General features: G+C 37.1%; 19 protein-coding genes, 1 long non-coding RNA gene and 2 pseudogenes across 22 annotated transcripts; 17 read left to right on the forward strand and 5 right to left on the reverse strand.

The window, feature by feature from the left end:
- Positions 1-242: 242 nt before the first annotated feature.
- Positions 243-674, reverse strand: LOC145237765 (lipopolysaccharide-induced tumor necrosis factor-alpha factor-like). Its single transcript, XM_080100745.1, has one exon. The coding sequence runs from the start codon at positions 672-674 to the stop codon at positions 243-245; it is 432 nt and encodes a 143-aa protein (XP_079956871.1).
- Positions 675-3,094: 2,420 nt separating this feature from the next.
- Positions 3,095-4,370, forward strand: LOC145237766 (uncharacterized). Its single transcript, XM_080100746.1, has 3 exons — positions 3,095-3,519; positions 3,619-3,872; positions 4,138-4,370. Exons 1-3 carry the CDS (start codon positions 3,132-3,134, stop codon positions 4,324-4,326), a joined length of 831 nt encoding a protein of 276 aa, XP_079956872.1. The 5' UTR covers positions 3,095-3,131; the 3' UTR covers positions 4,327-4,370.
- A 3,317-nt stretch (positions 4,371-7,687) lies between these two features.
- Positions 7,688-13,199, forward strand: LOC145237767 (uncharacterized; annotated as a pseudogene).
- LOC145239287 (uncharacterized) lies at positions 8,188-10,263 on the reverse strand (annotated as a pseudogene).
- Positions 13,200-20,635: 7,436 nt separating the features above from the next.
- LOC145239495 (kelch-like protein 25) lies at positions 20,636-29,405 on the reverse strand. The gene is made up of 12 exons (XM_080102823.1): positions 29,242-29,405; positions 29,055-29,178; positions 28,416-28,569; positions 26,477-26,691; positions 26,270-26,413; positions 26,123-26,195; positions 25,457-25,551; positions 24,686-24,878; positions 24,152-24,289; positions 23,657-23,815; positions 22,849-22,993; positions 20,636-21,397 (listed from the first exon to the last, which is right to left on the reverse strand). Exons 1-12 carry the CDS (start codon positions 29,301-29,303, stop codon positions 21,277-21,279), a joined length of 1,623 nt encoding a protein of 540 aa, XP_079958949.1. The 5' UTR covers positions 29,304-29,405; the 3' UTR covers positions 20,636-21,276.
- Positions 29,406-35,071: 5,666 nt separating this feature from the next.
- LOC145239400 (uncharacterized) lies at positions 35,072-39,179 on the forward strand. Of its 2 annotated transcripts, none has more exons than XM_080102710.1 (9): positions 35,072-35,115; positions 36,820-37,034; positions 37,311-37,421; positions 37,494-37,601; positions 37,759-37,815; positions 37,942-38,117; positions 38,291-38,355; positions 38,421-38,515; positions 38,593-39,179. In XM_080102710.1, the coding sequence occupies exons 1-9, from the start codon at positions 35,105-35,107 to the stop codon at positions 38,736-38,738; spliced, it is 984 nt and encodes a 327-aa protein (XP_079958836.1). In that variant the 5' UTR covers positions 35,072-35,104; the 3' UTR covers positions 38,739-39,179. The 2 variants fall into 2 exon arrangements, with proteins under 2 accessions (XP_079958836.1, XP_079958837.1); XM_080102711.1 differs by having other exon boundaries at positions 38,597-38,717.
- Positions 39,180-41,032: 1,853 nt separating this feature from the next.
- On the reverse strand, positions 41,033-47,942 carry LOC145239349 (kelch-like protein 12). Its single transcript, XM_080102653.1, has 13 exons — positions 47,756-47,942; positions 47,134-47,201; positions 46,946-47,069; positions 46,330-46,480; positions 45,882-46,096; positions 45,673-45,816; positions 45,389-45,461; positions 45,208-45,302; positions 44,623-44,815; positions 44,100-44,237; positions 43,193-43,351; positions 42,517-42,661; positions 41,033-42,440 (listed from the first exon to the last, which is right to left on the reverse strand). The coding sequence occupies exons 3-13, from the start codon at positions 46,958-46,960 to the stop codon at positions 42,320-42,322; spliced, it is 1,449 nt and encodes a 482-aa protein (XP_079958779.1). The 5' UTR covers positions 46,961-47,069; positions 47,134-47,201; positions 47,756-47,942; the 3' UTR covers positions 41,033-42,319.
- Positions 47,943-49,120: 1,178 nt separating this feature from the next.
- On the forward strand, positions 49,121-49,963 carry LOC145238967 (lipopolysaccharide-induced tumor necrosis factor-alpha factor homolog). The gene has a single exon (XM_080102263.1). The coding sequence runs from the start codon at positions 49,151-49,153 to the stop codon at positions 49,625-49,627; it is 477 nt and encodes a 158-aa protein (XP_079958389.1). The 5' UTR covers positions 49,121-49,150; the 3' UTR covers positions 49,628-49,963.
- Positions 49,964-54,454: 4,491 nt separating this feature from the next.
- On the forward strand, positions 54,455-58,749 carry LOC145239446 (uncharacterized). Its single transcript, XR_013862312.1, has 2 exons — positions 54,455-55,797; positions 57,849-58,749. It is a non-coding gene; the product is annotated as an uncharacterized LOC145239446 (long non-coding RNA).
- A 2,518-nt stretch (positions 58,750-61,267) lies between these two features.
- Positions 61,268-61,684, forward strand: LOC145237771 (lipopolysaccharide-induced tumor necrosis factor-alpha factor homolog). Its single transcript, XM_080100752.1, has one exon. It carries the CDS (start codon positions 61,268-61,270, stop codon positions 61,682-61,684), a length of 417 nt encoding a protein of 138 aa, XP_079956878.1.
- A 5,277-nt stretch (positions 61,685-66,961) lies between these two features.
- On the forward strand, positions 66,962-67,342 carry LOC145237772 (lipopolysaccharide-induced tumor necrosis factor-alpha factor homolog). The gene has a single exon (XM_080100753.1). The coding sequence runs from the start codon at positions 66,962-66,964 to the stop codon at positions 67,340-67,342; it is 381 nt and encodes a 126-aa protein (XP_079956879.1).
- Positions 67,343-69,592: 2,250 nt separating this feature from the next.
- Positions 69,593-69,973, forward strand: LOC145237773 (lipopolysaccharide-induced tumor necrosis factor-alpha factor homolog). The gene has a single exon (XM_080100754.1). It carries the CDS (start codon positions 69,593-69,595, stop codon positions 69,971-69,973), a length of 381 nt encoding a protein of 126 aa, XP_079956880.1.
- Positions 69,974-71,724: 1,751 nt separating this feature from the next.
- Positions 71,725-72,120, forward strand: LOC145237774 (lipopolysaccharide-induced tumor necrosis factor-alpha factor homolog). Its single transcript, XM_080100756.1, has one exon. The coding sequence runs from the start codon at positions 71,725-71,727 to the stop codon at positions 72,118-72,120; it is 396 nt and encodes a 131-aa protein (XP_079956882.1).
- Positions 72,121-73,394: 1,274 nt separating this feature from the next.
- On the forward strand, positions 73,395-74,958 carry LOC145238370 (lipopolysaccharide-induced tumor necrosis factor-alpha factor homolog). Its single transcript, XM_080101514.1, has one exon. It carries the CDS (start codon positions 74,302-74,304, stop codon positions 74,695-74,697), a length of 396 nt encoding a protein of 131 aa, XP_079957640.1. The 5' UTR covers positions 73,395-74,301; the 3' UTR covers positions 74,698-74,958.
- A 2,778-nt stretch (positions 74,959-77,736) lies between these two features.
- LOC145237775 (lipopolysaccharide-induced tumor necrosis factor-alpha factor homolog) lies at positions 77,737-78,168 on the forward strand. The gene has a single exon (XM_080100757.1). It carries the CDS (start codon positions 77,737-77,739, stop codon positions 78,166-78,168), a length of 432 nt encoding a protein of 143 aa, XP_079956883.1.
- A 4,044-nt stretch (positions 78,169-82,212) lies between these two features.
- On the forward strand, positions 82,213-85,250 carry LOC145238380 (asparagine synthetase [glutamine-hydrolyzing]-like). Its single transcript, XM_080101522.1, has 10 exons — positions 82,213-82,443; positions 82,593-82,743; positions 83,040-83,210; positions 83,333-83,437; positions 83,495-83,619; positions 83,687-83,813; positions 83,877-84,018; positions 84,108-84,255; positions 84,348-84,500; positions 84,813-85,250. The coding sequence occupies exons 2-10, from the start codon at positions 82,644-82,646 to the stop codon at positions 85,053-85,055; spliced, it is 1,314 nt and encodes a 437-aa protein (XP_079957648.1). The 5' UTR covers positions 82,213-82,443; positions 82,593-82,643; the 3' UTR covers positions 85,056-85,250.
- A 1,014-nt stretch (positions 85,251-86,264) lies between these two features.
- Positions 86,265-88,384, reverse strand: LOC145238379 (uncharacterized). Its single transcript, XM_080101521.1, has one exon. The coding sequence runs from the start codon at positions 87,937-87,939 to the stop codon at positions 86,533-86,535; it is 1,407 nt and encodes a 468-aa protein (XP_079957647.1). The 5' UTR covers positions 87,940-88,384; the 3' UTR covers positions 86,265-86,532.
- A 1,580-nt stretch (positions 88,385-89,964) lies between these two features.
- Positions 89,965-94,423, forward strand: LOC145238381 (microfibril-associated glycoprotein 4-like). 2 transcript variants are annotated; one of them, XM_080101524.1, is made up of 9 exons: positions 89,965-90,460; positions 90,673-90,815; positions 90,962-91,058; positions 91,510-91,606; positions 91,686-91,750; positions 91,815-91,998; positions 93,614-93,779; positions 94,104-94,246; positions 94,333-94,423. In XM_080101524.1, exons 1-7 carry the CDS (start codon positions 90,259-90,261, stop codon positions 93,654-93,656), a joined length of 831 nt encoding a protein of 276 aa, XP_079957650.1. In that variant the 5' UTR covers positions 89,965-90,258; the 3' UTR covers positions 93,657-93,779; positions 94,104-94,246; positions 94,333-94,423. The 2 variants fall into 2 exon arrangements, with proteins under 2 accessions (XP_079957650.1, XP_079957649.1); XM_080101523.1 differs by having other exon boundaries at positions 91,815-93,779.
- LOC145237776 (microfibril-associated glycoprotein 4-like) lies at positions 93,722-95,514 on the forward strand. Its single transcript, XM_080100758.1, has 6 exons — positions 93,722-93,779; positions 94,104-94,246; positions 94,398-94,428; positions 94,631-94,727; positions 94,846-94,910; positions 95,480-95,514. The coding sequence occupies exons 1-6, from the start codon at positions 93,722-93,724 to the stop codon at positions 95,512-95,514; spliced, it is 429 nt and encodes a 142-aa protein (XP_079956884.1).
- A 9,168-nt stretch (positions 95,515-104,682) lies between these two features.
- On the forward strand, positions 104,683-106,453 carry LOC145237777 (microfibril-associated glycoprotein 4-like). The gene is made up of 6 exons (XM_080100759.1): positions 104,683-104,869; positions 104,974-105,116; positions 105,231-105,327; positions 105,904-106,000; positions 106,080-106,144; positions 106,206-106,453. Exons 1-6 carry the CDS (start codon positions 104,683-104,685, stop codon positions 106,451-106,453), a joined length of 837 nt encoding a protein of 278 aa, XP_079956885.1.
- Positions 106,454-110,261: 3,808 nt separating this feature from the next.
- Positions 110,262-111,994, forward strand: LOC145237778 (microfibril-associated glycoprotein 4-like). Its single transcript, XM_080100760.1, has 6 exons — positions 110,262-110,448; positions 110,550-110,692; positions 110,803-110,899; positions 111,438-111,534; positions 111,617-111,681; positions 111,747-111,994. The coding sequence occupies exons 1-6, from the start codon at positions 110,262-110,264 to the stop codon at positions 111,992-111,994; spliced, it is 837 nt and encodes a 278-aa protein (XP_079956886.1).
- Positions 111,995-113,619: 1,625 nt separating this feature from the next.
- On the forward strand, positions 113,620-115,427 carry LOC145238897 (microfibril-associated glycoprotein 4-like). The gene is made up of 5 exons (XM_080102177.1): positions 113,620-113,709; positions 114,034-114,176; positions 114,562-114,658; positions 114,777-114,841; positions 114,976-115,427. Exons 2-5 carry the CDS (start codon positions 114,170-114,172, stop codon positions 115,248-115,250), a joined length of 444 nt encoding a protein of 147 aa, XP_079958303.1. The 5' UTR covers positions 113,620-113,709; positions 114,034-114,169; the 3' UTR covers positions 115,251-115,427.
- Positions 115,428-121,896: the final 6,469 nt, after the last annotated feature.

The raw sequence follows: 121,896 nt of genomic DNA on the forward strand, positions 1-121,896 counted from the left end.
GACGAACTAAGGTAAATTTAGTTCGATACCCGTCGATGTATTGGTTGCGCAAACAGAAAAACAGGCAATAATTAACTTCACCACAGCAGTCATGTGGGCTATAGGCAACAAACAATTTATTTAACCGAATTGAGCTGTTTGAGCTTAAGTTATAATAAAGAAGCAAATAATTCTGATTCAAAATTAGCTAACACGAATTTGTAAAAATCGAGATATATATTACGCCTATTCAGGTATCCTCTCTAAACACCATAGGTAGCCATGATCGCATGACACAACGGACAATGATGGGTTATGATGTAGCTGCTGTCCATAAGCAAAGGGATCCAAAAGCACAAACATCCGGTCAAAATGCACAAAGTTAAAACCAAACACCATGCATCACTCTTAAGATCTTTTGACACCATGCTCACAACATTTTGACGACAGTTAGGACATTGTCTGTTCATTGGCCCATTTGCTGATTGTTGGACTACAACTGACGTAACGTTGACCGGTGGTTGCGTCATCGGTGCTTGTCCAAACTGATTTGGCGGTATTTGTTGCTCCCCAAATTGATTTTGAGGTAACGGCGGCTGGCTATAGGTATAGGGAGATATCTCCGGTTGTGGCATAGGAACTCCTTTGGTGGGGTAGGATTCTTGTGAAGCGTCGTAACTTGGTGGAGAATCCATTTTGAATTTGATTGGGAGTAAAGTAGTGCACCTAGTAACCTAAATCACTAATATTTTACTTGGTCTACATATAATGTAATAATAACTGGAGTTACATAATGCGTTGTAAAGATAACTTCAGCTTTTTAAGGTTCTAAGGAAAGCTGAATAGCTCACATAAAAGCTAATCTATTGTCGGTGGTTCACAAAACGGACAACTTGCTATGAAAACACTTAACTATGTCAACCAAACTATGCTCAAACATTGCTTCTTTCGCAGACAACTTTCTAATCGCTGTACCTACACATGTCATATAACACACCTTAAGCCCCAACCACGTTTGGAAATATGCGCATGAATCACCCACACGTCAAAAGGATCGTGAGCAAACATTTTTTTTTCACGGTAATTCTTGTCGTTAAATATTAACTACAAGTAAACAGGAACTCTCGATAGCAAACAACTAAATTGTGTGTAAACCTGTTTGTGTAGTGTATTCAGTCTGGACCTTCGGTACTTTTGCACATAAAACAATAGGTTGTTTTCATCATACTTACACCAATGTGATTGAATTCGTCCTTCTTTTAATGTTTTGGACGAAGCATTAGTTACTATTTCTGGTGTCAGGTCAGGCTTTATACCTGCTACTGGTACAACGTAGCCCAGTACAACCTGTCGCGTGTCGAGTAGCCGGCGACTAAACCAGCTCCCCCACTCGAGGCAACTCGGCTGAGGTGTGTGCGTGTGTGTGGACACCCCGCAGGACCAAAAACAAAAACTGTAAAAGGGATGAGGAGCTCTTGCGAGCCAACGGCCATCAATACCTGGAGAGGAGATGAACACCACCAGGTTCTCTGCCTAAAAAAGACAACGATGAGCACAAGATTACAAATTTTATCCATTTTGATCATACTCACGACTATGGAAACAAGATAATTTTATATTTCGTATTTGGAACATAAAACGGTTTAGCATTTTTTATGTAAGAAAGCCATACTATCGAGTATCGATTTATTAATATCACCGAATGTATTACTAGCGCCATCTTGCAGTTATATGTTTGGGTACATTTTACAAGTAAGGTCTTTGTGTATTATTACATGTTTCGGTTATTTGGCTGGTCGATTACCACTGTAGCTTGTTTAAGGGGACAAACTATATTCGGGTTCTTCGGTTTTCGTTTTACCGGTATTTCGGTTTAAATTCCATTTAGTTTAGTTTTAATTCTACTTATTATTTACACGCCCTTTTTAAACTACAAAAGTATTTTGGCTGTGTACAGCGCGAAAAAATTATAATTCGTCATCACCTGTATTCCTGTTATCTATTGTATTCTTTAGTACATGGCTGGAAAACAATATAAGATGCTATTTTAACTGGTTCGGTTCCGGTTCCGATTTAACGACGAACAGAATATGGGGTTCAACTCCGGTTCAGGTTTTGAGGAAATCGTAAGTTACGATTCGGGTTCGGTTCGGAATTGTTGAAATTAACCGCTTAAATTGGTACGCAGGCTCGGGTTCTGTTCCGGTTAGACTCCCTGCTTTTAAAATAGAGTAAATGGTGTTAAAACAGGCTATGTTATGTGTTGGATTTGTTCGTATTTTCTTACATAGGTTTCCTGTTACTTATAACATATATCAGTCATCTTGTGTTGTAACAATACTTTGAGAGTACATGATTTGGTCTCTACAATAAACAAAAGATGTTTATTTTCGCCCCTGACAAACTGTCCCATGTGTGCAATAGTAAGGTACACCCTTGAAAATAATATTTACTTGATAGTCCAAAATATCACTTGATGGATTAAACATTCAACCGAATGTCTACAAGCCACACTTACAACCCTACATTGCTGTAAAGTCAAGGCTTAACTAATTGCCTGATTATAAAATAAGAAACGAGTAATTGCACGTATAAAGTAACATATGCAAGCGCAAAACGGTGGTAAGAAAAAAAACACCCCCTTAGTATATCATAGTAACCCATGTCTGCTGGCCAATTAAAGGCGTGGTACTGAATCACGCCCATCTCCTAAGCATTACCATATGACAAGGCGTAGGCTATACAAATCTAGCCAGCGGTGGAATTCGAACATTAAAATAATGTGGATCAAAAGTTGTTGGTTTTGCAGTCTAAATTTGCGTTCCAGTATTTGCGCATCCCCTTGTATAAGTTTTCGTTGTTATGTGACATTCTGCGCTCTACAAAATCGCTTCAAACTTTGTGTGTTATCGCATTGGCGGCCAACCTGCTGGTGAAACAAAAACTTATGTACACACATTTTGCCGAAATTTAGCTGCAACATATGTTGAAAATCACGCTTGAGTGTTATTTCACGATCAAAATCCTAAAATAAACTAATTAACATATGTTTAGCTATTTTGGCCGGTTTCGAAATTGCTAGAATTTTGAACCAAACTATTTAAAGTGTTAATTAATATTTCAGAGAAAACAGTTTATTTGGGGAATACGCAATGCATTCACGTTATGAAAAACAGTTTGTGGCATGGAGTCGTCTATTACAGCTACTCTTGTACATTCGCAAGTCACTTGTGGTTTGCCATCCCGTCAAGATGCCGCTGAATGCGTTGTTTCACATTGCTGTCATTTTGGCTGTCTTAAGAGAATCTTACAGTGACAAAAAGAAACAAGAAAATTATTTAGCTTGTCGACCGCTGGACACTTTGAGTGAACAACAACCTTTTAGTTTGAACGGGTCAAAGGCTCAGGGCCCTCCTGGTAGACCAGGAAAACGTGGGCCCCAAGGCTTGATCGGAGAAACTGGTCCAGTCGGACCACCTGGGCCCGAATCTCGAGTAAATTGGACCAAAATTGAGAATCGAATACAAGATATAATAAACGGTATGATTTTCATGACTCTGTAATCTTGAAAATGTTGCTACTGCAAAAGTTTGTGTCAACATGTTAGAATAATATAATTGAAATGATTTATTTTCACAGAAAACCGAATGTGTGCGGGAGTCGTGTACAAAGAACATTGCTACTGGCTTCCGCGAGTTGTTGAAGCATACGGGAACAACGGAGGAAAGTCAGAGGCTGTCAAAACTTGCAGTTTTCACAGGGCCACATTGGTTGACATAGAAACTTCCGAAATGTACGACGTACTTTATAAATACGTACAGAAAGCTTGGATAATGTACGATAATCAACCGACATACGATTATGTTTATGTGTGGTTGGCATCTTTTTACAAGGTAATAAAGAGTGTAAAACATTACCTAAGCATTTATATTTGATATGTATGGTAAGAACATTTGTTTGTAAATTAGTTTTTTTTCCCACAGAATAAGCATATCAAAACAGAAAACGCAACCCTTTGTAAGTGTGTTAGGACTGATGCTTTTACAACCAAAAAAATATGTTTATGTTATGTCAAATCCTTAATTTTCAAAAGTACACCAGCAAACTTAATCACATAACATTTTACATTTTAGTTTAATTTTATTTTGTTGTTGACAGAACGGAAACTTAAGCAGTTCCACAGGAGGAAATGTTTACACGCGATGGTTTAGTGGTTATCCTAAGCCCAGCAGCAATTCTGTCATTGCCTGGTTGGTGGGGATCGGTCCTAGCCGTGTTGCACCTTATGTCGGAATGTTCACAACCAGCGAAAGTTATTCCATAGCAGTGCCGTTGTGTCGACTGTAAAGAAAACTACCCGGTTAAACAATTTCTGGATTTAGCTGCATGATTTGTTTACATTGTTCGAATATGTAGTAATACTAACTTACTTACATGTTGTGTTTATAAACTTGTGTAAATAAATTGCTGTATTTGAGAATTATCTTAGTCACATTGAACAACTAAAACATTCAAATTTGCAAAACAGCAGCTTTTTGGTGATGTTTATTTGATTACAAATTTATTAAACACGATAACTAGATTGCACAAGGCTCAAACTGCGAATTGTACATTGATAAACTTGCGCGGTCACCTGCGTTTGCAAACCCGTCAGAATTTAGTCTAGAAATGCAAATTACACCTATGAGGCGAAATTTTAAGTTAAGGTTAGTAGCTAGGACAATGATTTAAAATGAAAACAAACATGCATAAATTTGAAGCAAAACAATTAAATTCAACTTCAAGCATAAGGACTGTAGCTGTCCGAAAGCAAGAAGGAATGCAGCTATCTAAAATCGAGAGTTGTAAGTCGGGATGGGCTTAACTTTAGGGTCGGGTGGGGGGTTTGAACTGCGTTAGGACTTATTTGTATCATACATTCATTCATTTTGGGACCTTGTTTTTATGAATGCGGGTTTAGACCGCGAGACCGGAAAATGCGAGTTTAGACCGGGTTTCAGGCTTGTATTGATATTACCGGTGTGGGCTGCAACGAAGTATTTGTTTAATGCAAATGTGTACAATTATCAAATGAACTACAGTCCCTGCTTGCTAAAACTTTATCCTTGGACAGGTTTGGTTAGGTTACTAACAATTAGGTCCAACCACATTTAAAATACAGTTCAACTCCGAAGGCTAGCACGCACACAATAATTTTGTCTTTGTACGTAACAATGCCGCGTGCCGTAGGTAGCCCATTCATGTGCTATACACTAGTAGTCCGTGGCCAAAAAAATTAGCAGTATGTTTTTCAAACACTATAGACTAGTATACCTAACAAAGCACTATCGTTTCGCAATCCAGAAAAATACAAAAGGTCCTTTAGGAAATGGCTGTCTGTGCAGCGCCCTCCGATGACGTATGTACCGTGAGGACATCGGTCGACAGTTGGAGCCCTAAGACGGTTTGCAGTACATTTCTCGCGATTGCCTCCACTTGTTAACTTCACACTAACCAATCAAGGATTCATTGAATTTATTAGACTGGTTTCTGCCATCCCAGCGAATTGGGATGAACTAGACAAAAATGCCAGCCAAGAAAAAGTTCAAAAGACCTCATTTTGGTTAAACACAATCGCCAAATTTAGCGAGGTAAAACAAGCCTACCTACACGTAACAGATTACACAACAGAATCACCCCTCCACCAACAGAAAATATGGGAAAGGGATTTGGGTACGGGAACGAATATACCAAACTGGGAACACATATACATTAATAACTATATTTGTACGATAGAAACAAAATTAAGAGCCTTTCAAATGAAATTGAATTTAAGAGCCATCATAACTAATGATAAATTACATACAGTTGGCATAGTACCCTCACAACAGTGCGTTTTCTGTAAAGATTCTCCAGAAACCCTTTTACATCTTTTTTACTCATGCACTGTAACTGCAAAGTATTGGGAAAATGTTACTGCGTGGATTTCGAGCAAACTGTCAATTGATGTTAGACCTCGTGCAATTTTATGTTTATTTGGAACTGATGACCAAGAACTGTTACTAAACTGCATCCTTCTATGTGCGCGATATGTTATTTTTCAGAGCAAATACGCGCAAAGCAAACCAACTTTGCAAAGATTTATTTATTCTCTAAAAACGCTAAAACACTCGGAGTTTCTACTTGCAATTAAAACCAACAAACGCCCTGATTTTTTACGTAAGTGGTCCGGCCTTTGATTGTCGTGTACTTGACTTGGCGTATTTCTTGTCTTGTTCGTATTCTTTCTCATTTTACTTGTTATCGTAATAAAAAAAAAAAAAAAAAAAAAAGATTGCCTCCACTTGTATCTAGCAATGTTTGTGATCAACCTAAGTTTTATGCACAAATCAAGATAAAAAAACGGTATTGTTGTGGAAAATGAATGCTATCAGTATGTGCCAGATGAATGAAAAACAGACCACGCAACTTCCTATAACGAGTGGTCACGTTTCATCTGTTATTGATAAAATGTGTGTTCGTTTAAGAAAACAACCTTCCAGTGATTTAAACTCGTAACAGCTGGATGTACTTAAAGTAAGCCAAATAAGCCAAATGCAGCCCATTTTACTGATAAACTTTCCTTAAGGCTAGTGTTTTTCCACTGCTGTGCCGCAGCCATCAAGCGTCTGTGCCGCAGCATACAAGGGTTGGGTAAAAGATTTGTAGGAACAAGTTAGTGGTGCGGGGCGGTTATGTAAACAAAAAATCGTTTAATTTGTCAAGAGTCTTGACTCAAGACGAATTAACAAGGTTTATAAATCCGATTAAAACATATTGGCGAAAATAAAGTTGGTAAAATCAACATCAACGTATAAGCGTTACCGTCGGGCACTCTCAACAACTGTTTAAATACGATTAAATGAGTCTGTAATGGCACCCAGAGCGAAGCAACGGAACAGAAAAGCACCGATTTTTTTTAAATACACGAGGCTGTGTGCTAGTGGTTCGTGTCGCCTTTATTTGACTTAGCGCAGAACATTGCGCCATTAGACAAACACTTGTAGTTCAACAGCTAAAGTGTTGAGTTAAGTTTGTGCTAGGTAACATAACGCATATAGTTTTAAATAAGTTTTAAATGACACTGTTTTGTTGTATCTAGTTCTAGTGTGGCGCAAGCGTTGTGTGCATTTGAAAATAAATATTGGCTTTAATTGAACATATTTTGCAAATCACTTAGCCGAAAACTTTTGTCGTGGTACATAATGTGTCAGTCACATGAGCAGATCTGCCAGGTTAGTTTTAAACAACAGAAGCGATGTGACGCTTTCAAACAAACGTTTTTAAACATTGCGGTATTTTAACACACAGCATCGGTATTGTTTGGGGAGGATGTACGAAACAATATATGCGTCGCCTTTTGAAAGCTTGTCAGCGATGGTTTAAAGGTATAGGAAAGGGCAAAGCGATTGTATTAGGTGAGGACTCTACCTTTGTTGGACGAATTACACAGGCAGTCTTCTAAAGACAGTTGACACGTAAGGCTGGTTGACCAAAGCATACAAAAACTGCATTGTACAATAAGGTTTGAGTTTGTGATAAGATGACCGAACTTAATTACGTCAGTCGCATTATAACAAATAAGGATTGTGTGGGATAGTTGTCTATAAATTTGCAATAACAGTTAAGTAAATAGCAGGGAAACAAACTCTACTATATAAAATTCTAATTTCTTTTAAAGATTTGGTATTGGATGTGTATAGGATTGTAATGTTAAGAATTGTTAAACACTAAAGCGACATGTCAGTCTGTATTTTTTAATCTTTCTATGCTTGCTGTTTGAAAGTTGACACAGTTACCATGGCGAGAGAAACTGATATAGCAGATTTGTTAAGGAAACAATGCTATTCAAATGGAGAAGAAATTAACCCAAAGGAATCAGCAAAAACTTTACATCAGTTGGGACTTGTGTACAAACAGAAAAGTCCAGATAAGATCAGTCTCATTCAGAGTGTTGCTTTGATGACATCAGCTGTGTTAAGGCAGCCCGACAACGCAGATGACATAAGAAAAGATCTTGATAACGTGTGTGTCGCAAACTAGTCGGGTCAGATATCCCTACTGTTGCTATTTGTGTTGTACGCTGTCTTTGGCACACCAAGAACTTTCGAGATGTTTACTGTATTCTCTTCCAAATAGAATGACCTCCTTTACAAAACCACACCACAGCTCACAAAAACATCAGGTTACTCAAGGTCAGAACATGGCGTGATGCTAGAAACCATCAGACGCATTGTTACGTCATAGAACGTCTAAAGTTGTTAATGTTATGGGCGATTTCAAAACACTATACAAGTAAATTTGTGGCAATACCCCCTTTTTAAAGCGAAATACTAGAATTTCGACATCATAAAACACACAAATTGACACTATAAAGAACGAACATGAAAACACAACGTCAGGCAAAACACGTATTTAATTAGGCCAACTCATGTAACCGCTTCAACGGTTGCATCTTGGACCTTTTTGAACTCCGCTTGATTTTTCAATGGCCATCCCTCGTTTGGCGGTACTACCCGATATTTTGCCTTGATCTTCGACGTCTTCTTTTGAAACCGCGTCAAAGCTGCGTTAGCTTTCCTCCACAGTGGATCTGGATCTTCCGCTGGTCGGACTCCACCAATATTTCCAATAACCAAATCATGCGACGGGTTATTCAAACATAACGCTTCGACCTCTCCCGTAAAATATGGAGTATTCACTTCCATGTTGGCCACCTCAGCTGATACGACAGAACCGTCGGCCAAACTAAGAAAACCTGGCCTATCCGAGACTTGATCATCATGGACGAATTTCCTGTCAACCAGAACGCCCGTGCAACCTGTGTCTCTTAACACAGTGACCGTCTGGTTGTTTACCACGCCTTCACGTAATGGCAGATTGGACTCCTGGACTCCCTCCATCGAACATGCTGCCGCGCTGGACATCCTTACCGGCGGCAACGCACGCGAATAGCAATCTTTCGCGATGTGTCCCACTTTGTCACACAGAAAACATTTTCTAGGCACTCTAGCATCAAATTTACGCTTGTGACAACTCTTAGTAGCATGGCCTGTTTGCTTGCAAACAGCACAAAACTCTCGTGCGTCAGGACACATGTCGTGGGCCATCTCTCGATTGTGTGCTGCCAAAAACTGCTCAGCAATACTGGTCAAACCGTCTAACGTTTTCGGCGCCTGTTCCTTTAGATAAGTGGACAGCTCCTTCGGGCAAGACTTAAGGAATTGCTCCTTCACCAGCAGCGAACTTACATCTTTCCATTCAAACGAAAATCCTGACGACTTTACCCACTTCTGCAGATAGTTTTGCAGCCGCACTGCGAACTGAGAAGGACTTTCTCCTTTTTCCGGTTTTGACTTTCGAAATTTACATCGATATCCTTCCTCATTCAAGTCGTACCTGTTGAGTAGCGCCTGCTTGAGTTGGTCATAATCGACTGCGTCATCATCAGAGAGCCTTGAGTAGACATCCAATGCTCGACCCGTTAGCAAGGCACTGAGCGCGCTTGCCCATTCGGACCTCTCCCATTTGCAAGTAACAGCAAAACGCTCAAAACGCAACAGATAACTGTCCAGTTCATCTTTGCCATCTACGAACGCAGGCAACTTCGGTGCTTTCGCTTTGCCCGCTGTAGCTTCGCGTTGTGCTCCGCCGATTTCTGCCATTTGCAACTCCAAACGCTTCTACTCCAACTGGTGCGCTCTGTCTTGGGCCTCTGCCTCGATACGCCTTGTTTCAGCTTCAGCCTCAGCCTGTATTCTCCTTTCCTCGGCTGCGCGGCGTCGCTCCTCAGCTTCGGCCTCAGCCTGTATTCGCTTAACTTCAGCTTCTCTAGCCAAACGGCGCTCTTCTCGTTCAAACGCCTGTTGCTCGTTAATAAACTTTGCTAAATCGGCGCCAGCCAAACCCAGCTGTTTTCCGACTTCTACAATCTTTTCCATCTCTTTCTTGGTTCACTACCGGTAAGACAACAACACTGAAACTATATCCCGGACGAGCCCCCAATTGTCGCAAACTAGTCGGGTCAGATATCCCTACTGTTGCTATTTGTGTTGTACGCTGTCTTTGGCACACCAAGAACTTTCGAGATGTTTACTGTATTCTCTTCCAAATAGAATGACCTCCTTTACAAAACCACACCACAGCTCACAAAAACATCAGGTTACTCAAGGTCAGAACATGGCGTGATGCTAGAAACCATCAGACGCATTGTTACGTCATAGAACGTCTAAAGTTGTTAATGTTATGGGCGATTTCAAAACACTATACAAGTAACCTTGTGGCAGTGTGCATGCATATCATGACGTTGGCTAACGCTGTGAATCCAGATGTAGAGCTGGTGAGTAAAGCTGTTACCGAAACCAAAGATGAAATTCAAATACTTCGAGAAAACACAACAGATAAGCTTACCGACCTAAAGCCGATGTCTGACGACGTAAAACGCGATGAGCTTGATAAAATACGAAGACGGAGAGTTCAACAAGTAAGAGAAGTACAAGACTATGTTACTGACAAGTACATTGAAATAATGAGTAATATTGCCGAAAGTACTGTTGAAATAATGGGGAAACCGCCTTGTGAGTTTGCTTTAATGGGAATGGGCTCCTTGGCCAAAAATGAAGTCACCCCTTATTCCGACTTCGAGAGCATTATTGTGTTGCAAGAAGGTATTCATAAACATCCCGATTACAAAACCATTATGCATTATTTTCAATGGTTTGCTACAGTTTTTCAAATGATACTGGTTCGTGTCGGCGAAACTTTACTGCGATTCTTGGCAATTCCATGTCTCAACAATCCCTCGAACAAAGAAGAAAATTGGTTTTATGACGCATACACTCCATGTGGAATTTGCCCTGATGGATTTGCTCCACAAGCTAGTAAAAATCCATTGGGAAGACAAACAAAGACACAGAACAAGCCTTGGACAACTGAGCTTATTAAACCAGTCAGTGAGATGGTAAAGTACTTGGAAACGGAAGAGGATTTGAAAAACGGATATCAGCAGATATGTTGACCACAACTTGTTTTGTATTCGGCGATTCTGCTGTTTCGGAGGAGTTTGATTCCCAAATTAAACAAAAGCTAAAAGAGATAACTAAGTTCAACCAAAGAGTAGAACTGAATATCGGGCAAGATTTTGAACTATTCCAAGTAGGAGCCAATGGTTTAGTTGATAGAGTAGATGTAAAACGTGTGGCACTGAGGAGTTGTTCGCTTTTCATTTTTGCTTTGGGGAGTCTGCATAAATGTAACGCCTTTACTTGTTCAAAAATCCTTAAAGAACTGATGGATCGTGGTATTATGAATAAGACGTTGCATGATAAACTTCAATTTTCGTTGGCAGTTGCATGTGAAATGCGTTTAAGGTGGTACAGCAAAACTTTAGGCCAAAATGACATTTTGCATCAACCAATGCAACTCATTCAACCATCGGGTATGGAGAAGCTTACTGGAGACATGGGAAAAAAGGCGGTTGTAGATGGATTGAACATTTCAGCATCGCTCCAAAAATATGTTGTTAAATGTCTCGAAGAAGAGGAAACTAAAGAAACAATTGACTTTGAGGAAACGCTATATATGGCAGTATGGGTGGCAAGAATGTTGTATCTCTACAAATTTGCATTAGGCCTAATAGATGAATGCATGAAGTCTCCCAAGACTATCAATGCAGAAGACTGGCGTGTTTTGCATTTATCGCAAGTGGTATGTTTGCTTCATTGTGGCGATGCCATAAAATGCATCAAAGTTTGTAGAGACGAAATACCAAGACTAAATTCGCCTGAATTATTCGACGTCCGTTGTTTTTATATAAAGCAATGCTACCGAAGTTTAATGTACTTGGAAAAGCACGAGGAAGCATTAGAACTTACAAGAATGTTATCTAAACTTCATTCTCATAATATGGAGACTGTAACAACGGCGGAAATCAACGCAAGCGTGGGTAAGAGCTATTTTCGACTTAATGAACCTAAAAAGGCACAGCATTACTTGGAGCTTGCATACAACGAAGCAAAAAAAGAACCTCGCAAATTGTTAAGCAGCCACAGATATGAAGAACTGTTGATTGACTACGGTGACTGTCTTACAGATTTGGGTTGCCACAACGATGCCCTTTTGGTAAATGAGGAATTAATATTTGAAAGACGAAAAATGCATGTAGATGAAGAAACCGACTTTAATTTGTATGCAGCGTTTCTGGCTAAAGGTGACAATCTCCTGGGCCTTAGAACATATAAAGAAGCTCTTGTTTATATTGACAAATCATGGAAATGTAAAACTATCGGTAAATCCACGAAAATGGATCACAATCTTAACCATGTTATACGCAAAGTTGAGTGTTTGATAAAATTAGCCCGGACATCGGAAGCAGAAAGTGTCTTGAAATTTGTTTGGCATAACAAGAGGGATTTGTTTCTCCAGGAGAATTTAGAAATGCTATCATGGACAGAGTATTCTGAGTTCTGCAGTTTTGTCTATGGTGAGATTTCTGCATACTTCCTTTCTTTAAATCAACCCACTGATGCAATTGTGTTTGCCAAAAAGTCGTTTCATACGTTATTTCATTCCAGTAAGCTCAAATCAACCGAAAAGTCCGTAAGTGTTATATGGTTACTAATAGACATCTTACGTCAGCTACGACGTCACGATGAATGTCGTGCTGCCGTAAAACATGGAATAAAACTTTGTCAGTTTGTGTATGAGAATTGTCACCTGGAAGAAAAATTTGTCAAAATCTTTAAGGTGTCTGAACTTTGTGGGTTGAAGTCCGGGCCAATTGTTCCATTCCATCACACTCCCTCCATGTTTCACTATGCACAGGCATGTATGCCCCCGGAACTTGCTAAGTACGAAAAATATCTTGTATAAGATGTTGTATCGTTTCATACAGTTAATAAGCGTAATACGTGACATAGGAATTGTGACTCGAAAGCTTGCGTTGCTGCGTTTCACAAAAAGAGAACTTTAACAAAGAAACCGCGATTTCTGTTTTATAAAAGAACATAATGTTACACGTTATGAGAAGACAATCTTGTAACACTATACTGTTTTGCCTTTTTGTATTGTAAACGTTTATTCAACCCTCATCCTTTATACTTTGTTTAGTGCCGTTCCTTACTAATAACCGTTGGTTATTTACAATCACTGTTTTAATTGTAAATGTACTTTAACTGTTGGTGATAGAATTGTTTGATTGTGTTTGTTGGAAAAGTTTAATTTGTCAGGACAAACAAAACGTTTAATTTGTCAGGACAAACAAGGTTTATGAACTCAATTATAACACACTGACGAAAATTTGTCAGCAGGAAATTAAAGGTAAAATCAACACCAGGGTATAAGGGCGTCAGGTTTTCTCAACAACTGTTTAAAGCAGAACCCATAACCACATTTGCGTGAGTCTGTATACTGCAAGGGTATCCAAATGTACCACGCGACATTTTTCAAACTAAATTTGCACGAGTGAACTTTGCACGAGTGAACGAATTTGTAGGAGTGACCGAATTTCAATAACTAACTCAAGCTTTAGTCTATGCACTTAGCTGGGATGGCAATCACTCGTAAACCTTCCAAGGGACCACAGATTCGTAGCAAGTCTTAAGCGTGTAGAAATCAGCCAGTCTTTACAAGTATTAATGGCTTATATGCCGAACAAAAAACGCATGTTCCATGCGTTTTATTAAACCAACTCAATATAAATACGTAACAATTAATTAAACCAACTCAGTAATACGTAACAATTAATTTAAGTCACTGCCTCTGAAAAGCGGCGGAAAGCTGTTTAGGTAATAGAACATGAATTCCCAATACAAAATTGCCAGAAAGGCAGTGTTAAGTTTGAAAAAAGTTTGCTAGGAATTTATTAAATCAAGCGTTGGCACTAGGTGGAATTGTTGAACAAAAATTGGCACGGCAGCGTGTACAAGTTGGACAGTCCGCTGTATAGGGACGCGTAGCGAAGCAACTCAACACCAAAGCATTGATCCGCGATCAACTGTAACGAGCTTTAGAAAGACCTGTATCGGCCTTTGGACTTTTAATTCAAAATACATCGGACTTTGGACTTTTTAATTCAAAACATTTTAATTCGTGTAATTGTCGTGTCATATCATCACGGTCAACCCCGTTCATAACTCGCCTTTTTCTACACAAAAGCTTGACCGGCTGTTAAAACTGTTGAAACCTGTTTTACTTATTAATGCATCGGTCAATTACTGCTTAAGGCTATCGTTTTATCGTCCCCTTACGTGTTAACGTGAAGCAATGTCTTAAACTGCTTCCAGCCATGTTACACTTGACAATTCTATAAGCGATTTAAAGTATAATTACGGTTTAGAACACAGTTAATCTTCTCGGGCGTACGTTTTACGACTATGCCGGTAATAACGAGATATGACCTGAACGCTATAAATATAGACGTATTTTAGACTTAAAATCAGTTATCTAAAGTCATCTAGAGTTATCATAAGAGCTACCTTAAGTGACTAGTGACTAGTGACTAGAGTACGCATTAGAATTGATGTCTCACAGTTGATACGTGGCGCGGTGACTTTTGTGTTGCGTGTTTAGCCGCAAGAGGCGCTTTCGTGGCATGCTTTATTGAAATATAATGTGGGAACGTTAATTTAGCTTTGCGTCTTGTTGTTTGTTTAGGTAGCGATAGTTTAATTATTAGAGTCAGATAAACGGCAGTGTGTTCAATTGTCTACCCACTGGGTCAGTACAGACCTCTCACTCTGTAGGTGAGCGGATACTCAAGCGTGAAGAGATTACAAAACGTTTTGCGTTACAAAACTTTTGCTTCTATTGCTGAGTGCTTGTCTCGATACGATTTCTTTAGTTTTAAACCACAAAAGCGACACTTTCTAACCAATCATTTCAGTGACAGTATAGCACGGTTATTAAAGCGTCCGTAAAGGCGGCATGGCACAGAGTTAGGGAACATGATAGGTGTCACCTTTCGTAAGCTTGTGAGCGTTTGTTTCAATTGTGGCGACTTTAAAAGCGCATCAGGCAAGAACTCTACCTTTGTTGGTCGAATTACACAGTAAGGGGTGTCTAAAGGTAGTTGACAAAAGGCTAGTTATGCAAACTTTATGAACACAACATTGTGCAGTAGACTTGGGTCGGTGATAGGTGACATACAGGCCAAACTCATTCGTGTTACTAGCATCATAATAAATCAAGACTTTGTGGGCAGACACGTTTAAAATTGTAATAACAAAGTAGATGATAGCACGATACTTTTACATTTACAAAGTACATGAGAAATAAATATACTGCACTGAAATATGTTAACATTTATATTAGTGTTAACGTTTCATTGTTGCAGGATTGTAGAGTCAAGATTGAGTGGTTTTACAAAAGTAAAAAGTGTGTCTGTATTTTTCAATCTTTATACGCATGCTCTTATAATTAAAACTAAACACCGTGACCATGGCGGAAGAAACTGTTTTGGTAAACGTGTTAAAAAAACAATGTTATTCAAATGGAGAAGAAATTAACCCAAAGGAATCAACAAAAACTTTGCATCAGTTGGGACTTGTGTACAAAGAGAAAAGTCCAGATAAGATTAGTCTCATTCAGAGTGTTGCTTTAATGACATCAGCTGTGTTAAGACACCCTGACAATACAGATGTCATTGGGAAAGATCTTGATGACGTGTGCATGCATATCATGAATTTAGCTGACGCTGCAAATCCAGATGCAGAGCTGGTGAAAATAGCTGTTACAGAAACCAAAGTACGAATTCAAGTACTTCGTGAAAACACAACAACTAAACTTAGTGAGCTAAAACCAATCTCTGACGACTTGAAAGGTGAAGAGCTTAATATTGTGCGGAAGCAAAGAGTTGGACAAGTAAAGACAATACAAGAGTATGTTACGGAAACGTATAAAAACCTAATGAATTATATTGCCACACACACTGTTAACATTATGGGGGAGCCACCGTCTAAGTTTGCTTTGGTAGGAATGGGTTCGTTGGCGAAAAAAGAAGTTACTTCTTATTCTGACTTCGAGAGCATTATTGTATTGGAGCAAGGAATACAAAATGACATAAACTACAATACTATTTTAAAGTATTTCCAATGGTTTGCAACTGTTTTTCAAATGATTCTTGTTCGTTTGGGTGAAACTTTGCTCAGATTCTTGGCAATTCCATGTCTTAACAATCCCTTAAACAAAGAAGAAGATTGGTTTTATGACGCATACACTCCATGTGGAATTTGTCCCGATGGATTTGCTCCACAATCTAGCAAGAACCCATTGGGAAAACAAACAAAGACACAGAAGAAGCCATGGACAACTGAGCTTATCAAACCTGTCAGTGAGATGGTAAAGTATTTGGACACTGAAGAGGATTTGAAAAACGGATATCATTTAGCAGATATGTTGACCACAACTTGTTTTGTATTTGGCGATTCAGCTGTTTCCAATGAGTTCGATCTAAAAATTGAGGAAAAACTAAATCAGATTTTTAAGTTCAACCAACGGGTACAGGAAACTATCGAAAAAGATTTTGAACAATACGAGTTATTGGGATTAGATTCTCGTCCGAAATTAGACATTAAGCGTGTTCTGTTGAGGAGTTGTTCGCTTTTCCTTTTACCTCTGGGTCATTTGTACAACTGTAAAACGTACAACTGTTTTGGTATCCTTGACGAATTGAGGGATCGTGGAATTATGGATGAGTCTTTGCATGGCAAACTTCAATTTTCGTTGGCAGTTGCATATGAAACGCGTTTAAGGTGGTACAGTAAGACTGCAGGTCACAATGACATTCTACATCAGCGTACGCATTTCGGTCAGCCCTCAACTATGGAAGAATTCATAAACAATATAGGAAACAGAGCAATTGTAGATGGATTAAACATTGCATCATCCCTTCAGGACTATGTTGTTGAATGTTATGAAAACGGAAAAACGGAAGAAATTATCGATTTTGTAGAAACGCCTGTAACAGCCACATGGTTTGCATATACTATGTACCTATTCAGATTTGCATTAAAGTTAGTAAGAGAATGTGAAGATTCGATCGGAAGTGAAAATAGAAAGGACCGCCAGAGATTGCAGGCAATAAACTCGATATGCTTGTTCAACTGCGGTGATATAGAACGATGTCTCGAAGCAAGTAAAGACCTCTTAAAACGACTCGGTCAGTGGGATTCAATTGACTTCTGTGGAAGATGCTTACAACAATGTTACCAATGCCTATTCCAGTTGGAAAGATACGAAGAAGCATTAGAATACTCAGGAATGTTATCGAAGGCCCATTGCGATGGAATGCGGCTTGTGACAATGATAGAAATCAATGCAGGCATGGGGAGGTGCTACAAGGCCCTTGGAAACAAGGAAAAATCGCTTCAATATTTGATGCTTGCATACAACCAATTGAAAAAGGAACTTCCTAGAATGTTAAGCACGTACCAACATAATGACTTTTTGGTCGATTACAACACATTCCTTAATGAATTGGGTTACTATAAAGATGCCCTTCTGGTAAGTGAAACATTGACATCGATAAAAAGGAATGACCACGTGCACGAAGAAAACAACTACTTTTTAAATCACGCTTTTTTGTTGAAAGGTGTCAGTCTGTGCGGACTGCAGAGATATGAAGAAGCTCTTACTTACCTTGAGAAATCATGGAAACCCAAAGTTATCCATTTAAATAAAGGATCGATAAATCTTATTCATTTTGTTTCCAATAAATTTGACTGCTTAACAAAATTGGGACGGTCACCAGAAGCAGAAAGTTTCTTGGAAACTGCTTGGCATGAAAACCGCGAAATACTTCGTAAAAAGTGTGAAACGGATCCAGCTGTGAGGGACTGTTCAGAATTTAGCAGTGTGATATATGATGCAATTTCCAGCAATACTACTACTCGCGGTCAACTCTACGATGCAATCAGATTTGCCAAAAAGGCGTTTCATACACGAGTGGTCCGAAGTCACGAGTGGTCCGAAGTTTTACACGAGTGGTCCGAAGTCCACCGAAAACTTCGTGAATGTTTCATTCCAACTTGTTAGATTATTTTTTGATTTAAAGCGATACCAGGAGTGTCTTGCTGCCTCAAAACATGGAATAAAATTTTATCAGTTTATGAATGAGAATTGCTGTGTGGAGGAACATTTTCTTACAATCGTCAAAATATCGGCAACTTGTGAATGGAAGTTAGGCATGAAACCAACGCTACCTTACCATTGCATGCCCTCTATGTTTTTCCAGACATGGACCATGTAGTCCAAGAACTTGACTTATTCTACTTAATTTGTGGTTTACCATACGTTTTTTCATTTTATAGTTGCTTTTTATGCGTTAAAAAGTACAAAATCCTTAAGTTTACCTCTATTAGGCTATTTGTTTTGTAGCGGACAATATCATTTCAAAAGCTTAATACCACAATTGTTCTCAAATTTACAACCAGAAATCCATCCAGAAAGTAATAAGCTTAAAAAAAACATCTTGCAATATTGTTTTGGGGCCTGCGTTTGTAGTTAACGTTTACTTCAGACGCATTCTTATTTTTTGCACTTTTTGCGTTGGTTGGATTAATTATTCCGGTGACAACACCTTACACTAAAAATATTAGTGGATTTTCAGTTTGTTGCCTTGCAGTTGTGTTTTAAAAATATATTTATGCACATAAGGGAAACCGACGCAGTTTAAACTTTAAATATTTATTTTATGTACAAGTTTCTGTTTTGTTCACGGTGATAGAGTTGGTTCCAAAATCGGTCAAACGGTTGACAATTGAGACCATTTAAAAGCATTAAAAAGCAAAATATCTAATTATTTAAGATTTGTGTTCCTGAAAGAACTCAAGCTAAGGCCGATTTGGGCCGAAAATTCGAATCGGAGGCTTGGCCTTTCAGGTTGAATATGATAATCAACCGCCGCAATGCTTCGTGTGCCGAGAGTTCGGACACATGCGGGACACCTGCGAGCTTTTTCGCTCACGGGAAGAAAACTTCCCGACACTAAAGAAAGTGCCGGAAAAAGAAGCAAAGCCCTCACCACAACTAGACATCTTCTCCACACGACCGTCTAGCGGGCATCTGTTTGTTTCCCGGCCTTAACGGTCAGAACGACTCAGCACCGAAGCACACTTCGCAACCAAGGACGCAAGTACGCCCAACGAAGAGGCGAGTTCCGCGATGTCCGGTCTTCGTTTGAGCGTTGCACATCGGTGGAAGCATCGTTTGGACCTCGGCGACTGCCTGCTAAAATCCCAAAGATGCAGTTTGGCGTACCACAGGGCATCGAATGCCCGCTACCTATCCTAGCGCCCATCTTGCAACGAAAAGACGCGTGAGCAGCAAGACGAGCGACGTAGCCGAATCGAAGTCGAATCCGCGCCAGTAAGCGCTCCTGCACGCCAAACGCAAAGTCCTCACCCTAGACGTCGTCGCTACATAACTGTGTAGTGGACATTGGTCTGCTTTTTTCCGGTGTCATGGAATAAGACGATCTGTCGCAAATCAATTTACGCAGTGACGCGCTGGCTGCAGCATGATATCCCCTGTACAAGTCTAATTAAACGATAATTTGTTCAACTTCTGTCTGTGTTTTTTCAGGATGGTACCGCGATTTGTCTTACATAAAACGCTTTACTGCGCCCCAATGGAAGGAAATGAATAGAAACGGCACATGCAGCGACGTTGGCATCAAGTGATAGTGAGCTACGTGGCATTGAGTGGTACATAACACCGAGATGCTATAACTGAACTAAAATTCCTGCACGCACAAGACCAAGCCCAATCACAACAAGACACCATTTCTACATCACAGCCTAGCGCAGTGGTTCCTAACCAGGGGTACGTGTACCCCTTGGGGGTACGAAGCACCAAAGCAGGGGGTACGAAATGCAGTGTGAAATTATACGCTATAATTTACGCATATTTGTGAAGAATGCGTGTTAAGTTACTATGTTATATGCTTTTGACTGATTGTTAGTGTGCTGTAAATATTGTTAACCTTATAAGACTGTTTTAATGCATGCGTTCAACACGTAAGTTATAAATACACTGAGTTTAATTCCTATTATTACAATTTTATTTACTTCTGTCGGCCATTGTAGACAGGGGGTATGAGATACTTTTATAAAAGCTTCAAGGGTACGAGCTCTAAAAAGGTTAAGAAACACTGGCCTAGCGGATGGTAAACTGCTAGTTTTCGGGGTAATTGGTTAAGACAGTGGTCGGCAACCACCGGTCCGCGGCCTGGTGCCGCTCTGCGTGGAGTGCGTTACCGGTTCGTATACTTTTTCAGGGGACATGCTTCGAAAATTTTTCTCGTGCATCCCCGGGATGATAAACTATTTTTTTAGACGTTTTTATTGATCTGCTAATGCGATATTTTGACCAGAGGACACCCGCTATATTCCGTGCCACACCATTTTACGCGCATGTAACTGCGTGTCATAATTTGCGACTTCCAAACTGTTTCACTCTTGCTTACAAATAAGTTGAATACTTTCTTATTAAACTAATGATAGGATATAATTAGGGAGGCAATGCAATATAGTTTGCAATAAACCGATATTATCTGTAGTATTCCTGGTTATCAATGCAAACAATGTGTCTCTTTAACTTGCGCTACAGTGCTTTCAGTTAATTTAAAATACAAAGCTCAATGTATAAGTACAGGAGCACTTTCTCACAATTTTGTTGCAGATTTGAGGTGTGAAATACAGAATGGCGGCATAAATCGTGACAAGAAAAATTGTACGATTGAGAAAATATGCCAGTTTTCCTCCAAAAAGTTTCTCAATTTGGTGATATTTTGTTGCATTTACAAAAAGTGTTGGAAGCACATTGTTGTAATACAATTGCATAGTAGGCCAACCAAACGCGACTGAAAAGCCATTCGTCATAGCTTTACTAATGTTTAAATACATGAAAGATGCGACGTACAAGGCCAACAAGCATAGACAACACCAAATGGCAAAAAAAACAGAGGATAAAGATTTTTTTCCAAAAGCATCATATTTCTAAGGAAGACAGGATTGCATTTGATAGAAAGAGGGAATATTATGGACCCTCTGCGAAAGAATCTAGTTTGTTTTAATTTTTTTTGCTAAATAATGTGATCGTTCAAAACAGTTCTTTTATTACCTGGTAGGCTAACTAGTTACCACACCGCTACGCAAAGCGACACTAAAAAAAGGGAATTACATTAATAATAGATAAAATATGAAGAACAAACTAGAAACAAAGAAATTATTGGTGCAGCAGTAAAAAACATAACAGTGGTAACACAGCTTTACTTTGTTTAATTTACAGTGCAATAACAGTGGCACAGTACACATTTTCTTCCAGTTCAAATGAAGTTGTCCAACAATCTGAAGTGGGGTTGTAAACTTCAACACATTTACTGCTTCCATGATCATCAGTATATCTAAAAACAAAGATTTGCAAAAAAATAAATACACTATATACCTTCAGAGTCATTAGCAAACAAAGTAACAGCACATTATTAGCATAACTTTACTTATATATGTTTGTTGAAAAAAAAAAAGTTTACAGCCCTATTTTATGAAACACAATCTAGTCACATTTAATGCAACACAAACAACAAATAACGTTTTTCAAAAAACCTTGTGTGTTCAATTTTAAAAACCTGTTGTTTAGAAGTCTAAACAAGAAACTTTGTACATAGTAGGAGTAAGCAATGTATTGCATTTTTAGTTAAGTTGTTTTTTATTGTTTGGTTTTTGCCATCTTACAAATTAACGTACACTGTAGCCAGTGGGGGGATTCAAATTTTTTTGTCAGCCGGTTTTATTACAAAAATCATAGTTTTCAGCTAATTCTGTTACAAAAAGTTCACTGACAGTAACCAGTAATGCTAACCGGTTGGCTAATCTCATAATTTTGCCAGACGGTTCCTTAGAACTGATGCGAACCGGCTGAATCCCACCACTGACTGTAGTTCATGAGAGAAAGAATATGTATTCAGCGTTCCCAAATTTCTGTTCTGCCGTTTGCAAACCTTTTTGCTTTTAATTAAAGTCTTTATAAAGTTAAACCTATTTCAGGAAACCAACAGGGTAACTGGTGGGAGTTTGGAGACAAACACCACAATTTGTACAATGTATACCAACGGTGAGGTTTAAGTGCGATTGTGACCCCCATGGCATCTATTATGATTTATGATCTAAGTAAAGTTTATGCACGTCAAACATTGTAAAGTGTGACCCATTTATAGTGGGTAGTACAGCCTATGATGCATTATTTATCCACTTTGGCCACAGTTTTTAGCCACTGACTACCAAAGGCCTTCAGAGGCAAACAGTAAAAGTCTATTGAACTTGTTTGGTTAGAGCAGTGCTTGGCAACATTTTTTGATGCATTTTAAATACTTCCCTAAATTTTGTTGTAAGATTCTTGTGACCCATGGAGATGCATTCTTAATATTTTGATTGTATTTTTTTTTCTTAAGGAAAGATTTTCAAAAATTACTACACCAGTTTGGAAAATCAACAAATATTAAACATTTCCATTTTGCCCAAAGTTTAAAGCAGCCAGGCAACACTCAACAGTGAGCTAACACACAACTTATGACCCCGCAAACAGAATGCACTATTATCACACCAAGTTATCATGAAATATTTATTGGGCAACAATTTAAAGCCTTGGAAAATAAAATAACACTACAAAATGAAGTAAAATAGTAAATGCTCTCAAAAACCGGCGACCCAACTTTGGGTCAATATCCATAGGTTGGGAAACACTGGGTTAAAGTGCAAAGTAGTTTTAATATTTTTTAAAGCTGGTTGTTTTGAATGTGAAAGCAGCTGCTGACTTGCTTTCCTAATATGAGCTGATTAAGGCAACTATACATCTTACCCTCCAACAACATAGATTTTGTTGTCCACTGTGAAAGCAGAGAGATGGCGTCGAGGAATGTGCAGTGATGCCACTCTTTCCCAATGATCTGATCCTGGTTTATATTTTTCAACTGATGACAAAATGTGCTCTCCACTTTCACCCCCTACAAACATTATTCATGGAAGTTGGATTGAAAAAGTTTTGGTATTTGGGTCATACTGTAAACACCCAGTATTTTAGACCAGTGTTTTTGAACAAGTAGAAATTAAAAAAATATCACTTTATTATCTATGGTTTGATATGTACTGCCTCATAAAGCATATAGTTCTGTTTAAAGTGGTAAAGTTGAGTTAATTTTACCGCAGGAAACAAATTATAACAGCACAATTGTGATAAATATTCACAATGCTAAAAAATAGCAACGTGACTTTAAGATATTTGAAAGAGCGACAATGTTGAGGACACAACTGGTAAGTAGATGGTAAACAAAATGCATCTACACCGATACTTTTGACTGGGACTTATATTGGAGGGTGGGGTAAATACTTTAGGACATGACTTGGGGGCTACATCGATACATACTTTCAACATTTTCTAAAAGGTACATATTTTCTAACACAATACTAATCTCCCTTGATCAGGAGGTGGGAAACACAGATTGGACAGTAAAAAATAAACAAATCTATATATGTCACCTTCAGGTAAAGGGAGGCGCCTTCAGGTAAAGGGAGGCGCCTTCAGGTAAAGGGAGGCGCCTTCAGGTAAAGGGAATCTATATATGTCACCTTCAGGTAAAGTATTATTCTTTCAATGACAAAAACCAAACCTAATGCATATATTTCCCCATTTAAAACAGTGGTTGCCAAACTTCCCCTTCCTTCATTAAGAGAAGGTATTTCCGTCCATTGTTCGCTTTTAACATCATAACATTCACATGAAGCCAAGTCAAATTTAGCATCTGCACCGCCGATACAATAAAGCACATCTGTTAAATATATAAAAGGCAATCATTTAAAAGGGTCACATATTTGTCATGTTGTTTTACACTTGAGCCTTTACTTAAGATGACAATTAACTTTCAGGAATACCACATATGCATGCAGATGTTTGAGCAAATCACAATTGGTCTAACTTACAGACTGTAAAATTACCAAACAAGTACAGTTTTTCATTGATGAGAAATGTCCGGTAGGTGAAGATACAAAACTATATAAATAACTACGTCGTTACTTATAGAGAAAAAAATCAGAAAATCTTAACTGGACCAAATTATTCTTTTAAATGCATTCAAATTAATAATTTAATTACAAAGATGCTTTACCATTACAAACAACAGTTCCATGATGTCCCCTTGCCTGTAACATGTTTTTAATCTTTGTCCACTTGTTGGTTTTAGTGTCAGGTTTTTCACAACTTGACAAAAACACATTTCGAAATCCCCCAGTTACATAAATCTGTCCTGAAACACACACCCTTTTCAATAAAAATTATCACCCACATACAACAAGACTAAATATACCATGGATAATATGTTTCGTAGGCATGGTTTGAGAATGCATGGTTCTTTAGTTTTACAATTATGATGTGAACAAATCTTGTTAAAGTTTGGCACTGAAATGTTTCAGTGTTTCACTTCATATTAGCTCTCTGGTAGTGGTTTTGATCAATCTATATATATATTTTAAATTAATGTATATTGTTTCCAAGCTTGGCATATCGTTTTTTGTGTGGTTGAGTTAAACCATAGTAATAGAGTTTCACAAATTATTTTCCACTTTAACCCACTTGCAGGGTGTGTATAATCATAGCATGACAGGTGCACACACACAAAAATGAGATACAACATAAAATTTACCTGCAATAGCACCTGATCCACAATATCCACGTGGTTCTAATACATCAGAACATGTCTCCCATCTTGTTCGTTCATTTAAATCAAAAACCTCATAACTTTTGTGATGTATTTCATCGACATCAACTCCACCAATAACATACAACCTTTTTCCAACCTTTACTGAGGTTGCACCAATACGTACAGTGTTTAAATTCTGTTAAAGAGAAAAAAGCAAAAAACATTGGCTAAAATGGTTACTTCACTTGTGTGGCATAAGTTTTTGTGAAGTGAGAAGCACATTGGACACAATTTATACATTGGAAATACAATCAAAATTGTGTTTTTCAAACAAGATTCAGCAAGCACCAGTACCAGTCTCTGAGGGATTAAATACAAGAAATAATATTTATGTAGGCTTGGCACAATATATGAGAGCACCTTTTTACAACAAAACACTTATGAGTCTTTCACAAAATTATGTTCATGTGGAATGATGAGCCATTCAATTTATGTGCACCCAACACTCTTTATTAAACACAAGTTGAACAATAATGCCTGGCATAAAGTGGTATAAGTAATGCAATGCCTGAGTGAAATTACTGTGAAACATTTTACATTTGTGTTTATGCATAAGATAAAAAAAAGTTTGCAAAAACTTTTGGCATCAAATATTAAGCATTTTTTTTGCTTTATACTTTAACAATGTAGCAAGAAGAATAAGCATGAAATGATGAGACACACATGCATCTTTTTGCAAAAAGACTATGACTGTATACCTTCCATGTAACTTACTGGAAACGGTTTTGGTTGTTGACCATTAATGTCATAAACAACACATTTGTTCTCTAAGCGTGAACCTCCAACCACAAGGAACTCTGTGCCTGTGTCTGAAACATACAGTACTGTTTTTGAATTGAAATAAAAATGTTTTAAAAGTTTTGTTTAATGTTTTTTTGATCACCAACAAAAAGGTTTCTGATTTCAATCTCCAGAATAAAAAGAATGAAACTCAGCAAACAAAACAGCACAAAGGCCATTAAATTTTAAATAAGCACTGCTGCAAGTGTGCTTTTTTGTTTTTTACAACAATTAAAACAACTGAGACAGTACCCGAACAAAGAAACAAAGTGCCTTATATTGGTCAGGTGCAGCTGTGAATAAAAAGCTATGGATTTGGATGGGCACTTCGATGTTACTGATTGTGTTTGTTGAAAAAGCAAACAACTTTTGGAGATTAGTGGGTAACCAGTGGGCAAAACATATGTACATGTATATGTTAAATAGCCAACCACCTAGACTAAACCTACAAGTCTTGAGTGGCTTTAGCAGTAAATCTTTTTATTAAGTGAAGTGAAAATTGCACTACATGATCATTGCCTACCAGGGTTTCAAAAATCTAAAAATCTTTTTTTTTAAGTTTCCGCTGATTTTAAGAAACTTTCAACATTGCACACTCACCACCCATATATGTCCGACATACAAATGCATCAACCAACATATTGGCACAAATCAAGTTGCTTCGAATCAAATTCTATCAAACACATATTACCTTTGGGTTGATTCTAAATATATCATATGTCATGCATCATTTAAAAGTTTTCTTACCTCTTTTGCAATTTTGGACAGAAAGCTACAACTTATTGATGAAAAATCAATTTTGGAAAAGAGGTTTACAAACAAACTTTCACGCTGGTGAGGATTATGATTAACCCATTGCAAAACCCCTGTAAAAACTGATTCCTCGCATTTCTACAAAAAAAAACAAGAAATAATAACTGTACTTTTGCAAAGCCACAAAAACAATTTACTTACATCTTTTCTCAATTTCAATATGACAGTGAGATCTTCCAGATCAAGCTCTAAAAAGTTCTTTTGTTTCACAACAGCTGCAAAGTTTTCAGCAATTGACTGGTTTGATTTTTCCAAAACATCATCTAGGCTGTATCGTAGAGCACAAGCTCGCAGTTTTAGACAGTTTTTAGCGGATACGATTTGTAAAATAAATTGATTGCAAAATAATTTTAGATCTAAAAAAATTAAAAAGAACAGTTATTACTTGCAATGTACTTTACCAACTGATGGCATAATGTAAAAAGCTAAAATAAAAATAAAATGTTTACGTATCAACAATACATGTTTAAAATCAACATTCATGCAGGTTTGCAAAATAGATATCCCACATCAATGTCTGTTTACCATATCTTTTGTGCATTTTATATTGGAGCAAGGTAACAATGACAGACAAAGCAGTTCAGATATAATCCAGTTTATTTCCTTGTTCAACACTTTATTTATTTCACGTGATAATAACAATGTTTAAGAGTCATGTGATAATAACAATGTCAAGTAATAGGGAATCTTGCTATGCAATGGTACTATGCCATGAAGATTTTAGCAGACTCATTATAAAACATTGCTTCAAATCTACAAGCGACTTGATTTAGTTGTATATATATTATGTTCACGGGAAAGGTGAATTATGACACATTGCCATTGCAATCACACTGGTATTTTGAAAGGGTGTATACTCACTATATATACTACCGTAATTTTCCGTGTATAATGCGCAAAATTTAATTAATTTATTGTCCTAAAATCTAGGGTGCGCATTATGCATGGGTACAACAATTTTTGAAGAAAATCTGCCTCGCAATAAAACTTGAAATCACACCTTTCTTCTTGTTTGTTGTCAATTGCGCATCACATTTAGCCATTGATGACACATCGATTGATGCGATGGTGCAATCCTTGATGGTGTGTTATTGTCAAATACTGCACACTGCCCATTTAGCGACAACGTAAATGGGGTGATATCATTGCCGATATGCAACAGATCGAACTAAAATTTTGTATATAAGTTTGAATTTAATTATTCTGATTTTAATCTAAAACTTATTAAACTTCATTTGTGTTTTAAAAATAAAAATGTTCTTTGCAAGTATTAAGATTGGTCCCGCTTGAACGCGACCAGTAAGATCTCCTTTGCTGTCACGATGTACCCTACACAAATCCTAAACACTTTTCGCTATCGAGTTTGCGAGCGCATGCGCAGTGATACTGACCGGCAGAATAACATCCGGTTGTTTCAAAAGATGTTTCAAAGAATTCTGAAATAATTTTACGTTTACGGATTTATGAGTAAAAATTTGGGTGCGTATTATACATGGGTACAGGCTTTTTTCCAGCATCGACAAGCAGTTTTAGGGTGTGTATTATGCACGGGGGTGCACTATACTTGGAAAATTACGGTATTTATTTTGAAGCCCACATTTGCAAACATTTCATGACAAGCAGAAACTTATGTTTCACAACACCTAGTATTTACATGTATAAGCATTTTGGTGGTTCGAGGTTAAACAAAGGAATAAATAAACATGATTTAAAAATTAGTGGAATACCTGCCGGTGGCAAAACACAACAATCTATACCCCGAAATATTTTAGTCTTTAAACTGCCTGAAATTAATTCTTATTTTTAAGTTTTATCATTATTTAAAACTGAAGGGGTAACCTACGAGGCGAGAGAGTAAAACACAACAGTTGATCCCTAACAATTGCACATTAGGCAAACTTTTCAATTCTATTACATCCAAAATTTTATTCAATATATATCACCCATTTTAGAGGCCTATTAGGGTACCTGATGGAGCTATTAGGCAAAACACAACATTTGACATCATAAAATAATGTACAATTTATAATAGGGTTAAGAGTGGTATTCATCCTCACAAAAAATGTTTAAACAACAATACCTTTCATTTGAGTATATTCAGAGTCCTCCAACACTTCAAACATGTTTTCATCTGTAATCTCAATATCACCAGAATACATGTATTCCAAAATATTTTCCAATCTTTTTGGTGGAATCGTGTCCATATTTATCACCTCTTCATATTTCTCTTTCATCTAGAAATATTATGGGCACACTTAATTTTAAATTTACACTTCCCTAGGTGAACAAAATGTGGTTCTGTATTTGCTTACTAATGTTATAACACAGGGGTGGGCAACCTGCGGCCCGCGGGCAACATGCAGCCCTTTGATTAAAGTTGTGCGGCCCGCAGAGACACTTGGATTGGCAAACAAGCCCAACTATTGCATTTTTTTGAGCAGATTAGTGTGCCCTGTGCTGTTTTTCTTTGACCTGACAATATGCGACTAGATTAAAATGCGAATTTTTCTTGTAGTAAGGCATTTCTGGTATGCAGTGAAGTAAAATCACCTTGTGTTATATAAAGGTGCAGCCCGCGATCCAATCATAGCAATTGTGTTTGGCCCCACAGTGACAAAGGTTGCCCACCCCTGCCATAACATAACAATTTTTGAAAAACAAGTTTTTAGTTCAGGATTGCTATGACAACGTTAAAATCATAAATCCATTAATAACTTACCTCAACACTGAACATAGTCCTGAAATAGTCAGAAGAAGCACCAAGAATGCAATCGTGAACTGGAAAGCTTTCATGCCCAGAAGATATTGTTTTGTTGCAATGTCGCTTTGGACCCTTTCTGTCACTGGATTTTATAGAAACAAGTTTAATACAACAAAAGCACATACAAATTAACTTAACCACTCACAAGTTAAGGTAATCTATAATCCTGTCTTTGTGTTGCCTTTGTTCCTCTTTTGTTGGTCTCATAGTTTTCTGCTTTGGTGGTTTGTGTAATCAAATATTTTCTCGGAGATAAGTACTTGAAACTACTATGCCTGCAAGATATAAGTTGATTTAAGATACAAAGGCATATATAAAACCTTTGTTGTTCACGATTTCACGAGATATTGCTAAGAACTTCACAGAAACTTCTTCACACAACCAGGACCATAAAACAAACAGGGAAATCCCCGAAGTCGATTCAAAAGTTTCGCATGTCATTTTTTTTTATTTGACAAGAGACACTATATATATATATATATTTCTCTCTCTATATATATATAAATATATGTATCAGTTCACGTTTATGAACGCAAGCATTTGCAAACAAAATTTAAAATGTATATATGTATGTCATAGTGGCTCTAAACCAGGGGCGGGCAACTTCTCCATTCGGCGGGCCTGATATGGGAAAATGAAGTACTTGGCGGGCCGGATTCCTGAATCGATACATTAATCGCGTATTTATCCAGTGATTTAAAACGGATTTTTGACCACCTAACCAGGGTTGGGGAACCTTTTTGTTTATAACGGCTACCAAACGATTTATCGACACTCGTGTAGGCCGCATAGACTATTTCCCAGGCCAAGGACAGTGATGTTCAAACTTTTTGACTTACAGAATGGTCGTTTTGCTATTTCCTCGTAGTTTGTAGGACTTACGGTCCAAGCTAATTAAAATTCCTCACTACATTTTCATCTTCACTACAACATTCAGGATTTATTTAACCTAGAAATTGCTGAACCTGGAGTTTTTGGTAGTCCTATGGAAATCGCTTTATGTACCACTATGGGACCATGGGTCTTGTTTGAAAACCGCTGCACTGGAACTAATCAAAAAATAATCTGCAATAAAATCAAAAATACGTTTCTGTCTATTTTTTTTCAGCGCCTGGTGCAGTCGGTTATATCAACATCTTAAAAATGTGTTTTGCCATCGAAGGCCGCACTTAGTGCCCTAAAAGGCCGCAGGTTCCCCACCCCTGAACTAGGCTATACGTGTGGAAACAAAGGAAACCGTTAAAGTAGGACACACACAAGGTTGGTAGTTATGTCGTAACAATGGACGTATGGTGCAATGGTAACAACGGCGGGATTTTTTTTGCTATTGGGTGCGTTACTGTCCGTTACAACTGTAATTTGACGTAGTAAGCAAGTAATAGGGGATTGCGGCAGACTGTGGCCGCGGGTCACATTATCATGTAAGACCGGAAACTGTCCGCGGGCCGCTCAAAATCCCGTCGCGGGCCGGATCCGGCCCGCGGGCCGTATGTTGCCCACCCCTGCTCTAAACTGACCAATGATGTCATTGATTTTGCAAAAACCTGGATGGATTCACGAACGGTATTTTTTTAGTCGAACCGCTTGTCACATGGGTTCAGATTCGGTTCGGGTTCACTTTGTGTTGATTTTAGGGTTCGGCTCAGGTTTCAAAAAATGTCAATTTATTGATTTTGAAAAACAAAATATAACACAGGGTGCATGTTTTGGGGGTTCGGTCAGGTTGAGGTCTAACGTCAAACAAATATAGGGTTCAACTTCGATTTGAGTTTTTAGAAAATTGTAATTTGAGGTTCGGGTTTACGGTAAAATAAACCGCTAAAATCGATTCGCGGGTTGAGTTGAGTTGAGTTGAGTTTATTTCGCCGGTGATACAAATCGTAGCAGCACAATTGCACTAAAATATTCACCAAGCCGGAAATAGCTGCGCAACGTTGGGACGTTATAAAGTGCGACAAAGGTAAGGGCACAATTGGTGGAAAGATGATAAACGCGCTGCAGCTACACCGTTACTAATAGCGTTATGTGGCAGGGACTCACAACGGAGGGTGAGGTTGGCGCATTGGGACATCAAGACTGGGGGGAGACGTTGGTGGAACCAGCCAGGTTGGGACCTAATCTAACCACCCGTGTTAGGGAAAGAGGGTGGGGTTCAACAGGAAAAGAAACCACCAAAAGAAACCCTGTTGGATAGTTTCCGGCGCCGGAAGGAAGGGTGCAGCACAAACATAGTGACGATTGAACATGAAAGTTGTACAACATAAAAAAGAAAAAACAAAAGAGGAAAAAAAACGGAATTAAAAAAAACAGATCAATGAGTCCATAGATTCTTGTGATACAAGGGTAGGGGGAACCTCATCAGCTCAGCTGTTGCCATTCCGTGACACTTTGTATAGTTGATGGGTCGCGAACTGCGGATGTTGTAACTGAAAAAGAAAAGCTCCGAGCGGCAGCGTTAGTTTTTTGATACAACACAGGGACTTTTTTATTAGGTGCATACACAACAAATCACACAAAAGAACAGTGGTTTTAAGTGAACGTTTTCCAAAGCAGTGTAATAATATTGTGCTTGGTCATGATAAAAAGCATGACCAGTAAAAACAGTAATAGCTGCTGGTGAATCATTATTCACCTCACAACGCAAGTAAGATAACTAGTGCGACAAAAAACACGTGTGCAAAAAGCAAAACCAGTGTGGCAACACAGTAATAGTGATTTTAATTTGACAAATGTACTATACTAGTAAGACATGCAGTTCAGTGAATGTGCACAGGATGAAAACACATGCTCTCAGATGGTTGCTTGACAGTGCCCACCAAAAAACTCATCATGGCAAACAAAGGAATACTAATATAATGGGGACATCTGAAAAACAATAATTTAACAGTGATAAGTGAGTAAACAAACTAAGATAATAATAAGGTTCGGGTTCAGTTCCGGTTAGACTCCCTGCATCTCATCGTGGCAAATAAACAATTCTGGGCATACGCAAACAAAACAAAAAATGTGCTCACATTTTGTGCAAATATTTGTCGTAGGCCCTGTTGCATCTTTAGATTCATTTGGCACTCAAAAAACGATTAATTACGAATTACACCCATTTTTTTATTCCAACTTTTTTACTTGTTCCGGCAACCAAAAACACATAGCCTATCTATTGATTGAATATATTTGGATCTTTAAAACGGAAATAGTTCATATTTTTTAGCATTATATTTCTCTACTTCAAGGAATGCAATAGATACAATTAAGTATGTTTTTATAAAGCTCAATGGAAATTTTAATTCTGTCAGGCATTGACAGCCAAAGGCGATATACGGTCCATAATTGGGCAAAGATACACAATTAGAAATTGCACGAAACATAATTGACACAGGTGTTATATGTGTTACAATTAACACACATGCTAAAATAATCAAAGACCATAAATCACGAAACAGTAGCATTAGCAGCAATCATCTTTGTAACTCACACCAAGACAAACTTTACAGTTAGGGCAAAAGTGAAATACAGCATAGTTTGAATCAATAATGAAAGGTATCCATGCCAACAGTCCAATAGTGAGTATACATAAACACACAACTTGTACTTGTCCAGAAAAGGTCATTTTAGATTTTGTTCGGGTGAGCACCTCTGACTTGCATTTGACACAATGCATTAAAACTGGTTTCCTTGATACAAGATAGAAAACTGCTGGACCAACTTTGTTGTTACCCATCATGCAGCACACTTTGAACTAGAAATGAACCGCAATTTTTCAAAACTTACTTCATAATCTATAAAATATTCTTGAGTCACAATTCGACTAAAAAAGTGTTCGTAAATCGTAATATTTGTTTTGCTTTGAAGCTAGACATATGTTAAAGTTATCCAGCTATTGACTGAAAAGTTTTGATTGCAGCAGTACAGTGTTTAAAACAAGTCTGTAGTATTATTGTTCAGTGCTAAAAAAACACGAATTGTAGCACAACGTAAACTAAGGTGCGTTAAAAACTTAGTACCGCTGCACGGTCGGCAAACTACAAGTCAAGAACGGCACCAATTAACCTAGTTTTTTTGTAGATATTTGTCATGGGAACTATACCAGCAGGCACTCGACGTCTTTTTCACGTTTGTTTTTCAGTTGATTATAGGTCGAGACGTCAAATCAACGTCATCTATCAAAATGTTACGTACTTTTTTGGTCAAAATTACGTACATATTTCAACACAATTTTTTTTACCACACATCGACGTGAAAAAAACGTTGAGAAATGGTTTAAATCACAACGTACATTTAATTACCGTTTTTTAAACGTCGTATGGACGTCGATTACCCAACGTTGAATTTAGGTCATTACTTAAACGTGCAATTAACGTTGAATTAAAGTAAAAAGCTGGACGTAGAATTAAAGTCTTTACTTCAACGTCTAAATAACGTTGAATTGAAGTAGAAAACTGGACGTAGAATTAAAGTCTTTACTTCAACGACTAAATGACGTTGAATTGAAGTAAAAAACTATACGCAGAATTAAAGTATTTACTTCAACGACTAAATAACGTTGAATTGAAGTAAAAAACTATACGTAGAATTAAAGTCTTTACTTCAACGACTAAATAACGTTGAATTAAAGTAAAAAACTGGACGTAGAATTAAAGTCTTTACTTCAACGACTAAATAACGTTGAATTAAAGTAAAAAACTGGACGTAAAATTAAAGTCTTTACTTCAACGTCTAAATAACGTTGAATTAAAGTAAAATGCTGGACGTAGAATTAAAGTCTTTAGCCTACTTTAACGACGAAATAACGTTGAATTAAAGTAAAATGCTGGACGCAGAATTGAAGTCTTTACTTCAACGTCTAAATAACGTTGAATTAAAGTAAAATTCTGGACGTAGAATTAAAATCTTTACTTCAACGACTAAATAACGTTGAATTGAAGCAAAAAAACTAGACGTGGAATTTAAGTCTTTACTTCAACCTCTAAATAACGTTGAATTGAAGTGAAACGTTAGACATAGAATAGTAGTCTTTACTTCATAGTCTAAATAACGTTAAATTGAAGCAAAAAAAAACTAGACGTAGAATTAAATTCTTTATTTCAACGTCTAAATAACATTAAATCAACAACAAAAACTGGACGTTGAATTACGTTAAATTAAAGTGGAAAATCTAGACGTTGAAATAAAGTTTTTATTATATTTTATGACATAAAATAGAACTAAAAACAGTTGGAGAATTAAAGTTGGCACTTCAAGGTGTAAATGCAGTTAAAATAAATACTATACACATGTAATAATAAAGGTTACGTACGTTCTTAATTAACTCAAACGTACAAGAATATTTAAAATATGATGAAAATTTAAACGACTCAAACTCTAGCTCCAATTTATTCAAAATATAACATGCGCCTGCTTGGTTTGTCAACAAATCATGATATCAGACAATCGATGCCCCTCATCATCACGAAATAATTGAACCGTAATTTGAATCTTGCGAAATAGTTGTGAAGTCAAGCGTGAAAACGTCGCCCGTTGGATAATGGCGTGGTCGATGGCGTGGCGCACTGTACGTAATTTAAGTAATGTATCTTAGTGAATCGGGTTTATTAATGTATTATAGGATGTGTGATTGTGGTTTTATTGTTCTGTAACTCAGTATGTGCAATAATATTTGATTTAACGCAATCTAGGACAAATTTAAATAAGCTATTGCTGCCAGGCATAGTATCAAGTTTATAGAGCTCTAGGACAAATTTGTTTCGTATCTCGTGTTGCGCAAGTGACTTCGTGAGAAAAGGTTGGTTAAGAAATGGCATACCACAGAAGATGGCGACATAAACAAAAAGTTATGGATGACCTTTTACTTTCGAGTGAAGAGTCAACGGAGAGCTATGTTAGTCCAGCAAAAAGACAGAAGGCAATAGTTGAAGTAGACGATTCCCATTCGGACACTGGGGAGTCAGCATCAACATTTGATTGGGCAAGTAGAAGTGGTCTCAGTGTGTCAGAGGAATCAGACGATTGTGATGAACATGCTGTAAGTTGTTTAAATGTTCAAACTGAATCTTGCAGTAAAATTGAACCAAAATTAGCTTCTTGGGCTGTTACTCATCACATAACAAGAACTGGATTAGGTGATCTGTTGGTAATATTAAGGGAATTTGGTTTAGATTTGCCAAAAGATCCCCGAACTCTTTTACTAACTCCACGTCAAATTGAAACTAGAAACGTTTGTGGTGGCACATATTTGTACTTTGGTATTGGAAGATGTCTTCTAAGAATTCTTGATAAAATGACTGATGTACCAGAGGTAATATATTTAAAAGTAAATGTTGATGGAATTCCATTCCACAAGTCATCCAATGTACAACTATGGCCCATTTTATGTTCTTTTGATAAACAGTGTCCGTTCATTGTAGCAATATTTTGCGGGCTGTCAAAGCCGGATCCTGTTACAGAGTACATGCAGGATTTTTTAAAGGAGTATGATGAACTGCAAAAGAACGGGGTCTATTGTCACAAAAAGGTCATTAAAGTCAAAATCCATGCATTTATTTGTGATGCACCAGCACGTGCTTTTCTTAAATGCATTAAAAGCCACAATTCATATTATGCATGTGAAAGATGCACTATTAAAGGGACTTGGAAGTCAAGGGTTGTATACTCCTGTGCTGAAGAGGAACCACAAAAACGTACAAATGACCTATTTAATAAGTTTGTCTACCTTAACCACCAAAAAAGCTTAACTCCATTGATTGCCAGTGGAATTGGATGTGTCACAGAGTTTGCATTAGACTACATGCACCTTATATGTTTGGGTGTGGTTAGAAGAATGATTTTATTTTGGAGAAAGGGTCCACGCTGCTGTAGGCTATCTGCAAATCAACTTAGCCAAATTTCAGAGCAATTATGCATGTTAAATGGAAAGTTGCCTCGTGACTTTTCAAGACAACCCAGATCATTACTTGAGGTTGATCGTTGGAAAGCTACAGAGTTTCGTACTTTTTTGCTTTATACTGGGCCAGCAATATTAAAAGATGTACTGGAACGAAAAGTATTCCTAAATTTTATGACACTTTCTGTTGCTGTTGGACTGTTATTGAATGAAGATGTTGTCAACAGAACAAAAAATCTGCCATTTGCAAAAAGCCTGTGTTGTATGTTTGTAAATAATGCAGCAAACATTTATGGTGAAACATTTGTTGTCTACAATGTTCATTGCTTGGAACATTTAGTTGATGATGTAAAACATTTTGGACAGTCTTTACACAATATATCTGCATTTCCATTTGAGAATTATTTACGTATTGTAAAAAATATGGTTAGAAATTCACATAATCCATTTGTTCAGATTGCCAAACGATTGGATGAACTTGATAAACATACATTTTGTTCTTCAAAGCCAGACACAGAGCTTCTCCATGCTTCTACAAATATAAGGGATAATTGTTTTCTGTTGCCAAATTCTAGAGAAGTTGTGTTTTTAAAACAGAAATGCTGTGATAGGTTTATTTGTGATGTCATTCCAACAAGCAAACTAAAAAGTTGGTTTCAAAACCCATGTTGTTCCTTGAAATTAGACATATATTTTGCAAATTCTATTGCTCCCTTTTATCAAAAACAAGTTGTTAACAGTGTTTTACGTCATAAAATGATATGTATTTCTGTCTCAAAGGGTTTCGTTTTTTTGCCAATGGTAAATTGCAAAATTACATCCATTTAATATTGAAATGTATTTTAGTCATAGCAGCAAGTTAAGTATGTCAGCGTGGAAATTAGCTGTATGGAAAGAAGCAGATGTGGAAGAAGAAGGTGCTGTGCCATGCACCTGGATTAAAGAAGGTGTCCTTTACTGGCCACCAAAAGGTCAAAATGCTGAAAAATTAAGGAAGCAGCGGACAATACCTGGACTGCATTGGCAAAAGTTTCCAGTCATAAAAGTAAAGTTTTCATCAGGTATTGGCACAACAATACATAATTTGCTATTTTATTTTTTTCCATTCTAGAAAGTTCCCCAGTGTAACTTTAAATTTGACAAATAGAGACATATTTTACTTTGTATGATGAAAATGTAGAAGTCGTCTAATTTAATGGGAATCACCAGTATAACCATATCATAGGAAGGGGTGGTGTTTTTACTTTAACCATAGAATGTGTTGCAAATGGCCATTTGTTAACACAAAGGGGATAAAACAAAAATTAGCATGTTTTGAAATTTAACATCTTTGTTAGATAACATCAAGGAGTGTGAAAGATACGATTATACAACCACTATGGAAGAATATTCAGACACAGAACCGAAAAGAAAAAGAACCAAGAAAACCCATGAAGACTTTGTGCCATGTATATTTTATGCATTATGATTGTTAAACCTATTTGATTTGCAGTGTAATACCTGAATATAACTTTGCTCAGGTGACAGTAACTCAGACACTGAAGAACTAATTGAGAAAGATGAAGAACTAATTGAGAAAGATAAAGAACTAATTGAGATTGATGAAGGTGAAAAACAAGTCGAAAAAGGTGATTAAAACCAACTCAATGCTGTATCCTTTTTTACGTTGTTGCCATGGAGAACGAAATACTTTAATTATCAGAATGTCTGAAGCAAAATGTTAAGCACAACAATAATCGAGTTTGCCCATATATTTTAGAGTTTAAGGCATTGTGTTGTATTTAGATATTCATCTGCCAGAGCAGCGCAATAGGAAGAGGGCATATCCAATGTCCAAGGAACGTAAGTTGCACTTACCTAGTTTATTCATGTTAGGATTGAAACCATTATAATTTGATGTGTATCCAAACATGTTGTGTGCATAGGTCATTGTGTGCTGCTCTTAACTATACAACTTTACATATATAGGATTTCAGAAGAGAGTGTTCAGCATGTTGCTTGATATAAAGGAAAGTATCGCAAGTAATTCTAAAGCATCATCAAGTACAGAGCATGTCATACACAAACCACAGCAGATGCACACTTTAGATGAAGTTTATACGCTTGCAGGCAAAATAGAAGATCCAGAGCAGAGAAAGGAATTGGTATGATACACAACAGGAATTTAGGTTAAAAGCATCATATTTATAGTATCTTCTTGTTTAGCTTCAAAACTTGTAACATTATAAACAAATGTAAACAATAGTTAATGTCAGTAAAGTGTGTTGGTAATATTTTAAATTGCAATGGTTTTGTCAAGGTATATTTACAATTTCAGGTTTCACAGTTGAAGTTAATTGGTGGATACACAAAACGTGAGGCTGTCAACAAAACAATCAAATCGTAAGTGAATTAGAAATTGTTTCATGTCATTTATCTATGTCAACAAACTTGTTTTGTGTTTTTAGATTGTTTTCAAATAGTCTCATGGCAAAAATGAATTTACGGGGAAACCATGGAAAGTTTGCTTTTGCCGACTCTCAACTTTTTGCAATAATATTAGGTAAACAGTACATACAGTTTTAAACAAAATATTGTTTAATATAGTTTTCGACACAAAACTTTTATGTTTTTTTTAAGAAAGCATACGCTGCAACCATCAAGATCTCAGTGAAGCAGAATTTACACGCAGAGCTGCAGAATATTTGAAGCACGCCCCTGCACGTAAAGGAGGCAAGAGTGATTCTGCAGAGGATTCATTCAATTCCTCATTTTCCTCTGCATAGCATGCTAATGTCTAAATGTTCTTTTTATTAAATCGTGACTCCACGAACTTAAGTGCTTTGTTTTGCAGATGCTTTAGTAGTAGCTACTATTGAGGTGCATGCAAAGACGTAGACCAGTGTCGGCCTGCTACTCCAAACTTAAACGACGTTTTCTACGCACAAACGACGATAATCAATGATCGTAGTTTTCACCGAATAGAAACGTTATTACGACGTCTTTTCCATGACATCTAATATACGTTGATAACATACACGCAATAGACGTAGATGCAAGTTTGCATTCTACACCAAAAATCAACCTTAGGGCAACGTCTATTTACGGACGTTTAATATACGTTGATAATGTACGCGAAAAAGACGTAGAATAGTGTTTGCGTTCCACACCAAAAATCAACGTTATGCAACGTCTATTTCATCACGTTTAATATACGTTGATAAATGTACGCGAAGAAGACGTAGAAGCAAGTTTGCAATCTACACCAAAAATCAACGTTATGGCAACGTCTATTTCATCACGTTTAATATACGTTTATAATGTACGGGAAAAAGACGTAGATGCAAGTTTGCATTCTACACCAAATAACGCATCTAATTTCAACGTTGAAAAATCACACGTCTCGACCATAAAATATACGTGAAAAAAACGTGTCAGTGCCTACTGGGATAGACACAACACCGCTGTACAGATATGGAAATGCTTTTTTGACCTTGTGCAGTAACTTGATGTTGGACAAAGCTCAGACAAGCAGCAGTTCTGATATCCAAGAAAATTGTGGTGTAAAGAAGCAAAAAAATACGTCTCCTAAAGTAAAAATTTATGGTTGACCTAAATAAAAATAGACCTGAAAACACTACAAATGTGCTTAAAATATCGTTGCAAAAACAACTGAAATTAAATAAAATTGTAATAACAGGAATTAACTCAGTGTATTTATAACTTAGGTGCTGAAAGCATACATTAAAACAGTCTTGTAAGTTCAACAATATTCACAGCACACCAACAATCAGTCAAAGACATATAACAAAGAAACTTGTTACGCATTCTTTACAAATATGCCTAAATAGCGTATAATTTCACACAACATGTCGTAGGCTACCCCCTGCTTTGGTTCTTTGTGCTCCCAAAGGGAGGCTACACGTACCCCTGGTTAAGAACCCCTGCTCTGGATTAAGAAGTTGAACCGCTTGTCATATGGGTTAAGGTTCGGTTCGGGTTCTCTTTGTCTTGTTTTTAAGGATTCGGGTTCAGGTTTTAAAAATGTTTATTTTCTGGTTCGGGTTTCATGCCGGTTCAAGCAAAAGAACCGATCCGAATATACAGCAAAAATTACTCAGCAATTATTGTCAGCAATTTGCTGAGTCGATTATTGCCCCACTAAACGCCTGTGTAGATATTTGTCATGGGAACTAGACATGCACAACACCGCTGTACAGATATGGAAATGCTTTTTTGACCTTGTGCAGTAACTTGATTAAAAATTAACTTAATAAATAGCTTCGCAGAAAGATAGCATTGTCATTCAGAAATCGGTGTTTGTTCTAAAGTAAACAAAGGAGGTTGTGGAGTACCGTGTATTGAAGTTATAAATAAGCGCGAATAATATCATACCAGTGACTCTGGTAGTGGTGGGATTCAAATTTTATTAATCAGCAGGTTCTATCACGAAAGTCAGATTTTTTTAGCCGATTCGGTTGCAAAAAGTCCATTGACAGTAACCAGTAATGTTAACCGGTTCGCTGATCTCAAAAAATTTCGTGAGACGGTTCTATGGCACCGACTGAATCCCACTACTGCTCTGATGGCATGAAAATCATATTTCGTCATCGACCTTAGTTTATCAATTGTCGCTATTTAATACCTTCTGAACAATTGTGCAGTTACGCGATCATTACCTTTACCACTATATATTTACATGCGATGTAAGGCAATTTCTCTCTAATCATCTCTTAATAAACTTAAAGGGTAAAACACTCGTCGGCTTTGTCGGACTAAGCTAAGACAAGCAATAGTTCTGATAGGCAAGGAATTATGGTGTACCGTGTAAGTATCTTTAGCAAAAGGTACCTCTGTAATAATATAGTAATAAGAACGACGTCAACCAGTCCAATCCCTTAAATCTGACAAAATGTTACACTTTTATGGTTAATCTAAATGGTACAATTTATAGTTAATCTAAATAAAAATATAACTTACCTGAAAACACTGCAAATGTGCTTAAAATATCTTGAACGCTGAACGATTCGCAAACACAACAACTAATTGTGATCCGAGACAATGTTTTCGAGTCCGTAAATTGAATGAATGATGTTTATTCATGATGTCAAGTGCAAGTTTTTAATATTGACGCACGAGTGTTTTGCAAAATAATAAAAATAGTTTTAACCTTTTTCTTCTGCCTACTGAAACGCGCAACTGCGGCGAAATGTGTTTACCGAACCACTCAGCAGAACACACCTGCGCAATCTACGCTTTAACGTTACACACAAGCAAAATACAAAGCACCACTATAACAAAAACACGACACCTACTTAGGATTGTTTAAACAACAATCCATTCCTTTCAGTTCTGCACATACGTTTATGTTTGTGGATTTCGGAAAGTTTTATTGGCTTTTTCATAAACCGTTTATTAAATTCATGATTTGTGGCGAACTCATGATTCTGTGACATGTCGCTCCATCGCGCTTCAACGACCAAACGTCGCAAGTGCAACGCCAGTGCCGCGCTAGCATTCCCATTTTTCAACGCACTGTGCTTACCACCATGGGCGTCCGCAGCGGGGGGCAAGAGGGGGCGCCCGCCCCCCCTCTGGAAAAAATGAAAAACGCAAACGGTCGAAAAAACCGCAACTTAAAACAAAACATGATAAACATTCACACAGTGTTAAACAGAAACTATTCCGATAACGTAAATTGAAGACGTCGTGGGACTCCACCCTGTTAAACACGCCCAATACAAGCTGTAACAGAACAGGATAAAGTTTCACAACAAATTAAATGAATCTAACATTATTACTTAACAATAGCTCGCTAACAAGCATATTATTACGTCATTGCCAACCTACTACCTACTTCAGTGACAGTTGATATTGTATTTATTGTACTATTTTGCTGCTTTGGGATTGGCAAGAATGAGTAGCACTGTCGGATGATTTTTGTTATGAAATGCCGTTTATCAACCAGCGATGTGACGATAGTATTGCCCTCCCCTGTATTTTATCCTGCGGACGCCCATGCTTACCACCCATGGTGGGCAATAATCCCAAGTCACAAACAACGAAAACGAACACATAACAAGTTGTTTACTCCCAAATGGTCATTTTGTTCTTGGAACAAACATGTGATCCCCTATCCACCCATTTATAGCAGAAAATAAGAATGCATTAAAAGATCCCTTATCAATTTAAAAAAAGAAATTGTGACGAAAAAGATGGAAGTTCACGGCGAAATATAATGACAAACTATACATAAAAAAATCCATTATTTTAGGTTTTATGCATGTCTACGTTTCTTGATGTTTTGCATTAAATTTCAAAAATCGGCGAAGTAATTAATTGATATCACAGCGTAACTTGGTCTTATTTACAGTGTAACAACAGTAGCACCGTACACATTTTCCTCAGTTTCGAATGAAGTTGTCCAACAATCCAAAGCAGGGTTGTAAATTTCGACAGGTTTAGTGTTCCCCAAATCATCAGTAAATCTAGAAATGCTTAGAGTCATTAACCTTTCTTTGCACACTTGACAGTTTACTGATAAAGGAAAACTAAGTATCTTACCCTCCAATGACAAAGATTTTATTTTCAACAATGCAAGCACATAGACGGTTCCGAGAAATTTGCAGTGAAGCCAGTATTTCCCAGTGATTTGAATTTGGTTTAAACCTTTCAACTGTTGACAGATTGTGGTCACCACTTTTGCCCCCTTTAGAAGCATACATATCAAATTAAAAGTTAAACCCAAGTGGCTACATTTATTTGCAAGTAAAAGAATACATATTGTATTGTGTCAATGTTCCAATTTAATTTACTATGTTTTTTATCTAATTCATTAGAAAACTCGGTCGAAAATAGTTTAACTTTACTCTAAAATCAGGGTTAAGCTTTTGACACAAAATGTTCCCCATTACTTTACAATGCAACAACTCCATGAAATAAAACTTCATGTATGTGCAATCCTAAATATTTAGTGATTGTGTTGGAATTAAATTGAGTCAACTGGAGTAAAAAATTTTCACGTATTTTCACACACCTTTCCAATGTGTATAAATTTATAAATAGGTAAACCATTCTTTTGGGGAAAATTATATGAACTTGCCTATTTTAGACTGTAAAACTGTGAACACAAATAAATGAAACAGGTGTGTGATACAAACAAACATTTGGCTAGAAGGAAAACTTTTAACAACATAAAACTTCAAGTGTTGTACTAGTCATTAACTACTATGTGACAAACCAATTGCATATATTTCCCCATTCAAGACAACACATGCCAATCCACATCTTGCTTTATTAAGAGGAGGTATTTCATCCCATTGCCCACTTTTAATCTCATAACATTCACATGAAGCTAAAGCTTTATGGCCATTCCAACCACCGATGCAGTAAAGCACATCTAAAAAATGATAAAAACAATTACTGATTACACTGGATCTCATATTAATTTGAATCTTTAATTTCCTGGGTTTTATAATTTTTATAGTTTGTCCTTATGCTATCAAGGTGTACATTAAACAAAATCTCATACAGCGTTTATCAAATGTTTGCCCCCTAAATAGCTTTTGATTTCATGCACCATCTTCATCACTAAAAACTCAATAATGTTTTAAAGTCATACATTGACACTAGTTGAGTTAAACTAGTCAAAACTTTTTTTATATTGCTTACATTGTGATGATTAACAAATATATGACCAAATTTCCCTTGTTGCTGTATTCTGTGACAACTGTTTCTTACAGATTTGAACATTTACTGTGTATTGTTTTTTAATACCTGTATCTAATGATTATTCAAGATCATTTGACTTGCAAAGTTTTTATACAGTAAGTGTGTGATTTCACACAGCTAGTGTCCACCTATGTTGTCCAACCCAGGGTTAAAGCCGTCTGTGTCACTATTATTTCATGTAGCAAACTTCTTCAGCATGTACTACTTAAAATAAAATTTTGGGGTTGCTGTGCCTTAATACCTTTATGGACAACATATGGTTTATATTGTTGCATATTCAACCATAAAGGTTTTGCAGTTATTTTCTGTTTTAGTAGCACCGATCCAATGTTTGTTATGATTAAGTATCAGACACGTTTGTTATGATTAGGTATCAAAAACAATAATACTATAATTTAATACAATAAGTATGCTACCATTAAATACAACAGTTCCATGATATCCTCTTGGATGCAACATGTTTTTAATCTTTGTCCACTTGTTGGATTGGGTTTCAAGCTTTTCACAACTTGACAAGTAAATGTCATGAAATCCTCCAGTGACAAAAATCTGTCCTATAATACACAAATCCCACATATTAAAACAATTACAATTTTACAATAAAGACCATGTTTTAAAAGACCTATTGGAATACAGCTCTGTTAAGAAACACACGGTCATTTCAAACAAACATGTTTGCTGTAGAATCGAATGCATCTAGTCTAATAGGAAAAAGGCTTTTCACTCTTTTCTTTTTATTCCCTTACCTTCACTTAACAAAATATTTTTTGATGACTATTTTTGATTCCAAAGGAAACAAACATTAAAACATGTCCACTATATACTTTCATTTACAGTGTTTACCAATTTGACCACAAGAGGCATTTTAAGCAACTTCTAGAGTTGACAAACTCATCATGACCTGTCAAACTGGAAAAAAGCAGAAACCCAATAAAGTACCGTTAATTACACCAGATCCACAATAGACACGAGGCTCCAACATTTCAGCAGAAACATTCCATTTTGTTTGGTCATATAAATCTAACATCTCACAACTTTTTGAAAAATTTTTATCACCATCATGTCCACCAACAACATAAACTTTTTTACCAACTTTCACTGAGGTTGCTCCAACCCGTTTAAAGTTCAAATTCTAGTGCAGACAAAAAGTCAATGAATTTTACTGAAAAATTATGCCAAATTTATGTATGGAAAGAATTTATGTATTATATGGTGTTTGTGACATTTTTCCTATAACAGTAATGCATTTAAAGCCATCTAACTTGATAAAGTAAACGTTTCATGATACATTGTAAAAATTTTAAGAATAAAATTTGGCAAATAATTGTCAGGGGCCAGACATGTTTATTACCAAATCAAAGTAGCAGAATTATGATCTTGTTGCTATTTAACAATTTGTCCACTTGAGAAGATTGTCCAAGAGCTTTTGAAACAGACACATTCAAAGTTTTAAAATTACATTCAGTCGCAAAACATTTACAATCTCCTTGGAAATAAAACTCATTTACCCAACATAAAACTTACTGGAAACCTTTTTGATTGTTTACCATTAACATCGTAACCAACACATTCGATTTTAGAATACAGACCTCCAATCACAAATATTTCCTTGCCAGTTTCTGAAACATATTATGCAACTTTGCATTTCTTTTTGGGAATGGAACAATTTGCTAGACATTGGTTACTCCAAACTTGTAATGCTTACCACTCACACTTGTCCGGTTTGCAAAAGCATCAACCAATATGTTGGAACAAACCAAATTGTTTCTAACCAAATTCTAAAACAAAAAAGTTTTTCCTTTTTTAGAAACAAACGTTTTTAACAAAGTCATCTACCGCCAAATTTTTTATTGTTTGTCTGTGATTAAGGTCACTCAGGATCCTACTCCTGTTTCATTTTCTTGCATTTTTTAGTTTACGTAGTAGGCATTATTGGGATGAAGCAAAAAATCATACTTGCTGTAATACCCAATTGCATTCATTTTTTACCTCTTTGGAAATTACAGCAAGGTAGTCAAGACTTATTGAAGAAATATCAATTTTGGAAAAAAGTTTTACAAACAACTCCTCACGTTGTAGAGGGTTATGATTAACCCATTTCATAATACCTTCAAATGCTGCTTCCTCACATTTCTGCAAAAGGTATAATAATAAAACTATAACTACCCTTTTGTAATGACAAAAAATATTGTACTTACTTTTTTTCTCAAGTTAATTATGACAGAAAGATCTTCAACATCAAGCTTCATGAAATCACTTTGTTTTACAACAGTTGTAAAGTTTTCAGCAATTGACAGGTTTGATTTTACCAAAACATCTTCTAAGTTGTATCGCTGAGCACAAGCTCGCAGTTTCAAACAATTTTTAGCTGATATAATTTGAAGAATAAACAAATTGCAAAACAACTTCAGACCTAAAAAATGCCAACAAAGATTGTCAACCAGCTAGGACAGGACTTGAAAGCCTATTTCATTATTTTTTTGCAAAAGTTACACTGAATGTTTAAATGCCATGTTTAAATGTCATGTGAAGTGGATAATAAAATTTGGTAGTCAAACTATTATTTTTTTAAATAACACTCACAATGTTGTTTTTATTAGTGTAATGTTTGTCTATTTACAGGAACAATTGAAGCAACAAAAATACTTTTCATTTGTGTGTATTCAGAATCCTCCAGCACCTCAAACACATTTTCATCTGTTACATCAATATCACCAGAATACATGTATTCTAAAATATTTTGCAGTCTTTTTGGTGGGATGGAGTTCATAACCACATCTTCATATTTCTCTTTCATCTACAAATAGCAAAACAATATGACCTTATTCTATAAAGCAAATCTATATATCGTGCTTGTGGGAGAATTATGTTGTCACTGTGCTTCATTGCAAATATCCTAGCAATAGGAAACCTGCTCCAAAAGTATCACATGTGTGGCCAAAACATACATTTTAAAACATTTACTATTAGGTTAGTTTCCTATACTTAAAAGCTCCCTAAATTCTAGAACTAAACAGGTTTTGTGAGAAAAACCCTAAATAATATGGTGTGATTATTATTAAACTCTTTTGCAATTCCTAAACAAGATGTGTGCAAAATGTACAGATTAAACTTTGTTCAGCCTACTGAGATACATAGATTAATTTAAAGTATTTACAGATAACTACTTTGATGCAGTGCTAAAACCTTGCGAAGTTAACTGAAAAGGCTGCTCGAAATTTACACAGACATATTCATGACATGATTCCTTTATGCAACTTACCTCAACACAGAACATAGTCCTAAAATAATCACAACAAACACCAAGAATGCAATCGTGAACTGGAAAGCTTACATCCCCAGAAGATATTGTTTTGTTGCAATGTCACTTTGGTCCTTTTCTGTCACTACATTTTATGGAAACAAGTTTCATACAATAAATACACATACAAATTAGCTTAATCGACTCACAAGTTCAGATAATCTATGATATTCTCTTTGTGAAGTGTTTGTTCCTCTTGTGTGGGTCTCATAATTTTCTGCAATGGTTGTATTTTTTGGTCAAAACAAACGCTTTGTAGAAAAATTATCGCTTGCAACAACGGTGTCTTACAGATAGGGTGTAATGCAAACACAGCAAATACAAATTTCAGCTCCTTTCAAATAATTGCCATTTTTCACTTTTGCGAAGCATATTTAAATCTAGCGTATTTTACAATGTTACAACAATTATCTGCAAATCATCTTTAAAGTTACCAATTTACGCAGCGATAATTCAGACCAAGAAAGCAAACAGCATGTTACTGCAGGATCTGCAAATCGGCTCTAAAGAGTTTAATTTATAAAGCAAATTAGTTTAAAAACCATGAATAAGTAAATGCAAACTGACCAATTAAATCGCCAAAGTTTATGACAATAATGTTCCAACACATTTTTTACAACAGCAGGTGAAATCAAACAGCAATTGGACAAGGTTTCAACCCCACAAAACTCCGACCCTAGCGACACAGAACTGGATGGAACACGTCTACATGAGTGATCAGGCGTTTAAGCAAGAAGTTTGCTGTAAAAGAAAATATACAATAGGGCAAACCTGAAGCGTGCCTTCATTCTATCAGTACGTAATATTGCTTCCTCGCCCACATATGAATTGTAAGCAGACCAACGCAATAAACGAACTTAAAATAATAGAATAGTTTGCTTATGAAAGGAAACTGTCCACGCTAGAAGGTACGCCCATGCAAACATATGTTCGTCACCTGCAAACAAGAAAATCACATTCTGTTGAACATTTCCATGAGAGAGTGAAATGATATCGACCATGAAATACATTTTTTGTAAATAAAACGTTGTAAATGTACAAATATGAATAACTTCACTTGATGATTATCTTTTGAAGATTGTTTGTTTTTCATTTATTTTGGTGTTTGTTTGCATAATACTGGCCTACATTTGCATAGATAGTTGGACAAACACATTTGTTTGAGTGAAATTCAACTTTGCCTGAAGAAGAAACGTTCTCGGAAAATATTTAAGCAACTATATAACGTAGCCTATAAACGCAAAAACAAAATGATGGATTTGACAAAATTAAATGGTAAAGTCAGTAGCAAAACCATATGGTGCGTTTAGTCCTCAACTTTGAATAAATTCAAAATAACTTTTTTAAAACGCAGCTGTGTCCGGACCAACAAAACCTAATTTATGTAAATTCCTTACTAACGTTTCAAACAAAGCACTGTGTAGTAGGTAGGCAAACCTATGAGGCATAGTAAATACACAAACACGACTAATAGAGAATGTATTTGCGGAAACAGTGCATCCACCTTATTGCGCAACTCAGTTCGTGAGTTGTCTGCCTTTAGGATGTGCAATTGTTTACGCTGTTACTGTGTGAGATTACTTTGTTCTTGATTGTTATGAACAAACTCATCAAAAGTTAATTAGGGCTTCATTAGGCACAGTGTTTAGGGTTTCTTAAGAACGTTGGTACGTTTTTGTTAGCAAATTAAGGATCAAACAATGCGAGTCTGTTAGCAAACATTTACAGCCAATAGTACCAATAACTGAGCAAGTCAAGATCATTGTAACAGCTAGATTAAGCCTGATTACCCCACTGTCATTACAGCAAATACATACAGATAATACTTAATGCATTTAGTAATGACTTTAGGTGCGTCAACAATCAGTATACTTTACGCGTTTATTGAACTTCTAAGCATTTGCTATAATGCGAAAGCAAATTTTTTGCACATAAGTTGGCTCTTGTTTCGTAGATACAAATAGCAGTTAGTTTAGAACGTTGTTGGGATTGGCAAGTTGTAAGTTTTTTGGTTGAAATGCTATTTTGGTTTTGGCAGAAGTTGTAAAAATTTCGGGCCAGGAACGTAGCCAAGACTGCGTTTCGTCCACTATAAACTTCGATGCATGACTTTAACTGCAATATATTTTTCAGGTTAATATATCAATTTTGAAAAGGTCAAACAATATGGAGAAAACAAATATGATGCCGCCACCAGCATACACCCAGGGAACCACGCCGCAACACCAGCCGTACCCTCCCCAGGGCACACCACCAAATCAACCCTATCCGAATCAGGGAACACCTCAAAACCAACCTTACCCAAACCAAGGGATGCCACCAAATCAACAGTCGTACCCGCCGTCGCCCCAAATTCAAACCATGGCACCACAACCAGTGGTTCAAAGCACTATTGTGGTCCAGCAGCACGCCAGGCCTGCTGTGTTCGGTACTTCTCCAGTCAACCTAACATGCTGTAACTGTCACCAGAACGTGGTAACTGCAACCAGTTCAAGTCTTAAGCCTGATGTATGGATTTGGGCTCTTGTGTTGTGCTGCTTCGGAGGGCTTCTATGTGTATGGATCCCGTTCATTATGGATAGCAATTACCAAACCACCCACCATTGCCCGTCCTGTAAAGCAATTCAAGGAAAGTCATTGTAACAATGCACATTTAATATCAAAGTTCAAATATTCTCTGGTCAGTTACCTTTGTCAGAAACAAATTTCTGGGTTGTTTCACCTATAACCGAGCGCCTAATAAAAACTAAAGTTTCATGCATGAGACTCTATATCTGTAATAATGACACAACAGTAGAAAATTGTATAAAAAAATGTGTTTTTTTACTATAAAGTTTGTGTGTAAACAATTCGTTGGAACATTTGTAAACGTGGTGTTTTTTCAATGATTATTTGCTTCAAATGTATAGATAGAATGTATTACACACATTTAATGTATTTTTGAAAACGCGAATGTGTTTTACCATTTTTTCTGCTTTGAACCCTGTAAATAAAGAAAAAAAGGAGTAGGCTACTGTGTTTTGCACAATTGTTAAAACATAACTGTATGAAGGACCTTTATTCCAAAAGATGAAGTTAAGCTTCAGCACACAATAAATAACTGTAACGGAAAATGTTCGGCTTGTACGTTGAGCACCTATTGAAAAAATATTGTGTTTAGGTTGAATTAAATGAAACATAACTGAACTCACTATCACCTACGACAGGGCTACTCAATTAGTTTTGTGAAAGGTCCAGATAGAAAATATGAAAACACCACAGGTCCGGACACATCTGTAAGTAATGCAAATGCAACATGTATTTGCCTATTTTGGTTATCGGTGATGGGGGAAATCGCGGTACAAGATAAACACATTTTTTTTAATCCAAATGTTTCTGTCAGCAAAACAAAAGCTTGAATTGGAAACTAAACATAAATTTACTTCTCACAAAAGTAGTGACACAACGACTGTTACGTCATTTTCTGACACAACACGGTATACCTGTCAAAGGAACATTTGAATTATGTAACAAGAATTTGGTCACACTAATAGCTACTTACATCATAAACACTCGGAACCTTCACTCCTTTTATGAAAGGTTGTGCAGATAAAGCACATTTGTCCAATCAGCATCTTTAGGTGAATGGTCTCTTGATTTTAAGTCAACGTCTTTAACACGCGATTTCGTAATGAAAATTTATGCATAGCGCCACGTAGGTCGTGAAGTCGTGTAAGATAAAGTGTAAGAGTGTAGACTAATACACTTCAGTGTGCATTTTGAGTTTACGCTGTAGATCGCTGTAGTTCATGTCTCTATGCGAATGCTCAATTCTTTAACTATTCTTTTGCTAAGTATATTTCTAATTATTTAAAATGCAGTGGCGTTGTACTTTACTTCAGGATAGGCAATCCTTATGGCTATCGTGTGATACAAATGAGACTAAATTACTAGCTGATATTCGCAAGACAATACGTTAGATTTATAAAGGCAGCATAAGGCACAACAACGACATACAAAATACAGCTTATTACGTCATTGATACAATTGTGCGCAAACAATCGCCGTTTTGTTAATAGTGCAGTGGAATAAAGGAACATTTTATAGTCACAAAGTTGCACAATCGGAACTTTAAAGATTTTGGAAATAATCTAGGCTCCTCGGAGTAATCCGAGAATCGCTATGCGGACTCGAGTTAACTGTCGCTAAGTAGCAACGATCAAGAATTTAACACAATATAGCGTATGTGGCCGCGATCATAAGCCGGTCGAGGTCCACATTCAACGTCCCAAAGGTCCGGATATGAACCGCGGTCCGCTATTTGAGTAGCCCTGACTTTTGATGTCCAAATGTGAATCTTTTGTTTACAATTTACACATCGTGCATTTTGACTTTGTTTTTGACTTACAAAGGAAAAGTATAGGTGTCAACTTTTAATTTAAATAAATATAGTGGATTATTTGTTTACTTACGGTTACAAACTAACGCTAAAACTTTTAGACATAAGGGCAAAAACAAATCTACTACGGTAATTTAATACTGCATGGAATATTTTTTCACGTCTCCTAGGCATGTTTTCGCAATGATGTATAGCTAAAAAGTTTGAGTGCTACCAAAACGGACAAAATGATGCAACAGAGCTAAAGTAAATGCACTCTACACTGGTATAGTGCAGCATTTCCTGTTCACACTCTTATCGATTTTACAATATAAAAGCGAAACAGATTGCGACACAATGGAAATCAAACGAAATCAGCAACGTCAATAGGTTTAATCAAACTGTTTTTGTGTAAGTAAACCCACATATGTCATAAACAAACAATACCTGTGTTTACATTTTATTTGGCCGACTACATTTGTGGGTTTATAAAGCCTGGGAAAGGTTTAAACCTGGAGTGTCAGTAGTAGTGCTAACTATTAGGCTGGTTTAAACCAAATTTAAAAATGAACTCATAACAAATATAACGTATTGATCGCGACAGTGTTAAATAAACGAGATGTGTTCGGTAAAAGTTGTCCATCGCTCAATTGCAGTTTTGTCGTTCGTTCACCTTCAGGTTATTTGATTAGCTGATCTGCTCAAAACTAGTTTCTGTCGCCTAAGTTTTAAATTAAGCCACAAGAATGAGAAAATGAAAAAAATGTCTTCGAAGTATCAGATATACTAGTTTTAAGTTTGTTAATGAAGATCCGAAAGCAATTGTTAGAACCCGGTTTGGCTGTCGATAAAAAAATAGCCAAAGCGATTCGGTTAAGTCTTGCAGCTTTGGAAAACGTTTAAAAACAATTTATAAAATGTTTCTTAAATGCAAACTGATCTGCATTTTCGGCTTTAGGATTAAAAAGAAAAAAGTAAAACCGACCGGTTTCAACATTAAATTAAAAATCTAGCGAACTTCAAGACAAAACTATATGGAGAGTCAAAAAACGGTTTCACCAGTATCACAGAAAAACAAGGAGCCGAAAAGCTCGAAGGAAAGTGAAAGCATGATGCCACCGACATATGAGGCGGCAACGTCACAACCGAAACTGGTCCAAGTCCCATCTGCTCCACAACCAAGCGAGGTACAAGCCCAGTCAACCATTGAAAGAAACACATTGATACAACAACCCGAACCGCTTTATGCATTTGGTCCAAACCCAGTTAACCTAATTTGCAACAAATGTCATCGAAATGTAATGACAAGGACCACCTCCAGATTGAGAGGTGAAGCGTGGGTATTGGTTTGTATCCTGTGTTGTTTCGGGCCCATCTGTTGTTTTTGGATCCCGTTCATTATGGACAGCATGTATATCACAATCCATCACTGCCGTCTGTGCAATGCTTATCAGGGACAAACACGTTAAAATTTTAAAAATTACTGGAACAGGTTGCCAAGCAACTGACAAGTGAATTAATGTTTGAATGTGTCGTTTGTAGATACATTTCGTTTAATTTTTTTTCTTGCCTAATTCTGCTTACAGGTATTTTATTGCCAGCATGTTTTAAACAAAGGCCAATAACGATTAACTTTTCCCTCTGGGTGTAAACTTAAAACGGAGCAGCGCAAAATATATTTTGTTGGTCATAATTTTCTTTGGATTAACGCTGGCGTTATACGAACACATTTTTGTAACCAACAGGTTTTAGAGGCGTTTAAAGCATAGACCATAGATGCACATTGTTTTGAACTTAACCCAAACGTCATATTTGTCAATTATCGCTATTTCCTGTCAGTTTGATTTCGCCATCACAATTTTTGAAATCGTAAATTGTAAACCAATTTTGAAATAAATGGGGAATGAAGTGAATTTTTTATTTTAGTTCAAGCCAAAAAACTCACATTCGTACTCAAGCATTCGGACAAAGCGAAATCTAGTTAGGTCTTCTATTTCTGTGTGAAACATACATTACAAACACATCCTAAGCAATAGGTCTATTTTCGCAAAATGTTTGGCAGTAAAAATTTCGAACAACTGTGGAATTTTTTTGGAAATTAACTGTAGACAGAAAGTTTTGTTTTGCAAAACTTACATGAAAAGCTCTAGTTTAGAACACAATAGCGATTGAATATTTACTTGACCAACTAAAAGAGGGCACTGCTAAGACCCGGAAGAGTGACGTGACAAGACACGAAACCCTTACATTCCACAGTTCTTTGTCCGAACTTTCATAACAGCTCGACAGGTGAAATTTAACACCCTACAAACATTATATTGTTGGATATGGCCAGAACAGTCCGTTTTTGCCAAGCCTAGCAGAAAACCGGAATGCTAAAGAAACAAGTGCAGCATAGGCAAAGCTAAGGCATTATAAAAAAACAGCTTATGTTAATAGCAAAAAAAGATTTTTTTTTAATTGAAGCGCTGTTTGGTCTAAATATCAATTTAATTTTTTTTGAGTTATTCGAAGTTTAGCTTTTGGAATTCTTTAGGTGTCGACAGTACTCATACCAGTGTCGTTGTTTCTCTGTAAGTGTTAACTCAATACGAGAATGTGTAGGTGAGGTAATAACGGCTTTAATCGCCTAATTAAGCGTCCAAATTTAGTCAATTTCTGGGCAAAACAAGATGGAACGTCAAGAAATGATCTCGACAACGCCACAAGAAAACCAAATTGAAAGTGAAAGAATGATTTTGCCACCGCCATACAAGGCAGTAGCATCACAGCAACCGAAAATGATCCAAATTTCTTCAGCTCCATTTCCAAATGAGGTACAAGCACAGCCAATCTCCGAAGAAACCATAGTAATACAACAACCCGCCCAACCTGTACCTTTTGGTCGTCGTCCCGTCAACCTAACTTGCAATAAATGTCACCAAGACGTTATGACAAGGACTACATCCAACTTAAAGGGTGAAGCCTTTTTATTGATGTTTCTTTTCCGTTTCGTGGGAGGGATTGTCTGTTGTTGGATTCCTTTGTGTACAGAAAGCATGTATATCACAACCCATCGCTGCCCGTTATGCAAAGCTTACCAAGGAGAAACACGATAATCTTGTAACCTGGCCTATATGTAACTGAAGATAACTGTGTATATAAGTTGCAATTCAAACAACTGCCATGAGGAGATGTTTGTATGTGGCGACTGTACGCATCTTGTTTTCATTTTTGGACTCTATTTTATTTTGTCTGTCGTGTATAATCGTGTCTTCAGGGCATATTACCAGCGAGAAATCTTAAACAAAAAAGGAAACGAAAAGCTGGAGATCTATAGACCATGCTATGTCAATACGTTTTTTTTAGTGTATATTACCACAGGTTTCAGTTTTTTGGTAAAACGTTGGCTAAAAACACAGTAAAAGAATACAACCAATCCCAATACAAATATGGCACAATTTTGACCAGACGCATGTCAACAAGGTCTTGTAGCAATGCGTATTTTTTGTCTATTTTTATTTTAGCGGCACATCTTACACGTCAAAGCAATTTTGTCTTTCCTTTAAAGTGTAGCGGTCTTAGATGTCCCGTTTTCTAAAACAACACGCCCTAGCACTTACACAATCGTAAACTGTTTCTTGTAGCCGCCTTCGTTGCACAATAATTATTTCCTTTGTTTCGGAGCGACACCACCTTCGCTCCGAGCTACAAACATGCGTTGTCATTTCACTATATATTCGCGTTTGCTAATCTAGGAAAGAACTAACTAACCGAAACACTCACTTACTTACTTACTTTAGATTAAACGAAGTTATCGCCAACATTATACGTTTGTTGTCGCTTCATATATTGTTTAATAAACCTTGTTTAACGCTCTAGTTGTTATCAGTCAGGAGTCTTTAGAGTTCTTATTTTTGGAGTCAGATCGCGCATTTCCTTCTTTAACTAAACGTTGCATAAAACTTGTGTTTTTTGCAACAGTCTTAGATAGAGAAAATGCATAGCGGACCAGTGTTTTTACCGGGTTTTATTAACATAAAAATAAGAAGAGTATAATTACAAAAAAATGTTCTTCTCGAATTTGTTACTAAAAATCTAAAAACAGTTTAGAAAATGGGACTAATTTGTCAACTTAAGCTTAATGGCCAAGTCGGTGGCCGCAGCCTAGACAACTTATTGCCCTAGATTTAATTATCCATGCAAAACACGTTTTGAAGCCAAGTTAACGGAGTTCTGATCAAGCTTGTGCAGAGCCAAGAAACGCTTGACTGAATCCATGTTATGCTGACAGCTACCAAGTGAGGATACATGGAGAAAAAGGGGCCGTAACCTGCGGAAAGCACCACAGAATTTAAAAGCGGCTACGGGGAAAAACACTTCTTGTCACTCGTTCTTTTGACAAATTCAACAGTGTCTTGCCTATCGGATTAACCGCTTGACAGTCATATCTAACTTCATGTTGCCAAAAAGCTGTGTAAGTGTGAAGAGTCTTAAATAACTAGAAGGGTGGCTTAGCACATATTGCCCTTGCACATACACTATGATCTGTTTTAAAACATAAATATATTTCCTTTGCTTATTTTGTATTGGGTCCCATATTAGCCATCGTCTTTTATAACCTTGGTTGTTTCTGCAAGCAAAAACTCATGGGTCCCCACACATGCAAAATTGTAGATAATGCATTTCAATAGATAACAATGAGTAAGTTTGGTATTGTGAAGACAAACACAGTGATTGGTACTGTGCATATCTAAATATGCTATATGGAGTAAAAACTATTTAAATTAAAAAACTCATTTTAGGGGGCTAGTAGGATAACTAATGGAGGTTCAACACACACAAACTTAAAAGTAGGAAACCACAATGACTCAATCAATAGTACTGCAAAATTTTAGTCCAATCTGCCAACGTTTAAAATTTTAACCACTAGAGGTGTTTTGAGCAACAACCGTTAATGTTTCTGACGTCAAAGGGCTGTTAACAAGCCCCGAACTGCAATGGAGCAATAACGATAATTCGCATACTTTACAAGCTATCCAAATTTTAGCCAATTCCGACATTGTTTACAAACTCACCCCTTTTAGGGGCTTAGTGGGGTAAATACAAGGGTATCCGGACAAACAAAGTGGGATGCACATCTACATAACTACATCTACCATCTGTATAAGTTTCAGCCACATCCATCAAGCATTTGATGGCAAAACGAGTCAGACAAACTTCGTGGGAAAACATTTTAGGGAGCTAGCGGGGTAAATACTGGGGTTATCAACAAAAACAAAGTGGGATGCACATCTACATAACTACATCTACCATCTGTGTAAATTTCAGCCGAATCCATCACACATTTGATAGAAAAACGAGTCGGACAAACTTCGGGGGAAAATACCCATTTTAGGGGGGCTAGCGGGGTAAATACTGGGGTTATCCAGACAAACAAAGTGGGATGCACATATACATAACTACATCTACCATCTGTATAAGTTTCAGCCACACCCATCAATAATTTGATGGCAAAACGAGTCAGACAAACTTCGGGGGAAAAACCATTTTAGGGGGCTAGCGGGGGAAATACTGGGGTTATCAGCAAAAACAAAGTGGGATGCACATCTACATAACTACATCTACCATATGTGTAAATTTAATCCAAATCCATCAAGGATTTGATGGAAAAACCAGTCGGCAAACTTTGGGGAGAAGAAAAACAAAGAAAAAACAAACAAACATTTTGAGTAAAATCAATATGTAAAACCAAATAACAAGTATTTTGCGTTGTTAATACGCACGGTAAAACGACAATAAGGCGTCGTTTTAGAAACACATTGTTGCCAACCAATTTCCTTTTTTAACTTATCCAGACCACCAATTAAGAGGGCACTTTTGAGACCCGGAAGAGTGACATAACAAAACACGAAACCCTTACATTCCACTGTTCTTTGTCCGAACTTTCATAACAGTTCGACAGATGAAATCCAACACCCCACAAACATTATACTGTTGGATATGGCCAGAACAGTCCGTTTTTGTCAAGCCTAACACAAAACCAGAATGCTACAGAAACAAGTGCAGCATAGACAAATCTAAGGCAACATACTAAAGTTTATGACATTATGTTGTAAAAAGTTTGTGTTAATCACAAAAGAAAGAAAATTGGGTTTTATTTGAAATGCAGATTGGTCTGAATATCAATTTAAAGTTAGAGTTAATCGAAGTTAAGCTCTCGGAATTCTTTTGGTGTCGACAGTAGCCTACTCATACCAGTGACCTTGTTTCTTTTTGAAAGTGTTAATTAAATGCGAGAATGTGTAGTTAAAGTTATAACGGTTCCCATCGGCCCATTAGGCCTAGAAATTTGTTTACTTGTGGACCTGATCTGCTCAAAGCAATAACTGTCGCTTTTGTTTAAATAATGCAGCGATGATGACAAAACGATTTAATTATCAAAACGCACAACTTTGTTCCGCAAGAATAACGCTAGACACGATTGTCAGTTTAGAATACGTGGACAAAAAAGGTTTTGGCATTTAGATATAATCCATAGTCAATTTGTGGGCAAAACAAAATGGAACGTCAAGGAATGATCTCGACAACGCCAAGAAAACCAAACGCTGGAAAACCAAATGAAAAGTGAAAGAATGATTTTGCCACCGCCATACGAGTCAGCGGCCTCACAACAACCGAAAATGATTCAAATTTCTTCAGCTCCATATTCAAATGAGGTACAAGCACAGCCAATCTCTGAAGGAATCATAGTAATACAACAGCCCGCCCAGCCTGTAGCTTTTGGTCGTCATCCCGTCAACCTAACTTGCAATAAATGTCACCAAGACGTTATGACAAGGACTACATCCAACTTAAAGGGTGACGCCTTTTTATTGATGTTTCTCTTCTGTTTGTTCGGAGGGATTGTCTGTTGTTGGATTCCTTTGTGTATAGACAGCATGTATATCACAACCCATTACTGCCCGTTATGCAAAGCTTACCAAGGAGGACACGTTAAACGTTAAACTTGTAACCTGGCCTGTCTGAAAACTGAGGTGTCTGTGTATATAGGTTGCAATTCAAACAACTGCCATGAGGAGATGTTTAGATGTGGCGACTGTACATGCATTTTGTTTTCATTTTTGACTTCATTTATGTGTTCTGTCGTGTATAGTTATCGCCGTGTCTTCAACACATGTTAGTAACGAAAAATGTAAAGTAACCAGGGGTCCGCAAATACTTTTTGACGCGACCATAAAAAAATTGCTCTAAATTCTCGCGACCCAAGCATTTTGTCAGCATGTAAGTTTGTGGAAAATACTAAACAACTAAATATCAATATTAAGACTAGTATTATGCTATTGCCAATTCATATTTTCACATAAAACAGTAGGTAAACGAACGTATTTATTCTAACAAATGAGAACTGCATGCTTCCACAGGTGTGCTTAACTTATTGCATTTTTACATAGACCAGTGGTTCCCAACCTTTTTTTAACGCGACCCAAATACTTACCAAAATTTAGTTTTGTGGTTTCTCGCGACCCATGGATATGCTATTTTAGTTGTATTTTTGTCCGTAAGATAGGAAAGTTTTTTGAAAATTACTACGCCAGTTTAGCAAATCAATAACCTTATAACGAACAAACGCTGTTGTTTTTTTACGACCAAACATTTCCATTTCTTCCGAACTTGGAGCTGAATCGAGGCATTATTTGCCAGACAACGCTCTACTGTGAGCTAACACATCACTTTATGACGTCACAAACAGTTTTAACCATTATCACGACAAGTTGTGATGAAGTTATTATTGGGCAACAATTTAAAGCCCTGGGTAATATAAAAGTAACGCTACGAGGCGTCCAAAAGTAGATGCTGTAATTGTCACTAAAACAAGCGACCCAACAGAATGTTCAGGCGACCCAACTTTGGGTCGCGACCCATAGGTTGGGAACCACTGACATAGACTGTATGCAACAGTTACGTAGTCATACGTATGTAACAATGTAAAAATTAATTAAAAGGTTGAAAAAAGCCGAAGTTCTTTAATAGCTGTAGATGCGATGCTCATATTGATGGAAAATTTAAAATTGTTTGCGACCCAGACTGCAAGGTCTCGCCACCCAAATTTGGGTCGCGACCCACTATTTGCAGACCCCTGCTTTAGACCATGCTAAGGCGAGAGCAAACAAATTTTAACATTTTTTTTTTCAAAAAACACACAGTAAAGAATTAGAACCAATCCAATACGAAGGACACAGTTCGACCAGATTTTCGGTCTTAGATAGAAAAAAAGCATAGCGGACCAGTGTTTTCACTGGTTTTTGTTAACGTAAAAAATGAGAAGAGTATAATCACAAAAAATGTTAGTTTTCATTATCAAGTAGAAGGTCAAAGCCTTGACAATTTGTTGCTCTAGATTTAATTATCCATGAAAAAACTGTTTAAAGCCAAGTTTACGGAGTTCTAATCAAGCTTGAGCAGGGCCAAGTAATGCTTGACTGAATCCATGTTATGCTGACAGCTACCAGGTGAGAATAAATGGAAAAAAGGACGTATCCCGCGGAAAGCACCACAAAATGTAAGAGCGACTACGGGGTCGAAACACTTCTTTCTTTCTACAAATTTGACATTGTCCTTGCCTATAGGATTAACTGCTTAAAAGTCATACCTAACCTGACTACTTGAATCCAGTAAATAAACCTTGAATATTGAATAGGCAAAAAGTTGTCAAAAGGCTGTTAACCGTTCAAGGCGTGCTTTAAAATGACCTTTCATTGCAAAACAAAGGATGCTGGCGAATTTAAATGTAATGAAATACATTGACAAAAAAGTTTTAAACCCTAGGATTGGTTTTATATTGATGGCTCTAGCTAAAAAAATATTAAAAGCCAGAAACTTAACGTATTAGAGTGATGCAAAATCCAGTTGGGTATTTTGACGCCGAGTAAAATATATATCATAAACGCATCCCACGTATAGGCTAATATTTTCGCAAAATGATGAACAGTCAAGTTCGAACAATTACTGGAAATTTTTGGTAGTTCATGGTAAGTTCCGTTTTCCAAAACTTGCATGCAAAGTTCTACTTAAGAACACAATAGCGACTGTATAAAAGAAAACTTTTTTAACCATTTATGAAGTGGGGACCGTTAGAGAGAAAAGATCCAGAAGCGTGGCATAGCAAAGTACGGAGCCTTTACATTCCACCCTGCTTTGTCCCAGCTTTCAACAGCCCGACAGGTGAAATCCAACACCCTGCAAACAAGGTACTGTTGGATAGGGCCAGGTAAACCTAAGGCAATGGACTAAAGTTTTATGACATTATTTTCCAACACCTTTAGTGTTAATGAACGCTATAGACGGCTTCTGAAACTCAATTAATGGTAAGGGTTAAGTTAAGGTAGCGGATTTTTTTTGGTGTCGCCAAGGTTGAGTGTACTCATACTATAGTGACATTGTTCCTCTTTGCAAGTGTTTACTAATTGTTTTAGTTTACACTGTCAATGTTACGAGAATGTGTAGTTAAAGGCGTGGCGACTTCCATCGCCTAATTAGGCATGCAGTTTTGTTGTTTTTGTCCTTAAGTTTAGTTGTGCAGCTGATCCACTCCAATCAGCAATTGTCGCTTATGTTTTGGATAACGCAGCAACACTGGTAAAACGTTTTATTCAACAAAACGTACAACTTGGTTTCTATACTTACTTGGAATTGGTAAAACCAGAAAGAAATTGCACACAATTTTTGTTTTAGAATACGCGGACCAACAGAATACGGAATGCAAACTATATGTCATAAAATCATGCTTTTTACCCAAAGCAGTTTTGTTATGACTTCTAGTTACAGAAAACAGGTAAAAACCAACAGATTTGTATTTACAGCAATAGTCATAAAGAGTGAATAAAAAGTACATTTAGGTTTTAGCATTAGCACATAAACTATAGCCAACTTCTGGGCAAAGCAAAATGGAGAGTCAACAAATGATATTAACAAGGCCAGAAGAAAACCAAATGGAAAGTGAAAGAATGATTTTGCCACCGCCATACGAGGCAGCAGCGTCACTACCAAAACTGGCCCAAATGCCTTCTGCTCCATATCCAAGTGAGGTACAAGCACCACAAATCATCGAAAGAACCATTGTAATACAACAACCGGCTGCACCTTTTGGTCCAAACCCAATCAACCTAACTTGCAGCAGCTGTCATCAAGATGTTATGACAAAGACCACATCCAGTTTGAAGGGTGAAGCTTGGTTATTAGTTTTACTCTTGTGTTGTGTGGGAGGGCTTTTCTGTTGTTGGATTCCTTGTGTGGTGGACAGCATGTACATTACATATCATCGCTGCCCGTTATGCAATGCTTACCAAGGAGAAACAAGCTAAACTTGTAACCTGACCTGTCTGGAGACTGAAAATAACTGTGTATATAGATTGCAAGTTAACTGCGATGCATTGTTTATATGTGTCGCTTCTTCATGCACTTTGTATTAAATTTTTTCCCTGGTTTTATGTTGTCTTTCATGTACAATTGTCACAGTTGCCGCAATGTATATTACTCACGGGAAATCTACGAAGTAAAGATCGAAGCAGCGCATAATACATATTTTTGTCATAATTGCTAGGATTGATATTATTACTTTATTTTTTTAACAAACGACACAACTGAAAGTCTCAGACGCGTTTAAACCAACGACGCGATAAACAGAGCCCCTGAGCTCGAACCAATCGACCGTGTCATTTTTGTTCACTTTATAGCCTAGTGCGCTACAAAATTGTTTTGATTCGCCATTTTTATGCCTAACTTTTTTCTGGCGTATGCCTTAAATGCGCTCATATATATGATTTTAATTCTTCTTCCTATTTCCTTTTTAAATGCACACTTTGCCCGAACTACATGGTGATTTCTCGGTACTTAACAATTTTAATACAAGATGTTCATGTACAAACTGCGCAACCGCCATCAATACAACCAGTGTATTATACCTCAACAAGCCAACGAATTCTTTTGTATCAGAAATATACTACGTTATCAAAGCATTTGTTTGACAAACAAAATTTATCACTACATGCTGGGTTTGGTTTATCGCGTTTTAGGTTTATTCTGATACGATCGAGAGCCAGTCTTAGCGTGGTCAATAATTAACTATAACCTTGCTTTCCAAACAATTGAGGCTTATAAAAGAAAAAAAATTAGTAGATGATCGAAAAGGCAATAAACAGTCGAGTCAACAGTGGGAAACAGCACAGTTCTTTGTCCAAGCGCCTATAACACTGTGATTACGGTAGGTTAAATTTAATACCACAGGATAGTAAAGGGTGTACAGAGTTCCGACAAGATGCATGTATACCACGAAAACAGCAGGGAAACAAAAAATGCAGATCTTTAAAGCATGTTGAGGCGAGAGTAGACAAATTTTAATATTTTCTTTAGTTCAGAAGATTTTGTACTAAAGAGTTTAGGAAATGGAACAAGTTTGTCACCTTTATGCTTCATTACCAACTAGAAGGGCCCAAACTTGACAACTTTGTTGTCCTAGAGCCAATTATCCATAAAAACACTTTTTAAGGTCAGGTTTACGGAGTTCTAATCAAGCTTAAGCGAGGCTAGTAACGCTTGACTGAATCCATGTTATGCTGACAAATGCTGGGTAAGGATGAATGAAGAAAAGAAGGGCCGTGTTCCGCGGAAAGCACCACAAAATTTAAGAGCGACAACGGGGTCGAAAAAAACCCTTTCCTTTGGCAAAATAAACATTATCCTTGCCTATAGGATTAACCCCTAGGCATTTTTTACCAAGGCTATAGGTTCAAAACTTGATTATCTGACTTCATTGACTCTAAAACCTTAAATATTGAATAGGCTAAAGGATGCCAAAAGCCTGGGTAGATTGTCGATACACACGGTACAACGACAAAACAGCGTCATTTCGCAAACACATTGTGGGCAACCAGTCTCCTTTTTTACTTGTCTACTGTTTTTCAATACATAACTTGACACTTGCTAAACGACGCAGGTTCTTCCAGTTAATGAAAAGACCTTTTTTTGTAAGATCAACCAGTTGATAAAAATAACCACTTTTTGTAACGGAGTGTTCTGCATTTTCAGCATTAGGCATCATCAACAAAATTTTAAATCAACATAAGGCGAAAAATGGATAGTGAGAAAATGATGCCGCCGCCGCCGCCATATGAGGCAAAATCACCAGAAACATACCAGGCGCCGGTTCAGGCTCAACTTGTTCCTAGTTTAAGCGAGTTTGTTGTACCTGAAACAGCGGTGGAAAGAACCATAGTAATTCGCTATGCAGAATCTTTGCCGTTTGGGCCCGATTCAGTCAACCTGACTTGCAACAGTTGTAATAACGAGGTTATGACAACAACTTCTACAAAATTTAAACAAGATGCTTGGTTGTGGGTTTGTCTCTTGTTTTGCATTGGAGGGGTTTTCTGTTTTTGGATCCCGTTTGTGATGGACAGCATGTATGTTACCGTTCACCGCTGTCCCATGTGCACAGCTTACCAGGGACAAACACGTTAAACTTGTAAACCAATACGACTGGCGACAATAGAAGGATGTAAATAGGCTGAAACTTTGGGACCGCCTTGGGCAGCTTTTGTCGTTGTGTTACGTTTATTTGTACCGCTTGTACATAAGTTTCTTTTTCCGTATTAGCCTACCTATCGGTGGACTAAACTCTCACGTTATCTAAAACAATTCCAGCTAAAAAGACACCGATAATGAAATTGCAGCTGAAACGATGCCGAAAATGCAGACTATATATTGCCCAAAATTGTTCGGGGGTACAGTGTGCTCTATCATAATCGTCTTTGGTATGTGGTGCATTTGATTGCCTTTAAAAAAAATTAGTAGTGTCAATGGAGTGTTGCCATTTTTATAACGGTACCAGACGTGATGTATAAACTTTAAATGTAATAAAATACATTGGCAAAAAAGTTTTTAAAACGCGGCGTTTAGTAATAAGTTGTCCAAGTTGGACCGGAGAAACTAAAAAGGTGGACTCAGCAACATAAGGGAATTACAAAACAGACCGTTTCATTGTTTGCTGTATCTGGTGTCGTCGGAATAATCTACAGCAGGGGTTCTTAAACTGGGGGGCGCGCCCCCCTAGGGGGGCGTGAAGGGTTCGCAAGGGGGGCGCAGCACAATCTGGCTGCAAAGTTTTCACTTGCAAACAATTGTAAATTAATGCATTGGAATTATGTCGGCACTGATTTCGAACTTTTTGTTTAAAGTAAACGCTTCATTACTCTGAAATGGATGTCCAGTTGTACTAACATAACTTTTCTACACTGCGGGCCGGATACGTTCGCGCGTGCCGCATAGTTTACATGCCCTAGTGCCGTCTTCTCAAGCTTAGCACACGAGACTATTTTTATAGGGGCGCCAAGATTTTTTTTTTTGGTCTTTTTAAAAATCTATTTAAAAACTGTTAAATTGTATAGTTAGTCTCATCTTACAAGGAATGTTTATATTATGTCACAAGTAACACAATAAGGCAATTGTTTGCGCACAATTAACACTTTTTGTTTTGTCTGTGACGTAATAAACTGGCTTTGGATCAATCCTGGGCGTTGCAATCCTATAAAAGTCGGTAATATTAATTTTACATGTCGTAACAGTAAACTTTTGTAAGGAGTAGATTAATTTTTGACAGTAACAAAGTTATCAATACGTTTTGGCAAACCTAAAAAATGGGATCGCGGGCCGTAGTTTGGTGACCCCTGTACTATACAGTCGGCTGCACATTTTTTATTCGTTCGCAATTTCGCATTAGAGATTGCCTTGGCTTTGAGTGAATCAACATTTTCTGGGCAACATATGCGTAGTTTACAAGAATACTGGCACCGTGGCTCTGTGCGCGCGCTTTTTTTGCAACTTATCAGTGTTGAAATGGCTTTTTCTAACGATTGGAACTAACTTGACAGTAGTTTAAGGCGGACCTACGATGTATGTTGTTTTCAAAAAAACAAGACAAGCATCATCAGTGCTAACGTTTTTTAGGGGGGCGTGAGAATAAATAAATAGTGTCCAGTGGGGCACGGCCGAAAAAGTTTAAGAATCCCTGATCTACAGGCTTGTCCCGGACAAAAGAAACACAGCACTGTCTGGGAGTAGCAAATTCTGTGTTTTTTGGTGCCTATAGCTTAACAGTTTGTCGTGCCAAGAGCAACTTAGGAAATTAACATGAGCAAACAGCTACTAAAGATGGCATAATGTTGTATCAGTAAGCAGCACGACAGAATTTACTGCAGGAACGTTTATCACAAGTTAGGTGACACGCCTAAGCTTCAGTGCAGTTGCACACGGACCCCAGCGAAGCATTAAGCGTATAAGTGAAGAAAGAATTGACACCGCAAGCATAGGGTTGGTCCGTAGCTCTTAATAAAAACTCAATTAGTATAGTGTCAGACAATACAACCCACAAATCCATCTGATGTTCATGTGTTAGGAAAGGAAACCAAGAGCACAATGAACTAATATTCTTGTCAAAACATCTTAATGCTTTGCATTCAGGAAAACAGATAGCAGATCTTGCGTTTGAGCAACAGTTAATGGAACCTGGTAAAGCACTATCAAGCATTTGAACGTAAAGAATCAGGATTTTGTGCGCAACTGTTTGACTACCTGTGTCAACACAGCATTTCATTTCAACAGTCATTTAAAAAAAGGTAGTTTCCAAATACGCTATTTTACAGCCAGACAACCCTAATAAAATTTCGTCGTTGCAAAGGTCCTGGAAAATTTTAGCGTAACTATAGCTTAACAGTTCGTCGTGCCAATAGGAACTTAGGAAATGAATATGACAAACAGCTACTAAAGATTGCACAATATCGTATCAATAAGCAGCAGGACAGAATTTACTGCGTCAACGTTTATCATAAACTACAGGTGACGCGTTTAAGATGAATGCTTCACTGCAATTTCAAAAAGGCCTCAGCGAAGCATTGAACGTCTAATAAAGTAAGAAATGAAACAGCAAGCATAGGGTTGGTCTGTGGCTCTCTCCGACATTAATAGAAACTGAATTGTAATGATGTCAGGCAGAACCACTCACGAATTCAACTGATGTTCATATACGAGGAAAGTTCATACACAGTCAACAGAGTATTGCATTTCAACAGTCAGTTAAAAAAAGGGCACTTTCCTAGTGCGTGTTTATACATCTAAACCACAACCCTAATAAATTGAAGCCATTGTAAAAGGTGCCAGCAAACCAAATACATGTTCATTTGACAGTGCAGATATAAACACAGTAAAAGTGGTGACAGAAAATCTATAATACTATTAAATTTAATAGGCTAGTGAGAGTATAAAGTAACTACAAGTTTAAGTATTAAGCAAAAATCAAACCGGCCGTATTGGCTAGTGTAGCCATCCAACGACACTCCGTTTTGTTGGGAGCAACAGGGTAAATACCAGTGCCTCACCTATTCTGTGCGATGCCAAGACTGGGCATACACCACAGAGGAAACTGGCTCACAATGGCCTAAAAATTAAACTGTTTTCAAAATCCGCCAATACATCAATGGTATTTAACTGTGTTTCTGCAACCATAATCCTAATAAATGTAACTGGTTATTTTGAGGTATGCGCATCTTACATAGCCAGTAAATTTTCTGCTTGTTATATCATACGTCATGGCTGCAACAATCACACCAACCCAGTATGGAATGGAAGCACCACCACCATACCAGCCACCAGACAAGCAGATGCTTCAAACCACCTATACCCAACCCCAGCCCATGGTTATGCAACCGGTAATGACATCAACCAACACAGTTGTGGTCCAATCAGCAGGAAGGCTTGGTAAAGGACCGTCCAATATACTCTGCAACAGTTGTCACCAGAACGTGGTTACAAGAACCACCAGATCTCTTAAGGGTGAAGCTTGGTTATTGGCTTTAGTGTTGTGTTGTCTTGGAGGTATTTTATGTGTTTGGATCCCGTTTGTAATGGACAGTATGTATGAGACTACTCACCATTGTCCGTCGTGTAACGCTTTTCAAGGCACAACTTAAAGCAGGAACATCTAAGGGTATACAAATAGTAGAAGTAATGCGCCTTTAGTTTTTGCGCCTAGGCTACTTTTGGCATTTTCGGAATAGCCACGTCCGTCTCGCTAAGTGTTTTGTACTGGGGAATGATCTTGTATGATTTTATGTACTTTGTGGCAGTTGTGTGATGCGTTCCCAACTCAAACATCCTACATTAAGTCCAAGTCAAAATGTAAACATTTTGTTATCCTTTAGCAGCTTTACTGTTATGTGTGTAGTGCAAAAAGCAATTTGCAAAACTTACGGGAATTTGTAACACAACAGTTGCTGTATGTATTTGTAGTTGTGCAATTCAAGCCATCTTTGTTAGTTGTCGCTGGGCTTTATGAACATATGAGCACCGAGAACAATAAAAACAGATTAAGTTACGTTGGTACGGTACTGCTGAAAATAAACCGGGTGTAAATGCTGTATGGGCATGAAAAGAATTCCTAGTCAATGGCTAATTTGCCATTGTAGTTACACACGGTAAAACGACCGTACGGCGTCATTTGATATCACATTATTGGCAAAGAGTTCCCTTATTTTCTAATTGTCTAGTGGTTTTCGATAGATCATTTGTACTGGCAAAACGACAAAGGTTTTTTGCAAGATTACCAAGTTAAAGAAAATGAACACTTTTTTGTAAAATTGACAATAACCTGTACAAGATTTAAACAAGATGCTTGGTTGTGGGCTTGTCTCTTGTTTTGCATTGGAGGGGTTTTCTGTTTTTGGACCCGGTTTGTGATGGACAGTATGTATGTTACCGTTCACCACTGCCCCTTGTGCACAGCTTACCAGAGACAAACACGTTAAACTTGTAAATCGGTCCGCCCGGCGACAATAGCAGGATGTAAATAGGCTGAAACTCTGGACCGCTTTGGGCTGCTTTTGTCGCCATGTTATGTTTATTTGTACCGCTTACACATACGTTTATTTTTCTTTCATGTTTCGTATTGCATGTCGACGGACTAAACTGTCACTTTGTCTAAAACAATTCCAGCTAAAACGACACCGAAAATGAAATTACAGCTAAAATATGCCGAAAATGCACAAGAAAGGCTATTGCTCAAAATAAATTCTTCGGTGGTTACAGTGTTCCTCCTCATAATCATCTTTGGTATGTGGTGCATTTGCATGCATTGTTTTTTATAAATAAATTTGGTAGCGTTAATGGAGTGTTGCCATTTTATAACGGTACCAGACGTGATGCCTTTGGATGCTATTTTAAATGTAATAAAATACATTGGCAAATATTTTTTTTAAAGCGGAGTTTGGTAATAAGTTGTCCAAGTTGGGCCGGAGAAACAAAGACAGGTGGCAACATTCAGGAATCAACATACCGTTTCATTGTTCGCTGTATCTGGTGTCGGTGGAATAATCTACAGGCGTGTTCTGGACAAAAGAAACATAGCGCTGTCTGGAAGTTGCTAATGCTATGTTTTAGCGTGCCTTAAGCTTAAGAATTTGTCGTGCCAACAGCAAGCTAGGAAATCAACATAAGCGAACAGCTACTAAGGATTGCATAATATCGTATTGATAAGCAGCACCACAGAATTTACTGCAGCAACGTTCATCATAAGTAAGGTGACACGTTTAAGTTGAATGCTTCAGTGCAATTTCACAACAGGCTTCAGCGAAGCATTGAACTTCTAAGTGGAGTAAGAAATGAAACAGCAAAAACAGTGTTGGTCCGTAACTCTCTCCAAAATTAATAGAAACTGAATTGTAATGATGCCAGGCAGAACAACCCACAGATTCAATTAATGTACACATACGAGGAAAGTATATCCACAGTGCAATGAACAAATGTTTTAGCATATATGGTCTTGCCAAAAAAAACTTTGCAATCCAGGAAAGATATACCAGACTTTGGGTTTGATCAGCAGGTAATAAACCTGGGTAAAGCACTCTAGCGCAAAGCATCAGGATCTTGTAGAAAAAACAAGAGGGTAAAACGCAAAGTAAAGCTAATGGTTTGTCTAATTTTGTCAAAAGAGTATTGCATATCACCAGTCATTTGAAAACTCGCACTTTCCTAGAGCGTGTTTATACAGCCAAACCACAACCGTAATAACTTCAAGCCATTGTAAAGGTGCACTGTTTTTTTTACATGCGCATTAAAAATACTCAAATACCACAATCAAAACAAAGTTAACTGTTTATTGTTTGATCATCAGACATCCGCATCTTATATAGGCAGTAAAAATTCTGCTTATCATATTATACATCATGGCTGCAACAATCGCACCAGCCCAGTATGGAATGGAAGCACCACCACCATATCAGCCAACAAACCAGCCAATAGTTCATACCACCTATACCCAAGCCCAACCAGTGGCTATGCAACCGGTAATGACATCAACCAACACAGTTGTGGTGCAATCAGCAGGAAGGCTTGGTAAAGGACCGTCCAATATACTCTGCAACAACTGTCACCAGAACGTGGTTACAAGAACCACCAGATCTCTTAAGGGTGAAGCTTGGTTATTGGCTTTAGTGTTGTGTTGTCTTGGAGGTATTTTATGTGTTTGGATCCCGTTTGTAATGGACAGTATGTACGAGACTACTCACCATTGTCCGTCGTGTAACACTTTTCAAGGCACAACGTAAAGTAGGAGCATCTAAGGGTGTACAAATGGTAGAAGTATGCATTTAGTTTTTGTGCTTAGGCTACTTTCGGCTTTTCCGGAATAGCCATGTAGGATTTTATGTCGTTTTTGCCAGTTGTGTGATGCGTTCCCAACTCAAACATCCTACATTAATCAACACATAAACATTTTTGTTATCTTTTTACTACTTTACTGTTTTACTACTTTATGTGTGTGTAGTGCAAAAAGCCATTTTTAAAACTCACTAGAATTTGCAACACAGCAGTTGCTGTGTGTTTGCAGTTGTACAATTCAAGCCATCCTTGTCAGTTGTCGCTGGGATTTGAGAACATATGAGCACCGAGAACAATAAAAACAGATTAAGTTACGTTGGTACGATACTGCTGAAGATAAACCGGGTGTAAATGCTGTATGGGCATGAAAAGAACTTCTAGTCAATGGCTAAGTTTGTTTGTCGTGGAAGCGCAGCGTAGCGTACAGGCCGATCCTGAAGCAAATCGTTATTGAAAGACTCCGCGGCCCAGAAGCTTAAGAACCACATGCGGTTAACAAAATCCACTTTTCTTAGCATTTTAGTAATGACATTGTGTTCGGTATTACATTTTATCATCCTAGAACCTAAACTAGGGATTTCCGACGCAAGAATCAAAGCATAAATCAAACAACGCAGTGTTTCCCAACCGGTGGTACGCGACGGCATTTCTGAGACGCGAACACCTTTTGGTATTATATTTATTCCGTATTTTGCACACAAATCACTTATTCTGACATAAAACGTTAGTTACTTAAAACACCAGGCTGTGTATCACTATGCTGTTGCAAAACTAACACGGTACGGGGACGGCCATTTACAAGTTTTTTACTCATCAAAAAATGTTTTGCTGCTACAATACAGAGCACAGTCATATTATTTTTTTGTGAAATCGCTTCAACAACACACTGCGTTTCGGCAACATTCACGCAAAAAAATCTTGGTTGGGGAACACCATACACGGACACCACTTCAAAAGTAGCATAGCGAATTAGCGACTTAATTACATTGCATTGCAAACGTTTTTGCACAAATGATAAGACCAACAATTGTTAACACGTTTGCCAAACAAAGCATTTACTAACATCTCTGGCGAAAACTTTTGACCAAACAATATTAAATCAAACTGATTGTATTGAGTTTCCCCGACTACAAGCAATAGCTCCATAGTGAAAGAAAAGAAAACAAAAAAGTCCATTGTGATATACTTCGCTTAGTGAAAGACTCAATGGGGCGAAAGTTTACTTTCGTTAACCGCCCAATAGTACGTTAGTTACACAGGGTAGCAGGAAGTGTGACTGACTTTACAAGCAGATAGTCGAGGCTCTGTATAGTGCATGTGATGTGAACGAACAGATAAGATAGATTTCTTTTTTTGCTCTGCTTATTTTTACGAATTTTGAAATTGTATTGATTGCTATGTTTAGCATTGGATTGTTTTTGTTTAGCTGTACGCAATATTACCCACTTGATTTAAAATGTTTATAGCAACACTAGTGTGTATTTTTTAAGACAGAAACAATGTAGGTAAAGACTGTGTGAGTTCAAATTTAAGGATATTTTTAAAACCTTCCACTTTGGAGAATCTAAAAGCAATGAAAACGGACTTTTGAAAGCATGATTTAAAAAACATTTTGCCATTAATTTGCAGAATTTTTGAAGAGCATCGCACAAAAATCAGTATTATTTTAAAGCTTATCTAAAAACTAGACAGATACACTATGTCTGCGACGGTAGCTCCACTAGGACCTAACAGCGAAACTGGGTCTTCACCTTCAAAACAAGAACCTCCATCCTACTCCGTTACCACCAACATTTCCCAGCCCCCTGTACCAGTTACACTACAGCCTGGAGTTCAACAAAACACAGTATTCGTCCAATCAGCACCAACTTTCCTTGGCAACCAACCAACCACTATCGTATGCTCTGCGTGTCACAACCAGGTCATGACAAGAACCACTCGATCTTTGAAGGCAGAAGCTTGGATACTGGCAGCGGTTTTGTGTCTCTTAGGTGGGCTTCTGTGTGTCTGGATCCCATTCGTGATGGATAGTTTCTACACTGTTACACATCAGTGCCCGTCTTGCAACACTATTCAAGGCAGATCCAACTATTAAGGTTTCTGCATTAAAAGTAGTTTTTGCTTCTGTACATTTTGCGTTATTTCAATGAAATAACAAACTGTCAGTGTGCTATGACGAGTTAAGCTGTTTAAAGTAGAAATAAGCATTTATTTTCGTGTATGTCAAAATACTGAAAATAAATGTGTCCTTCAGACTTTTCTGACACTTTTTCATGATGGTGTAGGGGTGTAAAGTAACATGTACAAGCAAGGAAGCTAACACTGGCTTGTTGGCTTATTCACGAACTTGACAGACTAAAATCAAGTTTGTGATTTTCTTGTTGAAGAAGTGTATTTAGTGAGCCAGCACGTATGTACTCTATGTATTAAAAAGAGAAAAATTCTACCATTCATCAAACATTTATCATTTATCAAACATTGCCTTTACCGGTATAATCAGGGTTGCCATCGACATGGACCTCCAAATAAGAACAACTGAAAAACTAATTTTAAACAAAACAGAACGAACAAATCTTTGTCATGACATATTACATGCCATATTTTTTTGCCATAAACATTTTGTCCCAGCAACTCATTGTTCATAGAAAATCCTTCGTGGGCGTCACAAAAGCTTAGGTCTACTTTTACTGGTAGCAGGAAAAATTAGGGCGGCATGGCAATCCTGGGTAAAAGGTTTACAAAAAACACAAAATCGGTGGTCCCAAAAATGTATGGTTAAAGCAAAACCTCATATCAATGGTCCCAAAATATAAGCAGGAAACCTGTATGAGCAAAAATCCAAATTAGCGGTTGCAGCTTTTGAATAGTCTAGCATTAAAAACACAACCACAAGCGGACGCTGGAGTACAAGTCTTTGAAAACCACATTTTAACAGTGGACCGCATGTCTGGTGTGTTCACTTACAGTGATCGATTAAAAACACAACATGGAAAAGACCGTAGTAAAAAACTCGTATGATTATTTACAAGCTGAATATTTGAGTTTAATCTATTGCACTAAACCGGACTTCCCTAAAAAACATTAGCTGTAAGGCCAAACCCTAAGCGTAGGAAAATCGTGTTTGAAAACAACACCAAACGGTTTGCTATAATAGTCATGAAAAATTAATGCCAAATCACTACATTAAAAGTGCTTGGGATCAAACACGGCCCTTTGCGAAAAAGGACTGTATACATGTTATCAACACCACGGATACAAAACGAACCTGTTGCTTGCGCCTTGCTATCAGTTCGCGCTGGTTCGTAGCAGTTCATGTCACGCCATTAAACTTTCATGCCTTTTTTGTCAGGCTTTTGTTACAAACAGCCTGGCGAGTTGCCTTACAATTTTGTTGCAACACAATTGGGTAGGTAAACAGGCAAGAAAACGTTGGTTTCGGTAACTGTACAGTACGTCATACAACATTGTTGTTTGGTGTAAGGTTTTTGGATTAGTCTTCTTAGTTTAAAGTTTTTGGATTATGTTAATGTAAAGAACAGCTATTATCAAAACCGCTGTTGTAGAGAAAAGTACACTGCATCATAAAAAAACCATACATGCAAGAGATGTTTATAATGCACTAATGGCTTATACATCACTGTTGCGGTTAGATAGCTTATCACGACAGCAATTCCCGAAAGTTTCCGCTTTGTGATAGCTGGAAGGCAGACGTCAGGGAGAAACGGGCTATGATGTGTTTTCGGTTCTTCTGCGTGCTTTTACTGGCGACTGTGGGACTGAAATAACTATGGCGCACATAGTTCGTGTAATGATTCTGTATAACCGCAGAATACTTGTGTAGTTTGAGATACAGAGAATTGTATAACGCATCCTTGAAATGAAAACAAATAGATGATGTTTATACTCTTGTGTTTTAGGTCTAATTTTAAAAGTTGGTTATGTTTATGCAGTGAAAGTTTTGTTAAAACTCTCTCAAGCGAGAGAGATGCTGGATAAAAAGGTAGAATGTAAAACAGCCTGCGTGCGATAGCCATTCAGCAGACATTGGAATGCATTTTTGAGCCAATTTATGTGGAATAGTAGTGTGAAACCAAGGCACAATATAGACAAAAGCTTGCCCGCATTAAGTCTAATGCGCAGGTTCCAGTTTAGAACGCACAAGTTCGGCATTTTTATAGAAGTTTTGCATTTGTACTGCGATTTTATGGGTTGTTCCCAACCCATTGTCATGTTTGTAATGTATTTTTTTGTATTGTTACAGGTTTTGCAGTAAAAAATGTCAGCTACTGTTACCCAAACTCATACAACCACTCAGTATGCACAGGTTCCTCAACACCCGCCACATCCGCCCCCTGCTTACACAGTAACAACCAACGTTGCAAATCCCCAACCTGTAGTGGTTCAGCCGGGGGTCGCCCATAACACAGTAGTGGTTCAATCGGTACCAACATTCTTTGGCAAGCAACCGGCTAATGTTATCTGCACCAACTGCCACCAGAACATCGTTACACGGACCACAAGTTCGTTGAAGGGCGAAGCATGGGTCCTAGCAGCTGTGCTATGCTTTCTTGGAGGAATTCTTTGTGTTTGGATCCCGTTTGTAATGGACAGTATGTATGTGACCACACATCATTGTCCGTCGTGTAATGCCTTCCAAGGTGCCTCCCGATAAAAGTTGTATTGTTCCGCATGCACTAACCAACTGATATAATAAAGTAATTTTCTGTGCGTTAATGTAGATTTGGATGTTTGAAGTGATACATAATGTTGTACATTTGCTTCGCCTGTGAATGCCACATTCGTGTAATTAACGTTGCATTTAGAATAGTATATCATCTGTATGTTTTCTGGTACTGGTACTGTTGAACATCGTGCCAATTTGTCATCCAAGTGCAAAAATCCAGTGCAAATGCAATAAACATCCATTGTAAAAGTGTGTCCAAACAGGAAAAGCTCAAAAGCTGAAAGGATGCAAAAACAGAACCAATAAAGTCTTGGATATTAGATGCAAGGTTTATTTGTTTAAAGCCGCAATTAGGAAAATATACACAACAATATGTGCACGAAACATCGCAGCATATTGTTTCCGCTAAAAATGTCAACAATAGCATGGTGGAGGATAAAGGCTAAAAAGCTGTTATTCATTACACACGTGATGCCACGAGCGCTGAATTTTATGTGCATTAGGCGCATCAAAAAGAGGATTGCCTACACAAACGCTAGGATTGTGTTAAAAAATTTTAATGTTTTGTCAGGCTTTCTACTATGTGTCAATGATATATATTTTTGTTTACATGATGGTTGTTTTGCAATCTTTCCGAATAGCACGGTCCAAGCTGAATGCAATGTTATACCAAAATAAATTTCTCACTGTATTTCCACTACAACATTCAGGATTTATGTTACCTACAGATTCGATTTTTGACGCACATCAGAGACAAATCTAAAAAACGAATTATGCGCAAACAATTGGTTAATTGTCACATAAGTAAGATTGTTGAGTCACAAGCTTTTATAGTAGTCCCACGAAAATAACTAGTGTGAAAACAGATAGAGCCAATCAAATGGCAATATAAGAAAGGAAATAAAGGTGAATAAAAAAAGCATTTCTTTGCGGCTGATACAGTTCAAGTGCTATATCAATGTATTTAAAGAGATTTTGACATCGAAGGCCGCAGGTTCCCCACCTCTGGCCTACACAAACGCCAGGAGTGTTTTAAAACATTTTAGTGTTTTGCCAGGCATTCTACTCAGTGGTTCAATGAATAATAAAAGTTACCAACCGATTGTAGATATCACTGATGGACACAACTGTATCCTGTGATATTGTAGCGTACAAGACACGACTAAAAGAAGCTTCATGCTCTCTTTGCCATAATGTACACACAGTTTGCTTCAAAGAGCAACCGCACCAAGACACGCTTTTGCGTCATGTCCGGCTAATTGATTGTAACTTAACGATAGTTGATCACGAACAGCTTGTGACAAGATTAAATCTGACTTTCGATTCCATGGTTTAATGTAAATTAATGTAACGAAATGACACGTGCTAAAAATGTATGTCTGAAACGAAAGGCAAAACGAACAGCCTGGTTTAAGTGATGCGAGCGTAAGATTAAAGCGGTTTGTTGGAACAAAATAGGACGCTTTTGATAAGTTGCGGATTTAGTTGTTGTTATAACTGTCAAGTGTATTACGGAAATCAGAAAGAAGGGTGTGGATTGAATTTTTTTTGATATAGCGAATTGTACAAAAAGATATACGTCTGTGGTACATTTCCAAAAACGATCAATGCCGTGGTTTCATTCAGTAATTTTTTTAAACAGGTTTGAGATATCAAAACGATTTAGATTTGCAGAGCCCTGAAGCTACCGACTTGAAAGGGAGAAACGTTGGAAAGTACGTTCGACCAAAATAGACACAAAATTTGGCCCCGCGGCAATATCGAATAACGCTAATACAGCGCATTTTACCAACAAATGCGCTTGAGAAATTTGTTCTTTCAAAAAAGTTTTTTTTTCTTCTATTCATCTTATAGTTAAACAACACAGACTTGCAGGTGTGGTAAGAGTGATTCAACCATGACCAAAGACAAAGCGCGCTTTTAAAATCACGCGTTTTGCAAAAAAGGAAGATTTTGTAATTTAAAATTGCAGCCGCAAGCTCGCATGAACTTTGAAATATCCTTTAGTTTTTCAGTTGAGACATGTTGTACACACATTAAAAGCCAATTGGTTTCAACAATAGCTTTAATACTGGAGCTTTTTCGTAGACAAGTTTTGTCCTAAAATGGTTTGGTATTCCCGAAATTTAAAGCGTTAAATATTAGCGGAAAAGCAGAAATGACCAAAAGGAGTGCAATTTTCTGACGTAGAAAAGAGTCAGAGCAGTTTCGGTGAGAGCAAATTTAGGAAACCACCGAGCAATCTCGTAACGCCTCTCATTCATTCTCTTTTCTTCTCTCGCTCCGAGCGGAAAGGATAAGTGTAGCTCCGAGCAGCCAACCCACAGCGTGTTGACAAAAAAAAACGAGTCAGTATTGAGGAAACGTTCAGAGAATTAGTTCTGGTCACAAGACGACAAGTCTGAAGTATCAAGGCTCTTTTCTGCTTGATATTATACGTGGCCAGGCGAATTTTACCAATAATAATTAACGGTCAAGTTCTAGGCTAAACAGCAGCAATAAAGTTGGGAAACAAAAATATTGAATTGTTTGGTATTTTGCATAGACCAACACTAACAAATGTTAAGCAATCAGTCGCCTGTAGGGAAACGAATTTGATTTTTTGTTTAGTTCATTACCGGTTACGATATATTTTGTATGCAAGTCGAAGAAGTATTTTGGTAGTTATAATGATGGGTAACAGACCGACATGGTAAACGACTGGAGGAAAATGATAGCAGAGCGTGGAATGACAAGTGCAACTTACAGATTTATAAATACAGTTTGCAAGTTGCCATATCATGATTTGTTCAGTCGCCAATCGTCTTTTCTTTTTCGTTCCTTTTATATAAACAGCAATTAAAGTTGATATGAATTGATTGATTGGATTACAGTTTTTAAATATTCAAACGTATGTTAAAACCCTACATGTTACAAAAGGCCAATTTTTACTAACACTTTTAATTTTTAAGTATTCCAAGATACAACGATTAGTTTTACCCAAGCTATAAGCTTAGTGTTTTAGGCAAGGACTTTCAATACAAACCAATGGAGGCACCACATGCACCAGAGAATGGCAGCTACAATATGCCACCTGCATACGACACAGCTGTCAACAGTCCCCAGTCGGTTGCAAATAATCTGGACGCAAAGGAAGCCACAATGGCACCACCAGTGGTCAATCCAACACCAGCCGTTCAAGTAGCCCAACCAGCGGTTTTGACCCACGTTACAGTCCAGGGTGTTGGCCAAGCGATATTAGGAGACACTCCAGTCACAACCACATGCCATCAATGCATGCAAACAGTCCAAACCAGCACAGAACGAGAGTTAAAGAGCGATGCATACGTCTGGGCGTGTATTTTATGCTTTTTTACTGGTCTCCTATGCTGCTGGATTCCATTCGTTATGGACTCTATGTACAAGACCGTGCATCGTTGCCCGGTCTGTAAAGCGTATCTGGGATCCTACAACGCCTAATCTATACCGCAATGTACAGTGATTCATGATTGGATACCATTACCTAATCTGTAATTGTAAATCGACTGCCATACATGAAGTTCACAGTGTTGTGCCTTATTTTGCTGCAAAGTGTTCTACGCGAAAAAACTACTGATCATGATAAAAAATCACTGTTCGCAATTTTTTGCTTCGTAAACGTAAAGTTACAAACACAAGCATATACCGCAGAATTTTTACAACAAAAAAACTGTATAAATGCACTGTAAAACAATATGCACCTCTTCTGAAGGGCAGGCAAAACTAATCGTCTTATTTTTAAACGAATCCTTTTTCTGTTCAATCCCATTTTCATGTCAATATTTTCTATATCAGGCAACAAAATTTCGCCCCTTTACTGCCATGTTTGCAAGAAATGTATCATTTTTTGTCATCTTTTGAACTGCAAATATTTGAAAACGTAAAAGCGTGTATGAGTGTTACAAGAAGTTTCACGTGTTTTTGGGTATAGCATATTGTTCATAACTTTGTGTAATATTAAAAAAGCGAAAGCGCGTGTATTGTTTTTTCATTGTATAATACAAATCACCCCGAAGCAACCAACTCGTCGGTGCATCATTTAATGTTTCTATTTTGGATCCACATTTAAACATTTAATTCATAGATAATGTTCTGTTTCACAAATGGGTTTGAGTTGCAAGCGTACGCTCGCCCGCTGGCGGATACGCTGGCTGTAAAAAAAACAACTTTGTGCTGGCGTGCAAGCGGTGTTTGAATTCAGCCTAAGAGACATTAAGTGCATAGTGACAAGTAGATAATTAGAGTTTTGTGTCCAAAATGCGCATGTAAATTGCACATGTTAAATTTCGAAACTGACAGTTTTTCAAATCTAAACGTGTTTTGGCTACAGTCGAGGGCCAATGATACGTGATTGTGCAAGAACGTGGGTGGTTCCCCATGGGTTTTGATATATTGTGCCACAGTTTTATTTTAGCTTGTTTGTTTCTTTTTTGGTTATGAATGCTACCCGCAAGCTCAGATAACTTATCAGCACGGACGAAACATTTTGTAGTTTTTACTGCATCTTCTACCTGGCAACAGGATTCCCCGATTTTAAATAGGGTTCTGCCTACCACATAATATTTCCCGAAAAATTCCACATAGCCCACTTTTAGCAACCGCATAGTATGCGATTTTTAACATGCTCACCGCAATAAAAAAAAACTTATAAACCTAAGTTAAGAAGTTTAAAATTATTTGTAAGATCAGTTACTTCTTGTTTAAACCTCTCTGTCGTAGATCAAGTGATTTCTTTTTCTCCGGTAATTCTGCCAAAGTTGCGTTGCCGATCAGCGAATAAATGCGTTTGACTCTTTGTTTCCACCCAGTGATATTTTTCAAAAACCTAAACACAGAATTTTTTACCACACAAACGAAGAAGAGCGATCATTTCCGGGATTTAACGAGATTTAGGTAAAGGTTGTAGTTCTGTTCGTATTATTTACATATCGAGTGAGGGATAGTAGTTGTATGATTTGGTTTAAAATATGGTATACAACTATATCACGAATAATTCACTGGCCAACACAATTTTTGGTGTCTTTAATGTTAAAACTGATATCGACTAATTTTGGGGTGCTGATTTCAAAAATCATTACGGTTTTCTTCAATCAGATCAACTTTTTAAGTTATTTACAAAATCAAAAATTGATGACCATATTGATTTAATGACTTTAAAATCATGCTTTTATGTGTTTGTTAAAGTTTTGTTACATTATACACTTCAATTTTCTACAGTGCAGTCAGTTTCATAGCATGAATATGCGTTCTATGCCTATGCTCTGTCTAAAAATGGTTGGTGCAGGCTAGCGGTAACTTTAAGCTATACGTGTTTTATGGAGTGATTTTCAGACTAGTAAAGCAAGGTGGTAAAACTAAAATTAATAATGGCTAGGTCATCTATAAGGTGTTAAATGTGCATATCTTGCACACTTCGATGTGGCTTAAGGGGTTTAGGACAAGCCATGGGCCCCACTTCCTAATGTTGACTGGAATATTGCAGTAATGGACAAACACAGTAGAAAGAGACTGAAATTATTAGAAAGAGTACATAACTAAGTTATTAAGTGGTCTGAAAAATTCGGTATGAAAATGAGTATAAAGCTACACTTCCCTTAAAATTTAGGGGATATAAATGATGAGAATTAAGCTGAAAGGTTCCAGCAGGATATCAGTAAAACGAAACGTGTCAGGGAAGAGGGAATAATGTGGTCCTGGCTAACTGTTGTTGGTCAATTAAACGGGACGATATTGCTGCCAGTCAGTTCCGAAAGTTACCAAAGTACATGTGTAGGCCTATACCTGATATACCTGAAAACTTACAAATTTAAAACATTTTTTTGTTTTTTTGTGTTGATAATTTTGTTTGTTAGGAGTGTCCACCTGTTACATTTAAAATTAAATTCGAAATTTTGTTCTTGCAATAACGTTAATTCCAAATAAAATACTCAAAACCAGTTTCACTGTAGTGTATACATATAGATTGTTTTTCAAACGTGGATGTACCATAACAGGAAAACTAGACGTGATACAGATAAACCGATTTCATTTTTGAAATCAGGGCACTAGAATTAGTCAAAATCAGTTAAAACATTACGGACACCAGTAAAAAAATATTTTTTTGTTGCCCAGTAATAACTTCAATTAATAATTTTTTAACAAACTAACCGATAACAAATTCATCGAAACATAAACGTGGCTGTACACAGTATCCGTTTTCGCCCGTCATGCGTACACGCGCGTAAATTCCGGTCCGTCGACGGAATATACACAGGCTGCGTACCTTGCGTTCTGTCCAAAAACGGAAAAGACGGACGTTATCGCAATGCCATTCGAACGAATAGAACATGTTCTAATTTTACGGACGTATGCATGCGATTTCCGTCTAGTGGTAGTGCAAAACTGAGACATATTTCTAAATGCTTTGATTACGTTTAATTATTATTAAATGCGTCGTGTTTGTTTTATAATTGTATTGGTTTGGAAATCACAAGCTAATATCGCCGAAAAGATTCTTTCATTGTTTATTCATTCCTCATTTAAACGTTTATTTGGTGTTCCTTCTTGTTTAAACCAAACATATTGTTCATTACCAATGTGCACTGCGTACTTTTTTGTGTCAATGTTATTGCATTATACCTTTATTTAAGCAAGGTTTGGCACCCACTAATGCAAAGGATCGATTGGATTATGTTGATTAACTTGATTGTAAACATTTTAATCAGATAAACAAGGGGTGATTTACTTTCATTGGTCAGTAAGTTAGAGTTAAGCAATATTAAAAAAATCACACCACCGCCGTGAAGACCTAAGCAGCATTCCGTTTCCAATGACCTTTACAGCCAAGCAATTAGTTTCGAGTAGGACACGGCGCATCGTTCGGACAAAGCAGCCAAGTTTGTTTTCACAACAAATGTCGATAGCAAGCTGTTAACTCGTCACATTTCCGTTTGACATCGATTTGCTCATACATATAAAAAGATTTTTGCAAACAAGAACCTCTTACAGTTACAACGCAAACGTAGTTAAATGTTAACGTGTAGATTTACGTAGAAATAGTCTTTGATAGAAATAAGTTGCTACCAAAGAGAAAACATCAGTGTCTTGTAGAGGGTTTCCTTTGTCGACAATAATTTCCAGACGTTTAATGTTATGTTTTAAATGAACAATAGCAGAGCTGAAATACTAAACTTTGATCTTGCGATATCAACGGGCATAAGCATATAATTTTATCTAATATTTTATAAAGTGCAGCATAAAATCTGTGTATTATGTGTGGGATCTGGGGGTTGTTTGGTTCCAAAAACAGTAATGCTTACCGCGCATGCGCAGATCGCATTGCCCATCGCGGGCCAGATTGTTCCACATTTGAAACGTTCGAGAATATTCTGTGCAGTTTGGCGTTTTACCGATTGCGAATCGTTGGACATGAAAGCAACGGCAAACAGGTTGGAAATATTTAAGGAGCTATATCATATAAATATTACTTACTGTTTGTGTAGCCGATGAGACTATCAAAGTTTCCAGAGGTGACGCTGCTTTGCAATGGAGAAATCTACAACTACAAAACGGTTTACACATTGATGCAAATCTTTAAGTTTAAAACACTACTAAAGTAACCAAACACTAAATTACCCAGACATTTTAAAACAGTTATTACATCAATTCAACATCGACCCAGAAACCGATTCAGATTGCGAAGTTATCCTTCATTTATACAAAAAACTAGGAATTAAGGTGAGCTTCGCACAATTGTCTTTGTGTAGGCCTATACATATTTTTTTCCTACATACATCATGTTAAACATTCCGACATAGTTTAGTTAGCTTCACTTATGTACAAATAAGCTAAGCAGAAAAACACAACAACACAACAAATTTACACAGGACACTTGTAGTTTACTTGACGGAGTTTTTGCTTTTATCATTCTCGATGTCATGGAAAGAAAAATATACTTGTCACGTGACCTCTACGGTGTTCGGCCTATGTATTACTTCATGACTGAAGAAATGTTGGGAGTTTGCTCAGAATTGAAAGGTTGGCATTTTCTCAGCATTAAGTTTTAACTAACTTAGTTTAAAGTACTAAGTTGAAAATTGAGTATCAAGCACACTAAACAAACATAGTTGTAACTAAGTTGTAAACAGAATTAGGGCACAAAATAATGATGGTTCTGGAATTTGTTAAATCTCTGCCTTATATTGGTTAGAAACAGCTACTGCGTCTGAATTAGCGCGACGACTAAAATACTGGTTTTTGCAGTGCCCTGATTTGCCACTAAAATGACTTGTTTGCTTATCTCCTAACTTAAATGTAGAAATTTTTCTATTTAGGGCTAATGGATGTAGATGTCGAAGGCAAGCAGATTCAATGGTTTCCACCAGCACATTATGCTGAGTTCCAGATCAATTTGAAATGTCAAGTAACCGAAGAAAAACGAGAAAAATATCATAATATTTGTAAAACACCGGTGTATATCAAGTATCAGAACCTGTGTCTAAAAGGTAAGTTGTATAGTGCCAAATACCTGCTTGAAAAGTTAATAATGGGCAGGTTTTTTATATTATTGTGCAATGCATAACCTTCAATAACATTGGAAGGCAAAACAACAACAATTTTAATGCAGAAAATTCTTCGCTTTCTTCGGTGCTTCAAAATATACGAGTTTTGTTGACTAATGCTGTCGAGAAGAGATTGATGTCGGACAGAAAAGTTGGAGTATTTTTATCGGGTATGATTAACTATCTGATGATTGACCATAATGTACAAACTATGTCTGGCATTCTAGGTGGTCTAGACTCATCATTGGTCGCCGGAATCGCAGCGCTAAAACTTAAGGCTGAAGGTGCAGAAAAACTAACCACATTTTCAATCGGTTTCAACTCTAGTACGGACCTTGTTCAAGCCAGAAAAGTAATTAGTCTTTATTGTATCCCCAAATTTTACACGATATAGTACAGCAAAACGTTATTTTTTGGAGGTTGCCAAACACATTGGCAGCGATCACCATGAGTATATCATATCCCATGAAGACGCAGTACAAGCTATTGATGACGTCATATTTGCAACGGAAACGTATGACGCAAACACATTGAGGCCTTCAGTTCGTGAGTTTACCTAAATGACTAACTGGCCGCAAAACACAAAACAAACAACCTTTTTGTACATAGCAATGTACCTGTTGTCAAAATACGTTAGTCAACACACCGACGTGGTGGTAATCTTGTCAGGAGAGGGCGCGGACGAACTCGCACAAGGTTATAACTACTTTCACAGCCAGCCTTCACCAAGCGAGGGAGACAAAGAGAGCAGGTAATACATACTAGTAGTATACTAGGCTTAGTGACATAGGAGTAGTATACTGCAATTACGTGACCAGAAATTCATCCCAGATTTTGTAGGCGGCTCTTGGAAAACATCCACTTGTACGATGTACTAAGAACAGACAAATGCACTTCCTCGCATGGTTTAGAAGTAAGAGTCCCTTTTCTGGATCATGCATTTTCGTCATACTACTTATCGCTGCCACAAGAAATGCGATGCCCGAATGTAAGTGAATGCAAGAAATAAAGTTATAATTCAAATTATGCACCTAATAGACTTCTGAAACAAAAACAATGAAACACAAATTATGGTTTTAGAAAGGTCACGCTAAGTATCCAATACGTTTGGCGTTTCAAGAGATGAACATTATTCCGAATTTTATATTGTGGAGAGAAAAAGAAGGGTTCGGAGACGGAATGGGGTCAAATGAAAACCATTGCTATGACTATCTCCGAAAGTCACTGGTGGAGGTACTTTTGTATTCGCGTTTGTGAGGGAGAGATTTTATGGCTGCACTACAAATAACATGTCCTTATTGCTGTTAAAAAGGTGTCTAACGAAAACAAAATATATTTTGTAAAGGCTTTAACGATTTAAGGACGGCCACTCTTAATTCCGGTAAAACTCACGAAAAAGTTGAATATGCCAAAATGAAAGATTGTTTGTTAACTGTCACATGAAAACTTATTGACAATAAAAACGCAGCAAATGGTTTTTCAAACTAATAAAAAACCTGACAGACTTGTACACATCTGATCTCAACATTAACTTTTTCGTTTAAGATAAGAGATACAGACGTCAAAAAGGCAACAAGCAACTTTCCCCACAACACCCCTCAGACGAAAGAAGAACTTTACTATCGAAAAGTATTTGATAAAAAGTTTAACAAGGAAAACGCGCATCTAATTCCAGCCGCTTGGAGGCAACAATGGGTAAAAGTACAACCTGGTGATGGGGAGTTAGTACAGTATTCCAACACAGTACGGCACAATACCAAATGTGCTGTTCGAAGGAATGGCAACTGACTTTATAAAAATTGAAGCTTTACACCTCTAGAAGAAACACGAATCGCTTAACGTAAAGGAAACCGTATTATTGCTATTGTTAGTATTGCAAGAAAATTATGTTTTTAACATTTTTATAGTAGTTATTGCTAAAGTTGTAATGTGGACACGAAAAAGTACAACCAATTAGTGCAAGCAAGAAAACTTGCATTGACCGGAAACAAATTTAGACGACTCTAGTTTACAGAGGCAAAGTTTTTTTAAACAAAGCGACAGCAAGATAAAAAGCCTTGGCATAGCACAAGTGGTTTAAAAATACTACAGTAAACAGAAAGTTTGAATAAATAGATTGTGTTAGTCGAAAAAGAGTGCTTTGCGAAATTTACCTTTCAAAAACCATCAACCAAACGGTGAAATATCGGAAAGAGAAATATTTACAAGACTTTTTCAGGAGCAATTAAACTTTTTCGTTCGCTCAGCTTCGTCACAAACTGCATTACTTTGATAAAACTTCAGTTGACCAGTTTGTTGAAAAGATTTTACCGCTCAATCTAAGCACATACAAACTTTACAACGGTACCAACCCTACCGTAAAACGAGTTGTGAAATTCCCATGGGCAAATATTTTTTAGCCGTTTGTGAACGTGATTAAACCATTAAATTTTGTCTGTTTACCCAAACATTTCCATTAGCTTGTATAACAGCCCAGTAACTGCCATGTAACAAAGAGCATCAAAACTTTACGACAACGGTAACCAAAAACTTCCACAAAAGTACATTTACAGACAATTAGTTTCAAAATTTACCACAACAGGATCCTAAATCAACTATTAAAAGAGCGCGGTAAACCAAGCTAAATGATCGATTAATAACCGTTTGCCGATTTTTTATCGATGGAACGTACTTCAGTCTTATATGGACGACAACAGCCTAAACTAAAAAAAAGTGGGTAAATCACAAAGTGGGTAAATCACAGTCTTGGGCCAAAAACAAAACGAAAAAACGTTGGATAAATGCGATTTAAATCAAACAGTAACGGTGTGTGAATATATTTAGGATCCATAACTCCATAGGACAAGTTTGCAGAAAGCATTTTATTACATATTTTTGCTTGGTTACAATTGACCCAATTGAATTGTTTTAAAGTGGATGTCACGTACCGGTTTTCACGGGTACGCAAAAGTTTGGGACTGACTATCGGAAGTTCCTTAACAGCTAACGCTCGTGTACTCTGATCGGCAGCAACACTTTTCTTTTACATTTATTCACGTCCAACCACACGTAATCAAAACAACAAACAAACAATCCAGCACTACTTTTCAGTTATCTCTCAATTCTATCTTATATTATATGTCTCTTTTTTAAATCGTTAGATAGGGGCGCTTATATGTCTTGCATTACAATGACCGGGAAAAGGCGTTAATTCGCTGTGACCATTTCCTACAAATAAAACAATGAACTCTGCAACGGGCAACGGCGACGCGATAAAATTGGGACACTATAACAATGACAACACAATAGCGCTTGCAACGATAGACTCCAGACGTACAGAAATTGTCCGTGATGCGTTGTAACTGGGTCGCAGGATATTGTCATGGGGCGGTCTAGAACATTTGTGACACAACCCCGTTTTTGAAAGGAGATTTTCTTCAAACAAGAAAATTTCGCGCAATTTAGCACAAATGTTCTCACAACTCATTAGTGTCACCCGAAAGTGAAAGCTTTTGCATCCTGAAGGTATTGCTTTCTCTATCCAATGTTTTCTTTCTTTGGTTTCTTTCTGCTTACTTCTGCACTTGGACAACGTGTGGAAATCCCCCCGGAAGTAACATGGCTTGGAATCTCGGAAAGATGATTCCGCAAATTGGTCACCTGACTGCATTGGTTGTTCCATCTGTAGGTGGGTTGTGATGCACGGCAGGACAGGGCTAAATGTGATTTGGAAGTTGCACTCACTGGTCGGCGCTAAACCGAGACTGCCATCAGTTGGTTCCTCGAGAATTTGTTGCAATGAAGAAATAGACTGTTTCTCATCCAGCATTTGCACCTCAACACTAGGGCGATTCTGAACCAATTCTTGATCTTGCACATCGACGACTGTGTTTGATATGGCGCTCTTCTCCGTCGTCTTTTGTATTGAAGCAACAATCCCGCATCCCTCTTCTGTATGCAATTGCATATTGACCTGCTCCTGCGACAAGTCTGCGTCTTGCCCGCCGGTCTTCGTTTGCATCGTGTCGTTTTGCTCCGTCGCTTGCTGTGTCACAGAACCTGACTCTTCTTTGTCACATATCTCCACTTCCGTTTCAATGCGACCCTGCGACAAATCCTTATTTTCCTCGTCTAGCGATTTGACGTTTTGCTCCACTGAACCGCAGGTTTCCGTCCTCTCAACAGCAGTTGTCACAAGCCTTTTATTCATTGGTTCTGGAATGCGCTCTTGCTCATCTTCCACCAGGTGGACACGATCCAGGTCGACTTTCTCCTTGTTTGTTTTTTCTCTACGGCGGTTCATAGCTTCCAGATCAAGCTCAAGCTTCTTCATAGCCAGCTCGTGTTCGCGGACTTGTCGCCGTTCTTCCCTTTCGGCGTCAAGTTTTCTCTGCTCGACCTCGGCGTCATGCTTTCTCTGCTCGGCTTCAAGCTTCCTCTGCTCGGCGCCAAGTTTTCTCTGCTCGACCTCGGCGTCATGCTTTCTCTGCTCGGCTTCAAGCTTCCTCTGCTCGGCGTCAAGTTTCCTCTGCTCGACCTCGGCGTCAAGCTTTATCTGCTCGGCTTCACGGTTAAACCTCCTTTCCTCACGTTCTTCTTCCTTATTCATTTGCTCATCGACGTATCGACGCAAGCCTTCGTCAACAAGTCCCAACTGTTTTCCCGTCTCCACGTACCGATTTACAGACGCCATTGCCGATCTTACAAGGGTTAGTGTTCAACTTCGCTTTTAAGTCAGTTCCCGGACGAGCCCCAGATGTCACGTACCGGTTTTCACGGGTACGCAAAAGTTTGGGACTGACTATCGGAAGTTCCTTAACAGCTAACGCTAGTGTACTCTGATCGGCAGCAACACTTTTCTTTTACATTTATTCACGTCCAACCACACGTAATCAAAACAACAAACAAACAATCCAGCACTACTTTTCAGTTATCTCTCAATTCTATCTTATATTATATGTCTCTTTTTTAAATCATTAGATTGGGGCGCTTATATGTCTTGCATTACAATGACCGGGAAAAATGCGTTAATTCGCTGTGACCATTTCCTACAAATAAAACAATGAACTCTGCAACGGGCAACGGCGACGCGATAAAATTGGGACACTACAACAATGACAACACAATAGCGCCTGCAACGATAGACTCCAGACGTACAGAAATGCGTTGTAACTGGGTCGCAGGATATTGTCATGGGGCGGTCTAGAACATTTGTGACAGTGGAATTATTAAGAAAGTTGAATAACGCAGACCCGTGTTTTGCCCAGCACCAACAAGCTTTCACTACAGTAGCTTTACTTAGGATTCTAAAAAAATCGCAACAGAGTTAAAATATGTCAGTTAGACGTCTAAGAAACTTCTAATATGTCCGCCACCATGTAATGATCAGACGAGAAAGCAAAATACACTTTTATCTTTGATTGTGCTTTGCGTAACCTGTAAAATGTAATTTAACGTCAATAAAGTCAAATACCGCACTGAGACTTGGGCAAAACATGGAAAAAAGCAAGAAACTGCCTATTTGTTCGCAACCATGTAATAATCAGCCGAGAATAGCAATGTGCACTAGCAACAGAAACGAACTTACAAACAAACAAAAGTAGAACGTATGGAAACTCATTCAGATGTTAGAGTTTCAAATGCAAGGGTTGCACGTTATCATATATGGCTAGGGAGTCGACAGACAAGTGCTATAGTGAAAGTATGCAGAAGGCTGACGTTATACGTGCAAAGACACAAAACGCATCATTTGTTTATTGTTTTAGAACAGAGCATTTAATTGTTTTCGCTCGACAACGGATATTCAATATTAAAACAAAGTATGAAACTAAAACCAAAATTTGCCAACAATCGATTGTAGCTCTTGGTCCCAACAAATTATAGCTAATACACAACTATTCATAATGACAACAATGTAATCAGTTTAAACGACTTGTTTATTTGAGGGTTAATGAAAAATCTTCATGTTAAAACAATGATAGCAACCGCAAACCTACCATAACCGTTACGCACAAAAGTTATTTTTCATTATTTTCACATCGTCACGTTAGCCTGCCCAACGTTGTAAACAGGCCTAAAATTAGAGCCGAAACCCATCCCAAACACAAATCGTTTTGGAAAAGCTCAATTAGGCCCGAAAGTTTGATCGACGAGGTATTAAAGCCCTAGGAAAGACCAACACAACAAACACAATAGACAAGTGGTTTTGAACAGGGCGTTTTAGGGCTTTTTGACATTAGGTTAGGTCCTGCAACTGGCTACTTAGCTAGTTAAATTTAGTTAAAAAATACTGATACAAACCGTAAAGTCAAACCCAAATCATTCCTGTTGTTTTTAAGAAACCTAGCCTGAATCCGGCTCGACCTACAACCCTGAGCCCGACAGCCATAGAGCGTGAAACTTTGACCTCAGTTTACTGATAAGCACTAAAGCAACGAACAAACACAAACTTTACCACAACACGTCCAAAATTCAACCATAAAAACAGTTGCAAAACACCTCGATCACAGCCAAATATTGACATGTCGTTGTTTACTATTTCTTAAAATTTCCCAATGGTTTATCTCGTTCGCGAGTTTATTACTGCCGGAAGCTCAAATAAACAGCTATAATTTGCCTTATAAAAACTGAAATTGAACAATGCACTGGAGCAGGAGTCCAAATCCGCTGCAAGAGTAGTTATAAAACACCACAGAAACAAATAAATAAGGTATGTGCAGAGTAAAAAAGGAAATTATAATAATCTTTCTTAAATGTTCAAGTTATGAGAAAATAGTTAATAAAACTAAGTTGGTACGTCATGAAATGCCTAAAATTATTTTCCATTTTGCTACTGCACAAATACTTCCTCTTGGTAAACGTGCAGGGGGTAATTCAGCTATAGCTATGTACACATCAGATCGCAGAACAAAGTTCAAAAACACTTCACATATTGGCAGAAAGTCTATCGTTGCGTCATGCTAGCTGTAGTTTGTTATCAAAACGATCAGCTTTTTTAATTGAAGAATACGCGATGGATTATGTACGAATTCTAGTAGTTTGGTTCGCCTTGACCGGTGTGTCTTTGGCAGAAGAAATGGTGACAACAGCAGTACCCAATAATGTAAATGAACCTCAGTCGTGTAGCTGTGAGGATTTAAGCAATCTTGAAAAGGTGGTGATGGTTATGCAGGAAGGCTTAATGGATTGGAAGGCAAGAAAAACAGAACAAAGGGGTTTGAGCAGATTTAACAACATTGTGCCTATTACAAGACATTGATTGTTTTAAACCTTTCACTAAAGCGCAATATATATTGCTTTCTGTAACTATAAACAAGCACATTAAAATACTAGTTCCAGGCCAAAAAAGACGATTTATGCATGACAACATCACACATTGTTTTGCATTGAATCAACCAAACCTTAAATTAAACACTTTTGTTTGAAGATCGCCTTAAAAACACGACTTGTGAGGAAATTTGGAAAAGCGGTGTGACTGAAAGTGGAGTTTACCCCATTTATCCGTTCCATGACCGCAGCAAATCTCTCGATGTATATTGTGATTTTACAATTGATCTACCAGGGTGGATAGTAAGTTTTTTTTGTCAGTGTTGGAATTTTAAATATTCGATCTAAACTCTGAATCGACAACTGAGGTTCCGTCGTATTTCTAAATAAACCTTAGTTGTCGACTGTAATTTTGAAGTTTGTCGATTTGCCTAAGTGACATTTTGCAGACCTTTCAACGCCGAATAGATGGATCTGAAAACTTTTATCGGTACTGGGACGACTACGTGAGTGGATTTGGACATTTGAATGCAGAGTTTTGGATGGGTATGTCTTTTATTCACCTGCAAAAAATCCACGTTAATTGGTTTATTTTACTACAGAATGTTCTTGTTTTTGTATCATTTTTTTTGTTCGTTTCGATAAAATGAAACTAGTTATCACACGTCTTTAGTGTATAGTGTACAAAAATGAGCAAACAAATCACTTTCGCCATTACGTCTCAAACTCAAAGGATGGAGTTCATTTAGGCATGTAATGTATTTGAAGCACGCACAGCGCAATGAAGGGTGGTTTTTATTTTATGACACAGAAGTTTTCAGTTGCGAACCTTAACCAAAATAATAGTAGCTGTAACATGCTGAAAAAAAAAACAGTTTTACACCACCCTTCGTTTTGTAGCATTTGTTCAATGTATAGCATTGTGTTTACTTGGACCATTCTGGCGCATCGCTCGAAATAATGTAGACACCGTGTTTGATGCTGTATATTTGTACAGGATTGGAAACTCTGCACCAACTCACTTCAGAGCGAGAATACGAACTCAGAGTAGATATGGAAGATTTTGAGGGACAAACCAGATTCGCAAAATACAGGTATCTATTTTGGTGATCTAGAGTTGTTATAAAAAACTTTTCAGTCGTTTCATATTCCACGGCCCAAATCTGTTTCTAGTACATTTAAAGTGGGAGACGGAATAGGCTACACTCTCCAGGTCAATGGGTATTCCGGAAACGCAGGTTTGATATACCCACGCAAGTAAACATACATTTTAATTAAAAAAAAACTGTGATTAATGTACAGGTGATGCAATGGCAATTCATAACAGAATGAAGTTTACAACAAGAGACAAGGACCAAGACCACGCACCACACAACTGTGCCTCAAAATTCCAAGGAGCTTGGTGGTATAACTACTGCCACGAAACCAACCCAAACGGATTGTATTTGGCAGGACCCCATCACTCTTTTGCTGATGGTGTTGAGTGGTATACATGGCATGGACACTATTACTCGCTTAAAAGAATTGAATTCAAAATCAGAACCAAGTAGTAGGGTTTTTGCAGCAATCATAATTTCTATCAAGTTCGGTTAATTCATTGATGATAATAATCATACATAAAACAATTTAATAAGGTACAATAGAAAATTTCAATTTGGTGTTGATAAAAAAAAGTGAAAACGCTATTTATGGATCCTGTTGATAAATTGTATGAAGATTAGTTTGTCACTAGTTGTTACAAGAGGAAGGCAATGGTAAAATTTGGGTTTAAAATAAAATTAGTCTCTATCGTGGCCACAAACCATAAGACGAAGGCACAACTGAATATTTATATCTGGACATGTAAACAAATTTAAAGTAGGCATGGAAGATTTTGAGGGACAAACAAGATACGCAAAATACAGGTATCAGCTATGGTAATGTACAGAAGTTGATGTTAAAAACGTTTCAGAACTTAGTCGCTTTTGCAAACGAACGTTCAATTGGTAAGAACTCGTTTCAAATACACTAGTTACCCAAAACAATAGAACGACTTTTGTTCAGCAAATACCGTTGTTCTCACGATAACGCTCGAGTCATGATCAAGTGGCTTAGACCTCCTGCGATCGACAGGCACCGCATAACACACGAACTAAAATCCAATAATACAAGTTAACATACTTGTACTAAAAAACAAGTCCAAATCAGTCTAAAAACAAGTTCAAATCTGCCTGAAAAAACAAGTCTGTACATGCCAAATGGCATACTTAGTATATTTAGGATATTACAAACAACTTCCAAACTTTACCACTACAGGATCCTAAATCAACTTCAAAAGCAGTTGCAAAACACCTCGATCACAACCAAATATTGACACGTCGTTATTTACAACGTCATCGAAATTTCCACATGGTTTTTCCCTGGTCGAGAATTTATTACTGCCGTAAGCTCAGTTAAACAGCTATAAACTGCCACGTAAAACTAAAATACAACAGTGTACTTGAATAAAAGTTCAAATTCACTATAAAAGTAGTTAAAAAACAAATAGCCTGCCGTACATATACAATCTGATTTGATAGAAACAAGACAAAAAGAATAACATTTTAATAGTAGGTAGCTAAACCAAACCATCTCAAATGTTCAAGAAAAAAGTTATTACAACAAAGTTTGAAGTTATAAAAAGCGTAAAAATATTCTTTGCGCTAGTGTAGTAATGTCGTAAATTGACTGTGGGGAGGAGAGGTACATTAGTTACGACGATATAGGTACACACATCGAATTGTAAATTAAAGCTCGTAAAATGAACCTAATACATTGACAATGAGTTTTTTTTATTTATTCCCTTGTTCATCGTGCACTTTACTACGCACATTCAGTGTTATTTGCCCTAAGGAAGGCGACCTGCATAGGACGTCGCAACGTCAGTTCCAAATACATTTGCCAGAAGAGGTCTGTATAGATTATATTATGTCTAGTAGAAACAGCTAATAAATGACCAAGAGTTTGTTTGTCTCTGCGCGATGCTAGTTGTAGTTTTTTAGCCAAATGATCGGTTATTTTTACTTTGACAGAAACCGTGATGGGTTTTGTACGAATTCTAGCAGTTTGGTTTGCCGTAACAGGTGCATCTTTGGCGGAAGAAATGATGACAACAGCAGTGTCTGATAACACTCTGTCTAAATGAACCTCGGTCGTGTAGCTGTGAGGATTTAAACAATCTTGAAAATGTGATGACGGTCATGCAAAAACGGCTTGGTGCAATGCAGGAACAAGTACATGCATTGAAAGGCAAGAAAAACTGCAAATTTATCGCTGTACTACATGCCTATGCAAACTACTTTGGTGTTACAAACGCAAAGTTTCACATCGGTTAACTTACACTTGTAGGAATCACAATAGGCATCACCAAACGAAAACCAGGTTACAGACGCCGGTACAACAAAAAAATAATAGAATGCTGATCATATCGATTCAAACTCACATTATGCACCGCAAACTTCGTTGTTTTGGCAGTGCAGTTAAGTAGTTAAAACATAACTAATTTCAAGCGACCTAACACATTGAACTCTTTTTGTGTTTTGTTATCAACCAAAACCTTGCACATGTTTGCAGATCTTCACAAAAACACGACTTGTGAGAAAGTTTGGAACAGCGGAGTAACCGAAAGTGGAGTTTACACAATTTATCCCTTCCATGATCGTACTAAACCTCTTGATGTATACTGTGATTCTACCACTGATCTACCAGGATGGATAGTAAGTTTCCAGTATTACTTGTAGTGTTTTAGGTTATGACTGCTGTAGTGTAGTCAAGGCAATTTGTGCTCCTTTTTTTCGTTTAGACGTTTTAGCGCCGAATCGCCGAATCTGAAATTTTTTATCTGTACTGGAACGATTATGTGAACAGATTTGGGGATATGAATACAGAATTTGGATGGGTAAAGCATAAATCCGGATGATTTAATGCTTCATGCCAGAAGTTTTTTGCAATCAGTATCATAATATTTCACTTTCTTTAATCGTTACAGTATTCACACCTAGATTGTTTTTTTTGTGTGACTTTTTTATCTTTTCGTTCAGTCCTAAAAGTGCCCAGAACAGTGTGCAAACACGTTAGTACTAACGCTTTTCTTTGCACAGGGTTGGAAGTTCTGTACCAACTAACATCAAAGAGAAGATACGAACTGAGAGTGGACATGGAGTATTTTGAGGGAGAAACAAGATTCGCAAAATACAGGTAGCTGTGCAAGGAGTTGTTCCACTTTAATTATTCTTTTTATTTTGAAACCATTTTTCCTTAATATGCAAACAATTATGAAGTTACTGACACAAGGTATTGCATGTTTTTTGTTCAGCACGTTCAAAGTTGGGGAAGGAACTGGTTATGTCTTAAGTGTCTCTGGATACTCAGGCAATGCAGGTAAAGTATTTAAAAGCTGTACGTCATTTGAATGATTATGGCTAAGGGTGAATAACACCAGTCTCTTTGTGACTAAATGACAAATTCAAATGTTTGCATAAACATGGGTTCCCATAACAGGAGAATAATTTTAGGAGACTGTTTGGAAAGGCACAACGGTTCGAAATTTTCGACAAGGGACAAAGAGATGCAAGTTCTTCTAGTTGTGCCTCACTATATAATGGAGCTGGGAGGTACAACGCATGTCATTGCACAAACCCAGATGGATTATATCTGGGAGGCCCACATCATTCATACGCAGATGGTGTTGAATGGTATAAATGGCACGGGCAATATTACTCACTCAAAAGACATTCAAAATCAGAGTCAAATAACGATATATTATTTTGCACGTCCTACAATACAGTAGTTGCAATAACATTACATAGTGGCATTAAAATGATGCTTTGTACAATTTGACCTGAGTATAACCAATCGAATTCTCAATCATATTTTTCAAAGTAGCCCCAATCGCATTTTTCGAAGTAAAATGATTAAGAACGTGTACTGTATGCTGGTCTTTGTTTCAGAAAATAGAATGAAACTCTTGGAGGAGAAAAAATAAATTTGCATGTAGTGACACAAATCGACGAAAAGCGCAAAAATTTTCTCAGCGCAAATAAAAAACGTTTAGAAAATTGGTCCTCAAGCCAGTCAAGAAGAAAGTGACACTGGCAACACTAACAGGCACAATAAGCAAACTAAAGCATAATCTACAAAGTCATAGAACTGTGTTGTAACATATAGCTAAAGTACCGCGCTTTTCTTTTTAAATTTAGAAGAATATGAACCAAATGAATTTCATCGTACGCCAAAAAAGACGTAAGTCGATAGTGACAACTTACAGTAACAAAACCTCTCTTTCATCATGCAGTTGTTTGAAGTGGAAAGTCAAGTACAAGTAACAGCATGCAGAAACACGGCACCTTCCTAATATTTTATGTGCCAGAGAACACAAGGTTATTTCTTACTTATTATTGAAAACGAAAGTAAGGAACCTAACAAATACGATAACAACTGAAAAAAGGGTAACCAAAGAAGGAAGTCTGATAACTAAAACTGACAGGTGAAGTAATGCTTTCCCAACTATGATTAAAGAATTAAAAATTTTAACTTAAATACTGCACAAAAATATTTATTCTAGCTCATTTAAATTGAAAGCAGGAGATGGCTACACACTCCAAGTCAATGGGTATTCAGAAAACGCAGGTTTGATTAACGGACACAATGAACTGTTTTAAAATAAAACTCTGTCGGTCATTTAACGGAATAATGGAATTAAGATTACAACAAGAATCAGGAACATGGCATATAACATTCAGGATCTTACCACTCTAATGTTGATGACATTAAAGTGTCTGCAGTGTCATGAGTATTTGCTTAATAATAGTAAGGATTTTACCAGAATTAAGTAACGATCGCATTCGAGTCGTGATCCCTAACAATCTTAAAATCGATTACGTATCTCTCTGATTAATATACTAGCATCAACTAATTGGTAATAAATCTATTTCAACATCAATAAAGAATAAAGTACTGAGGCAGCGACCACAACAATACATTTTTGATTTACAAAAGCACAGAAGTAGATTTACTGGTTCAAAACTAACCTCAAACATACATCATTAATATGTGCCGCTAAGGCTTTGAATTTCCAAACAAGAAAGGTTTACAACATGTTTACAAATCAATGAACTTGCATAACGATGTTTCCAAGCCCCACTAAAATGGTCAGAAAAGACAGAATGGGTACCGTAAGCCGAACAATAAGTTTTTTTTGTTTGCGGTGGTGTCCAACCATAAACAGTATCGACTTCATTGCAAAGAAGTAGACACACTACAAAAAATTGAAAAAGGCAAGCAACAGGTGGGTTCTTGATTTTGCATTGTGTCACCAGTAGTTTAGGATTAGACCGCAAGTCAACGGTGATTCTAACAATTCATGCCTGTACAGCAATTCGTTTTAGATAACTTAGTAAAGTGAGTTAATGTCTTGTATATTTAAAAAGCATAGATAATTTGAAAGAAAAGTCCTACATTTTGGCAGTGGCTTATGGAAAATAGAAACACAAACATAAATATGACTTACGTTTTCTTTGTCCCGACTTACGTTTTCTTTGTCAAAATATAACGCAAAAAACGCCAGTCCGTACACCCTAGCCAAGCTTAACTCGATGAAGATTGGAATTGAACCTGTGTGTTAGCGCGAAGAAACTTTTAAATGTATGTTAGTATTTGGAAGCTATCCTGCATAGTGGTATTGTAAATAAAAAATGCTAAGGAGCTCATATGGATAAGAAACATGCCGTTAATACGGCGTCCAAAAACATACAATAATTTTCTGCGGCATTATACAACCACAAACGTAAAACAAAACGCAAGCAATGAAAAAATACAAGGCAACCGTTAAGTTGTTGATTTTGTATCATTTGCTGCCAGTAGAATAAAATCTCGACGATACAGCCACGTCAATGAAAGTATCTTAATCAACACACAACCCTATAAGAGGGTTTATAGCCTAAAAGAAAAATATCGTACTGCAGTTTGCAAATGTTTTTTGTGTGTTTCTCAGACAAAAAACAGCTAAAGGAGTGATTAACGCATGGTGAAAAGGTCTGAAATATAACCAAAACACAACAACAGTAATTCAATTGAATTTAACATACTGGACAAAAAGGAGGGCATTTGTTGTCAAATTCAATACAACTTGCCTTCAATACAAATGCATTTAACCGAAAAGTGAGTTTAATTCATAGAATTTAGATGTTGTTTGTAGCGCTTAAAATAACTGTAAGTTTACCTACAGAACATACACCTCGTTGCAAGTTAAGTTCTGGTACAAAATGGAGCAGGTACCCACCCACAAACCAACACACAGCTTAATTATGAAACACCACCAATCAATTGTTAATCTACAGGGCAATAAACATAACAAAATAATATCTACAAAGATATGTACTATAAACGTTCCGAAACAACAAACATATCGAAAAAATAACCATTTCCTCCAATCCCCTGTAACACCAGCTTTTGATCTTTGATATTCATGGGCCCTAGTGTGGCGCACTGGCTGCACCCCACTCTGATGGGGTTTGATCTAACGCAGTAAAATAAACCGATATGCAACCTTGCAAACATGCAAAGCTGCTAATTCTTGAAGAACAAAATATTAAAATAACGTAGAGCAGCGGTTCTCAAACTGGGGTCCGCGGTCCTTTAGGGCAGGGGTCGGCAACCTTTTTTGCACTGCGGACCGGTTTTTAAACTAAAATTTTATTGCGGACCGGTCTTCAAAAAACTACAAATATATAGCTAGAAAAAGGCTTAGATTAGTTTATCATGCCCAGGATATATGGGCAAAATGTTTGAAAGCATTTAACCTGAAAAATTATACGGCCCGGTAACAAACTCCTCGCGGACCGGTACCGGGCCGCGGACCGGCGGTTGCCGACCACTGCTTTAGGGGTCCGTGAGGCAATTTTGGTGGACCGCGTAAAGGTTGAAGTACTTTTATAATCTTATTTTGCGCCAGTTTGTGCCACTGAATAAGTTTAAATCACGGTAGAATTGAGAATCGACTGTCCCCAATTGCTAAACAATAGCTCTTATTGCATGAAAACTGACAAAAATGCAATTGTTGGCACACAATCGTAATGTTTTGTTTGTCTTGTTTGTGATGTTACATGCTTTCTTTGGATTATTGTTAAGCGCAATTTTGCATAACTAGCTAAAATCCTGCAATCAACTTTCGTTTTTCTGAAATACACATTCAGGCTTAAGGACCGCGAGCCCCCGAAACAATGGCAAAGGGTCCGTTTTGAAAAAATAATGACAGTTTGAGATCCACTGACGTAGAGGGTAAGACGAAAAGTTTTTGGCAAGAGTATTTTACAATAAACACAATAGACACCACAGTTAAATAATTTGGAGAACAAAAGCAGGAGAAAGAACTTGAGACTAAATTTGCATCGTTTGTAACCAGAAGAATACGATGTCAGAGATACACCCACAAGCCCACGTTAGCTTAACATACATTCAAACCAAAAGCTCTAAGTAAAATCAACACAAAACAATCTCGGCCAGAACTCATGGTAGATCACAAATTACTTGAATTGAGGATTTGGTTTGCTGGTTGTTCATTAAAAACAGTAGAGTATGTAAAGGGAACACGCAAAAAGTAATGCAGGGAATTGTTTCACTGGTCACATCACACAGTCATGTATGTTTTTGATAACAATTTAATTTAAAATAAATCGAAACCGAAACTGACTCACAGACACCCCGTTGCGCTGACTAACCTAACACACCAAAGCGTAGGCATGCCTTTGTTGTCAGATTAAATATAAGTCTGTCCTAAACCGGATAATGGGTGGATTTTTTAAAAACAAATTTTGTCTGTTGGGATTGTAACAACTGTAGGATGACAGTGAATCACAAACACCTCGTTGCATGTAACATCCTGGCATTAAGTTACGACTGATGCATAAATATACCACCACTGATTGCATGATACAACACAAGTATCACTTCAAAGGTTGCAAAAATAACTGTCCACCTTTAAAGAAAATTTAAACCGCAGTTCCGAGTTAGTATTCAATATTTCACAATACCCAGGCATAAACCAAATTTACAATACTATACTAAAGCTAGTAGTGCACCAAAAGTGTTTGTTGGTCTGAACAGTTTGACCAAATATGTAATTTTGAGATGAATCTTTTCAAGCAACGCTTTGGTCAGTAACACAAGTACGCCAGTTGGCAAACCAGCAGTTAACTGTTTGATAAAATGTTACGTTGGGGGCGAAAATCAGTCCAATTGTACCTAATCATAATACAAGGAAGTTGTTGCCTTGATTATATTGCAACAATTTAGAGTTAGACCATGAACAGAAGAAGGCAACCAGTAGGTGCGTCTTTAAACTTGTCCGTTTGCAACAAGTAAAATAGGATGCTGGTGATACACCCACAACCTTGTTAGAACAATAAGTTTAGAAGCGTGTTAGTTATTAGTATTGTTTGCCAACACTGTGCCAAACCCCAAACCTCAACATTCCCGAAAAAAGACACACTTATTAACGTCGTCAAAAAGCGATTGGGAAAGTGCATTAAAATAGAAGTTCTAACAATCAAGGCATGTTTATGTATATATCTCATCTGTCCTAAGCAGATAATAGGTGAATAGTTTTAATGCAACATAAACCACAACCGAAAGTAAATAAAATACACAAGCCCTTTGCATTTTACATCCTGAAAAAGCGTAGGAGAGCATGAATCAACACCACGCTTTTAACAGGATACTGGAAGCTATAGCGGGTGAGCGTATGTTGTCAGATTCAATATAAAGCTGTTCTCGAACGAATGATGGGCGGAATTTTAAATACAGATGTTGTTTGTTGGGCGTAAAACAACTGTAGGTTTAATGTGAATCATAGATACCTTGTTTCAAACAACTTCCTGGCACTTATGTGTTTAAAGATTGACACATTGTGCACTATATTGTAAGATATAGTGAAGGGGAAAAGGTTGCATCTTCAAAACACTCCACCATTAAATGTTACACGGATTATCAAAACACACAACCGTGAAGCAGTATTTTATAACGTAAAGGTTAAGTATGGTGACAGTCTTTTTTGAAAAAATGTGCGTTGCACACTATAGTAGCATCATGTGATACTCACAAATATGCCGCGAAAAATTTGTTTTTGCAGACTGCAACTACCATCGCATGCTGTAGAACTTCATAGCTAAATGATGGTGCCGTGACAACGCTAAGAGGGAAACACTAAAGTCACAAACAGCAGCTTTCCTATAAGTTAATACAAATGACAGCGTATGATATTACAATGTCAAGCGTGGTGATGTTTCCCTACCTGAGTAAAAATTTGGCGAAATTTGGTTTTAAAACAGATTGGAAATCGTGGTTATTTTAAGCAAATGAAAACGATTGTAAATGGTCTAAAAAGGAATATCCAGTTATACAAGAAGGCATTTATTGCATCAGCAGCTAACTGGTCATGAAAACAAAACCATTAATGTTTGTTCGGTGGGCGATTGCTTCAGGTTAGGACAGATACAACGAGAAAAGGAAACAGAAGCAGCACATGTAGGCGGTAAAAAAGATAAGGCCTATAACCATAAAAGAAAAAAATAGCAGAATCTGGCAGTTTAAAAGAACAACATGTGTGAAAGAACAGTTAGACTTTAAATCGATATCGACGACAGAAGCATTTGCCTAGAAACTTGAACAAAAAGAAAAGAATGGCATTGGTAACAGGATTTTTGTCGGGCATTTTAGGATCAATTGAACTGGAAACGGAGAAAGCTGTCAAAAAGCCAAAGGCATACAACGTTGGAAAAATTATTTTGGTTGCAATGTTCTTTGTAAGCAGTGCGATGTTTGCAGTGTACGAGCCTCATTTCGTTACTTGTTACCCTGTTGATAAACTAGAAACCGAGCAGACCATGGAACAAAAAAATGACGTCGGTTTTCAGTGCTGCTCACAGAAGCCTTGGATTCAGCTCATGAAATATTCTCCGCTGACTTTTCTTGCAGTCACTTGTTTCTATTTTCTGGCTAGCCAAGTGATGGTGGGTTGTTCCAAAACCAACCTCTCCAAAAAAATACAGTCATTCGTTTACCTTTTCCACCAGTTCCGCCGAAGCAATGGAAAATTTGACTATCACAAAGTGAAAAGAAATTACATCCAGCACGATTCACCAGCAGAAATAGTAAAAGACTTTGTTTTTTCCGAAAACGGTCAACTCAGGTACACGGAAGATATTTACCAAGGATACAAGAAAGACGCCACTCTATGTTTAGTTGCAGCAGGTGTTGGAATCTTTTTCGGACTCCTAAATGTTATTTCAGGAGGAATTAATCACCAGCAGTTTCATTGCAACTTGGGCAATTTATCTGAAGGGGTTATTGCGTACAAATGTTTTGTTCTAAATGTTGATGTTTTTATTATTTTGTCCGTCATGTTTTGCGTGCTGGCAATAATCCAAATTGGTTTAAAGTTGGCACTACTCATCGCAATACGGCACATTAGAGACGTAGATGGAAACCCAATACCACTGGGTATATGCTTGCAAAATACCGATTTAAAGTTTTTACTTGTCATAACCAAAACAATTACCGTGAACGAAAGAAGACAGTTCGCGGATTATTTGCAAGATTGTATAAATAATCCGGAGGCACATGCACTTCCATTGGTTGGTAATAATAATGGACAGTGTGTACAACAATAACATGTAAATCCTGTGGATCTAGGTTTACCCAATCAGTAAACAATGTTGTTGTGTTATGCTTTGTGCATGTTTATGTAATAACAATGTATCTAAACAAAGTAATGTATAGCAATGCTTTACCGTCGATGATCGTATACAGAAGAAAAAAAAAAACTAAACAGCTACACCGCTTCAATAACTGATCTGGTGGCATATCTCAAAGTTCCACAACCTTTTTCAATCATGTTTCTCATCAATACAAACCTTTCATCAAGCATTACTTCTGATTTTCGTCTTTCGCAAACACCTATTTCACATACGCAACTTAACTTTACGTCGAGCCGAAAACCAAGCACCCAGAAAGGAACGCATACAAGTTTGTGACAATATAAAAATTGTTTAATGTAATGGAACACCAAAGTGTATGGAAATTCGTTTGTGTCAGATTTAATAGAGGTTTGATTTTGGCAGAGAGTTACAAATTTTAAAATAGAATAGAAACAATACAAGAGTCCGTTTGGTGTAAAATAGCGGTACGCTAATCGTGCATATCTCATTTCATGTTAATTTTGGTACTGAGTGAAGTAAATAATGACGCTTAAATTAACATCACATCACATTAACAATAGAATGTGGCGTGTTTATACCACCGCCGATGACAACATTCGTAACAAACAAACACAATGCTTCACAATAACTACGGCAATATGCAGGTCCAGCTTAAAAAAGAACGAGTCTAGCTTCAAAAGGTCGACACATGTACAGTAACTAATGTCAGTGAATTTATTATATCTTCAACAAAGTTATGGTTGGATGAACTGTTCGGTCAAGTAAAACATTTCCAGTGAGATTTGTAAGCATAAAAACCCACGTTTAAGTTATGCTTATACCATTAAAGTCATGTATAGCTCATTTAAATAATATTTCGTAATACCAGATGATTGTTTTTAACTGAAACAAGTTGTAGTAATTTGGCCCACGAACAGAAAAAGGTAATGAATTGGTAGGCCTTTGCAACGTGCTCGGCCAGTAGCATAAGAGATACACTAGTTGTATGCGATTCCAAGGATATTAGATGTTCTACACATTCTAAAAAAAATTTCAATGCAAAAAAATGATATTGGTAGCATTTACCCTTATATAATAAAACGTAGGACAGTATAATTCAGCTTTTAACAGGAAACTGGAAAGTATTGTTTGCTGTCTAATTCAACAAAACCCGAAACATTTTAACTGCATGGTAATGGGCGGCATTTTTAACTACGGCTGTTCTTATAACAGCACAAGACTGTATGTTGAATATGAGTTATAAGTCAGACGCCTCGTTTCATGCACAATCCTGGCACGGATGATTGTAAAGACAAAAACACTATTGTAAATTATATTACAATTGGTTCACAGGAAAATGTTACATATAACACGGCAAACAAACGCATTTCGTCATATAAGCTACAAAGATGCGGACCACGGCTGATTTTATTTAAGTATCGCAGAGAGAATAATGAGTTGTGAACGCCAGCACTGCTACAACAACCCAAAACAAATTTTAGTGTGAGAGAAAAACGTTTCGTACATAGGTTCTCATCTTGTTTACTACCATATTTTAAGATAAGATGAATGTTTTTTTAAGATGAATGTTTGTCAGTAAACCAGCAACCCAATTTGTTGGGCTTTAAGATTAATCAAAAGCCACATATATTGTTAGAAAGTGAGACGTTTTCTCAAAGGAAAATTTGAAAACCATTGACACGGCTGTATTAAATACACTATTATTAGTTGCACACGCAAACTATAATGAACACTACATAGCTTTAAGCTAGTATTGTTTGATATAAAAACCAGGTTATTTTCTATATGCTCAACGTGTAACCCTACATTTCAGCATTGAAGTAGTGTATTTTTCATGGGATTCAAGCCCACGACCCTCCAAAAACAAATCCTTTTTGTATGTGTTTTTGTCAGCACATACGTTCCAAATCATTTTCGCAAAGCACGTGGGAACTGATCGTTCCGGCGCCATATGGATTATATTACGTCACGACAGTGTAGTTTAATCATACGAAGAAAGCTAATTCTGCAAATAGAACAAAACGTAGGCAATTTTCGCCCCATATGCGTCAACATTGACTGCACTTGAGTAGTAATTAAACATACTTCACCTTCTAATAACCTTCAACTTCAACTGTTTTAACTTCAGGATCAAAAATGTTTGCTGAATTTCGACAACGCGGTATTTCTCGTCCTGTGTTTTTTACCACAAATGTTGGCATAAAGTTAAAAAAAGACAACACTTCCCCTCTTAACCACGCATGACGTATGCAGTGTCGAACGAAACACGTACATACATGTTTGTACAGTTTCGCCAATGACACGAGTATAGTTCGGTCGAAGATACCAGGGAAAGTATATATAAACATCGTGCAGCGCAGGTTGAGAAACTGTCTCGGTTGTCTATGTAGTAACATACAAGCTAAGCTAAACGCATTTCAACGGAAATCGATACAGTTATGGGTTGTTCGCAAATAGTTGTTAGTTTTTGCGCTGCTCTGCTTGGCATTGGTTATGGACAACGATCAGAAATCGTTCCATTTGATCCATATACATCGAACGATTTGTCTATTTGTCAGTGTCCAGATATCAACGACTTACAAAGCGCAGTGGCTGACCTGTACGAAAGACTTGACTTGTTGGAAGGTGAGAATATGATTACCCACATATTTAAGACATTGAATAACAAAATTAAAAAAAATAAGCAATAAAAAACAAAGAAACCGTTGCAACCCTAACGAAATTCTTAGAACGGCTGAAAAATACGACTTGTGAAGAAGTTTGGAAAAGCGGAGTGACCGAAAGTGGAGTTTACACGATTTATCCTTTCCATGACCGCACTAAATCTCTTGATGTTTATTGTGATTTCACTATTGATTTACCAGGATGGATAGTAAGTCTGCTCTATTATTTGCAATTCAAAAATGTTCCAACCACACCCACAATTGAAATGCTAATATTATTGTAAAGTTATGCTCTGTTACGCCTCATAATTCAACTTACTTAGACATTTCAACGCCGAATAGACGGATCTGAGAATTTTTTCCTCTACTGGAATGATTACGTGAACGGATTTGGAGACATGAATACAGAGTTCTGGATAGGTATGACTTTTATCCACAAGTGAAACACCACAATTTTGTTTGAATTCGGTGTTTGTGCTTAGTTTCTTGTTTTCCGTTTTAAACAAATAAGGTATCAGTGTAAATATCAAAACCGAAAACGGGAATTGGCCAGTTTAGGATGATATATCTTTACTGAATTTGCTTTTAAGATGGTCTTTGCGCCACCTTTCGATACTCCCAATTTGAGTGTGAATTCTTACGTTACTAGAATTTCCAGCTACAACGGTAAGCAAAAACTTTCGTGTTAACAGGAGTCTGTTCGATATACCGCGCCGTGTGTTTCGGTTATTCATAATAGACTAAAATATGGTGTAGTAAATCAGTAGTTCTCAAACGGTGCGTCGTTTCAATTTTCCAAGGGCGTCGCAGAATAGTTCCGTTTAGTGGCTTTTTATGTTTTGTATCAATAAACACAACTTTAAAAATAAGTTTCCTCATTAACTTTTATTTGCTGGTGCGACGTAAGATTAGAAAACTTTTCCAGAGGCGTCGCAACAAAAAAAGTTTGAGAACCACTGGTGTAAACGGTGTAATTTCTTTATTTTGTTCATACAGGATTGAGAACTCTACACCAACTGACATCAGAGCGACCGTACGAACTTAGAGTAGACATGGAAGATTTTGAGGGACAAACCGGATATGCAAAATACAGGTAGCTGCATGATGGACTAGGGTTGTTATCAAAATACTCCCAGACGTTTTATATTGCATGGCATGAAATTTATTTTAAGCACATTTAAGGTGGGAGCAGGAGTTGGTTACACTCTCCAGGTCAATGGGTACTCCGGAAACGCAGGTTTGATATACCCACGTCAGTAAACATATTCGAATTAAAAAAAATTGTTGGCAACTTGCAGGTGATTCCATGGCAACTCATAACGGAATGAAGTTTACCACAAGAGACAGAGACCAAGACTACGCACCACACAACTGTGCCTCAAAATTCCAAGGAGCTTGGTGGTATAACTACTGCCACGAAACCAACCCAAACGGATTGTACTTGGCAGGACCGCACGACTCTTTTGCTGATGGCATAGAGTGGAATACATGGCATGGTTATGATTACTCTCTTAAAAGAATAGAATTTAAAATCAGAATTAGGTAACGTTGGTTTTTGCAGCAAAAGTAGTTTCTAGCAATATCAACATCGGTTAATTCATTTATGATAATCAAACATTAAACAATTTAATTGAGTACAATAAAAAATTCCGATTTGGTGTTAATAAAAATAAAATGAAAACGGTATTTGTGGACCTCTTGATAAATTGTAAGAAGATTAGTGTGTCACTAGTTTTTAAAAAAAGAAAAGCAAAACTTGACACAACAGGATATTTATTTCTGGACATGTAAACTTTTTTACTGCGACCACTTATCAAAACGTAATCGTTAATGTTTCTCGTGCAGTAATTTGCAGTCCAACTTGCTCATAGTAGAGAGATGAGCAAACTTTTCAGTAAAAGGGCCAAAAACACTAAAATCAAAAGTGGGCAAAAATATCTGAAATTTCTAAGGTTTTAACATCAGTAACTAAATGTACATGAAAACAAATCATGTCTTAACTATTTTTCCGCAACCAAATTTTTGCCATCTCATATTTGTTGCCATCTGAGAAGATTTAAGGTCGAGATTCCGCAGGGTTTCAAGGCATTGTGGTCTTTTTTTATTATGCTTTGCATAACTTTATTTTGTAAAAAACGTTTCCTGCCAAAAATTGTAAACAGAACAATAAATGCGAATAAACTGAGAAAAACAGTCGGAGTAACTCTGGGGTTGACCTTAAGTGCATAAGACTGCTATGTCTAATTGTCTTATTATCTCAGGTGTAATTACGAATACAAAACTCAAGTAGTCCTACTCAGATACGTTTAGTTTGAACTCAAAATTTATGTTTTCCGCACGTTAGTGATTGACGTTGCAAAACATACATTCCAACCTCCAGAACAAAACTTTTTATTCTTTTTTTACAAGTTTAAACGAAGAAGTAGGAAATTAAAATGATCCCAGAATGCGAAAACATCTTCAACCACGTTGTCATTTTTTTGCAGTATGATTTTGTTATTGGTAATTTATATGCTTGGAAGGTCGTAAGTAAGTTCGCATGAAGACCAGCATTCGCTACAACACACTTCAACAATGCTGACAGTTACATGTCAATCAAAAAACTACTTCAGAACCCAAAACTTTAAAGTAAACTGCTTTTGAAAGTCTATTATCAAATCAACTAAAATCGTTGTGACCGAAGATTGAATTAAAACTTACATACATCAATCAAGTTCGGAGCCAGAAAGACAATACTCAAGACAACTAGTTTTATTCGCATAACTGCTGACAACTAAAATATTGCAACAATACACTGCAATTTAGTCACTTTTTTAGTGCTGTATCAAAATCTATTTTAAATAGACAGTTTTCATACACACTGACCCGGTGTCCATTTATTAACGTTTAGTTGAGTACATGATAGTAACCTGTAAAATAACGGATTTGGACTTCAGTACATTCGTCGACTTTTTTCGAAAAAAGTAATCCTCAAAACATGTTTTTATGTTTGTGTATGAGTCAAGTCCCTGTTTTTGCAAATGATTGTACATTTAATTGGCTTAAATTCAATACGGTGTGATGTACCGATATCCCAATCAATTAAGAAACCCATTTTCATCGCTTACAATTAAAACTAAGATCAGTGTACCGTGACATGTCACCCACGAGCGAAGTAAGTAACACAAGTAACGTACGTCACCTGTAAAAACAGTAGAGCTACTTCCACAGGAACTCACAACAAGCCGGTTTAGGAATTTCCGGTAAGTGACGCAACGGAGCATAAGCGTTTACGGTGACAATAATAGCTGATTCAGCAGTTATTGTCACAACCCTTTAAATTGCCTCGAACAGTAAACGTAAAGAGAACTCTGAATCATTGACCATATATTTTAAATACATACTACAAGAGTTTTACGCTAAGAGAACTCCAAACAGATAAGAAATTCCTATAATGTGATAACTGTGCAAAAGAACCGGTTTACAATTTTACGACAGATAATTCAGTTACTATCTAAAGACTATCAAAAGAACCGCTTCGTGGACAACTATTTAATGGCGCAATATCGTGCGTAAACTACCTATTCTTAATGTGGCAAAAACGATATATTGTAACATTCTTCTGTTGGTAGCATACTAAAGAAGCAGAAAAGTTTTGTGTAGCAAACAAGAAACAGTTTTCCAAAGGCCTGTGCTTTAAAGTTTTTTTAAGACACTGACACGTGTATTGTTGGATTTGGTGAAACCTTTCAAAATTACATTTATTACAGGCCTATAGAAGGAAAAAATGAGTTCTTTCGCCATCTGTTATAGTGTCTGAACCATATCAATAGGTATATCCATCTTGTTTGTTCGTTTGACAGAAACAGACACTAACCAAAGAAAAGTACGAGGTGAATACAGGCTGCGATCAGCCGATAATCATGTTTAAACAAATATCTTGACTCAGCGCACAAACAAGTTTGTGTTTTTCGTAAAAGCAAAAATTAACTGCATTTCTTTACCACAACTGTAAACTAAAGTTTAACCCTATTTGTAAACACTAACCAATAAACATTTTTGGTATTTACTCGAAACATTAGAGTTACTCAATTTATTTGTGCTATTCTGTGGTTACCTCTAGGTAATGTGGTGACAAGGTTCCAGTATCCACGAGGTAACGCGCTTTGCTCACACAACGTTAATTGTTGCGCAAAATAAAGGCTATTTTTGCTAAACAGCAAAAAGTTTGCCTAGCAGCGTATCATGTCTATAATCACAAACATATCAATCACTTTCTTCACGTTTTGCATGCAAGAAGCTGAAATGGAGAGTTTTACACATTTGGGGCTAAAAAAGTCGTCACTGAGCTGACCAGTATATGACTTTGAAATACCAAGCAACGCACTTTTTTCAATAGGTTTTCAACAACTGGAGTTTGTATTTATCATTTAGAAAATATGAAATTGGCAAATTCGATCTCGTTTAAAAATTATTTTATTTTATAATGCAAACAGCACTTAAATCAAAAGTGTTTGAGAGTTTGCCAGTTTAATCAGAGTTGGAAACGCGACTGCACATAAAATGTTACTATACACAGTTTGCTTTGTCGCACGTTTACAGTGGGACACATGGTAACCACTTGAAGCAGTCACACAGGACCTGACGCCAACCCATAGGCGCCGAGTTTTACAAAATGCAAGGTGGCGGAGGTAAAATATGACGTCACTAATGGAGACAACCTCAAGACAAATTCAACGCCCAACTAATTTCTAAACGAATGCGAGGTTCGTCAAAAATATAAAACATTAAATTTTGGAAAAAAAAGTATTTGAAACACTTTGCTAAAGCATTGGTTTAGCAACGTATAAAAAATGTTTCGTCACGTTGTTGTTTCTTTGTATCAGCTAAAATAACCTTTACTCACAGTACAATCGCATTGTACACAATAGTAGCTGAAATTGACTATAGTATTGTTGCCATAGCAACAATTGTTTGTTTGACGTTATAAACAAGGTACTAACCAAAACAGGCCACATTTTGTTGCTTTCCAACTCACGCTTGTTTAAAGCAGATCGTTTCTGATTTTCTTCAGGTTTCACGATGTTTTGACAAAAAACAAGCCAAAATATGAACAGTGGCCGCCATGGTTCTTAAAAAAACCAACGTGGAGGCGCCACCCCGCCACCGCCAATTAGGCGCCTATGCGCCAAACAGTACCAAAATGTATTTGTTTTTTTAATGCTTTACGCCAGAAATAGTATATAAAGAGTGTCCAACGCGGGATGGTTCAGTGTCTAGGGATAGAGTTTTTGAGCAACGTCTGACTACGAGAAAAAATCTGCCCGTGTGATAAAAAGTTTTCTTAAAGTATTGCAACCAAAAACGTAGCAGATATGAGTTATTTGCCAATTGTGGTTAGTTTTTGTGCTGCTCTGCTTAGCAGTGGTTACGCACAACGATCACAAATCGTCCCGTTTGATCAATACACATCGAACGATTTATCTATTTGTCAGTGTCCAGATGTCAATGACTTGCAAAGCGAGGTGGCTGACATGCAAGAAAGACTTGACATGTTGGAAGGTGAGAAAAAGATTTGCTGACATTGAAAAACAAATTACATAAAAATAACATGTAACAACAAAAAAACAAAGAAATCATTGCAGCCCTAACGAATTTCTTAGAACGGCTGAAAAATACAACGTGTGAGGAAGTTTGGAAAAGCGGAGTAACCGAAAGTGGAGTTTACACGATTTATCCTTACTTCGATCGCACTAAATATCTTGATGTTTATTGCGATTTTAGCATTGACCTACCCGGATGGATAGTAAGTTCGCTCTATTATTTGCAATTCAAAAGCGTTTTAACCAAAATCGAAGTAATGACATCTACCGCAAGGTTGTGTTCTGTTATGCAACAAAATGTAACTTACTTTAGACATTTCAACGACGAATAGACGGATCTGAGGATTTTTTTCTCTACTGGAACGACTACGCAAATGGGTTTGGAGACCTGGATACAGAGTTCTGGCTGGGTACGACTTTTATCCATCTGTAAAACACGAAAATTTCGTTAAATTTCAAATAGGATCTTTACGTGTGGAAATACATAAATAGTATAGAGTTAGTATCTTTTTTTTTGTTTAAAGATACATAAATAAACAAATTATGATGGTTGAGCGGTTTATTTCATTAAACCCGAGCCGCTAATTACGATTTCCTAAACAGAAAAATATAACAGAACCAGCAAAAAAGCAATCTGTATTATGTTTTGTGCTTTTTTCAAAACAGCACATAGAAAAATATGCAAGATAACAGCTACTGGGCGGTAGCAATGAAGATTAACATACGAAGATTCGTCCATGCAAAACCATAACGAATCAGATTCGTCCATGCAAAAACCCATAACAATAGAGTGGTTATCAGTTTTGCTTTAAAAGTGGTAAAACGGGAATGTATGAAATTCCTGAATTCCGTGTAATGAAGCCTATTGATATTTACATTTTGGGGGCATTTTGTTTTTATTGAGACTAAAATATTGGGTAAATAATGTATTTTCGTATATTTGTACAGGATTGGAAACTCTGCACCAACTGACATCAGAGCGAGAATACGAACTCAGAGTAGACATGGAAGATTTTGAGGGGGAAATCAGATACGCGAAATACAGGTATCTACATTGGTGATGTACCAAGGTTGTCATCAAAAACCTTTCAGTGGTTTTATATTCCACGGCACAAATTTGTTTTTAGCACATTCAAAGTGGGAGGAGGAATAGGTTACACTCTCCAGGTCAATGGATATTCCGGAAACGCAGGTTTGATATACCCACGCCCGTAAACATTTTTTAGTTTAAAAAATCCGTGGGTAACTTAATTGCAGGCGATGCCATGAAGGGGAATAACGGAATGAAGTTCACAACAAGAAACAAGGACCAAGATATTTATCCAAATAATTGTGCCTCAGAATTCCAAGGAGCTTGGTGGTATAATGCATGTCACCTTACTAACCCAAACGGATTGTATTTGGCAGGACCCCATCACTCTTTTGCTGATGGTGTTGAGTGGTATACATGGCATGGACACTATTACTCGCTTAAAAGAATGGAATTCAAAATCAGAACCAAGTAGTAGGGTTTTTGCAGCAATCATAATTTCTATCAAGTTCGGTTAATTCATTGATGATAATAATCATACATAAAACAATTTAATAAGGTACAATAGAAAATTTCAATTTGGTGTTGATAAAAAAAAAGTGAAAACGCTATTTATGGATCCTGTTGATAAATTGTATGAAGATTAGTTTGTCACTAGTTGTTACAAGAGGAAGGCAATGGTAAAATTTGGGTTTAAAATAAAATTAGTCTCTATCGTGGCCACAAACCATAAGACGAAGGCACAACTGAATATTTATATCTGTACATGTAAACAAATTTAAAGTAGGCATGGAAGATTTTGAGGGACAAACAAGATACGCAAAATACAGGTATCAGCTATGGTAATGTACAGAAGTTGATGTTAAAAACGTTTCAGAACTTAGTCGCTTTTGCAAACGAACGTTCAATTGGTAAGAACTCGTTTCAAATACACTAGTTACCCAAAACAATAGAACGACTTTTGTTCAGCAAATACCGTTGTTCTCACGATAACGCTCGAGTCATGATCAAGTGGCTTAGACCTCCTGCGATCGACAGGCACCGCATAACACACGAACTAAAATCCAATAATACAAGTTAACATACTTGTACTAAAAAACAAGTCCAAATCAGTCTAAAAACAAGTTCAAATCTGCCTGAAAAAACAAGTCTGTACATGCCAAATGGCATACTTAGTATATTTAGGATATTACAAACAACTTCCAAACTTTACCACTACAGGATCCTAAATCAACTTCAAAAGCAGTTGCAAAACACCTCGATCACAACCAAATATTGACACGTCGTTATTTACAACGTCATCGAAATTTCCACATGGTTTTTCCCTGGTCGAGAATTTATTACTGCCGTAAGCTCAGTTAAACAGCTATAAACTGCCACATAAAACTAAAATACAACAGTGTACTTTATAAAAGTTCAAATTCACTATAAAAGTAGTTAAAAAACAAATAGCCTACTGTACATATACAATCTGATTTGATAGAAACAAGACAAAAAGAATAACATTTTAATAGTAGGTAGCTAAACCAAACCATCTCAAATGTTCAAGAAAAAAAGTTATTACAACAAAGTTTGAAGTTATAAAAAGCGTAAAAATATTCTTTGCGCTAGTGTAGTAATGTCGTAAATTAACTGTGGGGAGGAGAGGTACATTAGTTACGACGATATAGGTACACACATCGAATTGTAAATTAAAGCTCGTAAAATGAACCTAATACATTGACAATGAGTTTTTATTTATTTATTCCCTTGTTCATCGTGCACTTTACTACGCACATTCAGTGTTATTTGCCCTAAGGAAGGCGACCTGCATAGGACGTCGCAACGTCAGTTCCAAATACATTTGCCAGAAGAGGTCTGTATAGATTATATTATGTCTAGTAGAAACAGCTAATAAATGACCAAGAGTTTGTTTGTCTCTGCGCGATGCTAGTTGTAGTTTTTTAGCCAAATGATCGGTTATTTTTACTTTGACAGAAATGGTGATGGGTTTTGTACGAATTCTAGCAGTTTGGTTCGCCGTAACAGGCGCATCTTTGGCGGAAGAAATGATGACAACAGCAGTGTCTAACAACACTCTAAATGAACCTAGGTCGTGTAGCTGTGAGGATTTAAACAATCTTGAAAATGTGATGACGGTCATGCAAAAACGGCTTGATGCAATGCAGGAACAAGTACATGCATTGAAAGGCAAGAAAAACTGCAAATTTATCGCTGTACTACATGCCTATGCAAACTACTTTGGTGTTACAAACGCAAAGTTTCACATCGGTTAACTTACACTTGTAGGAATCACAATAGGCATCACCAAACGAAAACCAGGTTACAGACGCCGGTACAACAAAAAAATAATAGAATGCTGATCATATCGATTCAAACTCATATTATGCACCGCAAACTTCGTTGTTTTGGCAGTGCAGTTAAGTAGTTAAAACATAACTAATTTCAAGCGACCTAACACATTGAACTCTTTTTGTGTTTTGTTATCAACCAAAACCTTGCACATGTTTGCAGATCTTCACAAAAACACGACTTGTGAGAAAGTTTGGAACAGCGGAGTAACCGAAAGTGGAGTTTACACAATTTATCCCTTCCATGATCGTACTAAACCTCTTGATGTATACTGTGATTCTACCACTGATCTACCAGGATGGATAGTAAGTTTCCAGTATTACTTGTAGTGTTTTAGGTTATGAGTGCTGTAGTGTAGTCAAGGCAATTTGTGCTCCTTTTTTTCGTTTAGACGTTTTAGCGCCGAATCGCCGAATCTGAATTTTTTTATCTGTACTGGAACGATTATGTGAACAGATTTGGGGATATGAATACAGAATTTGGATGGGTAAAGCATAAATCCGGATGATTTAATGCTTCATGCCAGAAGTTTTTTGCAATCAGTATCATAATATTTCACTTTCTTTAATCGTTACAGTATTCACACCTAGATTGTTTTTTTTTGTGTGACTTTTTTATCTTTTCGTTCAGTCCTAAAAGTGCCCAAAACAGTGTGCAAACACGTTAGTACTAAAGCTTTTCTTTGCACAGGGTTGGAAGTTCTGTACCAACTAACATCAAAGAGAAGATACGAACTGAGAGTGGACATGGAGGATTTTGAGGGAGAAACAAGATTCGCAAAATACAGGTAGCTGTGCAAGGAGTTGTTCCACTTTAATTATTCTTTTTATTTTGAAACCATTTTTCCTTAATATGCAAACAATTATGAAGTTACTGACACAAGGTATTGCATGTTTTTTGTTCAGCACGTTCAAAGTTGGGGAAGGAACTGGTTATGTCTTAAGTGTCTCTGGATACTCAGGCAATGCAGGTAAAGTATTTAAAAGCTGTACGTCATTTGAATGATTATGGCTAAGGGTGAATAACACCAGTCTCTTTGTGACTAAATGACAAATTCAAATGTTTGCATAAACATGGGTTCCCATAACAGGAGAATAATTTTAGGAGACTGTTTGGAAAGGCACAACGGTTCGAAATTTTCGACAAGGGACAAAGAGATGCAAGTTCTTCTAGTTGTGCCTCACTATATAATGGAGCTGGGAGGTACAACGCATGTCATTGCACAAACCCAGATGGATTATATCTGGGAGGCCCACATCATTCATACGCAGATGGTGTTGAATGGTATAAATGGCACGGGCAATATTACTCACTCAAAAGACATTCAAAATCAGAGTCAAATAACGATATATTATTTTGCACGTCCTACAATACAGTAGTTGCAATAACATTACATAGTGGCATTAAAATGATGCTTTGTACAATTTGACCTGAGTATAACCAATCGAATTCTCAATCATATTTTTCAAAGTAGCCCCAATCGCATTTTTCGAAGTAAAATGATTAAGAACGTGTACTGTATGCTGGTCTTTGTTTCAGAAAATAGAATGAAACTCTTGGAGGAGAAAAAATAAATTTGCATGTAGTGACACAAATCGACGAAAAGCGCAAAAATTTTCTCAGCGCAAATAAAAAACGTTAAGAAAATTGGTCCTCAAGCCAGTCAAGAAGAAAGTGACACTGGCAACACTAACAGGCACAATAAGCAAACTAAAGCATAATCTACAAAGTCATAGAACTGTGTTGTAACATATAGCTAAAGTACCGCGCTTTTCTTTTTAAATTTAGAAGAATATGAACCAAATGAGTTTCATCGTACGCCAAAAAAGACGTAAGTCGATAGTGACAACTTACAGTAACAAAACCTCTCTTTCATCATGCAGTTGTTTGAAGTGGAAAGTCAAGTACAAGTAACAGCATGCAGAAACACGGCACCTTCCTAATATTTTATGTGCCAGAGAACACAAGGTTATTTCTTACTTATTATTGAAAACGAAAGTAAGGAACCTAACAAATACGATAACAACTGAAAAAAGGGTAACCAAAGAAGGAAGTCTGATAACTAAAACTGACAAGTGAAGTAATGCTTTCCCAACTATGATTAAAGAATTTTAGAACTTAAATACTGCACAAAAATATTTATTCTAGCTCATTTAAATTGAAAGCAGGAGATGGCTACACACTCCAAGTCAATGGGTATTCAGAAAACGCAGGTTTGATTAACGGACACAATGAACTGTTTTAAAATAAAACTCTGTCGGTCATTTAACGGAATAATGGAATTAAGATTACAACAAGAATGAGGAACAAGGCATATAACATTCAGGATCTTACCACTCTAATGTTGATGACATTAAAGTGTCTGCAGTGCATGAGTATTTGCTTAATAATAGTAAGGATTTTACCAGAATTAAGTAACGATCGCATTCGAGTAGTGATCCCTAACAATCTTAAAATCGATTACGTATCTCTCTGATTAATATACTAGCATCAACTAATTGGTAATAAATCTATTTCAACATCAATAAAGAATAAAGTACTGAGGCAGCGACCACAACAATACATTTTTGATTCACAAAAGCACAGAAGTAGATTTACTGGTTCAAAACTAACCTCAAACATACATCATCAATATGTGCCGCTAAGGCTTTGAATTTCCAAACAAGAAAGGTTTACAACATGTTTACAAATCAATGAACTTGCATAACGATGTTTCCAAGCCCCACTAAAATGGTTAGAAAAGACAGAATGGGTACCGTAAGCCGAACAACAAGTTTTTTGTTTGCGGTGGTGTCCAACCATCAACAGTATCGACTTCATTGCAAAGAAGTAGACACACTAAAAAAATAGAAAAAGGCAAGCAACAGGTGGGTTCTTGATTTTGCATTGTGTCACCAGTAGTTTAGGATACGCCCGCAAGTCAACGGCGATTCTAACAAGTCATGCCTGTACAGCAATTAGTTTGAGATAACGTAGTAAAGTGAGTTTATGTCTTGTATATTTAAAAAGCATAGATAACTTGAAAGAAAAGTCCTACATTTTGGTAGTGGCTTATGGAAAATAGAAACTAAAACATAAATACGACTTACGTTTTCTTTGTCAAAATATAACGCAAAAAACGCCAGTCCGTACACCCTAGCCAAGCTTAACTCGATGAAGATTGGAATTGAACCAGTGTGTTAGCGCGAAGAAACTTTTAAATGTATGTTAGTATTTGGAAGTTATCCTGCACAGTGGTATTGTAAATAAAAAATGCTACGGAGCTCATATGGATAAGAAACATGCCGTTAATATAGCATCTAAAATCATACAATAATTTTCTGCGGCATTATACAACCACAAACGTACAACAAAACTCAAGCAATGAAAAAAATACAAAGCAAACGTTAAGTTGTTGATTTTGTATCATTTGCTGCCAGTAGAATAAAATCTGACCGATACACCCATGTCAATGAAAGTATCTTAATCAAACACACAACCCTACAATAGAGGGTTAATAGTTAAAAAGAAAAATATCGTACTGCAGTTTGCAAATGTTTTTCGTTTGTTTCTCAGAAAAAAAAAACAGCTGAATGGGTTATCAACTCAGAGTAAAAGGGTCTAAAATATGACCGAAACACAACAACAGTGACTCAATTGAATCTAACATACTGGACAAAAAGGAGGAAATTTGTTGTCAAATTCAATACAACTTGCCTTCAATACAAATGCATTTAACCGAATAATGAGTGTAATTCAAATAAATCAGATGTTGTTTGTTGGGGTTAAAATAACTGTAATTTGAAACTACAGAACAAACACCTCGTTGCAAGTAAAGTTCGGGCATAGAAAGAAGCAGGTGCCCACTCATAAACCAAAACAAAGCTTTGTTATGATGACACCACCGATAAGTTGTTATTGCGGAGAGCAAACAGATAATAAAATAATACCTACAGAGGTATATGTGCTATAAACATTTAGAGACAACAAACGAATCGGAAAAATAACCATTTCATCCAATCTGCAACACCAGCATATGAGTATGATATTCATGGGGCCTAGTGTGGTGCACCTGCAATCCCCTCTTGTGGGGCTTGATCTAACGCAGTAAAATAATCCGGGGTAAAACCTTGCAAACATGCAAAGATGCTAATTCTTGTAAAAACAAAATGGTAAAATAGCGCAGAGAGTAAGACGAAAAGTTTTTTTGTAGAGTATCCTACCATAAACACAATACCAACCACAGTTAACTGATTTGGACAACCAAAAGCAGGAGACGGGACATAGGACTAAATTTGCTTCGTTACCAAAGTAGAATGCAATGTAAGAGAAACACCCACAAGCCCACGTTAGCTTAACATACATTCAAACCATAAGCCCGAAATACATTTAACACAAAACAATCTTGGCCAGAACTCATGGAAGATCACAAATAACCTGAATTGAAGATTTGGTCAAATAGTCAAAAGGACTATACACCTATATTGCAACCAACGCGTGTGTTTTGAAAACAATTAAATTTGAAATAAATCGAAACCGAAACTGACTTACAGACACCCCGTTGCGCTGACATCCTAAAATACCAAAGCGTAGGAAAACCTTTGTTGTCAGATTTAATATAAGTCTGAGCTGAACCGGATAATGGGCGGAAATTTTAAACACAGATGTTGTCTGTTCAGCGTAAAACAATTGTGGGATGACAGTGAATCACAAACACCTCGTTGCATTAACATCCTGACATGAAGTTAAAACTGATGCATAAATGTACCACCACTGATTGCATAATACAAAACAAGTATCACATTAAAGGTTACGAAAATAACTGTCCACCTTTAAAGAAAATGTTAACCGCAGTTACGAGTTAATAATAATATTTCACCCTGACCAGTCATAAGTTAATACAAATTTATACACCAGGTTTTATGCAGACTATTTAATAAACAAGTGGGTGTTTTAGTACCAGGTTCACAAGACTATGGTAAAGCTAAAGCAAGCACGCTGTTGCCTTGATTATACTGTAACAATTAGGACCATAAACAGAAGAAGGCAACCAGTAAGTGCGTCTTTAAACTTGTCCGTTTGCAACCAGTAGAATAGGATGCTGGTGATACACCCACAACCTTAGTTTCAACAAGTTTAGAAGTGTGTTGGTTATTAGTACTGTTTGCCAACGCTGTGCGTAACCCCAAACCTGATCATTTCCAATAGTTTTGTGTGAAAACCAAACAATGAAATGGATTTAACAGACAATTGGCACTAAACAAAAAAGACACACGAATGGGGAAAGTGCATTGAGGGGGAAGTACTAACAATCTATGCATGTTTATGCATATGTCTCATCTGTCCCAATCACATAATGAGTGAACTTTACAAAATATTTAAAAAAAGACGTAACTTAAACCACAACCGGAAGTGACAAAAATACACATGCCCATTGCATTTTACATACTTGTGAAATGTAAAGGGTAGGAGAGCATGATTCCACACCACTCAGTTTTTAACAGGATATTGGAAGCTATAGCGGGTGAGCGTTTGTTGTCAGATTCATTATAACGCTGTTCTCGAACGGATGAAGAGCGGAATTTTTACATACAGATGTTGTTTGTTGAGCGTAAAACAACCGTAGGTTTAATGTGAATCATAGACGCCTCGTGCCATGCAACTTTCCGGTACTTATATGAGGACAGTGCTTTTAATTTAGCCAATGTGTCTTGCACATTATAGTAGCATCATTCGATATTGACAAATGCGACGCGAAAATACGTTTTGACACATTGCCACTATCATCGCAGAGCTTCATGACGAAATGAGGATGCCCGGGACAAAGCCAACGCCTAATTTTAATATTATTTGTTACCAAAAGCATGAACATCTATAACACCAACGTTGAAAATTAACTTTAAGAACATTTTTTGTTTTTTTAGAGTTAAAGTCCTAAACATACTAGAACGCATACTTAGAACTTAACAGAAATATCAGTGAATGTTACTGTACAACTCTGTCCATTCCAGTAATGTTCTGCAACTTATAAAACTTGGGCCAAATGTGCTTTAAAATGGATTAAAAATAGTTGTTGAATAAAATGTAAACAGCAGTGAGTAAATACGGTTCCATAGATCATAGACACAAAATACATTAGTGTTGGACTAGTTTGCGAACGTTTCAGGTTAGGTTTTCAACGAACAAAGAAAACGGAAGCAGCACATGTGGGTGTCAAAACACGTAGCGGCCCAAAACAAACGTAAAAGAAAAAAATGGGCAGAACCTTGCGGTTTAAAAGAACAAACATGCGTGAAAGATCGGTTAGATTTTAAAACGATTTTGACAACAAACTATCTTTGACTAGAAAAGCGAACAGAAAATGGCATTGGTGACAGGATTTTTGTCGGGCATTTTAGGATCAATTGAACTGGAAACGGAGACCGCTGTCAAAACGCCAAAGGTATACAACGTTGGAAAAATCATTTTGGCTGCAATGTTCCTGATAAGTTGTGCGATGTTTGCAGTGTACGAACCTCATTTCGTTACTTGTTACCCAGATGAAAAACTAGAAACCGAGCAAACTATGGAACAAAAAAATGACGTCGGTTTTCAGTGCTGCTCACAGAAGCCACTGATTCAGCTCATGAAGTATTCTCCGCTGACTTTTCTTGCAACTACATGTTTTTATTTTTTATCAAGTCAAGTCATGGTGGGCTGTTCCAAAACCAACCTTTCGACAAAAATTCAATCATTTGTTCGCCTTTATCATCTGTATCGTAAAAGCGAAGGATATTTCGTCTATGACAAACTTAAGCAGGGACGTGTTCAGAACACTGAACCAAACCAATGCATCAGAGACTTCATTTTGTCCAAAAAAGGAGAAAAAACCAAGTACACGAATGATATTTACGGTGGTCACAAAATCGACGCCATTTTGTGTTCAACTGCTGCATTTATTGGAATCGTTTTCGGAGCGTTGAATTTTATTGCAGGGGCAGTTAACCACCAACAGTTTGACTGCAACTTGACACATTTGACCGAAGAAGTTGAGGTATATAAGTGCTTTGTTCCAAATGTCGACGTGTTTATTATTTTGTCAGTATGTTTTTGCGTACTAGCATTTATCCAAATCGGCTTAAACTTAGCACTATTCATCGCATGTTACTTCAATGACAAATGTGGTAATATAGTTGACATTAAAATATGCTCCAAAAATAGCGATTTAAAATTTCTACTATTTATAACAAAAACTATTACCGTGGACGAAAAAGTAAGTTTTGGGAGGTTTTTGCAAAAATGTGTAGATACTGCAAAACCACATGAGAAACAACCAAATGGTAATAATCCTGTCTGAACTGCCGAAAGAGATTAGGTATCGGTTTCCTCGTATTGTAAACATTTTTATAAAATGTGTCGTGCATAACCTATATTTTTTTTATTTTTTTATTTTACGACAATCAGACGACAGTCCGAAAACTGAAAACTGTCCTTTGTCGTGTCACCATACGAGAAATAAACGTATTTTCAGATAAAGGATAGACGACAATAATAGTAAACAAAAGAAGAAAAGCGAACGAAAGAGGCTAAATGTCAATAAAACAGCAGCAGAAATCAAAATCTATTACATGCACGCAAATATTTATGAACAGCATGGAATAATGACAGTGTGTGAGCGTCCGTTAAATCAGGATGACCAAATAGCATGAAACGAATAAATGCCCCAGGAGAAAGATTAGAAAGAAATGATGCGTTAAACTTAGCGTTTGCTCACAGAATATTCGAAACAGTAGAGAACAAAATTGTGCGATGACGAACCAATAGTGGACAATAGAGAAACAAATGTTGCGTGGTTTCTACGGCCTGACATGCACAAGGACGAAAGTGCCTAGGATTGATATTGAGTGGGCTATGGTTAAGTCGAAGCATGCAATGAAGGGCAGTTGTCCTAGGACAAGAGCCATACAGATGCAAGGTTCTGACCCGATGCGTAAAGAAAAGTTTTTTAACCTTATTTTTAAAAACTGAAACAGATTTTATCGATCGAATTTCTTTTGGGAGATCATT

This window comes from Phallusia mammillata, chromosome 7 (assembly GCF_965637545.1).
Source record: "Phallusia mammillata chromosome 7, kaPhaMamm4.hap1.1, whole genome shotgun sequence".
Lineage (NCBI taxonomy): Eukaryota > Metazoa > Chordata > Ascidiacea > Phlebobranchia > Ascidiidae > Phallusia > Phallusia mammillata.

Coding starts and splice junctions, on each gene's coding strand:
- LOC145239349 (XM_080102653.1), bottom strand. Junction 46,097..46,329: donor TGAATACACACAAATGAAAA/GTATTTTTGTTG, acceptor GGCATTTTTTAG/GTCTGAAGTTGTTTTGCAAT. Junction 45,817..45,881: donor TAATTAACTTGAGAAAAAAA/GTAAGTACAATA, acceptor TACCTTTTGCAG/AAATGTGAGGAAGCAGCATT.
- LOC145238380 (XM_080101522.1), top strand. CDS start 82,644: ATGGAAAGAAAAATATACTTGTCACGTGACCTCTACGGTGTTCGGCCT. Junction 83,211..83,332: donor TCAGAACCTGTGTCTAAAAG/GTAAGTTGTATA, acceptor ATTTTAATGCAG/AAAATTCTTCGCTTTCTTCG. Junction 83,438..83,494: donor AGTTGGAGTATTTTTATCGG/GTATGATTAACT, acceptor CTGGCATTCTAG/GTGGTCTAGACTCATCATTG.
- LOC145237771 (XM_080100752.1), top strand. CDS start 61,268: ATGGAGAGTCAACAAATGATATTAACAAGGCCAGAAGAAAACCAAATG.
- LOC145239400 (XM_080102710.1), top strand. Junction 37,422..37,493: donor CCATGAAGACTTTGTGCCAT/GTATATTTTATG, acceptor AACTTTGCTCAG/GTGACAGTAACTCAGACACT. Junction 38,356..38,420: donor GTCAACAAAACAATCAAATC/GTAAGTGAATTA, acceptor TTGTGTTTTTAG/ATTGTTTTCAAATAGTCTCA.
- LOC145238370 (XM_080101514.1), top strand. CDS start 74,302: ATGTCAGCTACTGTTACCCAAACTCATACAACCACTCAGTATGCACAG.
- LOC145237765 (XM_080100745.1), bottom strand. CDS start 674: ATGGATTCTCCACCAAGTTACGACGCTTCACAAGAATCCTACCCCACC.
- LOC145237777 (XM_080100759.1), top strand. CDS start 104,683: ATGGGTTGTTCGCAAATAGTTGTTAGTTTTTGCGCTGCTCTGCTTGGC. Junction 105,117..105,230: donor TTGATTTACCAGGATGGATA/GTAAGTCTGCTC, acceptor CAACTTACTTAG/ACATTTCAACGCCGAATAGA. Junction 106,001..106,079: donor ACCGGATATGCAAAATACAG/GTAGCTGCATGA, acceptor ATTTATTTTAAG/CACATTTAAGGTGGGAGCAG.
- LOC145238967 (XM_080102263.1), top strand. CDS start 49,151: ATGGAGAAAACAAATATGATGCCGCCACCAGCATACACCCAGGGAACC.
- LOC145237766 (XM_080100746.1), top strand. CDS start 3,132: ATGCATTCACGTTATGAAAAACAGTTTGTGGCATGGAGTCGTCTATTA. Junction 3,520..3,618: donor AATACAAGATATAATAAACG/GTATGATTTTCA, acceptor TTATTTTCACAG/AAAACCGAATGTGTGCGGGA. Junction 3,873..4,137: donor GGTTGGCATCTTTTTACAAG/GTAATAAAGAGT, acceptor TGTTGTTGACAG/AACGGAAACTTAAGCAGTTC.
- LOC145238897 (XM_080102177.1), top strand. Junction 114,659..114,776: donor ACAAGATTCGCAAAATACAG/GTAGCTGTGCAA, acceptor TTTTTTGTTCAG/CACGTTCAAAGTTGGGGAAG. Junction 114,842..114,975: donor TGGATACTCAGGCAATGCAG/GTAAAGTATTTA, acceptor GAATAATTTTAG/GAGACTGTTTGGAAAGGCAC.
- LOC145238381 (XM_080101523.1), top strand. CDS start 90,259: ATGGATTATGTACGAATTCTAGTAGTTTGGTTCGCCTTGACCGGTGTG. Junction 91,059..91,509: donor GAATGCAGAGTTTTGGATGG/GTATGTCTTTTA, acceptor ATATTTGTACAG/GATTGGAAACTCTGCACCAA. Junction 91,607..91,685: donor ACCAGATTCGCAAAATACAG/GTATCTATTTTG, acceptor ATCTGTTTCTAG/TACATTTAAAGTGGGAGACG.
- LOC145237772 (XM_080100753.1), top strand. CDS start 66,962: ATGGCTGCAACAATCACACCAACCCAGTATGGAATGGAAGCACCACCA.
- LOC145238379 (XM_080101521.1), bottom strand. CDS start 87,939: ATGGCGTCTGTAAATCGGTACGTGGAGACGGGAAAACAGTTGGGACTT.
- LOC145237774 (XM_080100756.1), top strand. CDS start 71,725: ATGTCTGCGACGGTAGCTCCACTAGGACCTAACAGCGAAACTGGGTCT.
- LOC145239495 (XM_080102823.1), bottom strand. CDS start 29,303: ATGAGACCAACAAAAGAGGAACAAAGGCAACACAAAGACAGGATTATA. Junction 24,879..25,456: donor AACAACCAAAACCGTTTCCA/GTAAGTTACATG, acceptor TCTCTTTAACAG/AATTTAAACACTGTACGTAT. Junction 21,398..22,848: donor AAAATCTATGTTGTTGGAGG/GTAAGATGTATA, acceptor CTTTGTTTTTAG/ATATACTGATGATCATGGAA.
- LOC145237778 (XM_080100760.1), top strand. CDS start 110,262: ATGAGTTATTTGCCAATTGTGGTTAGTTTTTGTGCTGCTCTGCTTAGC. Junction 110,693..110,802: donor TTGACCTACCCGGATGGATA/GTAAGTTCGCTC, acceptor AACTTACTTTAG/ACATTTCAACGACGAATAGA. Junction 110,900..111,437: donor GGATACAGAGTTCTGGCTGG/GTACGACTTTTA, acceptor ATATTTGTACAG/GATTGGAAACTCTGCACCAA.
- LOC145237775 (XM_080100757.1), top strand. CDS start 77,737: ATGGAGGCACCACATGCACCAGAGAATGGCAGCTACAATATGCCACCT.
- LOC145237773 (XM_080100754.1), top strand. CDS start 69,593: ATGGCTGCAACAATCGCACCAGCCCAGTATGGAATGGAAGCACCACCA.
- LOC145237776 (XM_080100758.1), top strand. CDS start 93,722: ATGACGGTCATGCAAAAACGGCTTGGTGCAATGCAGGAACAAGTACAT. Junction 93,780..94,103: donor ACAAGTACATGCATTGAAAG/GCAAGAAAAACT, acceptor ACATGTTTGCAG/ATCTTCACAAAAACACGACT. Junction 94,728..94,845: donor ACAAGATTCGCAAAATACAG/GTAGCTGTGCAA, acceptor TTTTTTGTTCAG/CACGTTCAAAGTTGGGGAAG.